At 39.3% G+C, this 144179-nt stretch overlaps 2 protein-coding genes across 7 annotated transcripts in view; both read left to right on the top strand.

Annotated features, from left to right (window-relative positions):
• Window positions 1-48033, top strand: part of CAPRIN2 (caprin family member 2) — a 58561-nt gene extending 10528 nt beyond the window's left edge. For 2 of the 5 annotated variants that reach the window (XM_036253158.1, XM_036253159.1), the window contains exons 4-19: window positions 4999-5085; window positions 10813-11051; window positions 20955-21037; window positions 23391-23558; window positions 24588-24631; window positions 25693-26373; window positions 29193-29315; window positions 30506-30587; window positions 31904-31959; window positions 34074-34178; window positions 35849-35995; window positions 39221-39389; window positions 41347-41526; window positions 42277-42377; window positions 45191-45254; window positions 47113-48033. In XM_036253158.1, the coding sequence (XP_036109051.1) occupies window positions 4999-5085; window positions 10813-11051; window positions 20955-21037; window positions 23391-23558; window positions 24588-24631; window positions 25693-26373; window positions 29193-29315; window positions 30506-30587; window positions 31904-31959; window positions 34074-34178; window positions 35849-35995; window positions 39221-39389; window positions 41347-41526; window positions 42277-42377; window positions 45191-45254; window positions 47113-47681 (2898 nt within the window). In that variant the 3' untranslated portion in view covers window positions 47682-48033. Of the gene's footprint in view, window positions 1-4998; window positions 5086-10812; window positions 11052-20954; window positions 21038-23390; window positions 23559-24587; window positions 24632-25692; window positions 26374-29192; window positions 29316-30505; window positions 30588-31903; window positions 31960-34073; window positions 34179-35848; window positions 35996-39220; window positions 39390-41346; window positions 41527-42276; window positions 42378-45190; window positions 45255-47068 lie in introns of all 5 variants that reach the window. The other 3 variants (XM_036253162.1, XM_036253161.1, XM_036253163.1) reach the window with 3 other exon arrangements.
• A 16979-nt stretch (window positions 48034-65012) lies between these two features.
• Window positions 65013-128077, top strand: IPO8 (importin 8). 2 transcript variants are annotated; one of them, XM_036251803.1, is made up of 25 exons: window positions 65013-65184; window positions 74801-74882; window positions 78110-78266; window positions 78812-78970; window positions 79978-80134; window positions 84047-84136; window positions 85311-85405; window positions 86024-86108; window positions 88783-88917; window positions 90746-90845; window positions 93810-93886; window positions 94338-94454; window positions 94878-94967; window positions 96623-96788; window positions 98156-98316; window positions 99344-99469; window positions 102024-102090; window positions 105356-105481; window positions 106143-106240; window positions 109077-109172; window positions 119427-119647; window positions 121380-121585; window positions 123475-123678; window positions 125107-125223; window positions 126143-128077. In XM_036251803.1, the coding sequence occupies exons 1-25, from the start codon at window positions 65101-65103 to the stop codon at window positions 126238-126240; spliced, it is 3114 nt and encodes a 1037-aa protein (XP_036107696.1). In that variant the 5' UTR covers window positions 65013-65100; the 3' UTR covers window positions 126241-128077. The 2 variants fall into 2 exon arrangements, with proteins under 2 accessions (XP_036107696.1, XP_036107697.1); XM_036251804.1 differs by having other exon boundaries at window positions 65082-65184; window positions 78127-78266.
• Window positions 128078-144179: the final 16102 nt, after the last annotated feature.

Below are 144179 nucleotides of genomic sequence, written 5' to 3'. Positions count from 1 at the left end.
CTCTCTCTCTCTCCCTCTCTCTCTCCCTTTTTCCCTCCCTTCCTCACACTCTGAAAATAAATGGAAAAATATCCCTGGGTGAAGATTTAAAAAAAAAGTCTTAATGATGTTTTCTGGAGTCCTATTTGTAAATTTATATCTATTTTGGTTTTTATCTGGATTGGAAATGGAGGACTGAGATTCAAGTGGGTGCCTGAGCAAAACGGCAAGGGGTACTGGCTGCTTTTGGTTCTACTGAAGTTAAATTTTTTTCTTTTATTGATCTTTAGAGAGAGAGAGAGATAGAAACATCGATGAGAGAGAACATCAATTGACCGTCTCCTGCATGCCCCCCACTGGGGATCGGGCCCACAACCCGGGCATGTGCCCTGACTGGGAATCGAACTGGTGACTGCTTGACGCACGGGTTGACACTCAACCACTGAGCCACACTGGCCGGGTTACACTGACGTTTTTATCATTAAAGAATTAGGATTTGGTGCTCATTCCTTGTTGCTGAACTCTGACCCTACATCCTATTTAATGCAGAATGCTAAGCTCATTAAGTAATATGGACTCTTTTCTCTGCTGTGGTCCCACTGCTCTTGGCCTAGTCAAGGCCAACCACCTGCAGGTTACACAAGCTTCCTAATTAATCTCCTGTCTTGAGAACTTCTTTTCCAGTTCACCAGTCCTACTTCCTCTGGTATTATTTGGTTGAAACAGAAATCTCAGTATGTGATTCTTTTCAAAAGTTTTAAATTCTATTCAGAATCTTTAGTATATTTGAGGCTTTCTAAGATCATGTTCTGAACAGCCTTTTATTCATTCAACAAAAATGTATTAAGTACCTACTCCGGGAGATGCTGCACTTAATGCTGGGGTTATAATACCTAAGGAATACATGTGATCCTGGCCCTCGTGGATATAATGTGATGGCGAAGAGAGGCAGGAAGTAGCCAATGCAGATGTGGTGATAGGTGTTAAGGTGACGCACAGAAGGATAATAGACTGTAACGAGGACTCCAACCTGGTGTGGAGAGTTGAGGACAGCTTCTTTGAAAAAGAAGTGCTTTAGTTAAGACCTAAAACTTGAATAGGACTTGCTTAGTTAAAGTGGGGAAAGAGAAAGAGCAAGAGCAGGCCAGGCAGGTGTTAACCTGTGGAAAGGCCCTGAGAAGGAAAAACATGTTTTCACAAAGAGCCTTTCTGAGAAATGGGAAAGAAGGCCAGTATGGATGGAGTGAAGACCCGGGACGAGGAAGGCCACATTATGCAGACCCTTGTATGCCATTCAAAGACTGCTTTTCCTGCCCGGGCTGGTGTGCCTCAGTTGGTTGAGCATCGTCCCATGTACTGAGAGGTCGCTGGTTTGATCGATGGAACCATGGACGTTTCTCTCTCTCTCTCCCCTCCTCGTCCTTCCTCTCTCTAAAATCAATAAAAACATATTTTAAAAAGTAAAGGCTGCTTTTTCCTAAGAGCATCAGAAATAATATATATATATATATATATATATATATGTTTTAACCAGAGAATAACTACAAATTTGTAGTTAAAAAATCCCTTTTCTGTGAAGAATGTTTTGGAGATGGTAAATTGGATGTTAGGAGACTAGATAGGATCGGCTGTAGTCTAGGTCAGAGATTAGGGAGCTGGTACGTAGGTAGTGGTGGAGGGTTATGAGTCAAGTAGTGGGATCTGAGGAGTAAAATCACATAGCTTGGTAACTGGATGTGTGAGGAGAGCGAAAAGCCAGCGTGGTTTCTGAGTTTCTGGCTTGAACAGTTGGGGAGATGGCAAAACCATTTATTGGGCTTGGAAATACATGGAGAGAAGAAGGTTTTTGAAGGATGGGATACAGAGCTCAATTTTGGACCACTGGTTTTTAACATGCCTGTGAAACATGAAGGGGTGATCTCTAGTAAGTGTTTAGGATAGAGGTTTGGACTATAGATCTTCGATGTTGCTTTGTTATATGATGATTTAAAAAAAAAAAAAAAGGATTCTTGGCCAAAGCCACTGTCTCTGTGGAGTTTGTATGTTCTCTCCAGGTCTGTATGCGTTTTCTCCAACATCAGTTTCCTCCCACATCCCAGAGGTGTGCACAGTAGGTGAATTGGCGAGTGTGCGCTGTCGCAGTCTGAGTGAGGGGTGTGGGTGTGCTCTGTGACAAAAGGCATCCTGCTCCAGGGTGGGTTCCCACCTGGTGCCCTACACTCCCGCCAGGCTCCAGCCACCCGCAACCCTGAGCTGGAATAGGTGTGATGGAAATGCATGCTTTCTTTTTTTGACCTTTCTAAATTGTATTCATATTTATTTCAGTGCTTCATATTAGAAGTGTTTGGGGTCTTTACTTAGAAGTTTGATGTTTTTGTGATCAGAAATATGCCATAGGAACTGAACTCTTGTTCATATCAATTAACCTTTGGTGAACTTGGTTTCATTATACATCATTTCACTTACAGTCACACTTTCCAAGAACCTGTTGATAACGTTGAGGACTTACCATCCTATGGTTATGTTACCTGTGCATTCTTGATTCTGTAGTTGGAAAGCCTCTCTTCCTTTTTATTATGAAATATATGTTCTAAACAAAATGTTGCATATAAATTACAATGCATGATAAAGCAACATGAGAACCTACACTCAGCTCACATAGTACATAACCGACACCATTGAAGTTCCTTCCCAGGACTTTCTCCTGTAACCTGCTCTGAACTGTTTCCCCCTTCTTCCTTTACTTTTATTTCAGTGGCACTTGTGTGTCGCCCTTAAATCTGTGAGAGTTGCTTTTTTTGTACCTTATAATAAATGCTATCATACTATATATTCTGCAGTTTGCCTTTTTCACTCATACTTAGAATTTTTATATTGATGCAGGTAGCTATATATCATTTGCTTTTCTTTACTCAGTTGTCTCTGAGTAGATGGATGTTTGAGTTGCTTGCTATTATGTTTTGGTATTCTACTTTGATCAATCTTAAATGTATTATTGAGGCAGGTACAAAATGTTTTTCAGGGAACATACTTATACTGAACTTCATAAGTAAAAATGACAAACTGTTTTCCAAAATTATTGTACCAATATAGCTGAATACTGTTAGTACATAGGCGTTCTCATTGCTCTATTCTTTGTAAAGGCTTAATATAGAGTTTTTAAAAACAGCTTTATTGAGGTATCATATGCATATCAGAAAATTAATCCACTGTGAGTATAGACTTCAGTAAGTTATAGTAAATTTGTAGAATTACGCAACTATCACAGTCCAGTTTTAGAAAGTTTTATAACCCCTCCAAGTTTCCCTTTGTGCCCTTATTTGCTTTCTGTTTCTATAAATTTTATTTTTTCTGGGTATTTCTTTCACAGCTGGCTTCTTTGGCTTAGCATTATCTTTTTTCAGTTCATCATATTAGAGCATGTATTAGTAATTTCTTTTTATTGCTGACAAGTATTATTCTTTTAAAAAATTGTTTATTTTTCTTTATTGATTTGTAGAGAAAGAGGAAGGGAGAGGGAGAGAGACAGAAACATTGATGAGACAGAACATCGACTGGCCGCCTCCTGCATGCCCCCCACTGGGGATTGGACCCACAACCTGGGCATGTGCCTTGACTGGGAATTGAATCAGTGACCTCTTGGTGCACGGGTCGATGCTCAACCACTGAGCCACACCGGCCGGACTATTTTTCTTTTTTGTTAATATTTATTTGATGATATTGTTTTTTTTGATTTTTAAATAGAGTGGAAAGGGGGGGGCAGGGAAAGAGAGAGAGAAAGAAACATCCATGTGAGAGAGACACATCGCTTGGTTGCCTCCCACATGACCCCGATTGGGGCCAGGGATCGATCCAGCAACCCAGGTAGGTGCCCTTGACCGGGAATAGAATCTGTGACCTTTTGGTCCATGGGCCTGCACTCTAACCACTAAACCAAACCGGCCAGGGCAACAAGTATTTCTTTGTATGGTTATATCACATTTTGTTTACCCATTTACCAATTGCCGGATATTTAGATTGTATTTATTTTTGGGCTAGAAGGAATAATGCTGCTATATAAACTTGCATACCAGTCTTGATGTCATAATGTTTTTATTTATTTATTTTTTGGATAGATATCTGGAAATGGAGTGCTATACTATTTTAATTATAATGTATTTTTATCAAGTCAGTCACATTTCCTACCTTGTTCTGTTTCATATTGGCCCTTTGTTTTTCCATATGGATTTGAATTTAAGTCCCATAAAAAATCTCCTCTAATGATCAACTTTGTTCATCTGTGAAATCTTAAAAAAATTTGTCCCTTTAAATTTACAATATTTCTGTTGCAATCTTATTTAATTTTCTCTGTCATAGGTAATTGTTTACAAGTCTCTTCTAACAGTATACATTTATTGAAGTTGCTTATTAGTCTGTGTGATCCGCATTTTGCTACTTGTGTAATCTGAGTAGTAAATGAATATTGACAGAAATCCCATTGGCTCAGTGCTTTTAAAACCTATAGGTCTTTCTGACCTTAGACTTTATAGATAGGGACTCAGACCTGTTATTATCATTATCATTATCATTATGGCTCAGATTTTTAGTGTAACATTTGAATTTTATTTTATTTTTTATTTTAAAATGTTTTTTTTTCTTTATTAATTTTTAGAGAGAGAGGAAGGTAGAAGGAGAGAGAGAGAGAGAAACATCAATGAGAGAGAACATCAATCGGCCGCCTCCTGCATGCCCCCTACTGGGAATCGGGCCCACAACCTGGGCACGTGCCCTGACCAGGAATTGAACTGGCGACCTCTTGGTGCATGGGTCAACACTGAGCCACACTGGCCAGGCTAACATTTGAATTTTAGAATTTAACTATATAACTTCTAAATACTCTTTCTACTTTTTTGATTATAAGCAGTAAACATTAATTCATAGTGTCTTAAGTCTCCTCTTAATGTTTTTAAGGAAAGCTTCTTTTAACATATTTGTATGTAGAAATTCACAGAGTTGGTGTTTTCTTCTCCTGTTTGGTAGGAAGCAGTAGAGAAATATGAAGAAGTGCTACATAACTTAGAATTTGCCAAGGAGCTTCAGAAAACCTTCTCAGGACTGAGCCAAGATGTGAGTATGTTTTCTTTGCTTTTCCTAAAACCAGTTCAGTCACTGTTCCTGAAGAAAATGTCAGAGTCTAATGATGGTGTTTAGTTACCATCCTTCTAATTCCAGCTGATATTTTATTGTGGATGAGGTGTGAGGATAGCTACTCCAGAACTCGTGTTTTCAGGTTTCCGGAGCCTCAGGAGAATACAAATGACATCTGAGTATGAGACACTGTGAATAAAACATTAGTTATCTAATTAATGTGTATTGTTTCACTGTGGAATTATAGAAATCAATAAGAAGGGAGTAAAAAACTATTTTTACGGATACATTTATTAAAGGTATTTTAGAATATAGGCCTGTAAATTTATATAGTATAGGCTTCTAAGTTTAGCATTAGGAGACATGGGAAGCGTATTAGGAAACATAGACTTGGGATTGGTAGACTCTTGTTGAGTCCATGGCAGTTATTACCAGGAAAACTTATGATTTAGGTTAGAATTAATCTGGTCTCACTTGTTAGGTTCTCTATGTTGGCAATTCAAACTGTTATCTCTGACAAATTGAATCAGTAATTAATGTAAAGTCTTAAGCATTCATTAATGAAGTATTCCTCACTGTTTTACAATCTTGGTTGGAAGGCCCTTTAAAGATTATGTTCTAGCTGTTGAAAAAATTTTGTAAATTCATTTCTTGGTTGGGGAGTATGCCTCATAAGATAGCCTCTTCTACTGTTTGGTTACTTTCTTCTTGTATGGTGAACTGAAATTCTCTTCTCCATTCCTCGCATCAACCACTGGTGTACCTTCCCCTCCAAAAAACCAGAAAAAAAAATCCAAACTCTGGCTGGTTTGGCTTAGCAGTTAGTGCATGGGCCCATGGACCAAAGAGTCACAGGTTCAATTCCAGTCAAGGGCATATACCTTGGTTGTGGGTTCGGTTCCTGGCTCTGGTCCGGGTCGTGTGGGAGGCAACCAATCAATGTGTCTCTCTCACATAGATGTTTCTCTCTCTCTCTCTTCCTCTCCCTCCCTTCCACTCTATCTGAAGCTAAATGGAGAGATATCCTCGGGTGAGGATTTAAAAAAAATAAGCCCAGCCGGTGTGGCTCAGTGCTTGACCATCAACCCATGCACAAAGAGGTCACCAGTTCGATTTCTGGTCAGGGCACATGCCCATATTGTGGGCCCGATCCCCAGTGTGGGGCATGCAGGAGGCAGCCATTCGATATTATCTCTCATTGATGTTTCCATCTCTCCTCCCTTCCTCTCTCTATAAAATCAATAAACAAAAAAAAAGCCAAAATCTTAAAGCATAATTGCTAGGCTAAAGCTGTCTACCATCTTAATCCTGGTATATAGTCCTGAGTTGTTCGCTTCTGGATGTCTGCCTTAATTAACATTTAAAAAAATTTTTTTTTAAATTTATTAATTTGTTTTTGTTGCAGATGTTTCTCATTTTTTCCCCAGTGACACCCTCCTCCCTTCCCCCGTCCCATCCCTAGCTTTGTTGTCTATGTTCATTGGTCATGTGTACATGCATGTAAGTTCTGCGGTTTATCTTTGACCCCCCAAACCTCCCCCTCCTCTGATGCTTGTCAGCCTGTACCCCACCTCCATGTCTCTGGGTTAATTTTGTTCAGCAGTTTGTTTAGTTCATTATATTCCATAAATAAGTGAGATCATGTGATATTTGTCTTTCTCTGCTTGGCTTGTTTCGCTTAGTATAATACTCTCCAGGTGCTTCCCTGCCATCTCACAGGATAAGAGATCTTTCTTTCTTACAGTTGCATAGTACTCCTTTGTGTACATGTACCACAGCTTTTTAATCCACTCATCTACTGATGGACACTTGGGTTGTTTCCAGATCTTAGCTATTGTAAATAGTGCTGCTATGAACATAGGGGTACATATATTCTTTCTGATTGGTGTTTCAGGCTTCTTAGGGTATATTCCTAGAAGTGGGATCACTGGGTCAAATGGAAGTTCAATTTTTAACTTTTTGAGGTAACACCATAGTGTTTTTCACAGTGGGTGCACTAGTCTGCATTCCCATCAGCAGTGTACTAGAGTCCCCTTTTCTCCACACCCTCGCCAACACTTGTTTGCCTTAATTAACTCTTAAAGGTAGTGTGTAAATCTGAAATAGCCTAGTATAGAACAACTACCTTCTGTTTTCTGGATACTTTTGCTAATGTAAGTCTAAGATGATAGTAACTCTTTTTGTCAACCATAGCATAGTTTAACTCATGTTAATTCATGTATCACTTAGTTTTAGTACTTACTGCTAATTCCACAGTTATTAAATAATTATAGTTTATTTTAGATACAATACTTTTAAGTCAATTTTCTTCTTGTATGATTGATTCTCCACTCCTTCCACCCCCAAATATGTTAAATTTATTTAGTTTGGGGCCATTTTACTATTAAAAGTTTATTCATATCGTCCTTCTGTTTGGATGGTCAGAAGTATACTTTTTTTTTTTTTAATTTTTTTTTTCTTTATTGATTTTTTTTTTTTTTGTTCAGGTAGAGTGGGAGGGAGAGAGAGGAACAGAGAGAGAGAGAGAAACATCGATGTGAAAGGGACACATCGAGTGGCTGCCACCCGCACAACCGACCAGGGCTGGGGACAAACTGCAACCGAAGTATGTGCCCTTAGTGGGAACCGAACCCGGGTCTCTCAGGACTGCAGGCCGACGCTCTAACCGCTGAACCAAACCGGCCAGGGCAGAAGTATACTTTTATAATACTTAAAAATTCTTCATTGACACTCTTTACTCAAAGTTACCCTATCAAAGTTTAGTTTTCTATTCAAGTGTTTTAAAAAAAACATATATTAAAAAAAATAAAGATATAAATTTTTTTATAAAAACACTTTCCATGTGCCAGGCACCTACAAAAGTCCACTTGATTTTTACAGCAACCCAGGAAGTAGATATAAGTAGCCCCATTTTTCAGATAAGGAATCTGAGGCTCAGAACAAAAGGAACTTCTTCAAACTCATATGGCCAGTAAGTGGTAGAGTACAGGCAGGGCCCTAATAGTTTTCACTCCTAAAGACTGTTCTTGACTTTATGCCATGGATAATGGTACCTATCTATGTACATGTTTCCCCACTGCTATAGTCTAGAGCAGCGGTTCTCAACCGGTGGGTTGCGACCCCTTTGGGGGTCAAACGACCCTTTCACAGGGGTCACCTAAGACCATCGGAAAACACATATTTCCAATGGTCTTAGGAACCGAGACACTGCTCCTCTATCCGTCTCCAGGCGGGTCCGCCCACATGCAGATACGCCCACATACAACATGAGGAACTGCATTAAAGGGTCGTGGCATTAGGAAGGTTGAGAATCACTGGTCTAGAGGTAGCTTCCAACCCACCACATTATGTTGTTATGTAGGAGATTATTTTTCCTTATTTGTACTAAAGATATACTTTCACTTTAGGTGAGTTGCTAAAGTTCTTTGGAATGTGTCTTAATAAATCAAGACCCTAGAAGTGCTTGTCAGTGCCTTCTAGCCTAGTAATTTTGGGGGCTCTTCTTTTACTAAAGTGTTCCTTTTGTCAAACCTCTTCAATGATAGCCAGTTTTGCAACTTATGTAATATTTTCTTCTTTCCCTTCAAGCTCAAGTTGAAAGCTTTCCTGTTCAGCCCAGCCACATCTCTTTGTCTTTGTGATATGAGCTCTGTTCCTTGGTGGGGATTTATCATTTTTCATCATGGTTCAGAAAATACATTTTATTATTCAAAACTGTTGGTTGATAGCAGTTTATACTTCATATCTTATTTCCAAACCAGTCCTCAGCTGGAAGAAGAGAAGAAAATGTGACCTGACTTCTTAACTTCTGTATAAATAAGGAGAAATAGGCTGTGGTCAGTGATTTTTGAGACATGAACATCTGATTATAATCTAGGAGACATGGTGCTTTCTGTCTTTCTCCTTTTTTAAAAATATGTTTATCAATTTCGGAGAGAGGAAGGGAGAAAGAGAGAGAGAGAGAAACATCCATTGGCTGCTTCCTGCATGCCCTGTACTGGGGATCGTGCCTGAAACCCGGCCATATGTCCTGACTGGGAACCAAACTGGTGACCTCTTGGAGCTTGGGATGATGCTCAATCCACTGAGCCACACCTGATGGGCACAACATGCTTTCTTACTTGATATTTGATTGAGTCAGCAAGTGTATGAAGTCCTGTCATGTGTCAGGCTCTGTGATGGGCACTAGTGATATATTGGTGAACAATAGATATATAGTCCCTGTCATCCTAGAATTGAAGCCCAAGGAGAGGGGAGTGCAGATAAAGAAAAAGATAACCATTTAATGTAATAGAGACTTGGATAGAGGAAGTTCAGGGTGGCATGAACCCATAAGAACACCTAATCCAACCTTGGGAGATGGCAAACGAGAGATCTGAGGTAATCATGTGATACAGTCCTAAAGGTGCTCTGAGCATCCATTGCGGTTCCCTATACCATCATGAGACAGTCCAGTGGACCCCACTGTCTTGGATAGCTAGACTTGCCATCTCTGTACTTCCTCCTCTCAAGCAGAAACTGAGAATCCTATAGTAGTGTTGATTAATCATTGTTGCTGTAAGTCCATATTGAAGTCTTGGAAAAGTTTTTCTGTGCCTGTGCCATCCTGAAAAAAATATCCTTGCCATATAACTCCCAAGCAGCCTGTTCCTACGTTCTCAAAATGTTATCCTCATTCCTTGTCTGTTGTCCCTGATAGTAGCACAAGTCAAATTTATTAATTTGCTTTCATACCCTCTAGAAAGGAATTAATAATGCCATAATGAATCTTTTCCCTGAGTTTACCCCCCTCAATCTGTATTCTGTTAGGATTTATTAACATATACATCTCTTTTGTAGAATTTTAAATACTGATGCTATATCAAAGTAATTTAATCTACCTATACAACAAATCTTTTAAATTTTTTTTTGATCTCTTAATCTTTACACCTTGGAAAATATCCAATATGAAGTAAACATTACAATTAGAAAAACAACTATGGGAAGAACTTTTAGGTTTCTTATTAGAAATACATAGTACTATTTATTGTTTTTTTAAAAATTGGGAAACCACCTCTGGGACCCATGTATTATCTTGGTCTTTAAGGTGTTATAGTTCTGAGCTTTAGAGTAGACACTAATTTTCCATATGTGTTTTGTCAGCTAAATATTGGAAAATACTCCTGGAACATGAGATTTAAAAAAAAAATTCTAAAACAAAATGAAACATTTTCTTAAAAGATTTAGTTTAAATAGACTTGATATTCATAAATATAGAAAAGTACAATCTTTGGATTAATATGGACGTCAGTGGTAGGTACTTTGCTTCTCATCATGGCGATATTAGAGGTACTAGATATAGTCAGGTTATTTGGACTCCCTTGGCTCTGGTTACCTGAGAAAAACCAGTTTACTACTCAGGGACTTCTATAGCTGAAGAAGGAAGCAGGGTTCAATGAATGTATCAGTTTCATAGTCAGTGTTGTATACAAGGGTGAGCAAAAGTAGGTTTATAGTTGTAATACAGATAAATGATACAGTAATTAATAAATAATAATACAAGAATAAACTGTGTTTTGGGTACTCAGAATTGTAAACCTCCTTTTGTCAACCCTGCATATGAGATTTACTCTCTAATCTCAGCTCTTTGGGATTAGACTCTTTTTAGACTACAGTTGCTAATACATGGTGGTGGAGAGTTGTCAACCTTAACATTTGTTTTCACAGCTACTTAAAACTCAGAAGAAGGCTCAGAGAAGGGAGCACATGCTAAAACTTGAGGCCGAGAAGAAAAAACTTTGCACCATCCTTCAAGTTCAGTATGTATTACAGAACTTGGCGCAGCAACATGTACAGAAAGACTTGAAGGAGGGCTTGAATGGTGCAGTGTATTTGCCTTTAAAAGAACTTGACTACCTCATTAAGTTTTCAAAACTGACCTGCCCTGAAAGAAACGAAAGTCTGAGGTAAGCTAATGAAAATGTTTTTCTGAAATAGAACACACACACATTAGTGTAACTTATGTAAATATATACATAGCCCTGGCCAGTTTGGCTCAGCAGTTGAGCATCGGCCTGTGGACCAGAGAGTCCCGGGTTCGGTTCCCAATAGGGGCACATACCACACTAAATAAATAAATAAATAAATAAATATGTACATATTTAATAATTCAGAAAACATGAATTTGATTCAACATGAGAAATGTTGGCCTGCCTAAACTCTGACAGGGTTTATAGACTAGGGGAAAGTGAATTGGAATGACCTTATTAACGTACTTCTTTATTGTAACACTGATTTAAATAACATCTGGGGAGATCCAAAATGGCGGCGGAGTGAACGGAAGCTACACAGACCGTCTCCCAGAACCAAACTGGAATATTACAACTATAACACAGACAAATCAACGGGAAAAAGCAACAGAAAAGCAGCTTGCGAGGACCATATAATCAGGGACACTGACTCGATCCTGGTAGGATTGCGAAGGCTCCAGACGGGGGCTGGGAGCCCACGGTCGGCAGCTCGGCAGTGGCCTTAGCTGGGAGCAGTGCCCTTGGGTTATAGTCCCAAGTGGCTCCACAGCGCAGAGCTGGAACAGAGGCTAAAAAAGCCACAGCCACTCACCTTGGGCTCCGGCAGAGGGAGGCAGACTGGACTGGAACTGTGTGGGGACACTCGGGATTTGGAGGGCACTCAGAGCTTTTGCTGAGTTGCTGCCACGCAGGACGGTGGCCATATTGCTTCTTCCCAGGGCTCTGGGGAGAGGCAGCAGCCCCTCCCTCAGGGATCCAACCCCACCCTGTGGGCCATTGAAATGCTAATTGAGGCTCATTAACAACCAGCATCTGCCCCACCCTCGAGAAATCCCCTTATGCTGAGCACCTGAGGGAGTTTTTCAATCAACTTACAACCCAAAACTCTTCAAGTAACCTTGACTGCTAGCCTCCAGGAAAAAAGTTAGAGGATAACAGTACCTTTCCTGGGCTGGCAACTTTAACCAGGAAAGTAAGACTTGTCAGTGGTGTTTAACGTGGGTCCTCCCTCACTCATCTAAACCTAGGAGAGGGAGCCACAAACAGCAGAACACCAACACTCACGGGGAAAACTTGACAGGCTCCAAAGCCCACTGTGATAGCCAAAATGGTGAAACACAGAAACAAAAGCCAAATGAAAGAACAAGAGGCCTCCACCAAAGATGAGATCAATGTGGAGCAGTTAGGCAAGTTAACAGAGCTAGAATTCAGAGCCATGATCTTGAGGAAGCTCAACTACATGAGTAAGGACATAGAGATACTGAAAATAAACCAATTGGAAATTAAAAACCACCAAGAAGAGACAAAAAATGACATATCAGAAATGAAAAACACATTGGAAGGTCTAAAAAGCAGAGTAGAGGAACTGAGGACCGGATCAGTGAATTAGAAGACAGGGTAGAAAAAATCAACCAATCAGAAAACCAAAAGGAAAAAACGATTAAAAAACAGGAAGACAGCTTAAGAGAACTGTGGGACAACTGGAAATGTAATAATATTCGCATCACAGGAGTCCCCGAAGAAGAAGAAAATGAGCAAGGGTTAGAGAATATATTGAAATAAATAGTGAGAGAAAACTTCCCTAATTTGGTGAAGGAAGAAGGCATTCAAGTTCAAGAAGCACAGAGAGCCCCAAGTAAGAAGAACCCAAACAAGCCCACACCAAGACACATAGTAATTAAAATGCCAAAAATTAAAGACAGAGAGAATCCTAAAAGCAGCAAGAGAGAAGCAACAGGTTACCTACAAAGGAAACCCCATAAGGCTCTCAGCTGACTTCTCACAAGAAACACTATAGGCCAGAAGAGAATGGCATGAAGTAATCAAGGTCATGAAAAGCAAGGATCTGAATCCAAGACTACTCTACCCAGCAAGGCTATCATTTAAAATAGAAGGTCAAATAAACAGCTTCCCAGACAAAAAAAGGCTAAGGGAATATATTAGCACCAAACCAGCACTGCAAGAAATGTTAAAAGGACTACTGTAATTAGTAGAAGAAATAGGAAGAAAAATAGAACCACACTAAACAAAAATGGCAGTAAACAAGTACATATCAATAATCACCTTAAATGTAAATGAACTGAATGCTCCGATAAAAAGACACAGAGTAGCTGATTGGATAAGAAAGCATGACTCATGTATATGTTATTTATAAGAGACCCACCTCACAACAAAAGACTCACATAGGTTGAAAGTGAAGGGATGAAAAAAAATTTTCCAAGTAAATGGAAAGCAAAAAAAAGCTGGTGTAGCAATACTCATATCTGATAAAATAGATTTCAAAATGAACACCATAACTAGAGACAAAGAAGGCCACTCCATAATATTGAAAGGATCTATCCAACAGGAAGATATAACCTTGATAAACATATATGCACCCAATATAGGAACACCAAAATATATTAAAAATCTTCTGGAGGACTTCCAAGGAGAATTTGACAGCCATACAATCATAGCAGGGGACTTCAACACCCCATTGACAGCACTGGATAGATCCTCTAGACAAAAAATTAGCAAGGAAACAGAGACTCTAAATGAAGTACTAGATCAAATGGATTTAATAGATATCTACAGAGAATTACACCCCAAAACTACAGAATTCACATTCTTCTCAAGTGCACATGGGACATTCTCAAAGATAGACCACATGATAGGACACAAACTAAATCTCTACAAGTTCAAGACGATTGAAATCATATCAAGCATCTTCTCAAATCACAATGGCATGAAACTAGAAATCAATTGCAACAACAACATGCAAAGACATTTGAACACATGGAGGCTAAATAGCATGTTATTAAACAATGAATGGGTTACCGAGGAAATCAAGGAAGAAATTAAAAACTCCCTGGAAACCAATGAAAATGAACACACAACAACACAAAATCTATGGGATGCAGCAAAAGCGGTTCTGAGAGGCAAGTTCATAGCACTACAGGCCTACCTCAAGAAACAAAAATTTCTAATTGACTGTCTAACCTCACAAGTTAAAGAATTAGAAAGCAAACAAAAAGAAAACCCCAGAGCAAGTAGAAGGAAGGAAATAGTAAAGATCAGAGCAGAAATAAATGACATAGAGACCAAAAAAACAATTCAAAGGATTGATGAAACAAAGAACTGGTCTTTTGAAAAGATAAACAAGATTGATGGACCCTTAGCTAGACTCACCAAGAAACAGAGAGAACCCAAATACACAAAATCAGAAATGAAAGAGGAAAAGTAACAACTGACACCACAGAAATACAAAAGATCGTTAACAGCTACTATGAACAACTATATGGCAACAAATTCGACAATCTAAGCGAAACAGACAAATTTCTAGAAACACAGTCTCCCAAAACTGGACCAGAAGAGATAGAAAACTTGAACAGACCAATAACAACTAAGGAAATTGAAGAGCTAATCAAGACTCTCCCAGCAAACACAAGCCCAGGCCCAGATGGCTTCACGGGGGAGTTTTACCGAACATTCAAAAATAAACTAACACCCATTCTCCTCAAACTATTTCAAAAAATTCAAGAAGAAGGAAGACTTCCAAACTCGTTTTATGAGACCAGCATAATTCTAATTCCACAACCAGAAAAAGACACTACAAAGAAAGAAAACTACAGACAGGCCAATATCCCTGATGAACATAGACACCAAAATCCTGAACAAAATATGAGCAAATCGGATCCAGCAATACATCAAAAAAATTATTCACTGTGACCAAGTGGGATTCATTCCAGGGATGCAAGGCTGGTACAATATTCGCAAATCAGTAAATGTGATACACCACATAAACAAAATGAAGAATAAAAACCATGTGATCATATCAATAGATGCTGAAAAAGCATTTGACAAAATCCAGCATCCATTTCTGATAAAAATGCTCAGCAATGTGGGAATAGAGGATCATATCTCGACATAATAAAGGCCATATATGAAAGACCTACAGCCAACATCATACTCAATGGGCAGAAACTAAAAACATTTCCATTAAGAACAGGAACAAGCCCTGGCCGGTTTGGCTCAGCGGTTAGAGCGTCCGCCTGTGGTCCGGAGAGACCCGGGTTCGGTTCCCGCTAAGGGCATGTACCTTGGTTGCGGTTTGTCCCTGGCCCTGGTTGGTCGTGCGGGTGGCAGCCACTCAATGTGTCCCTTTCACATCGATGTTTCCCTCTCTCTCTCTTCCTCTCTCTCCCTCCCACTCTGTGCAAAAAATGGAAAAGTGTCCTCGAATGAGGATAAAAAAAAAAAAAAAAGAACAGGAACAAGACAGGGATGTCCACTTTCGCCACTCTTATTTAACATAGTACTGGAAGTCTTAGCCACAGCAATCAGACATGAGGAAAAAATAAAAGGGATCCAAATTGGAAAGGAGGAAGTGAAACTGTCATTATTTGCAGATGACATAATATTATACATAGAAAACCCTAACGACTCCATCAAAAATCTACTAGACTTAATAAATGAATTTGGCAAAGTAGCAGGATACAAAATTAATGTCAAGGAATCGATGGCATTCTTTTTTTTTTTTTCATTTTTTGTTCAAGTAGAGTGGGAGGGAGAGAGAGGAAGAGACAGAGAGAGAAACATCGAGGTGAAAGGGACACATTGAGTGGTTGCCACCCACATGACCCAACCAGGGCCAGTGACAAACTGCATCCAAGGTACATGCCCTTAGCAGGAACCCAACCCGGGTCTTTCCAGACCGCAGGCCGATGCTCTAACCGCTGAGCTAAACTGGCCAGGGCTCGATGGCATTCTTATACACCAATGATGAACTCACAGAAAGAGAAACTGAAAAAAAACCAAAAACAATCCCATTTACCATCGTGGCAAAAAAATTAAGATGCCTAGAAATAAACTTAACCAAAGAAGTAAAGGACCTATTTGCAGAAAACTAGAGGTCATTGAAAAAAGAAATAGAGGAAGATATAAAAAAGTGGAAGCACATACCTTGTTCATGGATTGGAAGAATTAACATCATTAAAATGTCCATACTACCCAAAGCCATCTATAGATTCAGTGCAATCCCCATCAAAATACCAATGACATATTTCACAGAACTAGAACAAATACTTAAAAGTTCATATGGAACCAAAAAAGTCCCCGAATAGCCACAGCAATTTTGTAAAAGAAGGACAAAGTAGTGGTATCACAATACCAGATATCAGGTTATACTACAATGTGACTGTAATCAAAACAGCCTGGTACTGGCACAAGAACAGGTATATAGACCAGTGAAACAGAACAGAGAACCCAGAAATGGACCCAAGGCAATATGCTCAATTAATATTTGACTAAGGTGGCAAGAGCATACAGTGGAGTAAAGACAGCCTCTTTAATAAATGGTGTTGGGAAAATTGGACAGCTACCTGCAAAAAAATGAAATTAGACCGTCAACTTACACCATACACAAAAATAAACTCAAAATGGATAAAAGACTTAAATGTGACCCGTGAATCCATAAAAATTCTAGAAGAAAATGTAGGCAACCAAATTTCAGACATCATACGTAGCAGAATTTTCACTGATACATCACCTAAGGCAACAGAAACAAAGGAAAAAATGAACACATGGGACTACATCAAACTAAAAAGCTTCTGCACTGGAAAAGAAACAATCATTAAAATGGAAAGGCAACCCACTGTATGGGAGAACATCATTGCCAATGATATATCAGATAAGGGGTTAATTTTCAATATATATAGAGTGCTCATACAACTCAACAAAAGGAAGACAAAGAACCCAATTAAAAAATGGCCAGAGGAGCTGAATAGACAGCTCTCCAAACAGGACATACAAATGGCCAAGAGACATATGAAGAAATGCTCAACATCACTAATCATCAGAGAGATGCAAATTAAAACAACAATGAGGTATTACCTCACACCTGTCAGAATGGCTGCCATCAACAAATCATCAAACTAGTGTTGGCGAGGGTGTGGACAAAAGGGGACTCTAGTACACTGCTGGTGGGAATGCAGACTGGTGCAGCCACTATGGAAAACATTATGGTGTTACCTCAAAAAATTCAAAATTTAATTGCCATTTGACCCAGTGATCCTGCTTCTAGGAATATAACCTAAGAAGCCTGAAACACCAATCAGGAAGAATATATGTACCCCCATGTTCATAGCAGCACTATTTACAATGGCTAAGATCTGGAAACAGCCCAAGTGTCTATCAGTAGACGAATGGATAAAAAAGCAGTTGTACATATACACAATGGAGTACTATGCAGCTGTAAGAAAGAAAGATCTCTTACCCTTTGAGACGACATGGAGGAACCTGGAAAGTATTATCCTAAGTGAAACAAGCCCAGCAGAGAAAGACAAATACCACATGATCTCACTTATATACGGAATATAATGAACATAACAGTCTGAGGAATATGGTAGACCCAGAAACATGGAAGTAGGGCACAGACTGACATCCCTCAGAAGAGAGGGTGGGGGGTTAGGAAGAGATAAACCACAGAACTTATATGCATGTATGCATAACCAATGGACATGGACAACAAAGCCGGGGATGGGGTAGTGGGGGAGGGAAGAGATAAACCACAGAACTTACATGCATGTATGCATAATCAATGGACATGGACAACAAAGCCGGGGGCGGGGCGGAGGGGGGATGGGGAGGAGGGTGTCAATGGGGTAAAAAAGGAGAAACATCTGTAACAAAAATAAATAAATAAATAAATTAATTAAAAAAAAATTAACCTTTGCCCTGGCCGGTTTGGCTCAGCGGTTAGAGCATCCGCCTGCGGTCCTGAGAGACCCGGGTTTGGTTCCCGCTAAGGGCATGTACCTCGGTTGCAGTTTGTCCCCGGCCCTGGTCGGTTGTGCGGGTGGCAGCCACTCGATGTGTCCCTTTCGCATCGATGTTTCTCTCTCTCTCTCTCTGTTCCTCTCTCTCCCTCCCACTCTACCTGAACAAAAAATGGAAAAATGTCCTCCGGTGAGGATAAAAAAAAACAAACAAACAAAAAAAAAATTAACCTTTAAAAATCAAAAAATTTAAATGTGTCCTATATTCTTGCTACTTGGAGTCGGCATTTGGCTTCATTTTGCCATTAACACTTTTAAATTCTAATTATCAACAAAGTACTTTAATATATTTGTACAGAAAGACTGAGTGAATGCTAGGTAGGAAGGTAATACATGCTTCTCAGCAATGCACACAGGCAGACCCTGTTTGGTCACACAACTAGCAAAGTCTGTTCTGTCAGTACTTTTCTATGAGTGCTTTAAAAATAAAACTGACATAATGAATAGGTGATAGGAATAAATACAACATCAATTATAACATTATATACACACTTTAAAAACCCACAGTCTTGCCAGGCCAGTGTGGCTCAGTGGATTGAGCATTGTCCCATGAACTGAGAGGTCCCGCTTCAATTCCCAGTTAGGGCACATGCCCAGGTTTGGGGCTCAATCCCCAGTAGGGGGCGTGCAGGAGGCAGCCAATCGATGTCTATCATCGATGTTTCTATCTCTCTCGCTCCCTTCCTCTCTGTCTAAAAATCAATAAAAGCATTAAAAAAACCCCAAAAAACCAGTCTTCTTTTATAAACTTGACTGCTAATTGACTTAACATATAAATTTGCATAAGAATGATTTCATAATCATAGGATTATATTTATGAAAAATTTGGAACACTTAGAACAAAGGTAGAACAGCAGTCAACATTTATGTGACTTTCTTCTTCAAGTGAATATTTTTAGAGCTAATGATTGTGTTGCTTTCAGAGTAATGTGCTTTCTCTTTTGGTTGTGTGTGTGTTACAAATGGCAGTAAAACTTTAATTTCAAAACTTAAATAGAATTTCAGTTGCCCAATTTTATTATCGCACATTTTATTATTCCAGATAACCAGATTTTTATCCTCGGAAGTCCCAATATTAAACATCAGTGCACTTTAAGAGAAGACAGAAGAAAATGTGAAATAATGTTATAATTTTACTTTGCAATAATATATGTGACCAGATATGCAGTAATAAAAATTAGAAATAAATTTGATCTTTGAAACGTGAAATAAAAAAATAAATAAATAAATAATATCTGATCATCAAGTTTTAACCTTATGCAAGTATTAACCATAATATTAATTATGTATGTTCTTAAAATTTATTTTGGTAATTATCTCATGCTGTTGGTATTACCTGAGAGTCTTAGCCTTTTTATTGCTGTACTTTAAGTGGAGGTAAATAAAATTTAATTTGGTAAATTTAATTTATCATTAAAATTTTAAAGTGAGCCTGGCCAGTGTGGCCCAGTGGATTGAGTGTCATCCCATGAACCGAGAGGTCCCGGTTTGATTCCTGGTCAGGGCACATGCCCAGGTTGCAGGCTTGATCCCCAGGAGGGGGCGTGCAGGAGGCAGCCGATCTATGATTTTCTTGCACAAATTTCTATCTCCTTCTCCCTTTCTCTCTCTAAAAACTAAAAAATAATCAGTAAAAACATATTTAAAAAAACATATTTAAAGTGAGAATTATTTGGTATTCTTGTGCTATGAATAAATACTGAGAAACAAACCTGATAATTTAAAATACAAAACCTAGCAAATTGAGGCTACTCAACCCTCTCTCCCCCCACTGTTATCCATTTTCTATTCATTTTTTAAAAAATTATTATTATTTTTTTATCCTCACCTGAGGACATTTTTTTTTTTTTTTTATCCTCACCCGAGGATATTTTTCCATTTTTTGTACAGATAGAGTGGGAGGGAGAGAGAGGAAGGGAGAGAGAGACAGAAACATTGACGTGAAAGAGACACATCAAGTGGCTGCCACCCGCACGACCAACCAGGGCCGGGGACAAACTGCATCTGAGGTATGTGCCCTTAGCGGGAACCGAACCCGGGTCTCTCCGGACCGCAGGCCGACGCTCTAACCGCTGAGCCAAACTGGCCAGGGCCCGAGGACATTTTTTGATATTTTGTTCAGATAGAGTGGGAGGGAGAGAGAAAAAGAGAGAGAAACATCGATGTGAAAGGGACACATCGAGTGGTCGCCACCCACACGACCCAACCAGGGCCGGGGACAAACTGCAACCGAGGCACGTGCCCTTAGCGGGAACCGAACCCGGGTCTCTCCAGACCGCAGGCCAACGCTCTAACCGCTGAGCCAAACCGGCCAGGGCCATTTTCTATTCTTGCTTTGGTGGACTAAATTAGCTAATGAACAGCTCTCTATGCTTTTGCTTTGTTAGATATAGGTTATTTCAATGTTGTGTCTGTTAGCTATGCGAAAGCAGAGTTAGATTTCAACTGTTACTAGAAATCAGCCTTGCATCAGGAAGAAACCTAATAAAACTCTTAATTACCTATAGACAGCCACATATATATGTTTTTATTCCCATTCTGATAGTCTATTCCATCATCATTACCTATTTGGTGTCTTCTCCTACTTCACTTTGTTGGATTCAGGAATTGTAGCTTACTTTAATATGTGAAATGTAAGTGAACATAATTTGAAAAATAAGCTGTTCTCTTTAAAGTTAAATGAAACTGTTAATATTTTCATTCCACAGTTCTTTCATTTAGGACATAGGCTTGATAATGAGTGCTATGAGTGACATTGGTTTATTTCTTAATAGCTGTATTTGGTAAAAATCTTTATTTTGGTTGTTTTGAGGAAAAATGCTTACAGTTGAAATTCATAAATGGTCAGTTAGTCATCTTATATAAAGTTTCAATTTTCTATTTTCAAAGCATGTAAATACAAAATTCACATAGAATGTCTTGACTGTTTATGGGTTAATTGTGTAAATTGTACTGCTTCACAATATATTGATATGTATAAATGTATATAAAGTCACTGTGTTCTGCTGCTGTTTTTCCTTATCAGTGTTGAAGACCAGATGGAGCAGTCATCCTTGTACTTTTGGGACCTTTTGGAAGGTAGTGAGAAAGCAGTGGTTGGAACAACATGTGAGTTTTCTCTGCTGGATTTATGCAGTGAATACTAAACTGTATGTCCAGAAGTTTAGAATGGTATTGAGGGCAGAAACTGTCATTCCATCGGAACTGAACATGTTTGATCTCTTTGTTTAATTCTGTTAAAAGCAGCCATTGTATTACTGTACTCATTAAAACAGAAGCTAGGGAGAGTTTTGAAGTGGAAAGTAACTATGATTTGGGAGCAAGAGCTAAGTTTTAGTACTAACACTAGCTTGACCATTTGGGGGTTCAATTCTCTGTTATGCATAGTTGTACTTGTTCTATTTAAGAATCTTAAAACCACACATTGTTAATATCGGCTTATCTACCAGATCTGCCTAAGAAAATACCAATGGTTTGGCTACATAGTCTATTGAAGCATTGTTGTCTATTGATCTGGAAATGAGCTGAAGAGAAAGAGTTCCTTTGGCTTCCTAAATAGATTTTGGCTCAATGCCCAAGTACAAATGGTCAGACATGAAGTACATAGTTTTGTATACTAGCTCAGGATAATGAAAACTCATTCGAAGCTAGTAGACATTTTGCTAATAGTGACTGCTTCCTTTTTAAAAGTCCTCTAAGTATGTATAGCTCTCTTAACATTTTTAAGTCCTTTCAAGTTTCAACCACAGACATTTATTTCTTGGTTAGAATGCAAAACGATACAAATACTTTGGAAAGTAGTTTGACAAATGAAAACAAATTTTTTTCTTGATTGATTTTTTTTTTTTTTTAGAGAGGAAGGGAGAGGGAGAAGATAGAAACATCAATGAGAGAAAACATCAATTGGTCAAGTTTGGCAGATTTTTAATAAAATTAAGTGTATACATATTTATATAACCAAGCAGTAATATTTCTAGTACCCAAGAGAACTAAAAACATATGTTTGTATCAGTATTTGTACATGAATGTTCATACCAGCTTTATTAATAATAGCTCTAAACTGAACACACCCAGATGTACATCAATTGATAACTGATAAACAAAATGTGATATATCTGTACAGTAAAATCTAGTCAGCAATAAAAAAAGGAATGAAGTATTTGTACATGCAGTAACATGAGTGAATCTCAAAATAATGATGCTGAGTGAAAGAAGCCAGACAAAAAATGAGTACATATTGTATGATTCTATTTATATGAAATTCTAGAAAAACATAACTAGAATGATAGCAGGTCTGTGGTTGCCAGGGAGTTTGGGGAGGAGATTGATTACAGAAGGGACATGAAGGAACTTTTTGAAATGATGAAAATATTCTGTATCATTGTTCTGGTGGAAGTAACATGATTATACATTACACTTAAAATGGGTGAATTTTGGCCTTGGCTGGTTTGGCTCAGCAGTTAGAGCATCGGCCCACGGACCAAAGAGTCGATGGTTTCCGGTTGGGGCATGTACCTCGGTTTTGGTTTGTCCCCAGCCCTGATCGGGTCGTGCGGGAGGCAACCAGTCGATGTTTCATGCGTTCTCTCTCCCTCTCCTGTCTGCCCCACTCTATCTGAAGATAAATGGAAAAATATCCTCAGGTGAGGATTAAAAAAAAAGGGTGAATTTTGTTGTTTGTAAATTATATCTCATTGTTGATTTTCATTTAAAAAAAGACAAAAATCTATGTGATAGTACTCCTATGAAAGGAATAATAGACCCAAATCAAGTATGGGAACTCTGCTTAGTTTGGGACTTACATTTTTAGTGGCTATTAAAAATGAAATAGACTTTAGACCTATTTATGGTGCAGTGACTTTAACATGATTTTAAGATTTTTCTTGATCATCAAAGGGTAATGTACTAGGAGTGACATAAAGCGTAACTCAAGAGTTAAGTCTTAATCATGGAGTTTTGTAGTTTAAAAATCCTTTAGAGATTGTCCAAGATAGGGTTTTCTAACGGTTGTGTTTGAGGAGCGTTTACTTCTCTGAAGCCTTAATTGTAAAAGTTAGAGTAATTGCTAGTTATGATGTCTTGGGAGCAGATGGGAGAAATGACTTTTCCTTGAGCTCGGGGAATAATGAATGTTTTTGTAACATATTTGAATCTTTGATAAGGATCTCTGATTTTTAGTCCTTTTTCAAGTAGTGGAAATGGAGACCCAGATAAACTTAAGTGATTCTGATCTTTAAAATTTATATTAGTTCAGCCTAACCTTAAGATGGACTACATATTTACTTTTCATGATACTGACCAGTTATTTGAATCCCCTCTAATGCAGAATGTTATTTTTTTTTAAAAAGAATGTTATAATGATACTATCATTAGGATAAAATTATATTATGATTTCTATTCCAAATAATTTTCCATGACCTTTTTGGTTATATGTTAACTGAGTCTTATCACTCTTTCTTAGTCAAACATATGAAAGATCTACTGTCTAAATTGCTGAACTCAGGCTATTTTGAAAGTATCCCAGTTCCAAGAAATGCTCAGGAAAAAGAAGTATCACTGGAGGAAGAAATGCTAGTAAAATCAGAGAAGAAAAGACAGTCATTAAAGACTGAACCTGTCAAAGACTCAGGTTTGTTATGCTCTCTGAAATTCTTGATAGTGGTTGCATTTTTAACACAGAAAGTGAGTCAAATTGTGAAATAATTGCCTTATTTTAATTTGTTAGTGTCTACATGCAGGGAAATCTTTACTTACTGTTGAATAAGCTTTGGTTTACAGAACATCTCTAGGCTTTTTATTACCATGATTTACCTTCTGTGAAGTGTGGTCCTTAGTAGAAACATACACGTTGTTACAAGAGAGGACAGTACATTGTTAAAATGAGACACTTAGGGAGTTTGAATCTCTTTGTTAAACTATTAGTAGAATAATTTGATTCGAAATTGTTTAAAATATAACTTACAGTAGAATCCAGTAGTGTAGTAGAACAAGACTGTAAATAACCTAAGGTTAACATATTGATTCAGGAAAAAATTGCCAAAATAAATATAATGTTTCTAGTAAAGAAAATATACTCTACAAAATTCCACTTTTCTTGGGGAAGAAATACTTTGAGTAAATGGCACTTTTTGCTTTTGTTTGTTGAAGCTGGACTTATTTAAGAAACATCACTTCTAAGGAGATGGTCCAAGCAGGGTTCTGGAAGCCCTTCCTCTTAGTCCTTAATGTTAAATCCAGTGCTCCATTATCTTCATTGCCCTGCCCTCCTCCCAGCCTAACCTGGCTTGGAAGAGGCCTTTCAGGGCTATATTTCAAGCTGAGATGACTAATTTTACCCTATGGGACTGGAACTGTAATTCCAACTTCAAAGAATCTGTGTTTGTGGGTAAGAGGAGGTAATCTTATTTTCGATCAGAAATCACTTTTTAACTGTAACTTGGCTTTAGAAAAGGATCTCACATGAGGAGAGCTGTTGGCTTTTGACCAAAAGCAATAGTGAGAATACACCTGCTAGGAATATACAGTACTTAATTTTACTATCCTTTTCCTATAATTCCTCTGAAATATGTTGCTAGAACGAATTCGTTGTAATCAGTCTGAAAAGTTACAGTCTACCTAGGATTTATTCAGTGTGTTTTTTTTTTTTTTATTGTCCCAGAATCTCGTACAGAATTTACCCAGCTTGAGATACACCCACAAGAGGTAAGGTACTGAAAGGTAATTTGCTGATTTTGGTTTTCGAGCTTTTGAGTTGTGTTGTGATTTGGAGTTTATGCCCTAGAGCTGGACTGCTTGAGCTTAGATCCTGGCTCTGCAGTTTACTAGCTTAGTTACTTTGGGAAAGATATTTGTGTCTGTTTTCCTCATGCACAAGGTGGGGGTAATAGTAACACCTGCCTCATGTGGTTATCGTGAGGATTAAAGGAGTCAGTTTAACTTCTGTCTCTTATAAGTCGAAGTGTGAAGTGGCGAGGGACGACTGTATAAATAAAGAATCCCACTTCGCAGAAATTCATTTATTGCGGTGGAGTCTGGGACTGATTAACGGCGATAAATGAGGGCCGACTGTACTTTTGGCCTGGCACACAATAACTGCTTGTGTTAGCTGCTCTTATTGTTGTTTTGGCCCTTGTGTTAGAATTAAAAAATAGGTAGAATTTTGCTCTCTCCAAAATCTATTCAGATTAGTAACAGAAGAGGGTATTTGTTCTTTCTGAAATGACATTGAAATTCATAGAAGCTGAAAAGAATGGAAGAGCCAAAATCACAGTATTGATTAATATATAATGGGAATAAAGAAAAGTCTGGCAATTCAGGAAACATAAAGTTTAAGGTTAAACAGTGTAACTTTGTGTAGTTGGACTATCCTCTGCCTTATGTATAAGGATGTCAGGTGGGTAGTCAGAAATACAGACTTGGGTACCTCAAAAGTAGCAATCTAACTTGACCCACCTAAGACTGCCGAGAACTGCCCATTGTGGTGCCACATTGACTTGATTCAGGCTCTTTTATTAAGGTTATTCTGACTTTGCCAATCAGCCATAGATTACTACTTTTCAAATATCAAAGTCTGTATTTGTTAATTGAGGGAAAAGGAATGGACAAAAAAGTAGGACAGTCTCTGTAAGGAGAATAAGGACAGATGTTTCCTGTTAGCACAGTGGTTCAGACCAATGGACATAGGAATACTGAGAGGGTTCTCTGTTCCTGGCAAGGTCTTCTATAAATTCTGTGACTCATCACATTTTTTTTCTCTGGTCTAGTTTCTTAATAGACGCTACATAACAGAAGTAGATTATTCAAGCAAACAGAATGAAGAGCCATCTTGGGAAGCAGATTATGCTAGAAAACCAAATCTCCCCAAATATTGGGATCTACTTACTGAACCAGATGGTGAGGAGAAGAAACAGGAATCTTTCAAGTCCTGGGAGTCTTCTCTTAAGCAACATGAGCTGGCAAAGCCTGCAGTTTCCTCAGAACAGAGGAAACAAGAGATTGCAAAGGTCAGGTCCACTCTGCAGGAAGAACCCAAGAAGCAGGATGTCTCCAAAGCCAAGCTAACTCCTGGCCAATGGAAGCAAGAAACTCCTAAATCCAAAGCCAGATACATTCAAGAGGAACGGAAGAAGCAGGAGACATCACAGCCTTGGCCAGCTCAGCTGCAGAAGAAGGAACAGGATCCAAAGGAGCAAACTGCAAAGTCTTGGGCACCTTCTCTGCAGAGTGAACAGCACATCAACAAGCCATGGACTGCTCCTGCGTGTGAAGAACAGGATTCAGGACAGCCAGAGACTCCTAAATCCTGGGAAAACGACGTTGAGAATCAAAAACGTTCTTTAACGCCACAATCACGGGGTTCTCCAAAGTCCTGGGAGGTAGCTGCAGGAAGCCTCATACCAAATGACCAGCTTCTGCCCGGGAAGTTTAATGCAGAACCCAAAGATGTGAGTTGATCTGTATCAGTGTGCTTCTGGCAATGTAGACATAAATAAGAAGTGGTGGTAATGAGAACTTTTTAGTTTTCTTTAAGAAAAAGAAAACAAAAGCCATGTTAAATTAATGTATACAGTATTTCACTTAACTCTTTAATGTGTGATTTATTGTTTTCCCTTGTAAATTGGAAGTAGACCTACTCTGTCTGTTGAACCTAACCTGAGATGAAATTTCCACAATGAGAAAATATTGTTTTAGTGCCAAAAATATAATGATATGATATGACATCAAAGTAGTGGATAGTTGAGACAAGCCCATCAAGTGAACATGTGAGAAATGTCAGTGCGTGTCACAGGGTGGAAGGCTTGTTCTACTGTGTTCCACTTATCTTCTGCCTGGCACACGGGTGACTTTTTTCTGACAGAAGTTAATTTTTCTGTATTCTCTCGCTTCTCTTTCACTCGCTTGTAGTCATTCAGGTTACTTTGTTCTTTGAAGAAGGTTCATGGTTGCAGGTATTCCAGTAGTTTGGGAACAATCTGAATTAGTTTTCCATTTCTGTTTCATAATGATGTTCAGGAGATGGAAACTATAGGCGACGAATAAGTTTTGGAGTGTGAGATTTAGTTCAGGTATAAGGCCTCATTCTGTTAATGATAGCTAGCTTATTTCAGGAAGAAGGCTTATAAAGAATATTCCTTGGATAGAATGCTAGTTAGTGTTACCTTTTTATTAAATTATAATTTACGTACCACTATTTAAGTACTAATTTGGTACCACCCTGTTGGCTAAGAAATGTGAACTTTTTACCCTCCCAATGTTCTTCATCTCTGGTGTTCCATGAGCTTCCGTGACATTTTAGCCAAATGTCTTCTAATAAATCTTTGGTCCTCTAACAGTGTGAAAAGCATTTTGCTTGGGGAAATGAAAGTATTACATTTTATAAATAAATTACATTTTATAAACAAATTACCTTTGTTTTACCTGGGAAGAGAATTGTAGAGTTAGCTTGTCTCCTTTTGCTCTTTCTTCAAGTGCTAATATTAATTTTAGCTTCTTCCTGACCCTGTAGAAGATTGATAGTGTTATTCCATTAACCAGATATCACACACAGTAATTGTAATATGTCAACCATTTGGAGAAAGTTATATTAAAAAACCCAGTTTTATACCTCAATAAAGCTATAAAAAAAAACAAAAAAAACCCAAAAACCCAACTTAAAATTCCAGTGGGTATAGCAATGCTGAGTCTTTACCATAGCAGAATATTGGTACCATGCCATTTGCTGAATAATTTAAAGTCAGAGGTGTTTAGCTGGAAAGGTCAGAACTCATTTAATTTGCGTTTATGGCACAGACAGCATCACATTGAAGCTGCAAGGTCTTTCAGTGGCTGAGAGGACACTTGTGTGTGTAACACAGGATTTGTCTCTGTCTGCTGTGCAGTCTCCGCCATCTAGAACATGAGTAGTGTGGTCAAGGGCAAGATGGGGTTCAAAGACAGAAGACTAGGTACCATGACATTAAGTACTGACACTCATACTTTTCTCCTTAAAGAGCTTTTCATCTATTCTCTTAGGGTCTATGAACTCTTATATTATGTGATACTTGATCAATTTAACCGTGTGACTTCCAAATAAATTAAAAGTTGGAGAAGAGGTGCTGGTAGGGAGAGGCAGGCTGACAGCTGTAAGAAGTAACTACAGACATTGGGTCTGATTCAGGGTGTGCAGCAATCTGAGCAATTGAGCATGAGGGCTGACCACCTTGTAAACACCAGTAACCCCTCAAAGTATACTTACCTTAGATTAAAGTTTAATAGTGTATTTCCTCAATTCTAGGGTATATATGTATGCATTTTTTTTTTTTATCCTCACACAGGACATTTTTTTTTTTGATATTTTGTTCAGATAGAGTAGGAGGGAGAGAGAGAGAGAGAAACATCGACGTGAAAGGAACACATCGAGTGGTCGCCACCCACACAACCCAACCAGGGCTGGGGACAAACCGCAACTGAGGTACATGCCCTTAGCGGGAACTGAACCCAGGTCTCTCTGGACCGCAGGCCGACGCTCTAACCGCTGAGCCAAACCGGCCAGGGCTATATGTATGCATTTTTACATCTTAATCTTTCTGAAATAAGATACATCTTAAAAATGGGATGTATGTTTAATGTGGTAGTAGTAATTTTTTTCGCAGAAAAAAAAATCATTGATGTGTCTTATAGTCAGTGGCATCTTATCCTAGAAGACATTACAGTAACTGATGTCCACATGAAAGAACTTCCTATTAAGGACATACTGTTATTTTTGGATCTTCTCTTAAAAAAGAGAATATTTTAGCCCTGGCCAGTTTGGCTCAGCAGTTCCTTGGTCTGAGGATCGAAGGGTTGGGGGTTCAATTCCCAGTCAAGGACATGTACCTGGGTTGCAGGTTCAATCCGCAGTCTGGTTGGAGTCATGCAGGAGGCAACCAACCGATGTGTCTTTCTCATGCCAATGTTCGCTCTCTCCCTCCTCCCTAGCTCCCTTCCACTCTATCTAAAAATCAATAGGAAAATATCCTCTGGTGAGGATTAACACCTCACCGACAACAAAGGATGTTTTAGAAAGATTTCCATTAAAGTCGTTCTGAAGGGGAAAAAGTGTTTAAAATTTGATGACATTGTTTAGAAAATGCATTTAATTGGAAATTCTTTACCTGAGATAAATCTGATAATTGTGCATTGCTGTGTGTTTTGGTTTCCTTTAGATGCAATGTTAGGTTAAGGTTCCTGAATGAGGTTGTTGATTTTGAATTTGACTCTTCATACATATGGGTTTGTCTCGTAGGTGCCTAAACCTATGCATAAGCCTGTAGGTTCTTCCTCTACACTTCCAAAGGATCCAGTATTGAGGAAAGAAAAACTGCAGGATCTGATGACCCAGATTCAAGGAACCTGTAACTTTATGCAAGTATGAGTCATTATTGAACAAACCTTAAATTATGTTCTTGGGGCCACTTGCTTCTGATCTGAAGCATTATAATGGAGTTAAGAGCATAGATTCTAGTGTTTTGAATGAGTACGAATCCTCACTCTGCCACTTCCTAGCTCTGAGAATTTAGGCAAGTTACTTAACGCTGCCTCAGTTTCTTCTAAAAATAAGGATAATAGTTGTATTCCTGTTTGTTGTAATAAAATGAATTAAACATGTAAAAAGCTTAAAGTGCTCAAATACTATTACTGCTACAGATTATGAGTAGTTTCCAATGAGATTGTAAGAACCTACTCTATGCTTGGTATTCTCATAGGTGCCCTTATGTAGAGAAAATGATAAGACATTCATTGCCTTAAAGGAGCTTATATTGCAATTGTATAAGATTGTGAACTTGTGTTAAGTCAAGAGTTAAATGTTAAATCGTGTCATACAGACTCTTACAGAATTTCAGAATAGTGTGATATTACTGAGGGGTGAAGTAGACAAATAAGATATTCTTGTGTAGCAAAAAGATCTTGAGCTTTGGAATTAGGTCTGTGTTTAAATCCTGCTTCTGCCAGTTAACCAGCTGCAGAATATATTGCAAATTATTTAGCTTCCAACCCTCTACTTATTTGTAAAATGGGGGAATTGCTTATCCCTTCATATTACCTGAAGATAAATAAAAGAACTAAAATGATCACCACAGGTGTGTAGCTTAAGTACTCAAAATGTTGGAAACATTTCTGGGAGAGCCCAGATAGGCAGATGGCAGAAGAGACTATCTTCTCATCATGAAAGTATTTAATAGCAAAAGCTAATTTAGTGATTAAAATAATTAGACCCTCTCATTGTTTGGGTATAATAAGAATGAGGGTTCAGTCTATACTAGGATTAATACCTTTGTTTAAGACCTCAAGTCAGGAGTTTTCTAAGGTAGGCCTTAGAATTACTATTGTAGTTTTGAAACTTGACACAATCTTAAAATTTTGCCAATTACTTTAGTTTTTCATTTTAACTCTTAATTTCTGCTTCTGTAAAGACTTAAGTTATTAAGCTTTTGAAATAGTTATTAGCTAGATTCCTATAGCTAATAAGCTATGGACAGCATCATGAATAATTTAATGATAATAGCTCCTAAATGAATAACCTTTGTTTCTATTCATTATTTAAACACTTGGCTTTAGGAATCTATTCTGGATTTTGACACACCTTCAAGTGCAATTCCATCGTCACAGCCGCCTTCGGCTACTGCAGGCAGCCCAGTAGGTACGTAATCCTTCTGAGGACTTGAAACAAACAGTAGTAGGTCTAGTAATTATTTCTTTTTTTTTTTTTTTTTTTTTTATCCTCACCCGAGGACATTTTTCCATTTTTTGTTCAGGTAGAGTGGGAGGGAGAGAGTGGAACAGAGAGAGAGAGAAACATCGATGTGAAAGGAACACACCGAGTGGCTGCCACCCGCACAACCGACCAGGGCCGGGGACAAACTGCAACCGAAGTACGTGCCCTTAGCGGGAACCGAACCCGGGTCTCTCAGGACCGCAGGCCGACGCTCTAACCGCTGAACCAAACCGACCAGGGCTAGTAATTATTTCTTTTACGAATAATTTTACTCTAGATATCTTAAGGGCTAAACTGTGTCTATGTGTTAATTTATCCCAAGTGTATCCATATGTTATCGGTTATATATGGGTAAATTACTATTATTAGGATAATAGTGTCCTTAACTGACCTGTTTGCATTTTGGAGAAAGTCTCCATATGGGTCAATGGAAATGCACAATAGCTATTTTTGCAGTATTTTATGTCCTTGGAATGAATTCTGACTAGAACTTACTTGACTCCTTTCGACTTTATTCATGTAGTGTTGAGGCTTTTGGATCCTGACTGAGTGAAATCACCTCAGTGATATTTAGTATACTGAGGAAAAAGGAATGATGGAGACTACATTTTAATCTGGTCTGATGCTTCAAACTTGACCCCTTTTGCTCTACACTAGTTTATCTCAGGGGAAGGGTGATGTAATCAAACACATAGTCCAGCTGTAGTAAGATGTATACACCAACTAGATTATACAGCAATTCCTGGGTGAAGTAAGGAATAACTAGAGTAATTAGCAAAATTGATGGACATTAACAAGAAGAAATCAAACTGAAATTATGTAACTGAAAAGTACATTAATATACATGATCAAAGAGTAAAAAAAAACCTCAAGAGACAGATGACCTATCTAAGATTTACTCTGAAACTTGAAACATGTATCAATGAATTGCTATTCATGATAGCTCAGACTTTATCTTCAGATTACTATTACCTGTTATTTTTAAAAGCCATATTTTTGTTCTTTTGGAGGCCTTGATATGCTGCTGCCTTTGTCCTTTGAACCTTAAAATATTATGTATCTCCTGTCAGACTATAGAGCCCTAACTAAAATTCATGAAGGACTTGAGATCTAGTTTTTTCAGCTACTGCTTTTTTTTTTTTTTTTTTTTTTTCTGTAAAGTATAAACTTTAGTTTCCACCCAGTTGATATGCATAAACTCTTCTCCTTCAGTGGTTTACTGTTGATTTTATTTTCTACAGCATCTACAGAACAAAATCTATCCAGTCAAAATGATTTTCTTCAAGAGTCATTACAGGTAACTTCTCCAAATTAACCTTTCATTTGGTCTTCTTTGTTGTTCAGGGAAGAAACTCTTGCTTTGGCAAGAATGATCGGACTTAGTGATTCTAATACACATGTCTTGTTTTTTTTTTTTAGATTAAGTACAACCAGTCCTCAAAAGATTTCCTAATGACCATGAGGGAAAACATTGATAATAATAGAGAAAGCTAGGTGACTTAGTAAGGAAAGTGCAGACCTGTAGAATTCAGAGGTACCTTGTCTGGAAATCATACTTTGCTACTGAGCTACTTAAGCAACTTAATGTATCAGCATAGTAAAGGGTCTAAAGAAAGAAACTAATTTTTTTTCAACTCATGGTTAGCTAGTCCCCCTCCCCACCCCACCCCCACACAATAGTTAACCTTCTGAAGAACTGTTTTTCACAGAACACACTTAGGGATATAAAGGGACCAGATCATTGAGGCCTGTAAATGCTACATTGAATTTCCATCAATGGTAAGTTCAAGGTTCACTAGTTTTCTGGTCGTTATCTCTTTAAAAATTTTCTCTGGATCCCACTGAAAGCCTTATTGGCAATTTTCTTAACAGTAGCTGCTTTGATAGAAGGTTAACTATTTTGACTAGGTGGGTTAGTAGTTGTTGTTTTCCCTTCCAAACACTTCTGAGGAAACAGCATTGTTTACAGTGATTTATACTTAGTTGGTAAGGTATGGCTCAATTTTCAAAATGTGTTTGTTGAGCACCGTCTCTCACCTCAGTCACTGCTATAACTAAAGAGCTCCATTTCATCTGTTCTAGCTATTAAGATTCTACATGAGGCTTTCAATGAACAATATTTTGGTCAGATCTAAATTGTACCTATATATTTAGTTATATAAAATGTTATAAAGGATATGAAACATTTTTTTTCATGCCTTTTTTAAACTTGGCTCTCAACTCTCTCCCAAGAAGTATATCATGATGACCCCTTCTAGAAGGTCACTGAAACATAACTGGTTTGATATTGGTTACCATTAATTAGTTTCCAGTTCACCCATCTTATTGATTGGGCTTCTGAGAACCACATCAGAGCGTTTAGGTAAAAGGAGTGGATTCACTGACACTTGAGACCTTGTGATTGCTAGATTTTTATGGCTCTCTCTCCATTATATCTAATGCCTGTTGTACCATAGAATTCCTAGCCACTCTTAGTTTTTTATTGGTTACAGTTGTCACAGCCTTAGTTCCTACTCTTTTTCCCAGTTTTTTTTTTTTTTTTTTAATCCTTACCCAAGGATATTTTTCCATTTATTTATTTATTTATTTATTTTTTATTTAGAGAGAGTGGGAGAGAGGGATGAGAGAGGGAGAAACATTGATGTGAGAGAGAGACATCAACTGGTTGCCTCCTGCATAACCCTGACCAGGGTCCAGGATCAAACCTGCAACCCAGATACGTGCCCTTAACCAGAATCAAACCTGCGACCCCTTGGTCTCAGAGCCTATGCTCAACCACTGAGCCAAACCAGCCAGGCCTTTCCCAGTTTTTATTTTATAAATATTATTAGCTTTAATTTTTTTTGTTAGAATTTTGATGCCATCGTGATTTAGATAGAGCTTATCCTTTCTATTTATATTTCTGCCTACCCCTTTAAGACTCTGAGAGCACTCAGTAAAAGCATGGCTACTATGACACCTGCTGAGAGTGTTAAATGTGCCCGTGCTTATTCTCCAGTGAACTGCTATTGAGTGCCAGATTGAAAATCTAGCCCCAGGTTCCCAGGGCCAAGAATCTTAACAAGTGAAGGTGGGATTAGATGTGTCGCTTTGGTGACCAGGCCTGGGAAGACAGTGTAGCTGACTGCTTGAGTTTGAATCTCAGCTCTGCCACTTAATTGAGTGTGATCTTGGGTAAATTACTTCACCTTTCTTTGCCTTTCCCTGATTGTCAATAAAATGGGGATAGTAGTGCCTACCTCACAGGCTTACGGTAGGATGAAAGGTGTTAGTATGTGTCAAGTCTTTAGCATAGTGTTCAGCACTACTGGGTGCTCAATAAGAGTAATATATTAGGAAGTCCATGGCCCAAGAAATACAAAGTGAACGAAATATGTCTTTTATAATGTTTTATTATCCTCCTGTATCCAGGCTGCTTCATCTCCAGTTACTTGTAGCTCAAATGCTTGCTTGGTTACTACTGATCAGACTTCTTCAGGATCTGAAACAGAGTTTATGACCTCAGAGACTCCTGAGGTAATAAGAGACCAATTGTCTTGATTTCTTTTCTGTCTTAAAGAATAGCAGAACCAGCTTATTTTATGAGTTACAGGCATGATCAGTTGAACGATTTAACATTTATACTGTACTAATATATTGCTTTCTGTAGATATTGTGGTCCTGGAACTTATATAGGTAACTTTATTGTGACTTTGCTATAAAGTAGACTTAATAGAATATTGCTTTATCAGATACAATAAATGTATCCAAATTGCTAATGTCAAAAAAGATGAAAAGTTCTAGGTGGGATTAGGTCAGGTTTCTTACTATATTTATATTGAAGAAATCCTTAGAAGAAAAATATTTTTATTCATATAACTGTGAAGACTCAACTTTATAGTGTTACTGTGAGCACTTACTTAATTGGAATGATATATATTCTCTTTCTGGCTATTTTTGTCAAAAGCATTTTACAGTATTATACACGATTGGCGAAAGTAGGTTTACAGTTCATTTGGAAAATACTACGATGATGAATACATAATAGTACAAGAATAAACTCTGCCCTGTCCAGTTTGGCTCAGCAGTTAAAGCGTTGGCCCACAGACCAGAGAGTCCCGGGTTCAGTTCCCGCTAAGGGCACGTACCTCGGTTGCAGTTTGTCCCTGGCCCTGGTTGGGATTGTGTGGGTGGCAACCACTCCATGTCTCACATAGATGTTTCTGTCTCTCTCTTCCACCCTCTCTCCCTCCTGCTCTATCTGAAGATAAATGCAAAAATGTCCTTGGGTGAGGATTAAAAAAAAAAAAGAATAAACTCTGTGTTTTGCATACTCACAACTATAAACCTACTTTTCCCCAACACTGTATTTGTGCTTTCAATTTTAAAGTAATAGTTTTTGCTGATAAGTTTGAGCAAATCCTTGAGGTAGTACAGCAAGATAGGATGATTTTTTATTTTTTTTATTTTTTTATTAATATAGCAACTCTTAGGTTTCATTGGGATTTTGTTGGTTACCAAGTTTACAAGAATATGTATTCCTTATAGAATATAAGAAATTATAGATACACGCTAGTTTTTGTGATGCTGACTCGGTCTAAATGGAAATTACTTGGTTCCTCATTTTAAGAAGAGGAAATATTTGTTACCAAGTGGGTCACAGCTGTCTGCTTCATAATCTGAATGGGATTGAATTATGGTATCTTTTTAGGCCTTTGGATTTATAATCTGTTAAATCAAGTATTTGCTTATTCCCTTAGATAAGGATTATTTAAATTAGATCAAGCTCTGTTCTGTTTCTTAGAAATCCACTAATAGGATTTCAAAATAGGAGGAGTATTAATGACTAAGGAACTAACCCAATTTTTCTAAAGCCTAATTCTACTGTATGAATTTGGAATAATATTAGAGTCTTAGCCTAAAGAAAAATACCATTTCAGCTTTGAAAAGAACTGGATACTCCTCAGCAGTTCAGCCCCTCATCTGTTAGACTGATAATTAGGGAGACTCTTTCACTCAGTCAGCAAGCTGTGTGAGGCGCATCAGCAGATGCAATTTGAAATTGTAAGCAGAATATGTTCTTTTGCATTCCTGTGTCCAGTTGTCATCTGTAGAACTTGCTGACTTATGCTAGTCTGGCCTTTAGTGTATGTTAACTGCTTGTTATATGGTAGGTTATTGGCTGATGCTGCATTTCTGCTCCCCAGGCAGCAGTTCCCCCAAGCAAGCAACCATCTGCACTGGCTTCTCCAAACCCTCCCATGTCAAAGGGCCCTGAACAGGGCTTCCAGTCACCTCCAGCAAGTAGTAGTTCAGTAACTATTAGCACAACGCCCTTTCAAGCCATGCAGACGGTGAGTATGAAGCGTATATGATGATCGCAGTTCATTATTCCTGTTAAAAAGCCATTGTTTCTCTTATACCTGTTATTCGGTACTGTGTGAATACATTTGCCATTTTTCTTACCCTTATTTGAGCTGGTAGAATTTTACATTTGTGCCATAGAAATGTTGTTTGTGGTGGAAGAGTAAAGCCTCAAGAATTTTGAATGGGGGTTTATCAGAGCAGTTCCCCCTGTGTGAAAATCAGTAGCAGGCAAAGCTGAGGACCTCTATTAAACAAATGAACTGTGTGGGTGAGAAACATAATTTTGTAAGAACATCTTAATAATACTAACCATTTCTAATATCACACTAGTGATGTTCTATAGCATCCATAACTAGACATAGAGGACACACACCTGGGTGTTCTGTCATTGTTGAAACTTCTCATTTGACTTCATCTCAGGCAGGTTTTTAGAGAATTGTTCAAATTTGTGTGGTATTTTGTATTTATTTATTTATTATTATTATTTTTTTAATCCTCACCCGAGGATATTTTTCCATTTTTTGTACAGATAGAGTGGGAGGGAGAAAGAGGAAGGGAGAGAGAGAGAGAAACATCGATGTGAAGGGACACATTGAGTGGCTGCCACCCGCACGACCAACCAGGGCCGGGGACAAACTGCAACCGAAGTATGTGCCCTTAGCGGGAACCGAACCCGGGTCTCTCCGGTCCGCAGGCCGACGCTCTAACCGCTGAGCCAAACTGGCCAGGGCTGTGTGGTATTTTGAATGACATAAATTACAAATTGTAGTTTAAAATTTTTTATGGTAATATTACAACTAGGTTTGTATGTTTGTTCTGTGAACACAGAATAATATAAAACAGTGTTAGAAAAAAAACCCAAAAGTCTTAGCCAATGAATATCTTTCCTGATGGTGCTTAGTTTTTCACTCCAGGTACTTTTTTTGCTGTTGTTAGTCATCAGCTGAGGATATTTTTCCACTGATTTTTAGATAGAATGGATGAGAGGGAGGGAGGGAGAGAGAGAGAGAGAGAAACATCAATGTGAGAGGGACTTCAATTGGTTGCCTCCCCAGGGGTCAAACTTGAAACCCAGGTACACCCCTTAACCCTGAAGTGAACCTGAGACCCCACAGTCTGTGGGCCAATGCTCTAACTGCTGAGCCAAACCAGCCAGGGCCCACTCCAGGTACTTTTAAGCAACGGTGGTGGCGTGGGGCCAGTGGAGTGGCAATGGAAAGCAGGCACAATGCAGGGAGATAGGCTGGTGAATTCAGACACCTGAATTCACTAATCTTATCTCTTCCTGTTTGGCCACTTAGAACAGCTTAGTTTCTTTGCTTTTTCTCTTTCCCTGTCAGTCCATCTTGCACAGAATTGCCACATTGGTTTTACTAACTTTTTCCTGTTTCTAAATAAAAGCAAACAGTGGCCCATTACAGAATGAAATTGAAAGTCCTTTGTCTGACACTCAGTAACTTCTGAAGTCTGGTAAAGCCCATCAGAATTTATATTCTGCGCTTGCCTTATACATTCTTGTCACAATACCTTTTTTTGCTCATGCCAGTCTTTGCCTGTTTGAATTCTACCCAGTACAAAGTGGTGTTCGTTTGTTCATTCGTTCATTCTTCATTCATTCAAAAACCAGAGAGTCATGGAGCCAGACACTGTTCTTAAGTTACTGAGGTTGTAACAATGAAAAAGAGACAGATCTTTGTGCTCAAGAATTTTATGTTTTTTTATGGAGGTGGGGGGCTAGAGAGAGGAGTGTATATATCACAGGTGCTATGTGTTGTGAGAAAAAATGGAACAGGATAAAAAGGCTAGAGAGTCATACAAGTGCTGTTTTATAGATGATGGCCAGAGTCTGGACAGTTCATTGCCTGCAATGATAGAAATACAGTACATTGCAGATTAAAAAAATTCATCTTTAGTTTTTGAAAGAGTACCCATTTCCCCTATATAGCTTTTATTCTCAGTGAGCATTATTATGGTAGCATAGTAGGATGATTAACTTTTGTACTTGAGTTTAAATTCTATGAGAAAGCAAATAGAAGTTTTTGTTTTTGCTGTGTTAAAAATATGCATAACATAAAATTTACTGTTTTAACCATTTTTAAGTATATAATTCACTGTCATTAGGAACATCTACAGTGTTGTATAACCATCACCACTATTTCCAAAATTTTTCATCATCCAAACAGAAACTGTGTACCCATTAAACAGTAACCCCTTATTCCTCCTTCTTCCAAGCCCCTGGTAACCTCTATTCTACTTTCTATCTTTATGAATTTACCTATTCTAGGCACCTCAGATAAGTAGAGTCACAATATTTGTCCTTTTGTATCTGGCTTATCTCACATAGCATAATGTTTTCAAGGTTCATCCATGTTGTAGCATGAATCAGAATTTCATTCTTTTTTTTTGGCTAAATATTCCATTGTATATATATACCACATTTTGTTTATCCATTAATCTGTTGATGGACAACTTGGGTTGTTCCCACCTTTTTGGCTACTATGAACAGTGCTGCTGTGAACATTGATATACAAATATCTATTTGAATCTCTGCTTTCCATTTTTTTGGGTATATGTTTAGAAGTGGAATTGTTGGATCACCTGATAATTCTATGTTTAGCTTTTCTACAGTAGTTGCACCATTTTACATTCCTATCAGCAATACATGAGGATTCCAATTTGACCACAACTTTGTCAACACTTGGATTTTCTGTTTCTTTTTTTGTTATTTGTTTTAATTTTTTTCTTCATTGAGTTTACAGGGAGAGGAAGGGAAAGGGGGAGAGAGAGAGAGAGAAACATGAGAGAGACATCAATTGGCCACCTCCTGCATGCCCCGTACTGGGAATTTGGCACACAACCTGGGCATGTGTCCTGACCAGGAATCAACCAGTGACTTCTTGGTGCATGGGTTGACACTCAACCACTGAGCCACACCGGCTGGGCTGTTGTTTTTTAAAAAATAATAGCCATCCTAATGGGTATGATGAAGTAGTATCTCAGTGTTGTTTTGATTTCTGTTTCCCTAATAACTAATGATGTTGAGCATCTTTTCATGTGCTTAATTGGCCATTTATCTTCTTTGGAGAAATGTTTATTCAAGTCCTTTGCCCATCAAATAGAAGTTTTTGAATGTTGCAGAGTTTTGCTGGATGTCACCCTTAATCATTTTCTATGAAGCTTACACACGGCTCAGCATACCCTTGTCTTTTAAGGTATTTAATGTTAATGCACCTCTGCCTCCACGGAAAGAACAAGAAATAAAAGAATCGCCCTATTCACCTGGCTACAATCAGAGTTTTACTACAGCAAGTACACAAACACCACTCCAGTGCCAACTGCCAGCTATACACATAGAACAAACTGTTCTTTCTCAGGAGACGGGTAAGATCTTTGGGAGTGGTATTTTGAAGACTTAGGTGACAGCTAGTTGAATGGAAAGCAACTCTGTAGTGATGCTCCAGCAGTTCTTTCCTGAGCAATAAGCATTACCTCTTTCTATGTTCAGGTGTGGACACTTTATGCTGTTTCCTCTCTTTAGTGAAGTTCACCATTTTAACTTTTGTAGAGATGGAACTTAGATGATTGATTTGTATGAATATATAGACTCATATTTTTAAACCTGATTGCTTTGATTGCCATAGACAGCCATAGAGGTAGATGGAGCATTGTCCAGCTGCTTGTATGGAGGTTTTGAAACCATTCTGTTAACTCTTTCAGTGCAGAGAGATGGCTATTTGGCCTTTTCTCTTTTCTTTCTTCTTATAATTAAAGCATTGATCAATCTGAAAATGTAATTTAGTATGCTTATTCCACGGTTTGCTTAGAGTTGAGTGTTTTGATCTTCCATGCTATTCTAAATCATGAAAGAATGAGCGACTTTGTAGTTATTTCTTAATTTAAGAAGCACTTGTAGATTTTTAGTGTTGGTATTTCAGACCACTACTGAGTCTTCTAAAACTTAAATCTGAGCAAATGATCGTGTGCTTGGTTAATCACAAGAGGTAGTAAGTGTAAATCCCACAAATGACCTCATTCTGTTCTCACCACCTGTACTATGAAAACCCAGGGCAGGTGAATTACTGAGAAGATATTCTTTTCATATACCTTCTCAATTTCAGTAGTAATGAAAATTCATTTTCTTTTACTCCTTGATCTGAAATATTTAGTCTTTTTCCCTTTAATTGTGGTAAAATATATCTAACATAAAATTGATCATTTTAACCATTTGAAGCACACAGTTCTGTGGCATTAAGTACATTCAGATTGTTGCGTAGCCAGCACCATCCTTCATCTCTAGAACTTTTTTTAATCTTCTCCGACTGAGACTCTGGACTCATTTAACCCTAACTTCCCATTCCCTCTCCCTCCAAACCCTGGCAACCACCCTTCTACTCTGTCTCTGTGAATCTGACTACTTTTTAACTATGGGTGCTTACCTTATGTAAGTGCCATCTCAGTACTTGTCCTTTTGTGATTGGCCTATTTCACTCAGCATAATGTCTTCAGGGTTCTTCCATGTTGTAGCATGTGTCAGAGTTTCCTTCCTTTTTAAGGCTGAATAATGTTCTATTTAAATATACAGGCTGGAGCAAAAGTAGGTTTACAGTTGTGAGTACACGAAACAGTCTATTCTTATATTATTTTCCATACGAGCAACTGTAGGCCTACTTTTGCCCCACCGTGTGTGTGTGTGTGTGTGTGTGTGTGTGTGTGTAGCGAGAGATCTCTGTATATTCATACATATATAGCACCTGTTTAAAAAAAATTTTTTTTTCTTTATTGATTTTAGAGAGAGAGGAAGAGAAAGGTAGAGAGAGATAGAAACATCGATGAGAGAGAGAACATCGATTGGCTGCCTCCTGCATGTCCCCCATCGGGGATCGGGCCCACAACCTGGGCATGTGCCCTGATTGGGAATTGAACCGGCGACCTCTTTTTTTTTTAATCCTCATCCGAGGACATTTTTTCACTTTTTGTTCAGATAGAGTGGGAGGGAGAGAGATGAAGAGAGAGAGAGAAACATCGACGTGAAAGGGACACATCGACTGGCTGCCACTCACACGACCCCAACCAGGGCCGGGGACAAACTGCAACTGAGGTACGTGCCCTTAGCGGGAACCGAACCCAGGTGTCTGGTCCGTGGGCTGATGCTCTAACTGCTGAGCCAAACTGGCCAGGGCAAAGGGAGAAAATCCTGTTAAAGGTTTTGATATATAGTGACTTTTTTTTTTTTTCCCCTTCTTTTTCTTTCTCGATATATAGTGACTTTTAAGTGTAAAGAATATTGAATCTTTATTACAGTTTAACTCTCGGACTTTAAAACTGTTTCTCTAAGCAGCAAGTTATCCTGATGGAACTATTCACATAAGCAATGGCAGCCTTGCCCTTTACCCAGCACAGACGGGTGTGTTCCCCAGACCCTCTCAAGCATCTGTCAGCAGCCGGGGGTCTGTTAGAGGATGTGCTCGTGGCGGGAGATTACTCACCAATACGTATCGGTCCTCTGGTGGTTATAGAGGTATGCTCTGAATAAAATTGAATTATGCCGAATTATTTTGTCTAGATACTAACTTGACTCAAACTGTTTTTACTTTACCTGTTTCTTTTTGTAGTTGTCATTTATAATGTAAAGAAGTCCTTATTTCTGCAAAATACAGTATTTCTAATATCCCTGTTCTCTATAACAGAGGACTTTTTTTGGTATGAAAAGCAGATTTATCCTGTTATTTACTTAAGTGAAAGGTTGAGCATCTTTTTTTTTTTTCCAGGAATGAATTTTGGTTTTCATATTTGAATCATTTTTTCCTTTTGTTAATTGACTTGATTGTTTGAAATGTATCATAATTAGACAATGCCCATTTTCTAGTTGCCTGTCAGAGCATGCCACAGATACAAACATAAACTTTGAGACAATAACAATGGTATCCTCTTTAATTTTAAATGTGGTTCCAAGTATTTCAGTCATGGCTTGGTGTTAGCAACGTACTCTACACAGAAGCCTTAGCTACCTACTTACCCTACCACCATTCCCAACCTCACCTGCGTTCCAGCAGCAGTCAGTTGCTAGAGTTGGCTTATTTGAAGTTAGCAATGTTTTATAAATGTGTGTCTTATTGTGGAAGCAATATTAATTGAGTTTGCTTAAATAAGGCATACATCTAATGTTGACATTAGGATCAATATTATTTTTAGAATGATATACGATTAGACTATTTAAAAGTTTAGTATGATTTTGCTCATAATTTAATGCAAGTTGTTTATTTATTAGGTTTTGATACTTATAGAGGACCTCCTTCAGTTTCCAATGGAAATTATAGCCAGCCACAGTTCCAAGCTAGAGAGTATCCTGGAACACCTTATTCCCAAAGGGTAAGAATAGTCATTACTGTTGAATAGTAGTACAGTTGTTGATGTTAAGCTGGTGATGATACTGTAGTGCAGTCACAATTTGTTTTGTGTAAGGAACTCTTAGTTTTTACTTGTAAGTACTGTGAAGAGTTGAGTTGGAAGCTTTTCTAATAACCCATGGAGGATAAATGACAACTTAGAAGGTCTTAAGGACTGTATTAATCATGTTTGTATGAACTCATTTATTTTTTCACCCTATAAGAGAAATGGGGGCTTAGAAACAAGTTAAATAACTTGTCTAAGGTTACTCAGCAAGCAAAAGTAGAACTAAGATTAAAATGCAAGTTCTTTAACTCCAGAGCCCATGATTTTAACTTTATTATATTGCCTTAAATTGAATTTCTCTTGATATCAAGTATAACCAAGTCCTTTTTTTTTAAATAAGTTTAATTTTTTTGTTCATTTTGATTTGAATAGTTCAGCAGATTTGCTTTGCTACAAATGGGGGGGGGGGTGTTAGACTTGAACAAACCTTGAGAACTCCCTGTCATTGGACATATGTGAGTATATATACTACATCAACATTTTAAGTTTTGAAGTTTTATAAGCCTTTAAGTATGGTATCACACTGAGTTCTGTTGGAAATGTATAAAATACCTGCCCTTAAAGAGCCTACAGTTATGTGAGGAAGGAGGGATGTCTGTACAAAGGCAGCATTGAAAAGGTGAAGAACGCACCTTGGAGAACATACCAAGTCACCTAATGAGGTGAGACTGACCCCTGATTTCACCACTTTTCTTGTTGTGTGACCGTGGGCATGTTACTTAAGCTTTCTGAGCTCTAGCTCCTCATTCATTACATGAAAACTCATCTGTTTCAATTGCTCATCCTACTCTGAAGTGTTTTGAGGATTACTATAGGAGATACTCTGAAGATTAAATGAACTAATACATATGTTTATTACCACAATGCTGGGTGTGTATGAAGCATGCATATATTAGCTGTTATTACGTGATCCTCAGGTACTGTGTGTGAAAGGAGTGTGTTGGTTAATGTAGATTTCAGTAACAGATCTATCTGTTCTTCTTTTTTTTTTTTTAAATCCTCACTCAAGGATATTTTTTCATATATCTTCAGATAGAGTGGAGGGAGGGAGGGGGAAAGAAAGGTGGGGGAAGGGGGAGAAAAAGAGAGAGAGAGACATTGATGTGAGAGAGAAACATCGATTGGTTGCCAAGTCTTGCGTGACCCTGACCAGGGCTGGGGATTGAACCACAACCGAGGTATGTGCCCTTAGTTGGAATCGAACCCATGACTCTTTGGTCTGTGGGCCGACGCTCCAACCACTGAGCTAAACCAGCCAGGGTGTATATTTTCTTTTTTATTAAACCTTATCTGAATATTTGCTTATTGATTTTAGAAATAGGGGAAGTGGAGGGTGGGGGGAGAGAAACATCAATATGAGAAAGAACATTGATTCATTGCCTTATCAAACACGCAACCCAGGCATATGCCCTGACTGGGAATTGAACCTGCCACCTTTCAGTGTATGGATGACGCTCCAACCAACTGAGACACACTGGCCAGGGAGGGACCTATCAGTTCTTATCAACAATATTGTAATATTTTTGTGTACTGTTTTAAATTTCTTTCTGAGGAAACGTAGTGGTTGCTATTGGAAAGAGGACTAAGAGTCTGGGTAGGAGGTTTAATTATTATTTTCATTATATACCTTCGTGTATTGTTTAAATTTTCTATTACATGTATTAATCTATACTACTAAGTATTCTTTTCATGGGTTGAACGGAGGAGGGCTTTTACCACACCCAGGAGGCAGTCTGAAATGCTGCCTCTTGAACATTTTTTCTTCAAGATAATAGATTACATTTCCTTGGACTAATACATTTATACAATGTAATTCTTATCAGTTCCTCTGTTAAGACAAAACAAAGCCCCAATATACTTTGTAATTGTCTTTATAATTTGGTTTATAAATAGGGCAAGATTGAAATAGTCTGTGTTCTTGCTTTATTATCTCCTTTTATATTGAGATGAGGGACAGAGGACCATGTCATATTTTTATATTTCTCCCATTATCTAGTACTGTATCTTTTAAAAAAATAAATATTTTTCTGTATTGATTTTAGAGAGAGAGGAAGGGAGAGTAGGGAGGAGAGAGAGAGAGAGAGAGAGAGAGAGAGAGAGAGAGAGAGAGAGACACATTGATGAAAGAGATCATCCATCGTTTGCCTCCTGTATGCCCCACACTGGGGATCAGCCCACAACCTGGGCATGTGACCTGACTGGGAATCGAACCAGCAACCTCTTGGTGTGTGGGTCAGTGCTCAACCACTGAGCCACATCAGCTAGGCTGTATCTTTTAGTGTTCTCTAGATGCTTTAGTTTTTGCATGTATTAACCTACCTAGGCCCTGGCCAGATAGTTCAGTTGGTTAGAGCATCGTGCCAATATATCAAGGTTGCGGGTTTGATTCCCAGTAAGGGCACAAACAAGAAGCAACCAATGAATGCATAAACAAGTGGAACAACAAATCAGTGTTTCTCTCTCCTTTCCTCTCTCTCGCAAATCAATTAAAAAAATTAACTTATCTAATTGGTCTGGTTTATTAACAGATGAAGCAAATATTGCTACTGTTGCCCTTGTTATTTGTTTTTCTTGGTGTTTGGAAACATCTGAGCCTCTTGGGTTGTTGGAGAAGGCCAGATAAAGGGCTAAGAGGACTTGCATCTTACAGAATTACCAGCGAATAATCCTGGGTAATATTATTGTCTTACATTTTTGGTACCAAGGAAAATATTATGTGTTCTTTTTAGGATAACTTCCAGCAGTGTTACAAGCGAGGAGGGACATCTGGTGGTCCTCGGGCAAATTCAAGAGGTAAGGATAATCGAGTAGTTTATCCAAAACTGCCTTACCCTCTGTCAAGTTCTCTTCAAATACACTGTTTTCAGCATTTTTTTTATTGAGGTTTTTTGTTTAAGTTGTAGTACTAAAGACCCGAGGGAGTTATTAGACTACTTAGAAAAGCTATGGGAATCAGTTTTCAGGTTAATTGAAAGTGTGTGTGTGTGTGTGTGTGTGTGAGAGAGAGAGAGAGAGAGAGAGAGAGAGAGAGAGAAAGAGAGAGATTCAATTTTCTTGACACCAGAGCATAATTTAACCTTCGATATACAGGGTGGGGCAAAAGTAGGTTTACAATTGTGAGTATGCAAAACAGAATTTATTCTTGTGTTATTTTCTGTACAAACAACTGTAAACTTACTTTTGCCCCACCCTATATATTCACAATGCTGACTTAAAATTGTTTCATGGGACGTTTCAGGATGATGGTTTTGTAATAATGGGCACTTGCAAATACTCTAGTATTGTTACATTGATAGATAGGAATAAGCAACAGTTAAGATATATAATTAAAACTTGAAACAAAAGCAGGAAACTTGTAATACTTTTTAAAATGTGAAGGTACTGCCCTGGCCGGTTTTGCTCAGCAGTTAGAGCGTAGGCCTGCGGTCCAGAGAGACGGGTTCAGTTCCCACTAAGGGCATGTGCCTCGGTTGTAGTTTGACCTCAGTTGCAGTTTGTTCCTGGCCCTGGTTGGGTTGTGATGGTGGCAGCCACTCGATGTGTACCTTTCACGTCGATGTTTCTCTCTCTCTTCTTCCCACTCTATCTGAACAAAAAATGAAAAAATGTCCTTTGGTGAGGATAAATAAATAAATAAAATATGAAGGTACTATTTAAAGATTCAGTGTAACAGAGAAAATCAAGAATTACTGAAGAGTTGCTAACTTTGTCACAGGAAAAGAGTCTTTTTTTTCCTTTCTTTTTAAGAAAGTAGGCAGTATTTGCGTTGCCCTACATGTAAGCAGTGTTTTTGTACAGCACTTAAAACATTTCACGATATGACATTAACTTGGAAATGAAGAACATGCGTTCATCATGGGCTTAGTACCATACTAGTATATCCTTAAAAAGCTAGTAGTTCTAAAAGTTGGTTATTTTACATAATCTCAATTTTGTTGAGTTTTTCTACATCAGAAACTTTGAGTAGGTTTATCACTAAGGAATTAAAAATGGTGAGAATTGCCCTGGCCGGTTTGGCTCAGCGGTTAGAGCGTCGGCCTGCGGTCCTGAGAGACCCGGGTTCGGTTCCCGCTAAGGGCATGTACCTCGGTTGCAGTTTGTCCCCGGCCCTGGTCGGTCGTGTGGGTGGCAGCCACTCGATGTGTCCCTTCACATCGATGTTTCTCTCTCTCTCTCTCTTCCTCTCTCTCTCCCTCCCACTCTACCTGAACAAAAAGTGAAAAAAAAAAAAAAAAATAAAAAAAAATGTCCTCGGGTGAGGATAAAAAAAAAAAAAAAAAAAAAATGGTGAGAATTATGAAAGAAAGACAAAGAAGTAAAAAGAATGTTTAAACCTGGGTTTTAGACTTTGCTAACCTTAACTAGTGGTAAGTTATCCAACATTTTGGGGGCCTTATTTTTTTAATCTTAAAAAAATAAATGAGGCTACTAGACAAGATCACTCAGGTCTCTTCTGGCTTTTAAAGAGTGTTATAAAACCTATTCCCAGGAAAATCTTGAAAAGCATTCTATAGTTATACTTTATTGCTTTTGTTTTGGAATTTACTATAAAATGTATCTTTATCTGTGTTTCAGTAGCCGACTAATGTTAAATATTGTGTTCAAAGCTAACTGCTTCATTATGAGAAACTCACTGTTGCTAATAAAACAGCAGGGTGGAGTGATTCTTCTCAGGTGAGCAGCCCAGAAAGAGACAACGAAACCTTCAACAGTGGTGACTCTGGACAAGGAGACTCCCGTAGCATGACCCCTGTGGATGTGCCCGTGACAAATCCAGCAGCCACCATACTGCCAGTACATGTGTACCCCCTGCCTCAGCAGATGCGAGTTGCCTTTTCAGCAGCCAGAACCTCTAATCTCGCCCCCGGGACTTTAGACCAACCTATTGTGTTTGATCTTCTTCTGAACAACTTGGGAGAAACGTTTGATCTTCAACTTGGTAGATTTAATTGTCCAGTGAATGGCACATACGTTTTCATTTTTCACATGCTAAAGCTGGCGGTGAATGTGCCACTGTACGTCAACCTCATGAAGAATGAAGAGGTTTTGGTATCTGCCTATGCCAATGACGGTGCTCCAGACCACGAAACTGCTAGCAATCACGCAGTTCTTCAACTCTTTCAGGGAGACCAGATATGGTTACGTTTGCACAGGGGAGCCATTTATGGAAGTAGTTGGAAATATTCTACATTTTCAGGCTACCTTCTTTATCAAGATTGAAAGTCAAAGCATAACTGACAGCAAAAGGATGGTGTTGTAATTAGTGGAATTAAAGGAAAAGTAGTCCTTGACCTTGCAACTAATTGGTTTAGGGAAGTGTTTTCATTTCTAGAGGAAGGAGGAGGTCCTTATTTTTGTTTCCCTCCCCAAGGTCAACAATTTCAAGCTGAATGACAATTAGCACTAATCTGGCACTTTATAAATTGTGATGTAGCCTTGCTAGTGAAGCTGTGAATGTATATTGTTTGCACTTAATCCTTAACGTATTAACGTTCAGCTTACTAAACTGACTGCCTCGAGTTCAGGCAGGCTATAATGCCTTGTTGTGCCTCAATAAAAAAGTTACATGCACCCTCAGTGTTCTTATTTGATTAAACATTTAGTTGAGAGGTAAAATATTTAATTTTTAGTATTCATCACTGATAACTCTTGAATAAGGATATTTATGGGTTCATACTATTATGTGAAAATAAGCCTTTTATATATAGCAGTTCTTTTAGAGTACTTTTCTCTGATGCTATACATGTCACTCATCAAAAGATTTTATCTGTTTTTCATTGACCAAATCACATATTTCCTTGAAGCTGTCTTACAGTAGGACATGTGCTCTCCTTTGAGTACCTAATACATGTATAATAATATAAGATATAACAGGAGATACACAGATAATACTACTGGTCAGCCATCAGTAAAGCTTATGCTTTCTAGTGGATTCTCAATTTGAGTAGAAAATGTGTGTAGTCATCAAAAAGCATAGGTCTGCAGTCTCTCTCCTTTCTTTCTCTCAAATACCATTTCCCCAAATGTACAATGGGAATGATAATGGATCAACCTCAGGGCAGTTGTGAAGTTCAACTAAGAATATATCCAAAGACTTAACACCATGCCTGGCACATAAGGGTTTAATAAATGTTCGGTGCTGTTATTTTTTTTCCTCATTCTGAAAACTTGAATGTTCTCTCTGTGTGTATACTGCCTTGTGCAGTATAGTGGGCACTGCCAGAATTTTGTACCCATTCTAGGTGTATGTTCTCACACTTCACAATTTAAGCTTCCTTGTTTCTCATTAATAGGAACTTAATGAATATGTTATTTCTCAATTACTTTAAAGAACAGTTTTTTTTTTTGTTTGTTTTGTTTTGTTTTCAAAGTAAGCATTTTGATTGCAATAATCTGGACTACACTGAGGGTTGGAGAAGTCCATTCTTACTGTGCAGCCAAGGCAAGTCACTTGCTGAGACGGCAAGTTCTTGTTTTGATCCTCTCCTTGCTTTGAGGTTAAGTAATATCAGGAAGATGGTATAAGAGCATTATATTATAGTTAATATTTTTGAGTTGGGAGTAGGTTCAGCAATTAAACCCTGAAGACACATTAACCTTTCCATGGCGTTGCATGTTAGGCTAGTGTTCTCAAGACAGAGGATGTAATCTGATTCACTATTTAACAGAACTTTTTTTTTTTTTTTTTTAAAGGTAAGATTTTTATTTATTTATATATTTTTTCAAATCTTTATTGTTGGATGTAAAATGTATTACAGATGTTCCTCATTTTCCCCCCATTGACCCCCTCCTCCCCACTCCCGCCCCTCTCCCACCTTTTCCCACACTATTGTCTGTGTCCATTGGTTATGCATATAAGTTCTTTGGTTTATTTCTTCCCAACCCCCAACCCCTTTCCCTTTGAGGTTTGTCAGTCTAGCAATGAATTTGTACTTCTTAATCCCTTCACCTTTTTCACCCATTCCCCCAACCCCTCTCCCAACTGGCAACCAACAAAATGTTCTCTGTATCTATGAGAATGTTTCTGTTCTACCTGTTCATTTTGTAGATTCCATTGTTGATAGATCTGTATTCATTGCCATTTTGTTTGTTCATACATTTTATCTTTTTCTTCAAAAAGACCCTTCATCATTTCATATAATAACAGTTTGGTAGTGATGAACTCCTTTAACTTTTTCTTGTCTGGGAAAGTTTTTATATGTCCATCGATTCTAAATGACAGCTTTGCAGGATAGAGTAATTTTGGTTGTAGGTTCTTGCTTTTCATCACTCTGAATATTATCTTGTCACTCCCTTCTGGCCTGCAAAGTTTCTTTTGAGAAACTAGCTGAGAGTCTTATGGGAACTCCCTTGTAGGTAACTAGCTGCCTTTCTCTTGCTGCTTTTAAGATTCTCTCTTTGTCTTGAACCTTTTGCATTTTGATGATGATGTGTCTTGGTGTGGGCCTCTTGGGGTTCATCTTGTTTGGGACTCTGTGTGCTTCCTGGACTTGTATGTCTGTTTCCTTCACCAAGTTAGGAAAGTTTTCTGCCATTATTGTTTCAAACAGGTTTTCGATTTCTTGTTCTCCCTCTTCTCCTTCTGGCACCCCCAAGATGCGAATGTTGGCATGCTTGAAGTTGTCCCAGAGGCTCCTTACACTATCCTCATTTTTCTGGATTCTTTTTTCTTTTTGCTGTTCTGATTGGGCATTTTTTGCTTCCTTATATTCCAAATTGATGGTTTGCTCCTTGGATTTACGTACTCTATTATTGAAGCTGTGTAAATTATTCTTAATTTCAGTTAATACCTCCTTCAATTCTAACTGTGTATCCATGATTTCTAACTGGTCCTTTTTTATGCTCTTGAGGCCCCCCCCAAGTTCACTGAGGTTCTCACTAAGTTCATTGAGCATCCTTATAAGCAGTATTTTGAACTCAGTATCTGTTAGATTGCTGATCTCCATTTCGCTTAGTTTTTTTATTGGGGTTTTGTTCTGTTCTTTCATCTGGGACCTGTTTCTTTGTCTCCTCATTTTGGCTGCCTCCCTGTGTTTGTTTCAGTGTATTAACACGAGGTATGGGGCTCGCTGAGACCAGATGCTGCTCGTTAGAAAGAATTTAGGAAAAACCTGAAGCAGGATCCAAGACATGCCAATCCTATGGTTAAGCAAGTGGCAACAGCTTGGGTGGGCTTGAAAGTTGGGTGGGGTGGGGCGGGGCCTCAGGGAGTCAGCAGGGCGGGGCTACCAGTGTGAGCCAGGTTGGTGGAGTCCCAGATATGGTGGCTGTCTGCGGCCCCCGGGAAGGGCTCACCAAAGGAACAAAGGCCTCTTACAGCACGTTTGTCCCCGAGAAAGCCCCCTCTCCAGCCCTCGCTCCAGTGCCAAACAGCTCAGTTTCTCCCTGTGTGTCTCTGGTGCCCCTTGAGCTGCCTCCCCTCTAAGCTTAGAGGGAGAGAGTCCGATAAGTCTGTGCGCGGGCCCTTTAGGGAGCTGTCTGGGGCTCCAGTTGCTTCAGCTTCCCTGAGCCTCAGTTTCCGCTGGTTTTTCCAGCCAGAAGTGATGGGGATTCTCTTCCTGGCACTGGAACCCTGAGCAGGGCACCTGGTGTGGGACAGGGACCCCTCAGTCCTCAGGAAGGACCTTCCCAGCCGCGGGAGCCTCCTGATTTTTATCCGCCACACGTGGGTTTGGGACCAGCCTGTCGCGCCGCCGCCCCTCCTACCAGTCTGGATGTGGCTGCTGCTTTAATTCCGTAGTTGTAGGACTTCCATTCAGCTTGATTTCAGGTGGTTTTGAATGATGGTTGTTCTGTAGTTAGTTGTAACTTTGATGTGGTTGTGGGAGGATGCGATACCGCGTTTACCTCCCCGCCATCTTGACTGGAAGTCCTAACAGAACTTTTCAATTCATGATTGGTAGGTACTATGTGGGCTAGGGATATCAATATTTCAGTTAAATAAACCACTTCATGGCTTTTATATCCAGAACACAAACTAAGTTTACAGAAAAATAGAAATATAATCAAATGATTGAGGGGAAAACTTGATGTTTAAAAACTGTTATTGATCAAGTTCAGTGATGCCTTTCAGACATTTTTGTCAATTCTGTTTTGTGCTACTTTAGGGTCTTTAGCTTAGCCTTTTCTCTTGCACACATCAGTGTTTATTTACAATTGTGACTGCCTATATATTTTTTTAATGTAAGTGTCACAACCAAGAGATTCATTAACTAGGGTACCCCCTCATAATAATAGTCCTTTTAGGAGACTTTTTTTTTTTTAAATTTTTTTTTTTTTATTCTCACCAGAGGAGAGTTTTTTCCATTTTTAGTTCAGATAGAGTGGGAGGGGGAGAGAGAGAGAAACATCGATGCAAAAGGGATACATCGAGTGGTTGCCGCCTGCACGACCCAACCAGGCCCGGGGACAAACTGCAACGTACGTGCTCTTAGTGGGAACCGAACCCGGGTCTCTCTGGACTTCAGGCCAACACTCTAACTGCTGAGCCAAACTGGCCAGGGCAAGGAGGCTATTTTAAATGAAATACTGTTTCATGTAAAGCAGTGAGCTGGAAATTAGGCTTATGAGAATGAAGGACAAGGTCTTTGATTCTGAAGCAATACAGTAACTTTTTTGAAGACACAGTTCCTCTGGAAATCTTTAAAAAAAAAAAATTCAGATATCTTTTACAGAAAGATGCACACATGCACAGCTTTTAAATACATTTACAAGCAATGGAGTGAGGATCCGTAGATCTATGTAGTCCATTTATGGACCTTGTGTAAAGAACTTAGATTTTAATGGGAAGATCTTGTAGATATGACTGAGTGGAGTGGCATTCCATGTAATTACTATGTAGTCCTTGAGTCTGTAGATACTTGGTTGTCTTCCTGGAGATGGAGATGTGAAGGTAAAGTAAGTTTTTCTACTTATAAATTCTCCCTTGAGGTTTTTTTCTTTCACTTTAAATTTTTTAGTCTTTTGTTAAATGAATTATCTTCTAAGAGTTGTGAGCTGCTGACTCTCATGTTCTTTAAAATGATTTAGTGCATTGTTGAGGTATTTAAAGCAGGAAATGTGTCTTGAGAGGTTTGCTCACTTGCTTCTTGTACCAATTATGTGTCAACCAGCCCATTTTTTAACTTTTTCAACTCCGTAATAGCTATATTTTTACAGTGCTTTGGTATCACACATTTTTTTAAAATACTTTAATCCCTTAGCTTTAATGACCAATGTTCTGTTGTGATTCTTGTGATAACTAGGATGATATTTTACATATTTTATCAGGTGAAATAATTGTTGGCATATAGACACTAAGGTTTTTCCATATGAATTCCACTCTGTGTCTTTGCCCAACACTTTATTTTAATGGAGAAAATTTAGATTTTTCTTTCTAGGTCCTCTACTTGCTAATCTGTCTCAAGGTATTCTTCATTACCACCTTAATGATTAGGCCAATAGCTTTATTCTTACTTTTCAGCTTTTGGGCAAGTGTTGACAACTGGTAAGTATAGCTCCCTGGCTACCAGTACAAGATGTGGAATGCCAGGTTATAAAATATTGTTATCCATTATCAATACTAAGAGGCCCAAGGCTCACTAATTCTGTTTCTCAAGCAGTATTCCGTTATTCATTTTATTTCAAGGGCTGCATCCCTTGAAATAAATTAAATGATGAATTTAGTCTTTCCAATATATGGGTTATCTGATTTGTATCTGGCTCTGAGGCTACAAAGATGAATGACATGCAGATATTCAGGCACATCAAGTATCAGATATATCAATTTTACCTGCTGAGAGGTAATCTATTCTTGGGTTATTTCTATCACCCCTGTTTTTTCTGTTCTATATCTGGATTTACTCTTCAGAAGCTAGACTTCTTGGACCAGTTCATTACTTTTCTCATCTTTTCTCTTGTCTCTAAATTTCACTTTTCTGGGAGATTTCCTGGATTTTATCTTCTTCTTACCTTCTTACAGAGTTTTAAGTTTCTGCTATGTTTAAAATTTAAAAGCACACTTCTGTTATCTGAATGTTCTTTACATGTATGTATTCTGCTCTTGTTTCATGATTGCATTTTCTTTTTTAAAATTTTTATTGACTCAGAATAGAGGGTGGTGGTGGGAGGGAAGAGATAAACCACAGAACTTATATGCATGTACGCATAACCAATGGACATGGACAACAAAGCCGGGATTGGGGTGGGGGGATGGGGATGAGGGTATCAATGGGGTAAAAAAGGAGAAACATCTGTAACAAAAATAAAATTCAAAAAGAAAAGGAAAAAAATTATTTAAAACAACTTTTTTTTTTTTTGCTTTCAAAAGTACATGATTATATTCAACTTTTGGAAAATAAACTATAAGTAACATAGCAAAATATTGAATGGGTACATCATTACAGAAAAAAATTTTTTTATTGATTTTTAGAGAGCGGAAGAGAGAGAGAGAGAGAGCATTGATGGAGAGAACTTCGATTGGCTGCCTCCTGCATGCCCCCCACTGGGGATCAGGGCCACAATCTGGGCATGTGCTCTAACTGGGAATCGAACCCGTGACCTCTTGGTCCATGGGTCAGTGCTGAACCACTGAACCACACTGTCTGGGCCATGATTGCATTTTCTAAGGCTAAAGCTTTTTTTTTTTTTAAATTTCTTCCCTCTATAGTCTATTTCCTACACGTTTCTTTTTTGTTTTAGTCTCTTATCTGTATTATATTTATTTAGTATCTTGTGATAATTGGTTGACTGTTTATATTTAGGATGGGGCACCAAAAAATGATGGAAAGCCTTGAATGTGGAGATGGGACTTGTTGACTTTCGTGGGGAGAACACCAATGTGGAGGTCTGGAAGAGTTTTCTGAAGTGGGATACAACCCAGAAGCCACAAAGGATGGACACATTTGACTCATGTAATTTATTCCCCTCAAATTTCTGTTTAGGGAAAATAATGTCAAAAGACAAATGATCACCCGCAGTGGGAGGAAATCAATAAGAAAAAGACAGCCTTCAAAAGGGCAGCAGATGTGAAGAGATAGTTCATACGTACAAAAAAAGATCAATATGTATACAGAAGGTTTTAGAGTCAATATTGACAGGCATGTGGGGAAATGGTTGCTCATACTATACATGGGAATAAAGTGGTACATTTTTGGAGCATAAATTAGCAATAACTATCAAGATGAGGTATGTACTTTTTGACCCAGAAATTGTTCTGCTAGGAATTTACAAAGTTTTGGAGTGATGACAAGATACATGCATACAGATATTTTGTATAGCAGTAATTATAATAGTAAACTTGGAGAAACAACCTAGATGCCTGTGAATAGGGAATTGGTTAAGTCACAATGGAAGATACAGAACAGAATGTGCAACATTCATGTAAACATTTCTAAAAGCATGCATATCTGATTACTTGAATAATTTTTTCCTGGTAGTATGTATAAGAAATCTGATAGTGTTGGCCTTAAGGAAAGGGGATTTTAGTAAAAGGGAGGAAGACTTTCATTCTGAATCTTACTGTAGAACTTGAAATGTACATATTACTGTTTTGTTAGAAAACCTTAGGTGAAATGGTAGATCACTGTGGTATTACCCTACTTTGTCTTTCCTTGGATAGAGCGTGAGGATTTGTTTTAATTAAGTCTGAAATAAGACATGGAAGAGTGTTACTATAGAAAGCCTAAATACTGCCTGGCCGGTGTGGCTCAGTGGATTGAGCATTGTCCTATGCACTGAGGTTTCGGTTGGATCCCCAGTAGGAGGCATATGGGGGGCAGCCAATCAGTGTTCTCTCTCACTGTTTCTCTTTCCCTCCCCCTTCCTCTCTATCTAAAATCATCAATACTTAAAAACAAAACAAAAAAATCTAATACTGCCCATCTTTTACTAATATTTGCACTTCATCTCATAACTTAGAGAGTACTCTTATCTATGTTATTGTATTTGATCCTCAACAGCGGCCCTTGTGAGGTACACTGTGTTTTAGGGGATAAGAAAGTGGAGACTCTTGGAAGTGGATTTTCTAAGGCCGCTAGCGGAAGTGCCGGAGACACTGGGCTCTCTCGGGTCACACTCAGCACAGCATCTCTCCGGCACTTCTTCCTCTTCTTCAGTTCACAGGTGCTGGGGCCTTCACCGTATCCCCGCTGCTCCCCGTTTTCCGTGCCCTGCGCAGCCGCGCTGTGGCCCGCCGAACCCTTGGCGAACACGGTGGGCTCCGGGGAGTCTGTCCTAAGTTACGGTTTCTCCTAGATCCCGCGGTTGAGGCAGGATGACTCCTTTTCTAATGTGAAAAGTGGAAAGCCTGAGGAAATGGAGAAACGTTATGGGGGGTGGAGGGGCTGATCTGAAAGTAGATATTTCTTATTTCTAGTTAATGCTGCTATGTTTAGCTTCACTCCCTGTCCACAACAACTACCACGTTAGTGGTCTGGTGAAGGAAGTTTCTGCCTTCTGTTCAGAAACTCCCTAGCCCCCTATTACGTTAGCTTGCATATCACCGATTCCTTTGTTTTTTAAAAAAATTCTTTGTCCTGGTTAGTGTGGCCCAGTTGGAGCATCATCCCATACACTGAAAGGTGGCAGATTCAGTTCCTGGTCAGAGCACATACAGGAGGCAACTGATCAATATTTCTCTCTCACATCGATGTTTCTCTCCCTTCCCCTCTCTCTAAAAAACCAATAAAAATATATCCTCAGATGAAGATTGAAAAAAAATTCCTCTCTAACAGCAGTCTGTCCATTCTTTCAGTAAATTCTACTTGGAGCTTCTGGTTACATGTGGCATCTTAAAGGAGATTACTGTTGACTTTTATTAACAAAGTACTAAAGATCTTACACTTATAAGATGTGCGTATAGCCCTGGCCTGTTTGGCTCAGCAGTTGGAGCATTGGTCCATGGACCAAAGAGTCACAGGTTGATCCTGGTCAAGGGCATGTACCTTGGTTGCGGTTTGGTCCTGGGCCCTGGTCGGGGTCAGGCAGGAGGCAGCCCATCGATGTGTCTGTCTCACATGGGTGTTTCTCATTTGTTCTCTCTCTCCCATTCTATCTGAAGATAAATGGAAAAAAAAAATCTTCGGATGAGGATTAAAAAATATGTATGTGTATACTTTTGCATATATTTTAGGTGCTAAGGTGCAGAGCTCTCTGCCAATATACTATTTTTTAGTATAGGTATTTACTCAAATGTTCCAGTATTCACTTACAGTTTGGTTTAAAGGGCACATTACACTTAAAGGTAGAGATTTTTGTGCATTAGGTTTTTGCGCCTGTTTTCTCTCTTCCACGTGGACTGGATTCAAGCCTACTAACATAGACCGGCAGATGGGGAGGACAGCTGTGACGTTCCATTTAGATGGCTAAGTGTTAACTCAAAAAAGGCCACAGTGGCAGTGCTTAGAGTAAAAAGTTACCTTCTGCAATTTGAGCTGTAATCATGCCAGTTATTCTCACTGTGTGCTATACTTCTAGGGAAATGGCAGCTTTGTGGTGTCACCTAACCTATATACACAGACGACTGTCTTCTAACTCCAGCCCTTGATTCCTTCTTCCCCTGCCATGGCCCCTGCCTTCTCAGCCAGCTCTTCTGTGGATGCCAGATGAAGACTCCCGCTGTCACTGGAAATGCCTAGCTGTGTGACCCATAAGTACTGCTAGTTCACCATGTCCACAGACAAATCATCTTTCCTCCAAAATCTAATAGTCCTTCCATTTTCTCTGGTTAATGACTTCCACAGGCCATCTGAGCTTGAAACTTGAGTATGATTCTTGTCTTCCTTTCATTATTTTGCATATCTAATCAGTCACAAAGTCCTGTGAAATGTCTCACTCTGTCTTATTCCTACTGTGGATATCCTATTTTAGACCCCTTATTTCTCTCACATGCTTTCATTTGGCATCCAACCAGTACTTATTGATTGCTTATTTGCTAGGCATAGTGTGAGACTGTCTCACTGTGTCATGTTCATCAAAGCTGAATAAGGTTTCTCTGTTTTTTAATTTTTTATTCTCGCCTGAGGACATTTTTTTCAATTTTTTGTTCAGATAGAGTGGGAGGGAGAGAGAGGGGAAGAGAGAGAGAGAGAGAGAGAGAGAGAGAGAAAGAGAAAGAAACATTGATGTGAAAGAGACACATCGAGTGGCTGCCACCCGCACAACCCAACCAGGGCCGGGGACAAACTGCAACCGAGGTATGTGCCCTTAGCGGGAACCAAACCTGGGTCTCTGTGGACTGCAGGCCGACGCTCTAACTGCTGAGCCAAACTGGTCAGGGTACTCTCTGTTTTAAATAGAACATAGTGATTGTATTGTACCATGAACAATGTGCTCATCTCATTTAGTCTTCACAACAGCTCTTGGAAGCAGATGAGGAAATAGGCAGAGAGAGGTGAGGCACATGCAAACCATGGTCATACAAGACAATGTAGCTGGCTTGAATTCTGCCTTAAACAAGGGGAGGCTATCAGTAAATACAGACATCCTCTCATATTATGCAAAGAAATAAGAAAAGAGGAGACTCAAATATAAGTTAAACATAAGTTACAGTTCAGGCAAAGCTACTGTAAAACACTTGCAAAGAAACCTGAGAACAGAATCCTAGATGCTTATGTTTTTTTCCCCCCTGTTGTCTTGGATACTGCTAATTTGACAGCATTGTTTTTTAGTAACTTGTCTTCAATGAGTCTAAAGCATATGACGTTTTCATGGGAGCATCAGCTCTCTTTTTAATTATATATTTTGCTAGTAAAATTTTTATTATTATTATTATTTTTTTATCCTCACCCGAGGACATTTTTCCATTTTTTGTACAGATAGAACCGGAGGGAGAGAGAGGAAGAGACAGAGAGAGAGAAACATCGACATGAAGGGACACATCGAGTGGCTGCCACCGCACGACCAACCAGGGCCGGGGACAAACTGCAACCGAAGTACGTGCCCTTAGTGGGAACCGAACCCGGGTCTCTCCGGACCGCAAGCCGATGCTCTAACCGCTGAGCCAAACCAGCCAGGGCGCTAGTAAAATTTTTGAGATAATTGTAGATTTTTAAAAATTTTGTTATTTTTTGGCTTTTATCTTCAGATAGAGCGGGAGCAATGGGGGGAGAGAGAAAGAGAGAGAGAAACATCAATGTGACAGAGACACATCGACTGGTTGCCACCCACACGACCCCATCCAGGGCCGGGAACAAACTGCAACCGAGATACGTGCCCTTAGCGGGGACTGAACCCGGGACTCTCTGGTCTGCAGGCCAATGCTCTAACCGCTGAGCCAAATTGACCAGGGCTAATTGTAGAGTCTTAGATAGTTATAAGAAATAATACAGATGAATCCTGTGTGCCCTTTATTTGATTTGCTTCAATGGTAATATCTTGCAAAACTATAGCACAATATTACATCCAAGATTTTGATACTGATACTTTGAACATATAGAACATTCCCATCACCACAAGGGTCCCTCATGTTGGTCTAGTCACACCCACTTTCCTCTTGTCCCACCTCCACTTGAACCCCTCACAACCACAGATATGTTGTATAATTTAAGAATGTTATATATAAGACGTTATATGAAAGGAACCAGTATGTGACCTTTTGGATTGGCTTTTTTCTCCTAGCATGATTCTCTGAAGATTTATCCATGTGGCTGCATGTCATTCCTTTTAATCGCTCAGTAGTAGTCCACGGTCTAGATGTGCCACATTTGCTTAGTTGCTGTTTTCTAGAGAGGCTGTGCTATTTTACACTCCTACCAAAAATATATGAGTGACCCAGTTTCTCTGCATCCTCACCAGCATTTGGTGGTGTCACTATTTTTTATTTATTTTTATTTTTAATCCTCATCCGAGGGTATTTTTCCATTAATTTTTAGATAGAGTGGGAGGGGAGAGAAAGAGAAACATCACTGTGGGAGACACACAAATTGGTTGTCTCCTGCATGATCCCAACCAGGGCTGGGGATCGAACTGCAACCAAGGCACGTGCCCTTGACTGGAATTGATGAGAGAGAACATTGATTGGCCGCCTCCTGCATGCCTCCCACTGGGGATCGAGCCCACAACCTGGACATGTGCCCTGACCGGGAATCAAACCGATGACCTCCTGGGGTCAACACTCAACCAGTGAGCCACAGTGGCCGGGCAGATTTTTTAAGATGAGACCTGAAAATGTCTCTTGCATTTAGTATCTAAGCCTTACATACTAAAATCAGTGTTGAGTTTTGCTTGGCAATTTCGGTGGGAGAAACGAAGGCAGAAGCCTGGAGAAAGCTGATTAAAGCATAAATAGGAAATATGGAAGTAGAGACATTGAATGAAGACTATTCTTTGGAATGAAAAGTGAAAAAGAGTGGCCCGGCTGGTGGGTCTCAGTGGTTGAGTGTTGACCCATGCACCAAGAGGTCACTGGTTCGATCCCCAATCAGGGCACATGTCCAGGTTGTGGGCCTGATCTTCAGTGGGGGGCATGCAGGAGGCAGCCAATCAGTGTTCTCTCTCATTGATGTTTCTATCAATCTCTCCCTTCCTCTCTCTCTAAAATTAATAAAGGAAAAAAAAAAGTGAAAAAAGAATGAACAATAATTAGAAAGCATTACTGAAAAACACCTTTTTTTTTTTTAAACTGGGAAAATGTTTTTAGATTGAGGTTGAGTCAGTGGAGAAAAAAGTTTTACAAATTGTCAACAATGAACATTTAATACCCCAAATTTAATGAAAAAAAATTGAACAGAGGAGAGATATTTATGGATCAAGGTCCCAGAGGAGATGGGAGAGGATTAGGCTCAGATTAAAGGGAAGGAGATTAATTTGTGTTTGAGTGAGTTGAGCCTGATGGCTTGGCTCCTCTTTGCAGGGCTGTGGAAGGGGTAGTTGTGGAAGGAGTGGAAGACAGTGCTCACCAGAGGCGTGGAATAGGATTTTTGAGCCGGAGAAAACAACACACATCAGTAGTGGTGTCAATTTGAGCAGTGGGTTAAGGGTAGACTTGAAAAAGTGAATTTGGAGTTTAATAGCAAAGAAGGATGTGTAGTCAGGAATGAATAGTCTAAGGAGAACTAAAAAAGTGATTGAGGTGGAAAACAGGTGGTAAATTATTGAGAGAGGGAGAGAGAATAATAATAATAATAATAAGTCCTAACTTTGACAGAGGATATTGGAATTAAGATTTCAGTCTTCCAGTCATGATGGTGGCTTAGGTAAATGTGGTATTGCCTGCTCCCACAGTCACATCAAAATTACAGTTAAACTACAACGCAACCATCATTCAGAAACACCTGAAATCCTACAACTATGAAATTAAAGTCCTACAACTATGAAATTAAAGAAGAAACCACATCGAGACTGGTAGGAGGGGCGGAGGCAGAGAGGCTGGTCCCACACCCACGTGTGGTGGATAAAAATCAGGAGGGAGACCTCGGCTGTGAAGGTCCTCCCTGAGGACTGAGGGGTCCCCGTCCCACACCAGGTGCCCAGCTCAGGTCCCAGTGCCAGGAAGAAAAGTCCCCATCACTTCTGGCTGGAAAACCCAGCGGGAACTGAGACAGAGGGAGGCTGCAGCTACTGGAGCCCCAAACAGGTCCTCTTTAAGGGTCCGCACAAGGACTTACTCTGACTTGCTTCCTCTAAGCTCGGAGGGGAGGCAGCTTGAGGGGTGCCAGAGACATACAGGGAAGAACTGAGCTGTTTGGCCTCGGGATGATGGCTGGAGAGGAGGCTTTTTACTGGACAGACGTGCTGGTGGAGGCTGATGTTCCTTTGGTGAGCCCTTCCCTGGGTGGCAGCAACCTGGCTCAGACTGTTTGCCCCACCCTGGTGATTTCCTGAGGCCCCGCCCCACCCAACTTTCAGGCCCACTCAAGCTATTTCCAATGGATTTACCATAGGATTGGCCTGTTTTGGATCCTGCTTCAGAGTTTCCTAAAATCTTTCAAACAAGCTGCATCTGGTCTCATTGAGCTCCATACTTCTTGTTAAGTGGCCCCCAGCCTTGGTTCACAACCTGGCTTTTCTTGGGCATCTCCGAGCCCAGTACAAGAAGCAGCCATCTACAGATCACTTTGTAGCTAATGCCGGGTGGCCCAGGTAGAACACAGGCAGTGGCTGACCTTGCCCCAGAGCCAGCACACCTAGTGGACAGCTTCAGACCATGTCGAAACACCACCATCCAACCACCTCCACAAGTGACACACTCAATGAGTGGACTCAGTGGGTACCAGAGCCCTGATGAAGTAAGTCTTGCTCTGTGTGGTGGGCCCCTACCCAGCTGATCCTCCAAGGTAGTAAGAGGCCAGTGGTCAGTGGGCACAGCCAGTCCTTGCAGCTGATCAGCTTGAGTAAATCCCTCCTACTGACGTGCCAACAGCAATCAAGACTCAATTACAATAGAAGCATGTATAGTCCACACTAGGGGTGCACCTCGAGGGCCCAGCTGGGGTGATCAGGAAGGCTATGCCATTGGATCCTACAGGAAACCTACAATAAGCTACCCGACGAAACCTAGGAGACATAGCAACTCTACCTAATACATAGAAACAAACACAGGGAAGCAGCCAAAATGAGGAGACAAAGAAACTTGTCCCAAGTGAAAGAAAAGAACAAAACTCCAGGAAAAGAACTAAACAAAATGAAGATAAACAATCAATCAGATGCAAAGTTCAAAACACAGGTTATAATATTGCTCAAGGAACTTGGAGAGACCTTCAAGGAACTTAAGGAGAACTCCAAGGAACTTAGTGAGAACATCAACAACATAAAAAAGGACCAGTCAGAAATGAAGGATTCACTAACTGAAATAAAGAACAATTTACAGGGAATCAATAGTAGAGTAAATGAAGCCAATAAGCAAACCATCGATTTGGAATATAAAGAAGCAAAAAACACCCATTCAGAACAGCAAAAAGAAAAAAGAATCCAAAAAAATGAGGACAGTGTAAGAAGCCTCTGGGACAACTTCAAGCATGCCAACATTCGCATCTTGGGGGTGCCAGAAAGAGGAGAGAGAGAACAAGAAATCGAAAACCTATTTGAAACAATAATGGCAGAAAAATTCCCTAACTTGGTGAAGGAAACAGACATACAAGTCCAGGAAGCACACAGAGTCCCAAACAAGATGAACCCCAAGAGGCCCACACCAAGACACACTTCATCATCAAAATGCAAAAGGTTCAAGACAAAGAAAGAATCTTTTTTTTTTTTTTTTTTAATCCTCACCAGAGGACATTTTTCCATGTTTTGTTCAGATAGAGTGGGAGGGAAAGAGAGGGAGAGAAAGAGAGAGAAACATCGACGTGAAAGGGACACATCAAGTGGCTGCCACCCGCACAACCCAACCAGGGCCGGGGACAAACTGCAACCGAAGTACATGCCCTTAGCGGGAACTGAACCCAGGTCTCTCCGGACCTCAGGCCAATGCTCTAACCGCTGAGCAAAACTGGCCAGGGCCAAAGAGAGAATCTTAAAAGTAGCAAGAGAAAAGCAGTTTGTTACCTACAAAGGAGCTCCCATAAGACTGTCAGCCAATTTCTCAAAAGAAACTTTGCAGGCCAGAAAGGAGTGGCAAGAGATATTCAAGGTGATGAAAAGCAACAACCTACAGTACAACCAAGATTACTGTCTACTGCAAAGCTATCATTTTGAATCGATGGACATATCAAGAGTTTCCCAGACAAGACAAAGCTAAAGGAGTTCATTACTGCTAAATCAGTATTATATGAAATGTTGAAGGGTCTTCTTAAAGGATAAGAAGAACAAAAATATGAACAATAAAATGGCAATTAATACATATCTATCAGCAATTGAACCTACAGACAAAATGAGCAAGCAGAACAGAAACAGACTCACAGATACAGAGAACATTTTGTTGCTTGCCAGATGGGTTGGGGCTGGGAGGATGGGTGAAAAAGACGGAGGAATTAAGAAGTACAAATTGGTTGTTAGACTGATGAACCTCAAAGGGAAGGGGGGAAGGAGGACGGGATGAGATAAACTAAAGAACTTCTATGCATATATGCATAACCAATGGCACTGACAATAGTGTGGGGAAAGCAGGAGGGAGGCGGGATTGGGGAGGAGGGGGTCAGTGGGAAAAAAAAGGGGGAAACATTTGTAATACATTCAACAATAAAGATGAGTAAAAAAAAAAAAAGATTTCAGAGGTCAAGGAGTTTTAGATAAATTATTATGAGGTCCGAGAGAGTAGGTTAATTAAAATAGCATGGAGATGAAAGGCGCTGTGTTTTCTAAGCTCCTGGAGGCTAAGCCCTTTCTATTTTATATCTTGAAATTGATGGGAAATCATCAAGGAGGGGACATGACAGTATTAACCTTTAAGAACAAGATGCTGATGGCAGTGTGGAATAGATTAAAGAGGGGCACAACTGGAAGCAATCAGAGACACACTGCTAGGCACTTTTACCCACCAGAGGGGCCTTGTCCCACTTACAGCCTTAGCAGAGGAGATAGTGTTCAGGCAGGGGAGTGTCTGCCACACATGTTCTACACTCTTGACTGAACCCAGTTACTCGAACCAATCTATTTTTTTTATTTCCTCCTAGAAAGGCCACATCCCTTCAGATGTATTTTGCCTACAATATAGAATCAGAACTCTATTTTCTGGTCAACCTCAGGAAAAACTAGCTACGTAATATTTTTATGCCATTGAAATTGTAAGGCCAGATATGGCCATAGTGGGTGGAAATAGTATAACTCTTCTACGCCTTTCACTACTTTTCTGGGAAGGTCTGGAAAGTTTTCAGAAATAGGCATGTAGTTCGTTTCTCGGATCTGTTTCCAGAGTTGCTATATTTTACCTGTTTACATTTCTCTCTTCTACCAGTAGGTTTCTTCATAGTAACCTGCATCGAATTCATGTAGTTACAAAGTGGTACCTGCATATCTCAAGACCCTAGTTCAAAAATGTGTTGAGCAATCGTTCAGTGAATGAATGAATGAATGAATGAATGAATGAAGGGCGGCTCCCACAGGTCGAGGGGGCCCTGTCCTGTGGGCGGGATGATCTCACAGTCCCAACAAAGTGGGTCCTGGAGCCGACTCAGTGGTGATGCCCGAACAAAAAGTGCCGGTTCAGGTTGTGGACACTCCAAATTCTCCCGACCTCCCTCATGTCCCATCGCACAGTTCTAAAGACAATGTTAAAACGATGTTTGGCTCCTTAGTTTTTCCTCTTCGCGGATGGTTCTTTCTGAGAGGTAAACGCGAGAATTTCCAGGACTGGAAGCAGCTGTAAAGAGCAGCCCACCCAGCCGGCCGCCGGTGGGAGGAGGGCGGTGCTCCGCGCGGGCAGCGCGGCGGCGCTCGCCGGAAGCGGCTGAGGCCACGTTCCGTACAGCAGCATGCCGGCGCCAGTGGGAGCCGCCGGGGCCCCCGGCCCGGGGGAGGGGCCGCCGTAAAGCACGCGCCGCTTCCTCTTCTCCCGCTGGCTGTCGTAAAAGGGTGAATGGAGAGCGAGTTGTGGGGGGTAGAAAGGGAGGACAGGGGGCGCGGAGTCGGAGTGGCGCAGCAAGTGGCTGCAGGTGGCGACGGTGGCGGGGGGTGGGGAGTGAGGTAGTCCAGGGGTCACGGAGGAGGCTGAGGGGTCAAAAGAAAAACTAAAGCTGCAGTCTGGCCTACTGGTCGGGGGGCCGCGGAGCCCCCACCCGGGGAGATGGACCTCAACCGGATCATCCAAGCGCTGAAGGGCACCATCGACCCGAAGCTGCGGATTGCCGCTGAGAATGAGCTCAACCAGGTGAGGCCCGGGCCTGCGGCGCCCCCGGCCGGCGCCCCCTCCCCACCCCCCGCGCCGGGCTCGGGACCCCGCGCCGCTCAGCCCGCGCCGCCCGCGCCCGCCCCGCCCCAGGGTGCGGTGCCGCGCGCTCGCGGGACCTTTCTGAACTGCCCTCGCACCTGTTGGCTATCTTTGCATCTTTTCCTTCCCGGGTGCAGTGTGTGCAGCCCGCCTGGTCCGCAAAAAGAGGCTTTCGCCACCGTTGCTGCTGGCCCCAGGGTGTGATTTAAGTACGCGGACTTGGGGACCCGGGTGGGAAAATGCACTTAAAATTCAAATCTGAGTTCAGTTTTTCTTCAGACCCAGCCCTTTTTAGGTGTTGCTGCGGGAACCCTGCCCATCGCCTGCTTCCGCGGGGTTGGCAGGACTGTTGGACGCTGATTGGCAGAGTGCTGCCGGAGCTGGGAACTGCGGCTGGGGGAGGCAGTGCTGGAGGGCCTGCCGCACAAAAGACACGTGCAAGAGACGTGTTTGAGGGATGTCTTCAAAACGCTGAAATGTGTAGGACTGGGTTCTCCGTCCTCTCTTCTTACTAACTAGTCTTGACCTTGTTCCAGCGTTACCGCCGACGTTTCGAAATTTTAATGATCCCAACCTGTAGCTTATGTTTTTTTTTCTCTTCACCTGTAGGAATGAATCATAGACCTCTCACTAAAATGTGCGAGTTAAGATCTACCCCCAGGAAAGATTGACAGCTGTTTAAGGTTGTGGCAATCCTTAAAATATGAAGGAACAGTCCTAAATTAGTGGTTCTCAAAGTGGTGCGCAGGATGAGCGGGATCAACATCACCCGGGAATTTGTTGGAACTACAAATTAGGGGGTTTCACTCCAGATTTAAAGAATTAGGAACTCGGGTTGGGGCCCAGTTTGGTTTTAACGAGCCAGCTGGGTGATTCTGTGCTTCGGAAAGTGTGAGAACGACTGTCTTAAGTAGGTGTTTTGTAGCTCACTGAGATGTTCCTTGGTTGGGATTGACTTAAAAGTGCAGGTATGGCCCTGGCTGGTTTGGCTCAGTGGTTAGAGCATCGGCCCACGGTCCAGAGAGACCCGGGTTCGGCAACTACCTCGGTTGCAGTTTGTCCTCGGCCCTGGTTGGGGTCCTGTGGGTGGCAACCACTGATGTGTGTCTCTCATGTCGATGTTTCTCTCCCTCTCTCCCGTTCTATCTGAAGATGAATGTAAAAATGCCCTTGGTTGAGGGTAAAAAAAAAAAGTGCAGGTATGCATTGTGAATCTTTGAAATGGATTGCTTTAATGGGAAATGTGGGTGGAGGTTGGAGTACGTGTGAATCCAGAATTCCCAAGAGATAAAAGGAAAAGTGAAAACACTCTGGAGGGAAGGTTGGGTTGAACTGAAGCCCAAAGGGAATGCATTTCTTCTCAAAAAGAAAAGGACTCTCACTCAGAACAGGAGAAAGTTGAAGTCAGTACCTGTCCCAGGGCTTCACAGAGAAGTGCTGTATGTTGATTGGTTAGAAAAATGTAATCCAGGGATTGGTTAGGAAGAACAAAGCAGAGCTGAATTTGCAATCTACTAGACTGGGAAGTTGGCCTGTTTGTGACACCCTTCTCACAGGGAGACCAGATGTTACTTTGAGAGCGTTGATAGGGAGCATGTTTTTGATACCATGATGTATTTCCCTGCTTCTGTTAACATATCCTTGCTTTGTTTCTGATTCATCAGTACATAAGTGCAGTTGACTTTATAGAAGTGGAGAAGGTAGGTGGGAGATCCTGTAGCACTAGAAGTGATACTTAGAATTTAGTTCTATTTCTTTTTTAAAAAATATGTTTTTATTGATGTTTTAGAGAGAGAGGAAGGGAGAGAGAGAGAGAACATCGATGTGAAAGAGAAACATTGATTGGCTGTCTCCTGCATGCCCCCACCTCTGGGGATCGAGCCCAAAACCTGGGCATGTGCCCTGACTGGGAGTTGAACCAGGACCTCTCAGTTCACGGGACGACGCTCCATCCATTGAGCCACACTGGCATGGCTCAGTTCTATTTCTTTTTTCTTTTTCTTTTAATCCTCATCCGAGGACATTTTGGTATTTATCTTTAGATAGATGGGGGAAGAGATAGAAACATCGATGCGAGAGAGACACATCGATTGGTTGCCACCCACACGACCCCAACCAGGGCTGGGGACAAACTGCAACCTAGGTCCGTGCCCTTAGCAGGAACCAAACCTGGGACCCTCTGGTCTGTGGGCTGACGCTCTAACTGCTGAGCCAAACCGGCCAGGGCAGCTCTATTAATGGTAATTCAATCCAAATTTATTCCATCTTTACGCTGCTCTGCTCCATATTACCCAAGTCATCACAGACTGAAATTTCCTCTGTAACTTCTAAAAGTAGCTTATTGTGTCCTGGCCAGTCGACTCAGTTGGTGAACATTGTCTCATGCAAGGATATGATGCCAGTTCAATTCCCTGTCAGGGCACGTGCCAGGGTTGGGGGCTTGATCTCAGATAGGGGGCATGCAAGAGGCAGCTGATTGTTTTTCTTTCTCTCTTTCAAATCAATAAAAATATATTGGAAAAAAAAAGTAGTTTATTGCTAAGTTACTCTTTAGCATTTATATTTTGTATAATGCTTCAGATTGCAATATGCTCATGTATTTTTTTGAATCATCTGTAAGTAGAAGACTAAATTATGTCACATAAACTTCCAGTAAAACATGGCTATAAGTTTGGGTTTTGTATGCTTATCCTTTACCATCCTGCTTTGTTGGATAAACAGGTGGGTAATCTACCATAAGTGATTAGGGTCCAGCTCATTTATTTTAGTCTGGGCCCTCCCTCAGCAAATATGCTCTGCATAGGAAGTGGGGGCAGCTTCTACAAAGTACTGATTGATTTGTCAATTGGCATTTAGAAGAGGAAAGCAGCTTCAAACCGTTTAATAGCCTGTATGCCAAAGGATACATTCTTATTTGGAGCTATATTTTTCTGTGGCCAACATAGTATTTCTGTCACCAGTGATCGGTTCCTTGATTACTATTTGTGATATTGTTTGTATGGGGAAAATGCATTTTCATTTTTTTTTTTTTTTTTTATCCTCACTCGAGGACATTTTTCCATTTTTTGTACAGATAGAGTGGGAGGGAGAGAGAGGAAGGGAGAGAGAGAGAGAAACATCGACGTGAAGGGACACATCGAGTGGCTGCCACCCGCACGACCAACCAGGGCCGGGGACAAACTGCAACCGAGGTACATGCCCTTAGCGGGAACCGAACCCGGGTCTCTCCGGACCGCAGGCGGACGCTCTAACCGCTGAGCCAAACCGGCCAGGGCCATTTTCATTTTTATCTCAGGATATTAGGTGCTTCCTGTACATATTCCTCGCCATCTCTAGACCCAGAAGTCCCTTTAGCAGCAGCATAGAGAAGTAGGAATGGGTAGATAATTTTACTCCAGTAACTCATCTATAAAAGTATCTTCCTTTAATAAATAATTCTCCACATGCCTCAACAAGGAAATAAAGATATGTGCTTTTATTGCCAAGCTTTTATTCTCTGCTTTTCCATGCATCTGTGGTACTGAGACAGGCCAGTAAGTCAGGACAAGTGGAATAGAGAAACTGAGACATAGCTGAACAAACTGACAGAGTAATTTACAGTGGATACAGAAGGTCACATCCCTAGAAATAACATCTAGGCCTCAATTGTATTTCAGCTCCAGACCCAGAAAAGCAGCAAAACCAGGTGGGCCACACCAGGACCAGCTGCAATTACTAGTGATCCCCTTCCCTGACACTGACCAATCAGTGAGGACCACAACCTTGAAGGAGCACACCTAGGAAACTGATGAATAGTCCGTTGAAACCCTTCCCTGAGACCTCCCCTAAGATTCCCACCTGCAAGTGAAATAAAAACCTCAAGACAAAGGACCTAGCATGTGCTCTCCTTCCCAGGAGCATGCCCTCATGACCTCCCCCCCCCCCTTTCCCTCTACAGGCATGCATCTCCTAGACTCCAAGGGACCCCATAAGGCTTGCAACCAGAGCAGCGGTGGGCAGTGGCAGTTCATCCCAGGCAAATCCCCTGAACATGTCCTCAAGGCCCCCTTTTCTCTGACCTCTTCGTGAGCCAAAGCAGACCAGCCTAGGCTCATGTCCCCAGTCCTTTCTTGTTTCACTGTCCCCAGCTTTAATAAATGTCCTCCAAAGTTCAATTGGACTCATGTTGTGAAACTTTTCCCGAATGAAATCAAGAACTCACACACTATCTGATGGCCCTAGGCAGACATGCTCAGGGCTGGGTCCCCTTTCCAGTAACAGTATCGTTTTTATCGCCCCTTAAGGAGTTTACTTATATGAATAACATATTTATTGAGTTACATTGCAAGTACTACTACAAGACTGCTTGCATTCTAGTGGGGGATACAGACAAGTAATATAATTTCAAGTCATAAGTGCTATAGAGAGAAAAGTCCTAGAGTGTGTTGGGATGTATAAATAGGATGGCCATTCTCTGAAGAATGACTTTGAGCAGAGACCTAAATGTTGTTAGGAGTGAACCAGGTGAATTTACAAGGAAACAGAGGGAAGGGCAAGTAGAAGCCCTCAATTTGGCATGTTGGAGGACTAGAAAAGTTAATGTAATAGGGGCAGTGAGGCAGAGAATAGGAAGACATCAGGTCTGCTTTAATTGAGTTCTCATAAAATGCAGAGTTTAAGCAAGTAAACTTTTTATTTTCAGCAAACTTCACAGAAAAAGAAAATATCCTCAATAAATCATTGAGAAATGTCTTTTTTCCCCCTTAGAAATGTGAAGCCCAAGGCGGAAAAAGAAATTGGATAAATATTTGTGAGGAAAGTAGTATGAAAATACATCTGATTTTACCACCAAATATTTTAGCTGGTCAAATTAACATAGATTGAATCACCCCAAAGGAAAAGAACAAAAAATTGCAGAAGTTATTTGAAATGCAAATAGTTGCAAAAAGAAGAGTTCCAAAATGTGTAAAATGGCAACAGTGTTGAAATAAAAAGTAGTCTTCACAGTAACAGTTTTCAAATAAGTAGCATTAATTGAAGTATAAATATTATGTTGTACTTATGTGCAATAAGATTTTTATTTATTTTTTAGCAGGTAGGTTAGTTTTATCCTTTTTTTCATCATTTTAAAAAAATCTTTGTTGAATGTATTACAGATGTTCCTCATTTTTCCCCCATTGACCACCTCCTCCCCACTCCCACCCCCACCCCCTCCCGCCTTTTCCCACACTATTGTCTGTGTCCATTGGTTATGCATATAAGTTCTTTGGTTTATTTCTTCCCACCCCCCAACCCCCTTCCTTTTGAGGTTTGTAAATCTAGCAACCAATCTGTACTTCTTAATCCCTTTACTTTTTTTACCCATTCCCCCAACCCCCCTCCCATCTGGCAACGAACAAAATGTTCTCTGTATCTATAAGAATGTTTCTGTTCTGCCTGTTCATTTTGTTTGTAGATTCAATTGTCGATAGATATGTAGTCATTGCCATTTTGTTCATATTTTTTATCTTTTTCTTCAAAAAGACCCTTCAACATTTCATATAATAACGATTTGGTGTGATGAACTCCTTTAACTTTTTCTTGTCTGGGAAACTCTTTATATGGCCATCAATTCTAAATGACAGCTTTGCAGGATAGAGTAATCTTGGTTGTAGGTTCTTGCTTTTCATCACTCTGAATATTTCTTGTCACTCCCTTCTGGCCTGCAAAGTTTCTTTTGAGAAACTAGCTGAGAGTCTTATGGGAACTCCCTTGTTGGTAACTAACTGCTTTTCTCTTGCTGCTTTTAAGATTCTCTCTTTGTCTTGAACCTTTTGCATTTTGATGATGATGTGTCTTGGTGTGGGCCTCTTGGGGTTCATCTTGTTTGGGATGCTCTGTGCTTCCTGGACTTGTATGTCTGTTTCCTTCACCAAGTTAGGGAAATTTTCTGCCATTATTGTTTCAAATAGGTTTTCGATTTCTTGTTCTCTCTCTTCTCCTTCTGGCACCCCCAAGGTGCGAATGTTGGCACACTTGAAGTTGTCCCAGAGGCTTCTTACACTATCCTCATTTTTTGGATTCTTTTTTCTTTTTGCTGTTTTGAATGGGTGTTTTTTGCTTCCTTAGATTCCAAATCGATGGTTTGCTTTTTGGCTTTACCTACTCTACTATTGAATCTGTGTAAATTATTTTTTATTTCAGTTAGTGTCTCTTTCATTTCTGACTGTGCACCCTTCATTTCTGACTGGTCCTTTTTTATGCTCTTGAGGCCCTCACTAAGTTTGCTGAGATTCTCACTAAGTTCATTGAGCATCCTTATAAATAGTATTTTGAACTCAGCATCTGTCAGGTTGCTTATCTTTATTTCGCTTAATTCTTTTCCTGGGGTTTTGTTCTGCTCTTTCATTTGGGACCTGTTTCTTTGTCTCCTCATTTTGGCTGCCTCCCTGAATTTGTTTCTGTGTATTACTTAACACGAGGTATGGGGCTAGCTGAGACCAGATGCTGATTGTTTGAAAGAATTCAAGAAAACCTGAAGCTGTTTCCAACACAGGCCATTCCTATGGTAAAGCAAGTGGCAATAGCTTGGGTGGGCCTCAGGGAATCACCAGGGTGGGGCTACCAGTGTGAGCCAGGTTGCTGGAGTCCCAGATTTGGCAGCTGTCTGCCGCCCCAGGGAAGGGCTCACAAAAGGAACAAAGGCCTCTGACAGCATGTTTGTCCCGAAGAAAGCCCCCTCTCTAGCCCTCGCTCCAGTGCCAAACAGCTCAGTTCTTCCCTGTAAGTCTCTGGTGCCCCTCGAGCTGCCTCCCCTCTAAGCTTAGAGTAAGTCCGGTGAGTTTGTGCGTGGGCCCTTTAAGGAGTTGCCTGGCGCTCCAGCCGCCTCAGCCTCCTTTAGCCTCAGTTCCTGCTGGTTTTCCAGCCAGAAGTGATGGGGATTCTCTTCCTGGCACTGGAACCCTGAGTGGGGCACCTGGTGTGGGACAGGGACCCCTCAGTCCTCCAGGAGGACCTTCCCAGAGGTGTCCTCCTGATTTTTATTGGCCACATGTGGGTGTGGGACCAGCCCGTCTGCCTCCACCCCTCCTACCAGTCTCGATGCTGCTGCTTTAATTCCGTAGTTGTAGGACTTCCATTCAGCTGGATTTCAGGCAGTTTTGAATGATGATGGTTCTGTAGTTTAGTTGTGACTTTGATGTGGTTGTGGGAGGACGCGATACCGCGTTTACCTACGCAGCCATCTTGACCGGAAGCTTGGTAATAGGATTTTTAAGATAAATACTAAACTACATAGATGAGAACTAAAGTATATAGATATTTGATTCACTATAAGATCTTTCAGTATCTCAAAAGTTATAAACATGAGTTATTTTATAATGTAAATGTAGAAGGTGTAGAAGATTGGGTTAAATCTGTGTTAATTTTGACTCCTGTAAACTGCTCTTAAAATAAATGTTTTCTTTAAAACTACTTTAAAATTCTGCCCGGCCAGTGTAGCTCACTGGTTAAGTGTTGACCCATGTACCAAGAGGTTGCTGGTTCGATTCCCAGTCAGGGCACATGCCCAGGTTGTAGGCCTGATCCCTGGTCGGGGGGCATGCAGGAGGCGGTCAATTGATGTTCTTTCTCATTGATGTTTCTAGCTCGCTCGCTCTCTTCTTTCCTCTCTCTAAAATCAATAAAGAAAAAAATACATATATAAAAAAATAAAACTAAAATTCTGGTGGGCTCAGTTATGGATAAAACAGAATTTACTTCATATAAAACAGATCTAAGATTCTGAGGTTTATACAGAATGAAAGGAAGAACAATTATAAGTTAATTCAACATTTTACTGAAAGAGATAGAAAGATTTGAAAAGCATAATTTTCTTAGATGGGATGGAGCAATATATATATATAATTTTAAAATAATTTTTCTTTATTGCCCTGGCTGGTTTGGCTCAGTGGTTAGAGCGTCGGCCTGCGGTCCTGAGAGACCCGGGTTTGGTTCCCGCTAAGGGCGTGTACCTTGGTTGCAGTTTGTCCCCGGCATGTTGGTCGTGCGGGTGGCAGCCATTCGATGTGTTCCTTTCACATCGATGTTTCTCTCTCTCTCCCTGTTCCTCTCTCTCCCTCCCACTCTACCTGAACAAAAAATGGAAAAATGTCCTCGGGTGAGGATTAAAAAAATAAATAAATAAAAAAAATAATTTTTCTTTATTGATTTTAGAGGGGAAGGGACAGGGGGAGAGACACATCCATGAGAGAGAACCAGGGGGAGAGACACATCCATGAGAGAGAACACTGATTGGCTGCCTCCTGCATGCCCCCCCCCCCCGGGGATTGGGTCCAACCTGAGCATGTGCCCTGACCGGGAATTGAACAGTTGACCTCTTGGAACACGGGTTGATACTCAGCCACTGAGCCGCACCAGCCGGGCAAGGAGCAATATTTTAAAGATGCCAGTTTTCTCCATATTTTTTAGTCAAACATTTATCTTAATAAATGCTATTATAAATAAAGGGATAGGAAAGGTAATAAATAAAAAAATTGAGTGGTATGCCATTGGAGACCCAGGCTCCTGGGAGAAGGTACACTGAACAAACACTCTCTGCATCGTTTATCTGGCTTTAGCCTTACTGAGAATTTATGCGTCTTTCCTGGGATGTCAGCTGAGAAGGCCAAGAATAAGCTCTGGGAATGTGGCAGAGTTGTAATATGGTTAGGTACCAGACGTTTGGTGGGAATAAGGCCAGAAGGAATGGGGTTGCTCTTTATCTTTTATGCTTCTGAAGTCACCTTGGCCAAACTCAGGAGTAAGTCAAGTGCGAACATCTGTGGGATGAAGTGACCCAGGCAGCAGACACTGCATCAGCACAGGCTCACCTGGGCATTGTTATGTTTGAAACTCCCTCCAGCAGCAGGGCAGCTGCTGACAGTTCAGCACTGTGAGCACACTCTTCCCTCTCCAGCGCTCAGGCTCAGCTATTGAATGTTCTCTTCTCCATTTTCCTGTGCTGGATCTTCTGTTTTCTGATTTTGGTTTGTCAAAAATACCAAAAACAATATTGAAGCACAAATAAACTGAGAAGAAACACTTGCACTGTATAGGTCAAATAAGAGTTTGAGATTGTAAATTCATAAATAGCTCTTAGAATTTATTAAGACTAAAACAGATTTTCTATTTACAAAAGGATAAAGGAAATAAGGAATTTGTAGAAAAACAAGTAGCCAATAAACAGGAAAAGCTTCAACATAGAGGAAATGTAATTTAAAATGTGAAGAAGGTTTTAAAGTTTTTATAGTAATGATAATTCCTACATTGGATAGATGGACACACTCATACTACAGTTGGTACTGTAAATGGCTACACCCTTTCTGGAGAGCATTTTGATCATATATTTGAAAGAACAAACAGACAAAAATGTTCATACTTATTTATTCATTAATTCTAAGGTAATTTTGATTTTTGACTTGTAGTATTTTTGTAATATTCATTGGAGAGTTTCTGTCACTTTAAAAGTTTTTATTCACAGTAGTGCATTTAGTGACAGGTACTAATAGTTATTCATTTATATTGCCCTGTTTTATAAAATATTCCTTTGTAATTCCAGTCCTACAAGATTATCAATTTCGCCCCCAGTTTACTTCGGATTATAGTCTCTGACCATGTGGAATTCCCAGTGCGCCAGGCAGGTGAGTTGGTTTTTTTATCCTTTATAAATTTATTTATGGTGAAATTAAAACTAGAGCTTTATTTTAATTCTAAATATTTTTCATTTCTCGAAAAAATAGGAAATGCACAAGAAGTATTTCTAATGGCTTGATAAAATTACTTTCCTTTTCTCTGGAAGCTTGTAGGTAGATACTGAGCTCTTAAATCAACCCTAGCTTGCTTGCTTTCTTCCTCTCCCTCCCACGTACCAATTCCTTGCTTCTGTAACTTTGCCATTTCCCCAAATTTTAATAGCTTCTCCCTAATTTTTTATGATTCCTGGTGGCCCAGCCTTTGGGCCCACAGATTAATACCATGAATTTACGTATGTGGATTTGAGCTCCATCTGTGTGTCAGATCATGGAGATAATTATTGCACAGATGTTCCTAACCATGTGATTGGGGAGCAGGACTTATGTTTTAAACATCTTTAAGTCTATGGGACCTATCGTAGTCCCATGATGTTGTGTATTATTTGTTTATTTGGTTTTTAATAAGCTGGTCATTAGTGCCCAAAAGATAAAAAATGGAAAATGCTTTGGAATATCATGAGTCCTGAAAAGATAGTAACTTCAAGATGGAGGGGGTAAAAAAATAATAGCTAATTAGAAATAAATAGTTAAAAAGCCTTTGTGAAAATTACTTAAGTGACATATACTCATTGTGAATAATTTAGCCAATATAGAAGAGTACCAAGAAGGAAGTAAAAAAAAAGATTACTCACCATTCATCATTCAGAAATGATCATCATTCACATTTGCGTGTGATTGGTTAGAGCAATTGAACAATTTTATAGAATTGGGGTTATACTTTACATGCTGATAAAAGTATTTAATTTTACTTGAAATAATAGAATAAAAAGTAAGGAATCATTAAACTTTGGGAAAATACTTATAACAATATGTATGATTTCCTGAAAGATCCTTTTGTAGTCAAGAAAAATCTACAGAAAAACATTCATATTGGAATGATTTTTTTACTTTAATAAGATTTATAAGACTTCTAGGAAAGTTTTTTGAAATCATTGCTCTCAGTTTTATTTAACTTTGTTATAAAATAGGCTGTTCTGAAACCACATTTTGCTAAATGGAACCTATTTTAATAACCTAAGTATGTATTGTGAAGTTCCTGTGGAAGTAGTATTTTTAAAGATCTTACAGCAATTTGTTAAACTAATATGTCTTTTTTATATGGCATATAAACATTACAAAATCATAGAATTTATATGTTAGATTGCTCTTAATCCCATCCCCAAAGATAACAGCCATCAATTTTGGTTCATGGTTTTCCAAATCTTTTTTTTTTTTTTTTTTTTCCTGTAGATATGCTGGCCTTAAAAAGTAACAAAAATCTGTTTATAATACATATGCTGTTTTATAATTTCCTTATTTTCACTTAATCATTTACCCTTGGGGAATTGTTCCATGTCAGTGCATATGCATATACTTTATTCTTTTTTTGTTTGTTTTGTTTTTTTGATTTGACCGACTCTAATAGAGCAAATGCTATGCTTTGTGAAAAATAAAACAGTATTTTACATCATTTAAATATATTTTCTATACTGAACCCCCTACCTTAATAAAGTACTCCATTTCATTGCAATTTAGAATTATTGAAACGTACCTATCAATTTAGGAGATTAAAGATACAGGTTGTTTTTCATTCCCCCTTAGAGCTGATGCAGAACAATTGCTTTTTCCTAGTGCATTGATCCTTTTACAGGACCGTTTTTCCAGCAGTCTTGCCAGGTTAGCAAGATGAAAAGTTACTGTCAGAACGCTTCCCCACCACAGATACACAATTCCAGGTTGATGTCAGTACTCATTGGTGCCATCCATTTCTACATCACTAGACAGACATAATTGTGAGGAGAGAATCATCTATGTATTCAGGTCTCTTTTTGTTTGCATTATAAACCCCAAGGGGGTAGGCATAGTGCCATTTTGTATTAGCATCTAATATCTGATGTACGAACAAATGCTTGTAAGTACTTAGTTTAATGTTACCGTACTGCTACCGCAGAATTTTTAACTTTTTTAAATGTTGTGCTTTGTTCTCATTTTCTTTTCTTTTTTTCATTTTAAATCTTTTTTTTTATCCTCACCCGAGGATATTTTTCCATTTTTTGTACAGATAGAGTGGAAGGGAGAGAGAGGAAGAGAGAGAGAGAGAGAAACATCGATGTGAAGGGACACATCGAGTGGCTGCCACCCACACGACCAACCAGGGCCGGGGACAAACTGCAACCGAAGTACGTGCCCTTAGTGGGAACCGAACCCAGGTCTCTCCGGACCGCAGGCCGACGCTCTAACCGCTGAGCCAAACCGGCCAGGGCTCATTTTTTAATTTTTCAATTACAGTTGACATACTTGAATGCATTAGTTTCAGGTGTACACCCCAGTGATTAGACATTGCATAACTTATTAAGTAATTTAGTCTAGTGAAGTCTATAAAAGTTTTTGAATTTCTGACCTGTCATTTCAAGGCCATGGACTTGGATTTAGCATGGTCTTTGTAGCTCTCCTGAGGTGTTTTTGTGGGTATGTGGGAGTGTCCAGGATTTAGGCAGATATTTTATTCTTTATAACAGTTATTCAGTGTTTGTTTGTACCGAACTACCATAGTTTACTTAAACACATTGATGATAATAGACATTTCCTTTATTGATCCTTTTTGTTGTTATAGAGGCAATGCCAAAATGCGCATCGTTGGATACGTATCTCTGGATACTCGTGGGAATATTTCCATAGAATAAATGACAAGGAATGAAAATGCTAAGTCGATTGATCTTAAAGATGTTACCATTTAGAGTTTTCAATCTTACCACCAAGTTGCTGTTTTTTTTTTTAATCAACAGTGCATTAGAATGATAGTTTTCCTATATGGTCATACAACCACTATAATCCCTATAGAACTAGTCTTGAAAATAAAAAGTATTCTTCAGACAACAAAGATACACATGGTAAAATCATGGACTTATTTATAATTCAGTCACTAAATGCTGTTAATTTTATAACTAAAAAATATTTTTATTATGGGGCACCATACAAGATTGTCTACAGAAAAGGCACACTGTAAGATTTATAACTATAAGATTTTCCATTTTTGCTGGCTGTCATGTTTAACATTGAAGGGTTTAGCCTTTCATGCTCTAAAGCTGAATTAAAGTCATCTTTTTGGTACTGCTACATTTTTTTCTCTAACTTAGCTGCCATTTACTTGAAGAACATGGTGACACAGTACTGGCCGGACCGAGAACCTCCACCGGGAGAAGCAATATTTCCATTCAATATTCATGAAAATGATCGCCAGCAAATACGTGATAACATTGTGGAAGGAATAATTCGGTCTCCAGATTTAGTGAGGTACATTATACTGTATTTATATGATTAGTGGTAGGAAGCACAAAATATATGGAGAGATTGGATTTAATCATCAGCCTCAAGTTTGGTTTTTTAAAGAGGTAAATTAATGAAGACGGTCACTCAAAGAATATTGTTCTATTTATTTGTCTTTGCGTTTGTAATCCTTTGCAATGTTTTGGGAAAGATTTAGTTGCTTTACATTGCCACAAAGAAGAGTTAAGGCAAAAATCGTACTGAATTAAAGTTGTATAAATCCCCGCTGTGTAAATAACTTATGTTCTTAGTTATGATCTCTTGACTTTTTCCTATCTGCTTTTCTTTTTCCTGACACAGGGAAATTGACTTCTGGGAGTTTTCACCTACCACTTTTCTTAACACTTGACCTATCTTTGTCCTCCCACTCCAGATATATAACTATATAATGTAGGTAAAAAGGAGTTAGAGTGCTTTTATGTAAAATATTAGAGGTCTTTGAAATCTGATATTTATTAACTACTTAAATTTTGAACCCCCCCCAACCTTCCAATCCCCCTTTCCCCTTATAGAGTCCAGTTAACAATGTGTCTCCGTGCCATCATTAAATACGATTTCCCTGGTCACTGGCCAGCAGTAGTCGACAAGATAGACTATTACTTGCAATCACAGAGCAGTGGAAGCTGGCTTGGCAGTTTATTATGTCTGTATCAACTGGTGAAGACATATGAGTAAGTTGATTTCCATTGGCCTGAAAATACCAGTCTTGTGTTACTCAGAAAGAATTAAATTGCATAGAGGGGTCTGCTGTGGGTGTTCTGGGAATCAGATTAATTTGGCGAATGGTGGTTAAGCACAGTGAAACATGTTTATTTACTACAGTTATTTAAAAAAACCTTTAATCTGCAAATGTACATTACTACTCTCTGAGGCAGTGATATGGTATGACAATGCAGTGCTTTTAAACTATTATTTGTTAGTTTCAGAGGACCATTAATAGCTTTCCTTAAAAACTTTGATATAGAGGTATCTTAACACACCATAATTAAGTACACCAAACATTTGACTTTTTGGATGCAAAATAGAAAATATTAGTTTCTTTGCTAGTGACTTTCTTTCCCTAAAAGTTGCCTGGGAGGTGGGAGATGATATCACATTTAATAGCATTGCTTTGTGGTTTCTAAGAGGATTGCTACTTGTGCATGTGAAATCCTTTAGTTCTTTGTTTTACAAATGAGTTAGTTCATACTCTGTAGAATTTTTAGAAGATATTTTAGATATGTAGCAATTGAAATGACCTAAGAACACGTAAGTTTGTCAACTATTTTAACTTCTTAATTTAGGATAGTTTAAGAAGGAATGTATTTCTCCACATTACTTGTTATTTAATAGGAATGTCTATTTAAACAGACATAGCAACTTGTATTTTATAGGAAGAATTGTGGTATGATGAAAATTAATTTAAGTAGTAGAAAAATTTATTTAGGAAAGTCGTAAAAAAGTATTGGATTCTTTTAAACTAGTCTAATTATTTCTAGTAAGATTTTTGGTATTCTGCCTAAAACAAGGATGTGCTCTTTTAAAGTTGATTCTAACAATCCAGACAGAAAATGTCAGTCAGTGGTTGGAATGTTTTTGTTTTGTTAGCTTTATATAGTTTAATATATATACACACTCATTATTTATAGTTCTTTTGCAAGGGGGAAATTATTTTTTCTTTTTGTCTTTGCTCATGTAGATATAAGAAAGCAGAGGAAAGAGAACCTCTTATAGCAGCAATGCAAATATTTCTGCCTCGTATTCAACAACAAATCATGCAGCTCCTTCCTGATTCCTCTCATTATTCTGTTTTACTACAGAAACAGATTCTGAAAATTTTTTATGCACTTGTTCAGGTAAGTTTCTGTTGCAGAAGATGAATATGGGCCTTGCTTTTTTGCCTCTGCCTGACACTTGGAAAGTGCTCAGTGTCAGTTATTGTTAAAAATTATTATATATTCTCATATATATTTCTTAAAAAATAATCCTTCTGAGAAAACAGGCTCACAGAAATTAACTTGATTGTCCAAAGTTATCTGAGTGGCAGAGCTGAGGTTCAGTGTTTGTATGCCCTTTACTCCAGTGTTTGAAGTGCTGGGTGTGGAAGAACCAGAGTGGTTAGCTGCCTGGAACCTGATGACGCGACTGATCCACAGCATTCTGCCTGCAGATTAGTTATGATTATAGGAGAAGAGGAAGGAAAAGAAGACACTCTGTCTTTATTAGGAAATCATACTGATGGTAGTTTGTTTGCATTTGACCTAATCTAGAGCTAACAAGGAAGATTCAATGCCTCATTTTCCTTAATTTAAAATACTTTCATTTTCTCCTATGGAAAACAGTATGGAGTTCCCTCAAAAAATTAAAAATGGAACTGCCATCTGACCCAGTGATCCCACTTCTAGGAATATACCCTAATTAGAATCCTGAAACACCAGTCAGAAAGACTATATGCACCCCTGTGTTTATAGCAGCACTATTTACAATTGCTAAGATCTGGAAACAGCCCAAGTGCCCATTAGTAGATGAGTGGATAAAAAAGCTGTGATGCATTTATATAATGGAATACTATGCAGCTGTAGAAAAGAAGGATCTATTACCCTTTGAGACAGCATGGAGAGACCTGGAGAGTATTATGCTAAGCAAAATAAGCCAGTCAAGGACCTGTATCATATGATCCTACTTATATGTAGAACCTAATGGACAAAATAAACTGACAAACAAAATAGATTCAGAGACATGGAAGCATGGAACAGACTGATGAATCTCAGAGGGAAGTTGGGGTGGGGGTGGGGAATAAGCCAAATAACTTATATGCATTTATGCATAACCATTGGACACAGACAACAGTGTGGTGAAGGCAGGAGGATGGGGTGGGAGTGAGGAAGAGTAATCAATGGGAGAAAAAGGGGACACCTATAATACTTTTTTTTTTTTTTTAATCCTTACTTAAGGACATTCTTTTTGCATTTATCTTTAGATAGAGCGGGAGGGAGAGAGGAAGAGAGAGAGAGAAGCATTGACGTGAAGGAGACACATCGAGTGGTTGCCACCCACATGACCCCAACTGGGGTGGGGACAAACCTCAACTGAGGTACGTGCCCTTAGCAGGAAATGAACCTGGGACTCTCTGGTTCACAGGCCGACACTCTAACTGCTGAGCCAAACCAGCCAGAGCGATATCTGTAATACTTTAAAGATAAAATAGTTTATTTTTCTTATCTGAAAGATAGACAGGTATTAATATGGGAATCTAAAAAGTAATTAGAAGATAAAGACAACAAAGTGTTTTAAATATAAAAAAAGTTAAAATTTAATCCTGAAAGACTTGGTAAATTATTTAGATCTGGGTGGAGGAAGGATAATTATTATGTCTAAACTATTTGATGAATGAATTAAACCTCAACACGCTTGGGAAGCAGGCCAGCGACCTTTTGGTGTATTGGACGATGCTCAGTCAATTGAGCCACACCAGACAGGGCTTCTTTTTCCTTTTTAAAGTAACAGGGAAGGCAGGTTTATGGTGCTTTTGCTTTTTTATTAAAGCACCGTTTACAGATTTTCCTCAGGAGAATCACTTTACTCTGCGGCAAATATTCAGTGAGATGTTTTGCCATTAGATATAGGAACATCCCATTTATTCAGAGGTCAGAGTTTCCTTTCCCATTGGGAGAAGTATAGCCGGGAATCAAGAAGTAAGACAGAGACTGATGAAATAATTACCCCAAAGCCTCTACTTCTACTTGAGCTAAGAGGGCAAAATCTAAAATTTTTTTCCTCAGAATATACAGCTAAAAAAAATGAAAAAAAAAAATTGATAAATCTCAACAATTTAAACCATTTTGGTAATCTTTTATATGCTACTAAAGTAGTATGCTTCCACTGAGTATCCTGGAAGCTAAGATCCAGAAGGCTTTAAGAGGTCTAATTAGTGATAATATAAGTAAATTGGGAAGAGGCAGAAATATTTATGTTTTGAAAAGTATGATGCAATTAAATTGACTTTGTCTAAGTAGCATTTATTAAATCTTGTGTACAGAGAGAGCATTTGGGTATTTTATATGTACTTTACAACTTAGTTTGTCCAAAAGTGAATTCATGCCCTGGCTGGGTGGCTCAGTTGGTAGGATCATTCATTGGTCTGTACACCAAAAAGGTTGCGAGTTAGATCCCTGGTTGGGGTGAGTATAGGAGGCAACCAATCGATGTTTCTCTCTCACATCAATGTTTCTCTCTCGATCTCGCTCTCCCTCTCTCCCTCTCATACTTCCTCTGTCTCTAAAATCATTAAACATAACCTTGGGTGGGGATAAAAAAAGAAAACTCAACTCATTGTCCCTTTCCCACAACCCTCAGCCTGCTCCTCCTCTGTTCGCTCTCTCAAGCCCAGACTCCCCATTGCACTCAGAGTGTGAACAACTTTTTTTTTTTTTTATCCTCACCAGAGGACATTTTTGCATTTATCTTCAGATAGAGTGGGAAGGAGAGAGAGAAGCATCGATGTGAGAGAGACACATTGACTGGTTGCCACCCACACAACCCCAACCGGGGCCAGGGACAAACTGCAACCAAGGTACATGCCCTTAGTGGGAACCAAACCCCAAGACTCTCCGGTTTCTGGACCGATGCTCTAACCGCTGAGCCATACTGGCCAGGGCGAGTGTGAACTTCTTGACATGGCCTATAAACCCCTTCATCTCTCCACCTTATTGACCTTTCTCACCTTTGTGCTTTACACTGTAGCCATACTGAAATTCTTTCAGCTTCATGAATAGGTCATGCACTCTCTCACTTCTGAGCCTTTGCAATACTGTTTCTAGTGGGAGCACTCTGCTTCTCCTTATACCCTGGACAGTTTGTGCTCTTTCTCGGGTCTCAGCTTGCATGTCCTTCCAGAAAGTTGTTCCTGATCTACTAGGCTGGATTAGGTGGTCCTCTTGTGTGCCTTTGTCAATATTGTACTGCTCTCATCTGTACACTGTATACACACTATAATGTAATCCCTTGTTTATATATGCTTTTCCCTAAGCAGAGTGAGGACAGAGACTATGTCTCCTACTTGTCATTATGTCCTTAGCATGTGGCAGGTTTGGGAATGCATGGATTCAGAGATGGTATTGCCTCACCTCCCTTCACTCAGTGCGGCAGGAGGGCCCCACAGTCATACAGTGGCCGCAGTATGATGCCGCGGTGAGGGGGAAGATGGCGGGAACAGTGTTCCTGGGGTGAAGATTTTCATTAGAGGGTCACAATGAGTTCTCACCACAAAATAGGTAATTATGTGAGGTGACAGAGGTGTTAACAAATCTTATTGTGGCAATCATTTCTCAATATATACATGTATCAGGTCATCACATTGTGTACCTTAAATACACACACAATGTTATATGTCAATTATATCAATAAAGTTGGGGAAAAAGTGGTTGAAATGAAAAGTTTGACAAAGAGATAAATGGTAAAAATCACTTATCTGGAATTGAGGCTGAATAACCTCACTGTATTAATGTTTTGTTTTTTTTTTCATTTAAAAGAGTGGCTCAGAGGAAACAATTCATGGCATGTATACATCTAGTTTTTAAAGTTTTAATTTGCATACATACATTTATAGGTCTATTTTAAATTAAATTTTAGGCTGAACTAGATGAAATCACTGTTTTTGTGGTCAGATGTTAGCTGTTTCATGTATTTCAACCTTCCAGTAGAGTGAGTTTGCCGATGTTTCCGGAGGGAGGGGTCACTGCTTGACGGTGATGTCATTTTGTTTGCAGTACGCGTTGCCTCTTCAGCTGGTCAGCCACCAAACCATGACCACGTGGATGGAGATCTTCCGAACTGTGATCGACCGGACAGTTCCTCCTGTAAGAAAGCTTCTGTTCCTAAGAAAAATGGGGAAAATGCGTGTTTGGGATATTTGTGGTAGACTGATTTATGATCTTAGCCTATTTAGGAAAAATTTTATTGTAGGAAAAGTAATAATACATACTCATTTTGGGAATGTTCAGGTAAGCAAAACTAATAAAATAACTATATTTAATCCTACTAAAATGATAAACTTTTAAAAAAATTGGTACTTAGTCCTCTAGTTTTCTGTGTCTATATACAACCATATTTTATTTATAAAAATGGTATATGTAGGTACTGTTTTGAAATTTATTTTTCAGTTAAAAATCTTTTATAAATATCTTTTATGATTATGAATATTTTTATACTCTATTGTTTTTGTTGAATGGTTCATTTGTTGGACGTTTAGGTTGTTTAAGTTTTTTAGTGTTTTAACCATAAAGATGTAGTTAAAATTTTGTACACATACATGATTATTTTCTTTGGATAGACTCTTAGAAGGGTTTAAGGCTTTGCCAGATCTTGCAGAGTACTCTCCAGAAACATTGCCCTGGCTTATACTTTAATAAGCAGTGACAGAATATTTTGCATAAAATTCTAAGTATGCCAGTTTGATAGGTGAAAGGTGGTGTTTCTTTTGTCAATAACTATTTATCAATAACAATGATAAGTAGTTTACTTATCAAATTAAATAACTAATCAGATTAAATTAAAATGTATCAGGTATCTTAAGATTTAAGCTTGTCTTCGAATGAGCAGTAGTTTTTCTCTTATTCGTATCTTAGGGCAAATTTTATTTAAGTTGAATTTATGTACATAAATGCATAGAACTTATTGAGCAGCTCAGTGAATTTTGGCAAACACACTGATGTTGCTCTCATCCAGATCAAGATACAGGGCCTTTCTGTCATCCCAGTTCCCTCAAGTGACATGGTATTTTGTATTTGTTTTCTACTTATTTGGGCCTTTGGAAGATAGGAGGTAAGTGTGAACAGCAGCGTTGGTTAGTTGAAATTTACTTTGCTTATTTAATTTTTACTTAACATTCTATAAGAAGGAATTTGCTTTTGTATGGCAATCTAAATTCATAATTAATATTACTGAATCTATAGCAAGATTTGTTCTGCCTGTATTATTTACATAAACTTTTTGTTATGCAGAAGTTTAATCTGGGTGTTTTTGTCCTCTTAGGAGACTATGCAAATTGATGAGGATGACAGACCAGAACTAGTCTGGTGGAAGTGTAAGAAGTGGGCACTGCATATTGTAGCTCGTCTTTTTGAAAGGTAATTCTGCTTATTAGATTTACCATCTTACGGTCAATGTCTCAGTATTGGATATAATAAGATTGGATAGGTCCCTTGAGGGTCCACAGTATATGGTTACTTGTCTTTATTGCCATAGAGGGCAAACATTCACCCTCTGTTTTAAAGTAGTCTTGATTGTGATCATTGACTTTGAGGTCATATGAGGGGCTCCATCTTTTCTGAATCTTTCTATTTTTCTATAAAAAGAATGGGAAAATTACATTGTTTAGTTTATTGGAAGTATCCAGGAATTGTACAAGAAGGTGTTTCACCATTCAGTTCCATAGGAAAGTTAGTCAAATTTAATTATAGAGGCATTCATTGAAAAAATGTTAGATATATTTTTATTTGTAATATTTACCCTTTAGGAGATCTTTATTAATTAAGTAGCCAGAAGTTTCTGACTGAAATTTTAAGTTTGACTCAGAGTCAAAGTGTAGCTTAAGATTTCGTTTTTGGGGCTTGTGGAAAGAAGGGAAATTGTTAGTTTTCTGCCGCAATAGAATATATCTTTCAACAAGGGGCTATATTTAAACTAGTGAACATGCTTGTTTTTAAAATTCACGGTATTTAAACATTTTCTCTTTGTATTTTAAGATATGGAAGCCCAGGAAATGTCACAAAAGAATACTTTGAATTTTCTGAATTCTTTTTGAAAACCTATGCAGTGGGAATTCAGCAGGTAATAAACATATGCTTTTTAATTAGAAATAGGTAAGTCATTTCTATCTATTTACGAGTAGGTTGCAAACATATTAATACATTACATATTTATAGGGAATGAAATGGCAGCTCTGGGAATTTAATACAGTGCAGTTAGTTTTAGAACCAGTGGCTGAAGGCAGCTACCACAACACGTGCCCTTCTAGACATCTAGATGCTGGACTCAAACCTTTTTTTTTTTATTCTCACCCGAGGACATTTTTCCATTTTTTGTTCAGGTAGAGTGGGAGGGAGAGAGAGGAACAGAGAGAGAGAGAGAAACATTGATGTGAAAGGAACACATCGAGTGGCTGCCACCCACACAACCGACCAGGGCCGGGGACAAACTGCAACTGAGGTACGCGCCCTAAGCGGGAACCGAACCCAGGTCTCTCAGGACCGCAGGCCAAAGCTCTAACCGCTGAGCCAAACCGGCCAGGGCTGGACTCAAACCTTTTAAGTTTGTTGATACTAGTGCAGTCACCAGAATTAGATTGGATTCTTCTATTAACTTGCTGATCTCGCATGAATTCCTTACCCTGTATTTCTTTGAGCCTCACCTCTTTGTTCCAAGCTTTTATATTATAAGCATTAATGGAATACAAATTGATCTATTTTGAGAGGAGTTGAGCTCAGAAGTTCAGAATTTCAGCTGAGAACTTAACATTTTTTATGGAAGTTTGGGAACCATTTCTATGCAGTGAAAATTAGGTGTTCTTGAGAAATAATCTAGGTTGATATTAATATTTAAAAAACTACACGGCAAATGGACATGAAAATTGGTTGATATGTATTACCATTTGAATCATGATATTTTTGTTTGTATTTCAACAAATAAAATTTAATAACTATTGAGGACTGTCTGTTTGTACCATATTGAGGAAGCTAGGATTGATCAGATACAGTAAGAGGCTTTAATGATACAGAGGGTGTTTCTAGATTTTTATAAATTTATGCCTATTAGTCTTTTTTTTTTTTTTAATCTTAGACTGAACTTTAGTCTTTTTTATTGTAAATGATATCAAACCTGTCATCTGAGATGGAATGCTTTCTTTTATAGATTATTTTGTCTAGTATCATTTTATGGATTAACATTTGTTAAGGGTACCTTGCAACAGTTCAGGAAAGCTATGGCTGTAATTTTCTCATAAATTATTTTGTTGGCCCTTGAGAATCTGTAGGGAAAATTAGTGAATAATGAATAAAATGATCTGTTCAAGCTATTCACTATGGATACCAGCATAATTAGGAAGCTGGTCAGCTTTGTCTTCTGCTCTTTCCATTGCAATTAAATTTATTAAACTTCCTAAAGTTGATGCCCTCTTGAGTATGTTCAGTAGAGTTTTTCCAGTGTCACATAGATGTGTGTGTGTATCTGTCTGTATACACATACATTTACTTTTTTTTTTCTTTATTGATTTTAGAGAGAGAGGAAGGGAGAGGGAGAGAGAGAGAGAGAAACGTCAATGAGAGAGAACATCAATTGGCCGCTTCCTTTATGCCCCCCTCTGGGGGTTGGGCCCACAACCTGGGCATGTGCCCTGACTGGGAATTGTACTGGTGACCTCTTGGTGTATGGATCGATGCTCAACCACTGAGCCACACCTGCCAGGCAAAAACTGTTCTCTTTATGTCCCATCTGCCTCCACCTCCACTTGGTATGAGCCACAGCTGTATCAGGAAGAACCTGTTCAACAGCACCCATTGATTGCATTGCTTATAAGCTAAAGACTGCGTGGGTGATGGCAGGACTTCTGACAAGTTTTAGAAACCTGAATTTTACATAACCTGGCCTGAATTTATAAATTCTGTACATGTTTTGAAAGAACCCTTTTTATTCATTCACCAGTTCATTTATAAGCTTGCTATAGTGAAGAGCTCTGGAGACCAGGACTTAGAAGTCTTGGATTTTGTTTTGTCACCTCTGACTGGGGTCCTTGGGACAGTCATGGCTGCTTTGGGCATGGCTGCTTTCTTATAAACAGTTTCTCTCTCTGTCTAATCACTGAAAAATAACTTCTGAGTTTTGTGTTATGTTTATAAGAAATTTCTGTAGGCTGAGATTCTAAAATAAAATTCTTCCATATTTTCTTCTAGGAATTTTATGCTTTCATCTTTTTGTTGTTGAAAAATTTTCCCATCTGGAATTTATTTTGGTATGAGGTTTAGTTAGGGAACCAACTTCTTTTTTTTTCAGAGGGCTACTCAATTGTCCAAATGCTATTTTTTGGATAACTTACCGTTTCCCTTCCTGTTTGAAATGCACCTTTATCAAATTCTAAAATCTGTGGTGTCTCTTGCTGTGTGGTTGTTTTCAGTGTTCATTTAGGCAAGTCTGTTGTTTTTAACAGGAATCTTAATTTACTTAAAGAGCTAGTATGTGGAATAGAATGTAGACTTACTCTGAGTAGTTCCACAGGTTAGAAGTAGGACAAATGCCTGGAAATGACAGTGAGACACCATTCCAATATAACACAGACCTGTCTAATAATTAAAACTGCCCATGAGCTTTCCCACAAAGTATTGACTTTCTTAAACATATATTAGTTTTTATCTTTATGCATTCTGGGTTTTAGGTCATGTCTAAAATGCCCCTCCCTTGATCTTAAAATTGTACATGTTCTCCTATATTTTCTCCTCCTGCTTTTCTATAGGTACTACTAAAAATTTTAGACCAATATAGACAAAAAGAATACATAGCCCCTCGTGTTCTGCAGCAAGCATTCAACTATCTCAACCAAGGGGTGGTTCATTCTGTAACGTGGAAGCAGATGAAGCCGCACATACAGGTCAGTGTCAGAGAGCACTATTCTTGGGTTAAATAAGATTTTCTAGACAAATTAAGTGTTACTCATTTTATATTTTGTATGGAATATAGTTTTTATTCCTTTAATAATTACAAATGGTTGCAGTCTTATATCTGATGTAAAGGGCTTGGAAATTTAAGTATTTCAGAAGAGCAAGAACTTCAAGTTTTATGAGTTGGAATACTTTGATTCATTTGCTTTAGCTTAATTGTTTACTTAAAGATAGAATTCCACGTTGTTATTTAATTAGAGAACAAGTGAGAATGAAAAATTATGGGCCATTAGTAAATTCTTATTTGCATGCAGATAATTTTGGGTAATTCAACAGTGTCATTAACCAATTTTTTTTTTCTTCTTAACACTAAATTCTGCAATCTCTAAGATGGTATCTAAAAAGGAAAATAAATTATTTTTCTTTGCCTTTGGTGTCTAGGATGGAATTTGTTTAGTGTTATTACAGGTCTTAACAAATATAATATGTTTTGCATTGTTTTCTGTGGACATCTTGATAACATTAGCCTAATCTCCTTGATCAAAGAAGGATCATTTCTTTGAATTAATAGATACTGATTTCATTTTATTTACTGCTTTCCTGTAAAGTAAGGGTGAGCTGCACTAGTATTTTTCCTACTTGATGCCTTTGGCCTTAAGTTTACATAGCTATAATGTAGGAATAAGAAACTCTGATCCTTAGGCTGAATTTTTTTCTCTTAGAAATATTTAACTTATTTTAGAGATAGTCCTGTTTTTGTTTTTGTTTTTAATCCTCACCGGAGGAGGAAAGGGGAAAGGGGACAGGGAGAGAGGAGACAGAGAAACATTGATGTGAGAGAGAAACATTGATCAGTTGCCTTCCTGTGCACCCCAGCTGGGGATCGAACCCACAACCTAGATATGTACTCTGCCCGGAAATCAAACCTGTCACCTTTTGGTGTATGAGATGACGCTCCAGCCAATTGAGCCGCACCAGCCAGGGCGAGATGGTTCTGTTTTTACATATGTAAGTGTTAGAGCACAAAAGGGCTTAGTGGAGCGTAGCACAGCGTACATACAGATGTGGTTTTTTCTTTCCCCCATGAAACCTGCAGTTGTAGAGTAGGAAATCAGGTTTTTGAAAATGGAAGAAGAAAAGAAAATTTTAATATTGTTGATACATTGACATTTAGAACCAAAATGGAAATGTAAAAATGTTCACAAAAGAAATATATAGTAAATGTAACCTTTGCTTGATGTTTATTTCTCCTTAAAAAGTCAAGGCATGCTTAGTACTGATTTGTTAGTAAAACCTATTATCCTTGCTGTTGCATCAAAGAATAGCATTTACATTCATCTCTTTCTCTGTATCATTTTTTTTATTTTTATCCTCACCTGAGGACATTTTTCGATATTTTGTTCAGATAGAGTGGGAGAGAGGGAGAGAGAGAGAAACATCGATGTGAAAGGGACACATCGAGTGGTTGCCACCCACACGACCAACCAGGGCCGGGGACAAACTGCAATCGAGGTACGTGCCCTTAGCGGGAACCGAACCCGGGTCTCTCCGGACCGCAGGCCGACGCTCTTTCCGCTGAGCCAAACTGGCCAGGGCTCTTTCTCTGTATCTTTAATCAATTGTTGTTTAAAAACAATCTTATGTTTAACCCCCCCCCCCCTTCTTTCCTGCTTTCACCTTAGCCATTGCAAGCTAAACAGAAAGATTCATAAAACAGTTTGGAACACCAACACCGTAAAGGCAGTCAATACACACATTATGAGTATTGTCCAAATTTGAGTAGCCTATACCCATTTGTTTTGTTTTTTTCCTTCTTAGAATATCTCTGAAGATGTGATTTTCTCTGTAATGTGTTATAAAGATGAAGATGAGGAGCTGTGGCAAGAAGATCCATATGAGTACATAAGGATGAAATTTGGTAATCGAGATGATTTTATTTCTCATTAGTTCCTGAATACTAAAGTAACATGACTAAATGTATTTTTTAAAGAGACTTTATTACTTTGTTAAAGAGGACTTTACATGATAACCTTTGAAACTCATGAGAGTGTGGTGTTCTCTTGAACCAGTGAACTAGAGGCCTTTGGGTGTGGGAGAAGAACAGCTGCTTTATTTATGCATCTTATGGGGCTGAAGCAGTCATGGAGCCGGCTATATATAACCTTTTCTGTTGTGATGCTGATCTGCTGGGACCATCCTTTTCTGAGCCTTTTGGGACACCCATTTGTAAATTGGGTTGTGCTCAGTCTGGGAGAGAGCCTTTGAATTTCTGCGTATTTTAAGAGCACCCAAATTAGTTTGCCTCCTTATCCTAGAGACTAAGTATTCCACAAGGGAACGAGATTATCTATAGCGACCCCACTGTGTGGCCTAGTTCTCTGGGGGTGGGGTGGGGTCCTTTTAGCTTGGATTTTCCTGGAAGCTTTTGTACTGTATAGATTGCATGAGTTCATTTCCTTTTTTCTCCAGTTTGAATTAATTGCTTCATGGAATACTCAGGTACTTCACATAGCAAAATGTTATTTGTGTGCTCCTATTTCTCCCACAGCTTAGAGCTATCTGAAGGCAGGTGCTTTATCTTACTTATTTGCTTTATTTTGCATTTTCCATTCCTTCTACATCTCTACATTCCTCTATTAGTGTTTGGCTCTGGTATGTCTTCAACAAATGTTGAAGTAAATAATTGATAAAACTGTGACAGCGCAGTGCTTTCCCTTGTTGGACCAGTTCTCTCTGGCTACTTGAGATAAACCTGCTGGTACAGATGCTGGCTTGTTTTTACTGTGCTTTGTGTTAGTATTGTTTGAGGCAGTAAGTGAGGAAGTGCCTCTTCTCTTAGAGACAGTATGGGGGTGGGAGGGTGGGGAAAGCAGATGAATGAGAAACGATGTTTACCATCTGCTTTATCCCTCCATTCTACCTTCTCCTTTTAAAATCATTACACATGGGCATGGTTTTTCCTCTTCCTAGTCTGAGTTTTCCTCAGAGCAGAGTGATTAGCCAGTCTTCTGTCTTTTTCAGTACATTCTTTTAATGTTTAGCTTTTCTATAATACCTGTGTTTTTTGTAATGTGCAGAGTATTTGTTCAGCTTTCAGAACGCTACCATTATTTCACTTATTCTTCACATCAAATAAAATAGTATCTCAGTTTTTCTTTTTAAAGTAAATGCAAATACAGAGCAGTTTTTATTATTTATTTATTTATTTAAAAATTCTCACCCAAGGACATTTTTCCATTCTTTTGTTCAGATAGAATAGGAGGGAGAGGAAGAGAAAGAGAGAGAAACATCGACATGAAAGGTACACATCGAGTGGCTGCCACCCGCACAACCCAACCAGGGCCGGGGACAAACTGCAATCGAGGTACACGCCCTTAGCGGGAACTGAACCCAGGTCTCTCTGGACCGCAGGCTGATGCTCCAAGCGCTGAGCCAAACCGGCCAGGGCAATAGTATCTCAGTTTTTAGAAATAAAATAATTAAGAGCTGTAAGTGTTGACAGAATTTACATTTTATTGATTAAAAGAGAATATGGATAATTCAAGACTAGCTGAAGTGCTTTTTCCTTAACCATTTCCTTCTGTGAACCAAAATGCAATGGCTGTCATTTGATACGAATATTTTACTTGGGAATGACTGCAAGGAAGAATAATTATGGAATTGGTTTTCTTTTTATATTTTTGTCACTTGCAATTGTTTATATGAACAAAACATTCCTATTTAAAGGTATTGACTGATATCATTAGTAAATTTGTTAGATTTGGTATAGAATACAAGAGCTCAGGCTTTGATGTGAAGGCAGCTTGGATGTGAATGCTGGCCGGGTCACTTGTGTGACTGTGGGCAAATCACTCAGTGTCTCTGAGATGAGATGTTTTCAGCTGTAGAGTGGGCAATGACAATCGTGCTGGCTAGATTAAGGGGGATAATACACATAACTAATTATTTAACAGCTTAGTATGGCATACTACATACTGTCAAAATCTTAGATAGTGCCTGGCACACAAATGTTAGTTCCTATTATTATGTTGTGTTAATATTTTGAGGCAAAGACTTAGATTTGGTTTTATTTTTATATTAAATATGCATATATCAGATACTTCTCAAATTTTCATATTCTTATATAAAATTGCCTATTCTGAAATTTTCATGTAGTTATGTGATGTGTTTTACATATGTGTATGTATATCCCATGAATACCTGCTGACCTTCCTGTTGACAGAGCCAAGCACCATCCAGCAGTCCTCAAGACTTTTACACTTGCTATTTCCTCTGCTTGGGGAGCTCTATCTTTAGATTTTCATGTAGCATCTCCCTCATTCGTTCAGTGTCTGCTTGTTACCTTAATGGAGAATTACACAGGCTCACCGACACCCTATTTAAACCAGCACTTCATGCGCTCTCTCTCTGTTTCTCTTTACCCTGTTGTACGCTTGTCTCAGCATGACCTATTACATGTATGTGTGTGTATGTGTATGTTTCTTACTATCACCTTGTAAAACTCCATGAACCATTTTTGTTTGATCTTTGTGTCCCCAGAGCCCACAATAGTACCTGGCACATAGTAAGCACTAAATAAATTTTTACTGTTTTTTGATAGAGATACAGTGCTTTTCCTGTCCTCTGTGAAACAGATATGCCTAAAATGTATTGCTTTCTTTTATATGATTGTTTAAAAAGACAACCTGTAGAATTTGGTATATACTTTTTGTGCATGAAAATATTGATGCTATATCCTTATCCTTAGCTTTTTTAATTCTGCAAACCAGTGTCATATGTAGACTGTTTTATTCTTGATTTTGGAATAGGGATTAATCAGGTTTAAAATCTATAGTAAGTAATTGTATTTTTACTAACGTGGTTTAACCTTTTAATATCTTAGATATTTTTGAAGATTATGCTTCTCCTACCACAGCAGCCCAGACTCTCTTATATACTGCTGCAAAGAAAAGAAAAGAGGTACATAGTTATTTTTTCCCCTTAAATATGTTTTTTATTGATTTTGGAGAGAGAGAAACGTTGATTGGCATTCTCCTGCACACCCCTCACTGGGGATTGAGCCTACAACCTGGCCATGTGCCCAGACCAGGGATCGAACCGGCAACCACTCAGTGCATGGGTTGACTCTCAGCTAAGCCACACTAGCTAGTGCCATAGTTGTTCTTTTTAATTGTGTTGATTTGATACTCTAATATAACCCTAGTATTTGAAAAATTGTATTATTAGTCACTTTAAGAATACTTTCCTGTCCTAGTAAGGGTAAAGGGTTATTTTGTTTTCTGAATCATAACTGCTTGATAAAACAGAATAAAATGGCTTTAATTTTTAAAATTTTGCATCTTATATAAATAGAACAATAGTTGTGCAAGGAAAGCTAATGTAGACTAAAATGGGTTTTCTATTTCTTTAGGTGCTGCCCAAAATGATGGCATTCTGTTATCAAATCCTCACAGACCCGAACTTTGACCCTAGAAAGAAAGATGGAGCCCTACATGTCATTGGTTCCCTAGCTGATATTTTATTGAAGGTTAAGTTACTTAAAAAATAAAAGAAATTTAATTTACTTAGAATGAAGCACAGGCAAATGAGAGAAAATGAAAGTTATGGATAATTTAAAAGTGGTGACTGCTTCTGCATAATTGAGTTGACTGTAAATATTTCTGTCACCTGTTGCTTTAGTTAAAAAGAACATTTGACTTTTTTGTTTGTCAGTCTTTCAGTATGAAACTGTATAAAAAAAGAATATGAAATGACTTCGTTTCTACAAAAATCATTCAATATCAAATTATATTTAAGGTACTATTTTTGTCTTGTTTTAAAACATGCAATGTGTAAATCAAGTAGTTTTACAAAATTGTAAATAGAAGTATATTAAGTGTAAGTCATGATGTGATTTTTACATATGAAAAAGACATTGATAAGTTGAAAGTTAATTTTTATTTCCTAACAGAAGAGTTTATTCAAGGACCAAATGGAGTTGTTGCTGCAGAATCATGTATTTCCACTATTATTGTCTAATCTGGGATATCTTCGAGCTAGAGTAAGTTTTCCATATTTCCATTATGTATCTTAAAATCTTCATTTGTAAGATAATTATTGAACTAAATATTTTGGATAAATTGACACATATTGAGCCAAAATGAATAAAGAACAAATTAGTTTTTTAAAATCCAAAATAAAGGGATTTGTGGATTTTAATTCCAGCTGTTTTCATTTTTTACCCCAGTCTTCTTCCTGCATATGCAAAACATACAGTGAGAGGGATAATGTTGCAGCAATGGTACAATGTAAATTCATACACTGGTTGATCTTCAGTGTCCAAAAACAGCATGAAATTCTAGTTTGGCTGAAAACTTGATTATGATTTCCAGTGTATTAGGTGGATATGCCTTAGTAAAGTGGAGAAGATAATAATCTGTATAAATTTGTGTTCTAAGTGTGTATCACTTCTGGAATCAATATATTTTATGGAGAAATAAAAATAGAACTTTAATTCAAGAGCCTAGTATTTATAATCATTTCAACACAAAAAAAATTTCTTGCTAAACACAACATATGTTAATAAATGCCTTATATGTACATTCTAAAATATTTTATAAACAGAAGCTAATCATCCCTGGAGGAATATTTGGGCAAATGTGGATTAGAGATGTCAGGGGCGCACAAGTATTTTTATAGGTAGGCTGCTGTCTTTGAGAGATGTATAAATTATAATTTTATTGATGGAAGTTTTTAGTAGTTAAAATTAAGTACTGTTGATTGTGTTTTATGCACATAGAGAATTGAAAAAAGCAATAAAATGATTCTGTGGTCTAATAGTTTAAAATTTGGTAATCTATGCAAGGTTTAAATACTTTGTACCTTTTTTTTTTTTTTTTTCTTTTATCCTCACCCGAGGACATTTTTCCATTTTTTTTTGGTACAGCTAGAGTGGGAGGGAGAGAGAGGAAGGGAGAGAGAGAGAGAAACATCGACGTGAAGGGACACATCGAGTGGCTGCCACCCGCATGACCAACCAGGGCCGGGGACAAACTGCAACCGAGGTACGTGCCCTTAGCGGGAACCGAACCCGGGTCTCTCAGGACCACAGGCCGACGCTCTAACCGCTGAACCAAACTGGCCAGGGCAAATACTTTGTACCTTTTATGAATGAGAAAAAGTTTGCTATAGTATAAGGGAAAATGTTTCATTTGTTTGCTGTAAAAGCCAGAAAATTAATGTTAAACATTGGTTTGTAGTAGCTTTTATGTATAAATAATAAATTAGTTATGAATCATAATATTTATTACAAGCATAAACAGAACTTTTTTTTTATTAGGCATGTTCTCTGAATTTATTCAGTTTTTCAATACATGGCTGACAAACTTGAAGCCAATTCAAGCACAGGGGCTAAAATCTATATTTGAAATAGGGCGGACTTTTTTCCTCAGAGACACTTAAATTTGGTTGTTTTCTTTTTCCTATGAAAATTCTATTGCATATAGGTGATTTAGAAGTAAACTGCCTTTTTAAAAAAAATAAAATAAAACAAGTGGGAAATCCAGAAGTTAACTAAGGCTTATATGCCACCCTTCAAAAAGCAAATATTACTTGGTAGAATTAATGATATTTTTCTTGGTGAGAAATTATGGGTGACATTATTACAGAATGCCATAATCCTAATAGTTCTCTATTTACTTTCTTCATATACCTTAGTCCTGTTGGGTACTTCATGCATTTAGTTCTTTGAAGTTTCATAATGAGCTCAATCTAAGAAATGCAGTTGAACTAGCGAAGAAGAGCTTGATTGAAGATAAGGAGATGCCCGTGAAAGTTGAAGCTGCACTTGCTCTTCAGTCATTAATTTCTAACCAGACACAAGGTAAAGTCAGCAATACCTCTTAGAAAGTTTGTTTGTTTATTTATTTTTGGATATGGTCTTCTCAAATAGTTTTCTTCATTTCCTTCCCTAATAAGGTTGATTGTGTAAGTCTTAAGATTTTGAGTTTGGATTTCAGAGCCCCACCCCCCTCACCCTGAATTTTGTTTTTTACCTCCCCTTCCCCACCCGAGGCGGAGGCTCCCTCTTCCCCTCCTTCTGCTGCCCCCCCCCACCACTGCCTGTAACTTTTTTTTACCCTTTTTAGGTGTTCCTTTTGACTGGTTTCCAGAAAAATTTTAGATTAGGGAATAAATTGATAATTACTGGGCATATGGTAGACTGAGAATGAAGAGACCTAGTGTCTAGTTTCGATTATGCTACTAATTTGCCATGTAAACCTGGGCAGTGCACATGGTTTGTTAAGTCTTAGATATCCATACATTTAAGTGTAGGGGATTGGATTAGATGTCTTCAAGATTCCTTTCAACTCTAGGATTCTGTGGTTCTACTACTACTGAAAGTAGCAAGTAGTATTTCTAGTGAGTGATAACACAAATATCTCATTTGTTTGTTTAGAAGAATATTTTGTCCAAAGTTCAAATAAATCTTTCAAAGTAAACATTAACGTAGTTTACCTTATTCAACAATATTTTATTTATTTTTATTTTTTTATCCTCACCCGAAGATATTTTTCCATTTTTTGCACAGATAGAGTGGGAGGGAGAGAGAGGAAGGGAGAGAGAGAGAGAAACATCGATGTGAAAGGGACACATCGAGTGGCTGCCACCCGCACGACCAACCAGGGCCGGGGACAAACTGCAACCGAGGTACGTGCCCTTAGCGGGAACCGAACCCGGGTCTCTCCAGACCGCAGGCCGACGCTCCAACCGCTGAGCCAAACCGGCCAGGGCTCAACAATATTTTAAATGGTGGTCGGAATATTGTATAAGGATATGTGGGGAGGAGGGTGAATAGAGATGAGGTGGAGCAGGGAATGGACATCATCAGTATTGGGCCTACTTTCTTGTACATGGATTTTTATACTTGTATCCTGGTATATCCACGCTGTAGAAATCATGCTGATGACAGAGCATATGTGTAATTAAAATTTCTCAGTGAGAGCTGTTGGCATTTTGGGCAGGACGTTTCCTTTCTGTGCAGGACTGATTACTCTCTATATCACTCATGGGAATATTGATATATCGATGAAGATTATTTTGGTACAGCTTTGTAACTTATTCACAACAGAACAAGTGCCTGTCTAGAACCTCTTACCCTGTGTCATTTTACCTCATGAGCAAGTTAATTTTTTTTATCACCTGCAAGTGGCAAATTTTTTAGTGATTTTGTTTGTTTTATTGCATTAGCTAAGGAATATATGAAACCACATGTGAGGCCTATTATGCAGGAGCTGCTGCACATTGTTAGAGAGACAGAAAATGATGATGTAACTAATGTCATCCAGAAGATGATATGTGAGTACAGTCAAGAAGTGGCCTCCATTGCTGTTGACATGACGCAACACTTGGTAAGATTGGGCAGAGTTTTATGTTTGTTTGGTATAAAGCTTTGAATAATGTAAATAAATTAAACTCCAAAATTTGGAGTTCAGTTTTATGTGTAGTTCTAATGTTAATATAAAAATGTTTGCTCTTCTAATTTTGACAATTAATTTCTATAGTTAATTAGATTTAAATATAATAGCATTTAAAATACTCTGTTTTCATCTAGAATATTCTGAGATTTTCTACTTATTTGCCTAAATGTGAGTCTTCTAAATGTTCACTTTTTGGACTTTGAATCTTGAAACTCATTTTCTTCAGTTTTAGGCAATTTCTTGTGTTACTACTTTGATGAAATTTTCCCTGCTATTTTTTTCTGTTCTATCGTTCTGATGTAGAATATTGGGCCAGGACTCAGTTTTTTATTTTCTTACCTTTCTCTCCTATCTTCCATGTTTGTTCTTTTTGTTTCATTTTCTAGTTGATTCCTTGACTTTGTCTTCTAAACCTTCTATCACATTTTTCATTTGAGTATTATTAGATTTCAGTTTTCTTAGATTTTGGATTTCTTTTTTTTATCCTCACCTGAGGACATTTTTGCATTTATCTTCAGATAGAGCAGGAGGGAGGGAGAGGGGGAAGAGAGAGAGAGAGAAATATCGATGTGAGAGAGACACATCAAGTGGTTGCCACCCACACAACCCCAACTGGGCCGGGAACCTTAGCAGGAACCGAACCCGGGACTCTACGATCTGCAGGCTGACGCTCTAACCGCTGTGCCAAACTGTCCAGTGCTGGATTTATTTGTTTAATGAGAACCAGAAGTTAAATAGTAGCTATCTGATTGTAATAGTTAATGTATATTCCACTGTAGTGACTAGGTAAGGAAAAAAAATGCCTATATTTAAAACATAACTTTTCTATCATTGATTCACTCAGCAAAATGCATAGCGTTGCTGACAATGCCGTGTGTGGCACTGTTCTTTTGCTAACTTACAATAGTGAGGGGTGGGTATCACTACTAATTGTTGAATTTATTTGTTATTTTCATAGGCCGAGATATTTGGCAAAGTTCTGCAGAGTGATGAGTATGAGGAAGTTGAAGACAAAACAGTAATGGCTATGGGAATTTTACATACCATTGATACTATCTTGACAGTTGTTGAAGATCATAAAGAGGTGGAATTTCTTTGTGTTGTATTTTGTCATTATAGTAAAATTAACTGAAATTTATGTGATCATTGGGCACAGATTTTAAAGTCTTGACTTTAATTTAAATTGCTATTTAGTTATGTTGCTAGATTTTAAAAATCCTCAAATTTTAAAGACACATTAAAATTATTGAGGGGAAATATTATATGTGGTTATAAAGTGTATACTATATCCCTTTGTTCTGAACTGAACTAAGTTCAGTACATCACATCTGCTATGTGACAGGCTAGGTTTTTAGGGAATACCAAATCGAATAAGACATGAGCTCTGTCTTCCAGAACTCCTAGTCTAGTCTTCTTGGTAGAAAGTGATAGCCATTCACAGTGGCAAATATTAAGTAATGGGACAGAATTCTGAGTAACAGGTATTGTGAGGATGGAAGGGAATAATAGCTTAAAACATCTTTTTTCCTAAACAGTTCCAGAACACCTTATATGTAGAACTTGCATTTTAAATGTGAAGAGGCCTGAGGAATCTCTCATCTAGCTTTCCCAAGTGTGTGTGCGGAGCAGGGGCAGTAATAGAATGAGCAGCAGGATTACTTTGAAAACAAAACAGCATTTTATAGTTTTGTTTTAATTTTTTACTCTTGATATTAAATTTACTTTGAATTTGAAATAAAGGTAAAGGAGCATATGAACTTACTGTGATTATCAAGGGAGGCAAGGGTTAAAACAGAGCACTAAAGCGTATCCAGCTTCTTACAGGTGAAGAACCTTAGACCCTTCAGCTAGGTGGCTCTACCAAGGTCATAGATCAGCGATTTTCAACCCGTTTTATCTCTTGCCTTCCATAAACTAATCACTCAAATTTGGTGGCACACCAAAAAATATATTTTTTGTTGATCTGACAAATAAATAGGTATAACTTTGATTCATTCACACTGGAAGGCTGCTGTCGTGGTGGCTGTTGTCATGTTTTTATTTGACAATCTAAGGGAAAAGAAGTCAGTGCCCCTGACTACATAGTCAGGTATTGCATGTTTTAAAAATTTTTGCAGCACACTGGTTGAAAATCCCTGTCCAAGATAATTAAGGGCAAAGCAAGAACCAGAATCTTGCCTCCTGATTGCCTGCCCTATGATTTTAAATTTTAGAAAAACAAACTTAGAAAAAAATAATTTTCTCAAAAGGGAAAATCACTTGTGTATGAATACACGTACAAATACTTCATGTGTGAAGAGCACAACTGAAAGTCTAAAACATCTTAAGCATATATAGTTTTGCTTAATGGTTTTAAATATATTGACAAATTTTTAAACTGGGAAATTTTGGATTATTTGAACTTTAAGACAGTAGTTTAAGCTGAATATTAAAGAATACTTGCAAAAGTTGAAATAGGATACTTAGATGAAAAATATAACCTATAATGGATTTTATTTTTTATTTTTAATTTTTTTTTTATTCTCACCCCAGGACATCTCTTTTTGATATTTTGTTCAGATAGAGTGGAAGGGAGAGAGAGAGAAACATCAACATGAAAGGGACACATCAAGTAGTTGTTACCCACACGACCCAATTAGGGCTGGGGACAAACTGCAACCAAGGTATGCACCCTTAGTGGGAACCGAACCCAGGTCTCTCCAGACTGCAGGCCAACGCTCTAACCGCTGAGCCAAACTGGCCAGGGCCCTATAATGGATTTTAATTTTTTTCTTTATTATTATTATTATTATTATTTTTTTTTAATCCTCATCCGAGGACATTTTTCCATTTTTTGTACAGACAGAGTAGGAGGGAGAGAGAGGAAGAGAGAGAGAGGGAAACATCGATGTGAAAGGGACACATCAAGTGGCTGCCACCCGCACGACCAACCAGGGCTGGGGACAAACTGCAACCGAGGTACATGCCCTTAGCGGGAACTGAACCCGGGTCTCTCCGGACCGCAGGCGGACGCTCTAACCGCTGAGCCAAACCGGCCAGGGCTTTTTCTTTATTATTATTAAAAAATTTTTTTGTCTTTATTGATTTTAGAGAGAGAGGACGGGAGAGGGAGAGAGAGATAGAAACATGGATGAGTGAGAATATTGATTGGCTGCCCCCTGCATGCCCCCCACTGGGGATCAGGCCCACAATCTGGGCATGTGTCCTGACTGGGAATCGAACTGGTGACCTCTTGGTGCATAGGTCGACGCTCAACCACTGAGCCACACCGGCCGGACTAATTTTTTCTTATTTAAAAAGTATTTAGTATAAACATATGTTGAAAATTCAAAAGGTGTGAAAAGGTATTCAGTGAAATTTCACCTTTTCATTCAGCTCCCTTGACATCTGATTCTCCTGTCAAGGAGGTAGCTAGTTCCTTTGCCACATTTTTTGTATCCTTCCAGTGATTTATCTATTATAATATTCAGGCAAAGAGTGAGTATGTGTATTTTTCTTTAATGAAAATGAAGTTAGAGAATTAATTTGTCAGCTTCTCTCAAAAAAGTCCTATTGGTGTTTTTATTAAGATAATATGAAATTTAAAGATTAGCTTAAGGGTTATGATGAATTTTAAACTGTTTAAAACTTGTCTTTAGGTTACTCAGCAGTTAGAGAATATCTGTCTACGGATCATTGATCTCGTTTTACAGAAACATGTCATTGGTAAGTTTAAAGGTTGAATAAAAATGTAAATTGAGAATTAGAAAAATTTGATGAACTTTCAGTGAGTTGTTAGCCCTTTAAATTCAAGATGATGGGTAATTTTGAGAAAGAGAAGATGGCATTCTCTTCAGTTTTTGGATATACTTTGTAATATCTGTATTTTCATTTAGAGAGAAATTTTAATACATCCAATGAAGAACTTTTGGTCTTAGAATTTTTAAAGCAGAGAATTTTAAGTTTTCGTTTTTAGAAACCAAGAACTGGGAAGAGGTTCAGGTGAGGTTACTTTAATCTGGGATTGAAAAATGTGAAGTGATGGGCATGTCTTATAAGAAGTGTACCAGGCTTTGCTTGTCTTCGGTATCACCTAACATTCTATCAATGGGACAGTTTTATATCCTATAATACAAAGCTTATTAAGTGGCAATTTGGAGTTAGTGATGCATTTAATATGTCTCAAACATTTTGAATTACTTCTAGTCCCATGTTTTTGGTAGAATTGTTTTCTAAAGAAAATCACTCCTTGATTTTCTCCCTGTCAGAATGTTGTACACGCTGTAACACCTTTGGTGTGTTAGTCCAGTTTTCCTAGTAACTTTATTAATGGGCTATGAAAGATTCAACATTTGATTATGTAGTGCTTATATATTAAATTGTAAATTAGTGGGACTTTGATGTAACAGCATATCAACATTTGAAGCTATTGGTACTTGAAACTCTATTAAGGAAAATTAGCCTCCAAATTTTAAGCTGGGAAGTCACTGGAATAACTAGAAAAGAATCACAGCTACGTGACATTTTAGGTTTTTGGTTATGTACATTAGAAATTGTGTGAAAATTGAAATGTTAGTATATTTAGCCACAAAACAACCAATATAATCTCAATTATGAAAGAAAAAATAATATACTTAAAATATATTTACAAAGGAAGGCAGAGAAGTTTTATTATCTTTGACTTGCTTACATCTAGAATGCAAATATTTGCATTTTTTCTAGGTAGCAGCAAGAATTATTTTATGATTACTCACCTATACTTTTCAGGATCTTGAAATATTACTGTCATTGGAGAAGTTGTTAAAATTGTGAAGGTGATAAGCTTAAAAAGAATGTATTCACCTAAGTCATATTTATGGAAGAGATTGTAACAAAAAATTCTCCATTTAAATTTAATCTTGAGGAAGAAAACTGTGAAGTAAGACAAAGGGACTTAGTTTATCCCAACCTTCTGTAATCTATATCAGCTATTTGATTTGAGCAATTACAACATGAGGATGTTAAGAAAATGAAAAGGGCATTTTTCTTGGGTGCAGTGGGCAGAGGAGAAAACCATGGTTCAAATTGCCTTTCCCTTCCTGAGTCCCAAGGTGATAGATGATCTCTCTTATGTTTTCAGCTGTGATGCATTTAATGTTAATGGCCCTTTTTGAACCAATATTTGGTCGTACAGGATCTCAGATAAAAAAATACTCTTCTGGAAGTTGTCATGGGTTGAATCTGTTATTCCAGTACCCCAACCATAGCAGTCTGACCATGTTTATGTCCAGCTCCATTAATACTCTTTCTCTTCCTCCTCTGCCTGTTTTGTTGCTAACTTACACATAAAGTTTTATTTATTAGACTCCATTTAGCCATTACTGCTTATATGCAGGAAGTCCAATTTATTAAAACCGTCCTACCCTAACAGTCTTCTTGACTGAGAATGATTGAAATAACTTCTGGACAATTTAAGCACACATGGAATATAGTGGAAGGATATTTGGTTGCTTACTGAATCAGAAGGCTGGAGTTGGGTGGAGCCAGCCAGGATTCTGCCGTAGAAGTTGTCTACTCACAGGGCCAGTGTGGGCCTTGTCAACACTGGTCCTAGACTGCTGCCCATCGCAGTCTGGACTCCAACACAGCCACACAAAATCATCTGTAACAGCTTTGTGCCTTTTCGTTTCTTCCTCAAGTTTCAGTGTCCTGGTCTTGAGCATCTGAGTAGCCAGGTCATGCACACATGCTGTAGTTTCAAGAGTGTGAAAGGAAATATTGGGCCCCTTTTCTACCTTTGGACTTCATGTTAGGAAGAGGCGTTTGCTCTCTTCATCTTCCAAGGTGGGGTAATGATGAACAGAACTATCAGAAATTTCATATTCGGACAGTTTGTTGTTTTTCAAGTGATTGCCTTACATAAATTATTTTCCAGTATCTGTGATTTCCCTGTTATTTTGCTTTCAGTAAGGCAAATATCTGCATCACTAGTTTTTGAATATGTTGTTTAAATAATGTTACAGAAAAATAACTTTATTCAAGCTTTCAGGGTGAATACCCCCCTTTTTTTTTTATCCTCACCTGAGGACATTTTTGTATTTATCTTCAAATAGAGCAGGAGGGAGAAAGAGAGGAAGAGAGAGAGAGAAACATTGATGTGAGAGAGATACATCAACTGGCTGCCACCCACAACCCCAACCAGGGCTGGGGACAAACTGCAGCCGAGGTACGTGCCCTTAGTGGGAACCAAACCCAGGCCTTTCTGGTCCGTGGGCTGACGCTCTAACTGTTGAGCCACACCAGCCAGAGCTGAATACCCTTTTAACAAGAGGAAAAGAAAAACTTTTCAAGTTAGACTTTTTCACTCAGTGACATAGGAAATACTTGACATTTTTACATTGAAATGTGTGTTTTCTGATTGTGTGCTTAGACATAATTCCCTTTTGACTTACAGTTACAATAAGTATATGTGCAAGTATAAGAATATTCCCTCTGGATTTTTCTACTGAATAGTGGGTATGAATGTCTTGAGATAGATTGAAAAATACTATATACATTTTACAAGTTACATAAATTGACAAAAGACTGTTCAGTAAGTAGTTTGTAAAAATATGTGAGATAGGCAGATATTTTATCCGAGCTTATTAAACTCTCCAAAGAGTATCAATTATTTGTAAATTTAAACTCATGTGCATAGATATATAATACTCTGCTCCTTCTTGTAGCCATTTCTATTATAGTTTTATAAGAATATATATAATTAGAAAATATTTAGTATTATAAGTAAGTTTAGTAAAAAAATGAATCTTTGCCTTGCCTTGTTGAGGAGGGGCAGATCTTGGTAAGGAGTGGAAGGTGGCCGTCAGTGTAGGTGGAGATGTGAATGCCGAGAAAGGGGCACATTACCTGTAAGAGGAGTGTGTGAGTGTACAGCCTAAATCCTCCTGTGTGGTCTTTGTGCTTCATTTTTGCTACTTCCTAGCATTCTAACTGGACATTTTCTTCTTTCTAGAATTCTATGAAGAAATTCTTTCCCTGGCATATAGTTTAACCTGCCACGGTATTTCCTCTCAAATGTGGCAGCTTCTAGGTATATTATATGAGGTTTTCCAGCAGGATTGTTTTGAATACTTCACAGGTAAGGTTTTAATCATGTAACGTTTTTGCATTTCTATGTCTAGATATTATTTCCTTTGACACTTAAAATAAAGATACAGATAATTTCAGTACCAATCAGAAAATAATTGTTTTTATTTTCCTCGAGTAAGGGGTGGGGCTGGTGTAGCAGTGATTTTCCGCCTCAGGAATAGAGGTAGTTGGAGGGAGCCTGTGTTTCCTATTGTGTCTTACATTAGTTTGCGATCAGAGCATACTTTCCACACATTAGTTTAATTAGTATTTTCTAAATACTGATTACATCCCATGCACTGTTCTAAGCTCAGCAATACAGCAGTGAACGAAACAGCCCTTGCTTTTTTGACATTTCATTCTAGTAGGGGGAGAAGGGAAGGTATGGAAATGCACAGACAAGTGAGAAAATATGTAGTATGTCAGATGGTAACGAGGACTATGGAGGAAAAGAAGAATTTTCAGAGCAATCAATACATCAAATGAGAACCTTTCTGATCCACATTTTCCTCATCTGTAAATAGGGCAGATTTATCACTTTTGTTTCTAGTATTTTGTAGTTGCAGGGGAAGATAGTAATGTCTGGGTGCAACAGAGATGTCATTTTAGTGGGAACAGTATTTCTACTCCTGTTACTCAAGTTTCATTGGGATTTTGAATTTTTTTTTCAGACATGATGCCTCTCCTGCATAATTATGTGACAATAGATACAGATACTTTACTATCAAATCCAAAGCATTTAGAAATACTTTTCACAATGTGTAGAAAGGTAAGTGTGTCCTAGTCAGTGGTTGTAATGTTGAGTGTTTGACTTTTTCAATTTGTTTCTTATACATTTAGTTCTTATGTATTGCCTTGATCAACATGTTTTTGTCGTTTTGTTTTTATTAATGGAGTTTGGAATTGCAATGTGAAGATTTCATGTTGTATATTGTGCTTGAGAATGTTTGCCACTTTTCTAGCTGTGTACTTTATAATGTTGAGAGAGGTAAATGATTTTCTTTCTCTTTTTTTTCAAAAATGCAAACTTGCTGCTTGATTAGAGAAAAGTGCTAGGAAAAATAACCACACAGTTTGCCAGTCATTGAGTTTTCTTTTAATTGAATGTAAAAAATCGGAAGTCACTAGATACAGGTAATTTGACCATAAATAATGTAAGAGAAAAGATAGAAATTGTTGGAAAAACAGCTCAGTCCAGGATGATTTGTAAGCTACGTAGTGGTAACTACACAAATATGATTGTCTACTGTGTTATCTTTGACACAGGTTAGATTTAGCCTTCTATTAATTATGTCTTGAAATCATTAATGAGAAGAGGAGGGAGAGAAAGCAACAAGTAGAAACATAACAGTCCTACATGTTCCGTTAGTAACGCAAAGCTGCTTTGTATTATAGCAGATAGAATAAAAGTGACATTCACAATGATGTTCTTACACTTGTCAAGTAGTGAAAGTGTTTCACATTCTTGGTTTTAATAATAACACTTATTGAGCTCTTACTGTATACCAGGTATTTCCTAAGCACTTTATACATATTAACTTATTTAATGTTTACAACATTATGAGGAAGGTATCACTTTTTTGTCAGAGGAGAGTGAACCACAATCTTGCATTGTGCCTGAAGTTTAATTGTCCTAAGTCACTATGTGTTGAAGCCAGATTTGAATCTAGGCAGTCTGGTTCCAGAGCTGGACTTAATTTTTCAGTTACTGAAATATAGTTTGTTTCTTTTCCTTTTGAGGCGGGTGGGCGCAGGAAAACAAAACCAACAAACAAAAAACCCAAGTAAAATGCAATTTTGGGAAAAGGGAGTGATTTTTTTCTCTGTATCATACAACCCCACAAGGTAGATATATTATCATCCTCCTTTTACAGCTGGGAACAGCAAGACAGAGGTTAAGTGAAAGTGTTTCACGTTCTTGGTTTTAATAATAACACTTATTGAGCTCTTACTGTATACCAGGTATTTCCTAAAAACACAGCTACTAAGTGGTAGAGCTGGCATTTGAACCAAGGCATTCTGGGTTCAGAGCCCATTCACATTTAGAATCTAGATCTAGAAACATTGCCCAGGAGCAGTGGTTCTCAACCTTCCCAATGCCGCAGTCCTTTAATACAGTTCCTCATGTTGTGGTGACCCCCAACCATAACATTATTTTTGTTGCTACTTTATAACTGTAATTTTGCTACTGTTATGTCTTAGGTGACCCCTGTGAAAGGGTCGTTCAAAAAAAAAAAAAGGGTCGTTCAACCTCCAAAGGGGTTGCGACCCACAGGTTGAGAACTGCTGCCCTAGAGATAGAATTCTAAATTTATGTAATTAAAATTGATTCTTGGCTTTGGCAGCTACCTGCTTACTATTCAACTTACTGTTCTCTCTGTTTTCTAGCTTCCAAAAATTTATAGCTGTCTCTTTTTTTCTTTTCTCCATCTTTGTGAATGTATGCTTCTAAAATCTCTTTATTTTCATTTTAATGGACTTTTGGGAAGGATAAAATTAAATGGGAATATTTAATCTGTTATCTTCATCTGTAATTTTTTTTAAATCGGTTTTTTTAAATTGTATTTCTCTAGGAAATTGTCTAGTTTATCTAAGTTTACAAATATAGAAGGAATGGAGAATTCCCCATAGTATTCCTTTATTTTTAATCTCTGCTTTATTTGTATTTATATCTTTCATTTCTAGTATTTTATTTTTTCTTTGCTTTTTAAAAATATTTTTTTATAAAAGTTGTCTATTTAATTAAGTCTTTTTTTCAATGAATATGTTTTTGGTTTCTCACTGTTGCCTCTTTGTCTATATGTTTAATTTCTGTCTCACCTTTATTCTTTGGGGTAAGCTCTTTTTATGTTTTGTGTTTGAACTCATTAATTTTTCCATCTAAATTTCTATCATAAGCATGTCTCTGCAGATCTCTCTTCTGGGAACCTTACAAATGTATAATGAATTATGATTATTATGAAAAATGGGTGCATATGCACAAGAATTCAAAAAGATTGGAAAAATACAGGATTTGTTTTATTGTTTAAAAGGAAGTTTTTAAAAAAAATTTATTTTGTTATTTTAGTGCCTTCAAAGAGAGGCTTCCTTTATCCAGATAATTAACTCATATAGCCTACCTTATTAATCCAAAGTTAAGTGAATTTTTACTCCTTATGAGGAATTAGCATAGATAAAGAAGATAGTTGGATTTTTTTTTTTTTTTTTTTTTTTTATCCTCACCCGAGGACATTTTCTCATTTTTTTGTTCAGGTAGAGTGGGAGGGAGAGAGAGGAACAGAGAGAGAGAGAGAGAAACATCGATGTGAAAGGGACACATCGAGTGGCTGCCACCGCACGACTGACCAGGGTTGGGGACAAACTGCAACCAAGGTACGCGCCCTTAGCGGGAACCGAACCCGGGTCTCTCAGGACCGCAGGTCGACGCTCTAACCGCTGAGCCAAACCGGCCAGGGCGATAGTTGGATTTTATTTTGACCTTTCCTCTTTGGGTTGGCAAGGTAAACATAAAAAGCAAGCAAAGCTAAGATTTTCATGGCTGAATTTCTATGGGATATTTGCTTCATGTGGACTCGATGAAGCTGAGCTAATTGTAATTACGGCAGGTACTATGTGGAGATGCAGGAGAAGATGCAGAATGTCATGCAGCAAAACTTCTTGAAGTCATCATTCTTCAGTGCAAAGGAAGGGGAATTGATCAGGTAATATATAGAAAGCCTCTTACTTGATGTCAATCAAGAGTGTAAATTTTAAATGTAACATTTGTTTATATTAGGATGGAAATTTCAAAAGATAGCCTATAATTTCTGCTTGCTGGTGCAAGTCCTATTTAAATGACAAAAAAACAAAAACAAAAAACAAAACACCATGCAATTTGGAAATTGTACCTTGCATTTTTTGTTGTTGTTGACCAATTTGACTTTTTATTGTTGAAAGTATTACAGATGTCCCCCTTTTTTCTGCATTGACCCCCTCCTTCCCACTCCCACCCCTCTCCTGCTTTCCCCAACCTCTCATGTCAGTGTTGACTGGTTGTGCATATATGCATGTAAGTTCTTTGGTTTATCTCTTTCCACCTCTCCCACCCCCATCCCTCTGAGGTTTGTTAGTCTGTTCCCTACTTCCATGACTCTGGATCTCTTTTGGTTGAGAGCTTGTTTATTATGTTCCACAAATAAGTGAGATCATGTGGTACTTGTCTTTTTCTGACTGACGTAATTCTCTTAGCATAATACTTTCTAGGTCCCTCCATGTCATCTCAAAGGGTAAAAGAGTGCTTTTTCTTACAGCTACATAGTACTCCATTGTGTATATGTACCACAGCTTTTTTATCCATTCCTTTACTGATGGACACTTGGGCTGTTTCAAGATCTTAGCTATTGTAGATAGCACTGTGATGAACATAGGGGTGCATATATTCTTTCTGATTGGTGTTTCAGGCTTCTTAGGATATATTCCAAGAAGTGGGATCACTGGGTCATATGGCAATTCCATTTTTAATTTTTTGAGGAAACACCATATTGTTTTCCATAGTGGCTGCACCAGTCTGCATGCCCACCAGCAGTGCGCTAGAGTCCCCTTTTCTCCACATCCTCATCAGCGTTTGTTGTTTGAGGATTTGTTAATGGCCGTCATTCTGACAGGTGTGAGGTGATATCTCATAGTCATTTTAATTTGCATCTCTCTGATGATTAGAGATGTTGAGCATTTTTTCATGTCTCCTGGCCATTTGTATGTCCTGTTTGGAGAAGTGTCTATTCAGGTTCTCTTCCCATCTTTTAATTGGATTGTTTGTCTTCCTTTTGTTGAGTTGTATGAGTACTCCATATATTTTGGATATTAACCCCTCATGCAATGTATCATTGGCAAATATATTCTTCCAGAGAGTGAATTCCATTTTCATTTTGATCCTTGTTTCTTTTGCTGTGCAGAAGCTTTTTAGTTTGGTGTAGTCCCATTTATTAATTTTTTTTTCCTTTGTTTCTCTTGTGCTAGGTAATGTATCAGTGAAAATTCCGCTACATATGATGTCTGAGATTTTTCTGCCTACATTTTCTTCTAGGATATTTATGGTTTCATGGGTTACATTTAAGTCTTTTATTCATTTTGAGTTTATTTTTGTGAATGGTGTAAGTTGGTGGTCTAGTTTCATTTTTTTACATGTAGCTGTACAATTTTTCCAACACCATTTATTGAAGAGACTGTCTTTTCTCCATTATATGCTCTCGCCTCCTTTGTTGAATATTAATTGTGCATACTGTCTTGGATCGATATCTGGGTTCTCTGTTCTGTCCCATTGACTCTATCTATATGCCTGTTTCTTGTGCCAGTAGCAGGCTGTTTTGATTATAATGGCTTTGTAGTATGACTTGATATATGATATTGTGATCCCTCCCACTTTGTTCTTTTGGTATGGCTATTTGGGGGTCTTTTATTGTACCATATAAAATTTTGGAATATTTGTTCTGGATCTGAAATATGCCATTGGTGCTTTAATAAGGATTGCATTGAATCTGTAGATTGCTTTGGGTAGTATGCAGGTTTTAATGATGTTGATTTTTCTAATCCATGAACAAGGTGTGCACTTTCACTTTTTATATTTTCCTCTATTTCTTTGTTCAATGTCCTGTAGTTTTCTGCAAATAGATCCTTTACTTCTTTGGTTAAGTTTATTCCTAGGTATCTTAATTTTTTGCTGCAATGGTAAATGGGATTTTTTTTTTTTTTTTTTTTTTTTTTTTTTTTTTAGTTTCTCTTTCTGTGAGTTTATTATTGGTGTATAAGAATGCCATCAATTTCTTCATGTTAATTTTGTATCCTGTTATCTTGCCAAATTTGTTTTTTAAGTCTAGTAGATTTTTGATGGAGTCTATAAGGTTTTCTATGTATAATATCATGTCATCTGCAAATAATGACAGTTTCATTTCCTCCTTTCCAATTTGGATCCCTTTTATTTTTTCTTCCTGTCTGATTGCTGTGGCTAAGACTTCCAGTACCATGTTAAATAAGAGTGGTGAAAGTGGGCATTCCTGTCTTTTTGCTGTTCTTAAGAGAAATGCTTATAGTTTTTGCCCATTGAGTATGATGTTGGCTGTAGGTTTTTCATATATGGTCTTTATTATATTGAGATATGATTCCTCTATTCTCATGTTGCTGAGCATTTTTATCAGAAGTGGGTACTTGATTTTGCCAAATGCTTTTTCAACATCTATTGATATGATCATATGTTGTTTATCTTTCATTTTGTTTATGTGGTGTATCACATTTATTGACTGTTGTACTAGCGAATATTGTACTAGCCTTGCATCCCTGGGATGAATCCCATTTGGTCATGGTGAATAATATATATGTATATTTTTTATTAATTAATTTTTGTTACAGATGTTTCTCCTTTTCCCCCCACTGATTCCCCCCTCCCCCTCCCTCCCTGCCCTGTCCCCAGCTTTGTTGTCCATGTCCATTGTTCATGCATACATGCATATAAGTTCTGTGGTTTATCTCTCCCCCACTACCCCCACTTATAAGGATTGTCAGTCTGTACCCCACTTCCACATCTCTGGGACTACCCCATTCCTCAGACTGCTATGTTCATTATATTCCACAAATAAGTGAGATCATATGATACTTGTCTTTCTCTGTTTGGCTTGTTTCACTTAGGATGATACTTTCCAGGTCCCTCCATGTAGTCTCAAAGGATAAGAGATCTTTCTTACAGCTGCACAGTGCTCCATTGTGTATATGTACCACAACTTTTTATCCATTCGTCTACTGATGGACACTTGGGCTGTTTCCAGATCTTAGCTATTGTAAATAGTGCTGCTACAAACGTGGGGGTACATATATTTTCCTGATTGGTGTTTCAGGCTTCTTAGGGTATATTCCTAGAAGTGGGATCACTGGGCCAAATGGAAGTTCAATTTTTAATTTTTTGAGGTAACACCATATTGTTTTCCATAGTGGCTGCACCAGTCTGCATTCCCACCAGCAGTGTACCAGAGTCCCCTTTTCTCCACACCCTCGCCAACACTTGTTGTTTGATGATTTGTTGATGGCGGCCATTCTGACAGGTGTGAGGTGATACCTCATTGTTATAATTTGCATCTCTCTGATGATTAGTGATGTTGAGCATTTCTTCATCTGTCTCTGAGCCATTTGTATGTCCTGTTTGGAGAGGTGTCTATTTAGTTCCTCTGCCCGTTTTTTAATTGGGTTCTTTGTCTTCCTTTTGTGGAGTTGTATGAGCACTCTATATATATTGGAAATTAACCCCTTATCTGATATATCATTGGCAATGATGCTCTCCTGTACAGTGGGTAGCCTTTCCGTTTTGATGATTGTATCTTTTGCTGTGCAGAAGCTTTTGAGTTTGATGTAGTCCCATGTGTTCATTTTCTCCTTTGTTTCTATTGCCTTAGGTGATGTATCAGTGAAAATTCTGCGTATGATGTCTGAAATTTTGTTGCCCACATTTTCTTCTAGGACTTTTATGGATTCATGAGTCACATTTAAGTCTTTTATCCATTTTGAGTTTATTCTTGTGTAGGGTATAAGTTGATGGTCTAGTTTTATTTTTCTGCATGTAGCTGTCCAATTTTCCCAACACCATTTATTAAAGAGGCTGTCCTTACTCCACTGTATGCTCTTGCCACCTTTGTCAAATATTAATTGAGCATATTGCCTTGGGTCTATTTCTGGGTTCTCTGTTCTGTTCCACTGGTCTATGTGCCTGATCTTGTGCCAGTACCAGGCTGTTTTGATTATAGTGGCTTTGTAGTATAACCTGAAATCTGGTAATGGGATCCCTCCAACTTTGTTCTTCTTTTTCAAGATTGCTGTGGCTATTCGAGGTCTTTTTTGGTTCCATATGAACTTTTGAAGTACTTGTTCTAATTCTGTGAAGTATGCCGTTGGTATTTTGATGGGGATTGCATTGAATCTATAGATTGATTTGGGTAATATGGACATTTTATTTATTTATTTATTTTTATCCTCACCTGAGGACACTTTCCGATATTTTGTTCAGATAGAGGGAGAGGGAGAGAGAGAGAGAGAAACATCGACATGAAAGCGACACATCGAGTGGCTGCCACCCACACGACCCAACCAGGGCCGGGAACAAACTGCAACCAAGGTACGTGCCCTTAGCGGGAACCGAACCCGGGTCTCTCCGGACCGCAGGCCGACGCTCTAACCGCTGAGCCAAACCGGCCAGGGCTGGACATTTTAATGATGATAATTCTTCCAATCCATGAACAAGTATGTGCTTCCACTTTTTTATATCTTCCTTTTTTTCTTTTTTCAATGACCTGTAGTTTTCTGCGAATAGGTCCTTTATTTCTTTGGTTAAGTTTATTTCTAGGTATCTTAATTTTTTTGCCACAATAGTAAATGGGATTTTTTTTAGTTTCTCTTTCTGTGAGTTCATCATTGGTGTATAAGAATGCCATCGAGCCCTGGCCGGTTTGGCTCAGCGGTTAGAGCGTCGGCCTGCGGTCCGTAAAGACCCAGGTTCGGTTCCCACTAAGGGCACGTACCTCGGTTGCAGTTTGTCCCCAGCCCTGGTTGGTCGTGCGGGTGGCAGCCACTCGATGTGTCCCTTTCACATCGATGTTTCCCTCTCTCTCTCTTCCTCTCTCTCCCTCCTACTCTGTCTGTACAAAAAATGGAAAAATGTCCTCGGATGAGGATTAAAAAAAAAAAAAAAAAAAAAAAAGAATGCCATCGATTTCTTGATGTTAATTTTATATCCTGCTACTTTGCCAAATTCATTTATTAATTCTAGTAAATTTTTGATGTAGTCTTTGGGGTTTTCTACATATAGTATCATGTCATCTGCAAATAATGACAGTTTCACTTGCTCCTTTCCAATTTGCATCCCTTTTATTTTTTCTTCCTGTCTGATTGCTGTGGCTAAGACTTCCAGTACTATGTTAACTAAGAGTGGCGAAAGTGGGCATCCTTGCTTTATTCCTGATCTTAAGGAAAATGCTTTTAGTTTTTGCCCATTGAGTATGATGTTGGCTGTAGGTCTTTCATATATGGCCTTTATTATTTCTAGATATGATCCCTCTATTCCCACATTGCTGAGCGTTTTATCAGAAATGGATGCTGGATTTTGTCGAAGGTCTTTTGGCATCTATTGATATGATCATGTGGTTTTTATTCTTCATTTTATTTATGTGTTGTATCACGTTTATTGATTTGCGAATATTGTACCAGCCTTGCATCTCTGGGATGAATCCAACTTGGTCATTGTGGCTAATTTTTTTGGTGTATTGCTGGATCCGATTTGCTAGTATTTTGTTCAGGATTTTGGCGTCTATGTTCATCAGGGATATTGGCCTGTAGTTTTCTATCATTGTAGTGTATTTTTCTGGTTTTTGAATTAGAATTATGCTGGCTTCATAAAATGTGTTTGGAAGTCTTCCTTCTTGAATTTTTTGAAATAGTTTGAGGAGAATGGATGTTGGTTCTTTTTTGAATGTTCGGTAAAACTCCCCCGTAAAGCCATCTGGGCCTGGGCTTTTGTTTGCTGGGAGAGTCTTGATTACCTCTTCAATTTCTTCTGTTGTTATTGGTCAGTTCAAGTTTTCTATTTCTTCCTGGTCCAGTTTTGGGAGACTATGTGTTTCTAGAAATTTGTCCATTTTGCTTAGATTGTCAAATTTGTTGCCATATAATTGTTCATAGTAGTTGTTAATGGTGAATAATTTTTTTAATGTATTGCTGGGTCTGATTTGCTAATATTTTGTTCAGGATTTTGACATCTATGTTCAACAGGGATATTGGCCTGTCGTTTTTTTTCTTTGTAGTGTATTTGGTTTTGGAATTAGGATTATGCTGGCCTCATGAAAAGAGTTTGGAAGTCTTCCTTCTTCTTGAATTTTTTGGAGTAGTTTGAGGAGAATGGGTGTTAATTCTTCTTTGAAGGTTTGGTAAAATTCCCTCATGAAGCCGTCTGGGCCTGGGCTTTTGTTTGCTGGGAGTTTATTGATTACATTTTCAATTTCCTTGGTTGTTATTGATCTGTTCAAGTTTTCTGTCTCCTCTTGGTTCAGTTTTGGGAGACTATGTGTTTCTAGAAATTTGTCCATTTTGCTTAGATTGTCCAATTTGTTGCCGTATAATTGTTCATAGTATTTGTTAACAATCCTTTGTATTTCTGTGGTGTCAGTTGTTACTTCTCCTCTTTTGTTTTTGATTTTGTTTATTTGGGTTCTCTCTCTGTTTCTTTGTGAGTCTGACTAAAGATTCTTCAATCTTGTTTATCTTTTCAAAGAATCAGCTCTTTGTTTCATTGATCTTTTGATTTTTTTTTTTTTTTTAATCTCTATGTCATCTATTTCTGCTCTAACCTTTACTATTTCTTTTCTTCTGTTTGCCCTGGGTTTTTCTTTTTGTATACTTTCTAGTTCTTTAAGTTGTAGAGTTAGTCAATTAGAAATTTTTCTTGTTTCTTGAGGTAGGCCTGTAGTGCTATGAACTTTCCTCTCAGGACTGCTTTTGCTGCATTTCATAGATTTTGTGTTGTGTGTTCATTTTCATTGATTCCAGGAAGTTTTTAATTTCTTCCTTGATCTTTATGGTAACCCATTCATTGTTTAATAACATGCTATTTAGCCTCAATGTGTTTGAATGTTTTTGAGTGTTTTTGTTGTAATTAATTTCTAGTTTCATGCCATTGTGATCTGAGAAGATGCTTGATATGATTTTAGTCTCTTGAACTTGTAGAGACTAGTTTGTGTCCTAACATGTGGTCTGCCTTTGAGAATGTCCCATGTGCACTTGAGAAGACTGTGTATTCTATAGTTTTGGGTGTAATTCTCTGTAGATATCTATTAAATCCATTTGATCTAGTGCATCATTTAGAGTCTCTGTTTTCTTGTTAACTTTTTGTCTAGAGTTTCTACCCAATGATGTCAGAGGGGTGTTGAAGTCCATTGCTTTGATTGTATTGCAGTTGATTTCTCCTTTGAAGTCCTCCAGAAGTTTAAAAATATATTTTGGTGCTCCTGTATTGGGTGCACATAGTTTACCAAGGTTATATATTCTCCTCTTGGGTAGATCCTTTCATATAATGTAATGGCCTTCTTTGTCTCTAGTTATGGCCTTCATTTTGAAGTGTATTTTATCAGATATGCATATTGCGACCCGCTTTTTTTTTTTCCATTTCTATTTGCTGGGAAGATTATTTTTCCATCCTTGCATTTTCATCCTGTGTGAGTCTTTTGTTGAGAGGTGGGTCTCTTGTAAACAACATATATATGAATCTTACTTTCTTTATCCATTCAGCTACTCCTGTCTTTTCATTGAGGCATTTAATCCTTTTATATTTAAGGTTATTATTGATATTTACTTAATGCCATTTTAATTTTTTATGGCTATGTTCCTCTATTCTGCTTATTACAGTAGTCCTTTAACATTTCTTGCAGTGCTGGTTTGGTGCTAATATATTCCCCTAGTCTTTTTTTTTTTTTTTTTCGTCTGGGAAGCTCTTTATTTCACCTCCTATTTTGAATGATTGTCTTGCTGGATGGAGTAATCTTGGATTCAGATCCTTGTTTTTCATTACCTTGAATACTTCATGCCATTCTTTTCTCACCTGTAGTGTTTCTGTTGAGAAGTGAGCTTATAGCCTTATGGGGGCTCCTTTGTAGGTAACCTGTTGTTTTTCTCTCGCTGCCTTTTAGATTCTCTTTGTCTTTAATTTTTGGCATTTGAATTATGATGGGTCTTGGTGTGGGCCTGTTTGGGTTCTTCTTATTTGGGGCTCTTTGTGCTTCTTGAACTGTATGCCTTTTTCTTTCACTAAGGTATGGAAGTTTTCTGTCACTGTTTCTTCAAATATATTCTCTAACCCTTGCTTATTTTCTTCTTCTTATGGAACTCCTATGATGTGAATGTTGGTCCTTTCTCAGTTGTCCCACAGTTCTCTTAAGCTGTCGTTCTGTTTTTTAATTGTTTTTTCTTTTTGGTTTTCTGATTGGTTGATTTTTTTTTCTACCCTGTCTTCTAATTCACTGATCCGGTCCTCAGCTTCCTCTACTCTGCTGGTTATTTCTTCCAGTATGTTCTTTATTTCTGCTATGTCATTCTTTATTTCCACTTGGTTGGTTTTCAGTGTTTTTATATCTTTACTCATGGTGTTAAGCTCCTTACTCATGCTGTTGAGCTTCCTTAAGATCATGGCTCTGAATTCTACTTCTGATAACTTGCTTAACTGCATTTCACTGATCTCATCTTTAGTAGAGTTCTCTTGTTTTTTCATTTGGGATTTGTTTCTTTGTTTCACCATTTTGGCTATCCCAGTGGGTTTTGGAGCCTGCCAAATTTTCCCTGTGGGTGTTGGTGTTCTGCTGTTTGTGGCTCCCTCCACTGGGTTTGGATAAGTATGGGAGGACCCATGTTAAACACCACTATCGTGTCTTATTTTCCCGGGTAGATTTGCAAGTCCAGGAAAGGTTCAGTTATCCTCTAGCTTTTTGCCTGGAGGCTATTAGTCTCAGTTACTTGATGAGTCTTGGGTTTTAGCCCTCAACTGAATGAAAAACTCCCTCAGGTGTTCAAGGTAAGAGGATTTCCAGAAGATGGGGCAGATACTGGTTGTTAATGAGCCTCAATTTGCATTTCTCTGGCCCAGCCGGGTGGGGTTAAATCTCCGAGGGAGGAGCTGCCGCTTCTTCCCAGGGCTCTGGGAAGAGGCTCCTGGAGAAAGATGGACACTGCCCTGTGAGGGCATGACTCAGCAAAAACTCAGAGTGCCCTCCAAAAATTCTGAGTCTCCCCACATAGTTCCAGTTCAGTCTACCTTCCCTCTCTGCCAGAGCTAAAGGTGAGTGGCTGTAGCTAGTTTAGTGCTCTGTCCCAGCTCTCTGTGCTGTGGAGCCAGTTTTGGATTTTAACCCTGAGGGAGCTGCTCACAGCTAAAACAGCTGCTGTCCATGAGCTCCCAGCTTGCCCTCTCGTGCCTCTGCAGATCTACCAGGCTCAATTTAGTGTCCTTTTTTCCTGTCCCTGGTTATATGAGTCCTCTCCAGCTGCTTTTCTGTTGCTTTTCCCTGACCATTGTCTTTATTTTAGTTGTAATTCCAGTTTGGTCCTGGGGGATGGTCTGTGTAGCTTCCGTTCACTCTGCTGCCATTTTGGAATCCTCCAATATTGCATTTTTTAAAAAAATTCCTCACCTGAGGATATTTTTCTATTTATCTCCAGACAGAGTGGGAGTGAGGGAGAGAGAGAGAGGGACATTGATGTGAGAGAGAGACATTGATGTGAGAGAGACACATCTGTCGGTTGCCTTCTGTATGACCCTGATTAGTGCTGGAGACCAAACCACAAGCAAAGTACGTGCCCTTGACTGGAATCAGACCCGGGACTCTTTGGTCTATGGGCTGATGCTCTATTACTGAGCAAAACCGGCCAGGGCAATATTGCATTTTTTAATTGGGGTGAGGTGATTTTGTTTTGTTCTGTCAAGTCTACCATTTTTTTTTTTCTTTTACTTATACCAAAAGGGATTTTCTTTTGCAAGAGAAATTCTGATCACGTCATGCTTATTCTCAAACCTGTTCATTTATGTCCCTAATTTGATTAATCACTGTAGTCATTTTACCTTAGATGTGGGAAGGCTGAGTCTATATTTGGATTACTGCCCTTTGGGTGTGGAGTCTGTAGGACAACCTCCAACTAACTATACTCTGCCCTGAAAAGGGAAGGAGATTCCTGGCACTGCTCTGGGACCTCTCTTTGGCCCTTTTGTCTCTCTGGGTATTTTTGGGAATATAAATTTAATAACTCTAAAAGTGATTTAAATAAACAGAAGTGTTTTTTTTTTTTTGCCATTAAGAGTATCTTTATTGATTATACTTTTTTTTTTTAAATCAACCTTCAGCTTTCTATAATAGTAATTTAGTTTCTTCGTGTATGTTGATTCTCTTTTTGTGTTTCTCCTCTAGTGCATTCCACTCTTTGTTCAACTTGTTTTGGAGAGATTAACCCGAGGGGTCAAAACTAGCGAACTCCGGACTATGTGTCTGCAGGTTGCGATTGCTGCCTTGTACTACAACCCTGATTTGCTGCTACACACCTTAGAAAGAATTCAGTTGCCTCATAACCCTGGACCTATAACTGTACAGTTTATAAATCAGTGGATGAATGATACAGATTGTTTTCTTGGGTAAATTTTAAAAATTTTACACTGCATTTCTGTTTCTGGAAAGTTGAATTTTTAATATAACACAGATAATAGCATATAGAAACCCAATTTTCAGATCTTAAGAATTATTTTTAGTGTATTGTTAACATATTTAATTTTTTAGAGAATTAAGAGTGTGTTTCAGCAATATAATCTAGTGGGAAGAATGCCAGCCTTGAAAATTAGGTATAGCACTTGTTTTTGACTTGGGTGTTTTGTTACATCTCTACATAACAAAAATTAAGTGTCCACCTAGGTTCCATGACTATTAAAGTGTCTATGGGTAAAAATATTCTAAATGGAGGCAAGTTTCTAAGGAAGTTACCCATCTGGTAAAGATATAACATACTGTCCCAGGATATGGAACACCTTGAAGATCTCAAGGGAGCCTGTTCTGTAGTGTGAGGTCAGCAGTGTTAGTTGTAGCCCAGGTGCTACCCTGGTAGGAGAGTTTGTACGAATAAGAGGCACTCACCTAGTTTTCTAACTTAGGAAAAGTGAGATTCCAAAGCAGTTATATGCCCCCCTCAAGAGACCTAACACATAGTAATAACTGTTATGCTAGAATTTGAATTAAATTGCTGACTAACTTGTTTAAAGCATTAGAAATAGCAAATGTTCTTTTTACGCTTTATAAGATATCATTTAGAAAAATTTGCTTCAAGTCACCTCTGACAGAGATTTAGGGCATAGAGATTTGGTCATTCGCAGTTATGCAGTTGGTACACTTATCTCTTTATTAGCATCTACAAGCGGTTTTCCAAAGGCTATCTCAGCTATTGCATAGACTGGGTGTGTTTGGATTGTGCTTCCTTGGACTCTTTAGAGCCCCACTTGATAGTCATCTTTCCTGCTGTGATCCCCTTGACACCTGGTGTGCACTACTAGTTAGGGGCTACCTGGATGAGAAAGCCCTCAGGACAAGTATGGCTCCTGTTATAGCCTACTATTTGGGCAGCAGAAACTTGAATGAATCAAGCAGTGCAAATAATGAAGAGTAACAGAAGCTTGTAATATATTCATCGTTGGGTTTGTTGTATATTACTCTTATTTTAAACAAATTGAATCACTGCAAATGAATTTTTTTGTTCATGCTGCAGTTTTAAGTGTTATACCATATAGTAGTCTATTTATTCTTAATATTTTAGTTTTAAACAACTTAGTAGAAAAAAATATATATAATGTGTATTGGCCAGACTTCTTTCTTTCATAATTAAAATTTCCTTATCTTGTGTTATAGTAGAAGACATTTAATAGATTTACTTATAGACATTAAGTTCAGCTTATTAGATGCTGAGTTTTTGAAATAGGTTTTGGCATCAGGGGTTAGTGTAGAATATATCTGCCAAAAAACCTTGTAGACCAATATAATAAAGACAGAATCTAAGGAACCCTTCCCTTTTTCCATTGGATAGTAGGTATTCCTACTTTAATAAAACTTGTTATACCAAAACCCTGATATAGCATTTATATTAATCATAAATTGATAATACAATATAGTAAGATTTATTATAACTGATTGCAGACTCCCATAGGTCTTTGATGATGGTAATTGGTTTATAAAACTTCATTTACATAGGATTTCATATAGTTCAAAATAAGGGATATGTCTGTATATTCCAGACAATACATCTTGGAACATTCCTTTTTCTATTTCTTCATAATTTGTCCTCATTTCTCACATGCACATTTATTTTTCCTTCATAATTTGTAGGCATCATGACCGGAAGATGTGTATAATAGGACTGAGTATCCTCTTGGAATTGCAAAATCGACCTCCTGCAGTGGACGCTGTGGTGGGACAGATCGTTCCCTCAATTCTTTTCCTTTTCCTTGGCCTAAAGCAGGTCTGTGCTACTAGACAACTGGGAAACCGGGAAGATCGCTCAAAAGCAGAGAAAACTGATATGGAAGAAAATGGTAAAGTCTTCCAATTGTAGTGAATGCTAGAATTTAATTTTATTTGAGCATGCATTTTCTTTGAATAGTAGTCAATTTAAGTCATTAAACAGATTTACATTCTGTGGCCTGTTGCACATTTAACAGATATTTTGGGTTTGGTTGACTTATGTCATGCGATATAAATTTATATTTGTTAATTTTTGACACTTAAATGATTTATTATTGAGCCTCGTGAATGTTATTACACCCCGGGAAATACATTTATAACAAGATTAAATGATTCTGACAATAAGTTAACAACCCAGTATTTCGTGTGTGTGCGTGTGTGCGCGTGTGCATGTGTGTGCCAACAGTCTCAGTGAAGATTGCAGTTATGAGTTAAATGAAACATTAGAGTTAGCAGTGTCAGTACAGCAGGTACGTACAGAGTGCCTGGTTTTTTAAAAATGATTCTTAGGTGACTCATCGTCAAAAATTATAATTGGGAGATATTTGTAGTTTACATATTATATTTTTAGAATAAAGTACATAAACGAAGGTGTTTTACTTAATTGAGTCAGAATAAGATTGTTAGAGTAAAGAGTATTAGATCTTCATTTTATTTAATGATATTGCAAAACTGCTTGCTATGGCCCAGGAAGTAGTTATCCAACTCTAAATGCAGTTTTTCCTCTTCTGGTTAAAAACAGAAATTTTTCTGGAAAACATACAATTCTATTTTTGATGCTAAATCCTATGGAATTCTGTGTAGGTCTTTTGCAGTAATGTTCCTTTACTAGGAGTTTTATGTTTTTGCTAAGTATATGCCAACAATTATATAATTTTTTTAGTATGTTATGATGTTCTCTTTCTAATTCCTTATATTGTACACTTTTTATTGGCTTATAATTAATATGACTTGAGGGGAAATTTTCTACAATATTGTAGACTTGTTGACTTTCTTACTGAAGTATAGAATGATTAACTAGCAAAGGTATTTCTTGCTATTTTTGTAATTATACGTTTGCCATATATATATATATATATGAATATACATACATATATTCAAAACTATGGTTTCTTACCTCATTTCTAAAATTTACCTTGCCGCTTAATCCAGATATTTACTGTCTACTGGTTATTTACAATACTGGTCTGACTGCTTGGAACAGACGAGCACTGAAAATAAAAATAGAGTCCGTGGTGATAAACAGTTAATCTTTTAACTCTTCAACCCACATGTAGCTCACCACCAGTTTTATTTTTCCTTTACATTTCTACATTTTTCTGTTTCTATTAGCAGAAATGACCTCTTCACTCAAACATTTCTGAGTAGCTCATAACCAACTGAAGTTAATTGTTAAGACCTGAATTTTCACTGGGAGCTAATTGTTACTTAAAACATGTTGTATACTTTAGTCGGGTAATTGCACCTATATGTAGGTTCATTAGCAGTGTGAAATCTGAATTCTTACTGATATAGGTGTTAATTTGTTATGTTCAGAGACCATCAGCAACATTGCCGTTGGTGACATAATAAAAGTTAAAGTTTAAAAGCAAACAGACAAAAAACACATGCACTGACTGCGCAATTGTTTTACATCTTTTTTGACAAAAAAGTTGATGTGGGTATCTGTAGTTAAGTGGTATTTTATATTAACAAGCATGAGGCAGTCATAGCCAAACAATAGTAATGCTCAGCTGGATCATAGATTAGGCTTAGTTGGAAGTTGTTCTTAGTGAGGGGGATAAAGTCATTTTCAGTTTAGCAAACCACAATAAAGATAAGGTTTATTTTTATAATTTTATATCAGATTATGTGGTAGTTTTTTCATTTCCAGAATGTCACTATATGATTTTTGTTTTATAGAATTTTATATTTTGTTCTTAAATGTTTTGATTCCTTTTCAATAATTAATGGTTCACAGAGGAGATTTCAAGTGATGAAGAGGAGGTGAATGTAACTGCCCAGGCGGTGCAGGCCAACCACGGCCGCGGTGACGGCGAGGAGGAGGACGATGACGACTGGGATGAAGAAGTCTTGGAGGAGACGGCCCTGGAGGGCTTCAGCACGCCACTCGACCTTGACAGTAGTGTGGATGAATATCAGTTTTTTACCCAAGCTCTGCTGGGTATGTCTTTATTCCCTAAATCTTCAGTTATTTTTTCTAAATTTCCCTTGTTAGAAGTTGTGGGATCTTTTTACTATGTAGGTAATTTATCACTTTTGTATAGCAAAGGACTCTATAAATACAGTTAAGGACTTATAAAAGATTGGGAGAAAATATTTACCACATACATATTATAGGCTTAAGATCCACAATTAACAAAAACCTCTACAAATAAATAAGACCAATAACCCAGTATAAAAATGGGAGATGGAAATGGAAAATTTATAGTACTAAAATAATAAACCAATGAAAATTTAGAAAATTATAATGAAAAATTTTATTGATACAGATATTTTTGTTTTATAGTTACATAGTATTCCTATGGTGGTATCATAATCTATTTCCACTGATGGACATATAAATATTTCAAGGTTTTTTGCTATTATAAGCAGTATTAGTGAACATCCTTGTATATAAAATATTGTTACTAATAGAATGCTAGTATAATATTTTGGGTTTTATTTAGTATTGCTACAAATACTGTTAATAAAGGTAAACCACCCCTATGTTTTGTTGAAATTTAGCAGGACTTAGAGGTAGAGTGTACAGGGAAGGACCTTCCAAAGCACGGGGAGGAGAGCGTGCATGTGGAGATGGTGTAGGGAGGGTGCTCTAAGGCAGTGGCTTCCACACATGAGTGTGCATCACAGCAGCAGAAGCTTTTAGGCTTTGGGTGGGATCTTGGGATATGTATTTTAAAATGCTCCTCAAGTGATAGGCAGTCGCATTGATGGAAAGCACACAGGTGAATGACTTTGAGAAAGCAGCAGAGGATTGGATGTGGAGAGGACGTGGTTAAAGATGGTAGGGATTTGTAGTGGTTGACTAGGAGAATGATGGAACTATGATGGATATAGGGAGCTGAAGAGGGTCTTGGAGGTAAAATGTTAAATTTGGTGTTAGTTGTGCTGAATTGAGGCAAGCTATCCAAATGGAAAACCCAGGACGCTTAGGGAATGACTTTGCCTAAAGGTACAAATTTGAGTTCTTAGAGTAGGCACAATGCTGAAGCTGTAGGTAGTATGAGAATTTTGGAGAAAAGTGGTAATTAGTGGGTACAGGTGTTTCCCAAGATCTGGGTTTTAGGGAGCATTCATAGTAAAACCCAAGGAAGAAGAGGAGATGGTGAAGGACGCAGAGAACTAGGTGAAGCAGGCGTTTTTGATGTCCAGCTGTCCTTCGATAGCCCCACATAGCTCGCTATTGAATGGATCATCAGAAATGAGCCATTGTTGGAGTACATCACCATGTATTTGTATTTTCTGTCTCTTCCTGTCTGTGATCATTCCATTTTAATTTGATCATGCCATTATTATTCTCTGAAGTAATTGTCACTGGGATCCCTTATCTCTTCCTCCTCCCCCTACCCCCTTCCCCCAAATGCAATAGCTGTGCAGACCCGCGACGCTGCCTGGTACCAGCTGCTGATGGCCCCACTCAGTGAGGACCAGAGGAGGACGCTGCAGGAGGTGTGCACACTGGCTGAGCACCGGAGGGCCGTGGCAGGTCAGCCAGTGTGATTCTCAGATTCGAGTGCACGTGTCAGAGTGTCAACGTCAACCTTATTTAATAAACCTGGTGGCACCTGCATACTGCTTTCTAAATTGCTAGAGACCAGCCTTCAAGATAATAAGGAATTATTATTGTGTGATCTTTTTAATCACTCATGATATCTTAGCTTTACAAAACACTGTGCATTAATGTGTCTTTTAGTGGTAGTGTCGTTCATGTTTTTAATCCTGCTTTAAAGCCAAAGGTGAGCCACAGGGGTTAGGATGCGTCTTGGCTGAAGGAGAGGGAACCAGCTGGATCACCCTCTCAAACATCTGAGCATAGAGGACCAAAGGCACTTTATGAGATCTTGCAAGGAGCTGGTATTTTTGGAACAGAAAGACTCTCCATTTCTATTTGTTGGGCTTTATCTGTAGGTGATTCTTGTTGATTTTTGGTTTTTGAGCTGGAGACATTATTTTATGAAGACTGTTGTGGTCACTCCTAGGAAATAAGTGGAAAAGATTTTCTAATTACAAAAACATTTTCGTGGGACACATAATGGAATAGGCATCTAGAGTTTAGAACCCAGGCTTTCTTCATTGACTTCGATTTTCAGTCCAGCACAGGTTCTCTCCCTGCGAGGCGAGTCAGGGCATCCGTTCAGCAGCAGAGACTATGGAGCTGGTGGGACTCAACCCTGAGACTTGTTTTCATTTTGCTCATTGTTACCAAACAGTTTTTCCATGATGGTAAACAAAATTACTCACTGACCTGAGTCTGTCGAAGGCCAATGCCCAGTAGGGCAGGATAATTAATACCACGAGTGACATTCCTTCAGTGCTAAGTATAAAGAATCTGGCTCCTTTGAGGTTAATTCCAGCTTTGCACCTTAAATGCTCTTTTTCCCCCCCTTTCTCTTGGCAAATGCTAGAGGCCAAGAAGAAGATTGAACAACAGGGAGGCTTCACCTTTGAAAATAAAGGAGTCCTCTCTGCGTTTAACTTTGGGACTATGCCCAGCAACAACTGAAAGATGGAACATCAACCAACCAAGGCCAAGTGTCATCGGGATATTTCGCTTCACCAGGAGCCTGGGGGTCAAGAGGAGGAAAGGTTGGGTGGCGCCCTCCTGCTGTGCCAGTTACTGCCTGGCACAGGGCAGTACTTTTATCTACTCTCTCCTTTGACCTTTCTCATCCCGAAATATGTATTTTAAGCAGCTACTGTAATGTATGACATTAAAGGAAAGCAAAATCATTGGACTGAAAAGGACAGATCATATGCTCCAAAGGATGAACGACCAAGGTGGTTTTAGAGGACGGAGCGACTGCGCGTCTCAGGTGTTCGCTGTGCAGAATCAGCGGACTTATGCGGATAACAGTGCCTTCTGTTGTACATGGATTATCTGAAAACAATTTTTTTGGAGTGCATTGCGATTTTTTTAAAATCATAAAACATATTTCTAGATATAATGTAAATCTTGGTGATATGTTGACTTATTCTGCATTTTACTATGTGAATTTACTGTTCGGCAGTTTGCTACAAGTCACTCTGGTTTCAAAAGCATCACGCTCCCGTGCTCACCCGGCTGCTGGGCTTTCTTCAGGGGCTGTGACACACGCACTGGCTCTGGGTTTTCATAAGGTGTTCTGTGGCTTTTCTAAGTAGTGTCTCATTTCCTCTTCCATCTTGTTTTCCAGCCCCAAAAGGGAGGTATTTCTTTTGGAGGCAGCAAATATGAGTATCAGTTTCATTTGTAACCTGAAAAGTTCAGGACGCAAACATTTCTTGGCAGGAAGTGGCAGGGACTCTTTGGTCACTGGAATTAGTAAGTCCAAGTATATTCTGAATCATGTACTTAATTATGCAGTGAATTGGTAATTGTACTAAAGCACATTGAACTTCTAGGAGAAAGGCGCTGCATGGGCACACCGTCTTTCTGGACGGGGGCTTGCATTTTTAATAACTTATCATTCCTGCTGTGTTGGACCCGGGTCCAAAGCATTTTGTAACAAGGGTTTTTTTTGTCTTAGGAAAAAGACCCAAATCTAAACTTCTTGTTTTCTCATACATCTGAATTTTCTCCTGCCTAGTTCATTCTATTCTGTATCATAACTCAGTTTGGCTTCTTACGTTTTTCATGGATGGAGGCTATTGGTCTGCTGCACTCTTAGATGGAGATGATGTAAGCAGGTGTAAGTGACAGCTGTTTTTCAGAGCTGATCCAAGACCAGAACACGGATCACAGCGCTTCCATTCAGTAAAGTGAAAGTGTTTTGAGAACGTAATGTATTACTCCGTGATACAGTTTTCCATATCTGTGAGAAGTCTGCAGCTCATATTTCCCTTCAGTGACGAGGAATGTTCTCCAGGTGCTTCCTGTCGTACCATCTCTTAGGGACTCTTTTTAGAATTTCAGGTGACTTGAGTAGTTTTTATAGAAGTAGCCTAAGAAGCCATGAGTTTCAGAGTTAAATGATCCCCTGCTTTCTTTCCTCTGTCCCTCTTTTCCCAAGGCATTGACGTTGGATGTGCCAACTGGTGGCTAGAAAGAGGGCATTGGGGGAATGGTAAGCTATCTTAAGCTTTGAAACTTCTTATTCTTCCCATGTCCCAAATGTTAATTTTAACGTAAATAAGATGCCTTCACACTGGATTGTAAAAGGCATGTGAGTTCATTTTTGTGATGTATTGTCTTCTGCAGTATTAAGGGAAATAATTGTTAATGTGTATCATCCTATCTTGTTTTTGAAGCCAGGGTAGTTGTATAATTTTGTTACCAGCAGTGCTAACCTGAATGTGATCTGGTTATCGTGGAAATGCAGGACTTATATGAATGTACTGTAAAGTAAAATGCGGACTGATTCCCAGGATCCTGGACTTTTCTGTGTGTAATGTTTTCTCAAATGTGGAGTTTTGTTGAAATGTGGCAGGTGATTAAAAAGCCATTAGTGTTTTCCTGACTTCAGGGGACCTGGAGCAAGGTGGCTTTCAGTCTGGGAGGGTAGCCAAGACCCGTCAGGAGCAGCTAAAGGGCGGGGGCGTGGGGGGAGGGAGAGTCCACTGAAAAGCCAGGGCATCTGCACGAGTGCAGCAAGGGCTCCAGGAAAGCAACGGTCCCTTCCCGGGGACCTGGAGGGGAGGACAAGGTGCTCCAACTGGAGCCGTTTCCCCACGGGCTGCCATCAGGAGCCATCAGAACTGGCCATTTGATTCCAAAATACTTACCTAGCATGGCAGTAAGCTGCTTCTCCCCACTTGTAATTCTGTTAAGACCACACGGAACCAGTACACCATTAATCAGGGAAGATTCCTAAGATAGAAAACAGTTATCTTAAATTATGTCATTAAAGTAATATAGTGAGTTACAGTCCAGTTTTTCATTCAGCAGTTGAGACTGAAAACGAATAAGTTCATGGTGGCGATCTAGGGAAACTTCACTGTATGATCAGAGACCACGGATGTGTGTGTGTGTGTGTGTGTGTGCGTGTGTGTGCGCATGCGTACCTTACATGGTAATCCTTCCTGTCCCTGTTATATACTCTCCATTGAGGTCAGTGTGCAGGTGCTGGCTCGGGTGGGTTGGAAACTGGGCAGCCCACTAGTGAGTGAGGCCACAGAATCCACGAACAAAGGGTTGGACTATGGAAGAAGCACCAACGTGAGGCAACTGGGGTCGATCTGTAGCCAGGAGGGACCAATGCAGCAGAAAGTGGGTGAGCCCGGGCAGCAGGAGAGTGGGCTGTGGGAAAACGGGGAGGTGAGTGAACACGCACACTCTCTGCTCCCCGTCCACCGAGAGGACGTCCACCTTGGACACCTCATCCAGCTTGGAAATTACACCAGGAGCTGGGTGCCTTTCAAGACCTAGAAACGGGGGGCTTCCCAAAGCGTTTGGAATTTGCATGGGGCTAAGAGCAACTCGGGCAGGAGTGACCTTGTGGAGACTTTTTCCTGAAGGACCTCCTTGGGCTTGAAGGGAAAAGCCAAGGAGGGTGAGAACTGTACATCACAGCCTCAGGGGCAGCCTTCAGCTGTGGCCCAGTGTCCCTCCCCGAGCTCTTGTTTGTCTAGAGGGACCCGCCATTCCCACTACCCAGTGAGTGAGGATAGACCTCATTTCCTTGGCAGCCCTTCTCCCTGGGGAGCTTGTGCAGCTTGACCTTCGCCCTGCAGATTTCCAGACAGTCCGAATCCACTGGCCTCTCCTTGTGCATGCCAATGGATTAGAATTCCTTCAGAGTGGCTAATCTCTGACCTTGGAAGTAGCTCCACCTTTTCTTCTCAATGGAGTGGGAGGGAGAGTGGAGGGAGAGAGAGAGAGAAACATTGATGTGAGTGAGACACTGATAGGTTGCCTCCTGCATAACCCTGACCAGGGCCAGGGGTCGAACCCGCAACCGAGGTACGTGCCCTTGACTGGGAATTAAATGGGAGACTTTTTGGTCCGTGGGTCGGTGCTCTAACCACTGAGAAAACTGACCGGGGCTTTTCTTTCTTGCTTTTTTCCTTCTCTTCTTTTTAAAATTGATTTTAGAGAGGGAGGAAGAGGGGAGAGAGAGAGGGAAAGAAAAACAGGGATGGGAGAGAGAGACATTGATTGGTTGTCTCCTGTATGCACCCGACACAACCTGGATGAGGGCCCTGACCAGGAATTGAACCTGCGACTTTGGTGCACAGGACAATGCTCCAACCAACTGAGCCACACCAGCCAGGGCTTCTCCTTTTTCATGGCATTTGTTTTTGTTATTTCACCTTAAGTTGTTCATGCCATTGATTATAAGCTTGAGGGCAGAGACTATGCTTTACATAGTATTTTGTACAAGTTTTGTCTTTATATACCCTGTGCCTGGTGGCCAAGCATAATTCATATGAACAAATGAATATATATTTGAGGTTCTGCCAATGAACTTGGAATTTAGAGGCATCTCAGAGGCCACAAATAGATCTCAGAGTCAGGTAGGTTCCCGTGGAGGCACCTGGTTTTTAGGAGAAACCACGTTTGCAGCAGCAGCAGCCGCAGCCACATGGTGAAGTAGATACACGTCACTGAAGGCATGATGTCGTCTGGGTCACTGTGGTCCCTGGTCTCCCCGTTCCTAAGTCCAGTGCACAGGTTATGTGCACATTCCAGGCAGCTGAGCCCTCTTTTTTCCAGACCCCTCTTTATTGCCCATGACAAAGAACCCCTTTCTCCTAACTCCAGCTGTTTCTTTCCTTTCCCCTATGGGTTCAGTATCCTCTACTTAATTTTTAAGAGCCTATTTATGTATTAATGAGGTATTTATTTTGTAGAACATTCTTCTGCCTTGGCTTTAGTTAGCCCTCCTGACCTCTCCTCTGGCATTCAGACTTCTAGAACCAAGTGCCTCCTTTGGTGGGTCAGACGTATCCCAAATTCCACGTGTGGAACTAGAAATCATATTTTTTACCCTGTGTCTCTAGCCCGGCCCTCCCACATTGTTTTTTGATTGGTGGTACCAGTCTCCCAGTTCTCGTTAGACAGTAGGTCCCACTTCACTCCTCATACTGAAGATCTCTTCAAAAAATACTCTGAGTGTGTGTTTCTGTATCATCTTACTGTGGGCCGCCACCCTTCCCTGCTAGAATATTCTAGCGTCCTCCAATCTGAGCTCTTACATCTCGTGCCCCACCTCACTGCCCTCGCCTATTCAAATTGTCAAAATGCAAATTTTGATTGTGTCACTAACCCGAGAGATTAAGATCTCTTCTTGGCTTTTAGGATACAGATACAATCACTAACCTGGCTGAGAGACCCTGAGTGATTGGCCCTATTTCAACTCTCCATCCTGTGCTGCTTCCTGAGCTCTTCCCAGCTGCCTTTCTCCACTGCCTCCCATTCACTGGTCTCTTCTCCTTCCTGGAGGTTCACTGATGCAATTTTCCTTTCTTTCTGCTCTTCACCTGATACATTCTTCCTCACCCTCACTTTGAAGCATAAATATTTCCTTAGAGAAGGCTTCCTGCCCTTAGGACCTCTATGCCAACTTGGAATCCTGTATCCCACTTATAATCAAATAATTGTGTAATATGAACGTCTTGAGAGTCAAATCAATGTCCTACTTACTGCTGAAACCCAGCAGCTGGCATAGTGCTTTGCTTAGGGTGGTTTTATCATTGGTACCTGCATGATCCAAACTCTGTCAAAGGAAGACTCGCTGGTAATAGTTAAATTGGAAGAGTCAGTGGGACCGAAAATACCCCCCTTGAAATGGAATTACTTGCCCAGTTTTAGTCAAATATGTAAAGAATGTCAATACTTGGGTCTCCCCTTTCATTTAGTGGTATTTAAACATTTGCTCAACATACATTTGGTAGAGTTAAGGAGAAATTGATTTATTATTCATAAAATGTGTATACTTCTATTTCAAAATAAGAAATTTATTGTATGCATTTATCACACACAGTTTTCCAAACCAGATAACCCAGTTTTGGTCAAAAACTACAAAGTCAATGTCACGCTTACTTAGCTCCCTGTAGCTGCTGCTGTCGGACAGCTCTGCTGGGTGGTGTCGGGTCGACAGCAATGTCACAGAAAACGTCCAGCGTGGGCAGATACCAGCAAGAAGTGTTGATCTTTCATGAAAGGTACTGTCTAATGTGGTGGGAACGAGCAGTTTTCACCTCACCAGTTAAATGAGGAGTTGTGTTTGGAAACCTTTCTTAGCTGGGGCCTTTCGTGAGCTCCAGTGTGGTCTGAGCACTCCTTACAGTTGGTATCCAGCCACTCCCTGCTGACCAGCCCTCAGTGGGGCTGTGGTTGGGCCCTGGAGCCAGCGGTTCTCCGAAGGCAGAAACAAGCAAGCAGGTTCTCAATGTGCTTGCCGCTGACAGGCTATCAGCCTGGTCTTTCAACCAGGCTTAAAGAGTAGGGTATGACCTCAACCTGTTGCAACTGCCAGGTGTTGCTCTTTCCCTTCCTGCTCTTTCACCAGCCGATCACCTTATATGGATCCGCCCCAGTGACTGCCCTTGGCTGGGCAGCTGAATTACAGGCTGTGGTAAACAGGACAATAGCACCCCGCTCCCACCCCCAGATGTCAAAATCCCAATCCCCAGGATTTGTGGCTGTGTAACCTTCCGTGGCAAAGGGGAATGAGGTTGCAGATAGACTTCAGTTTGAGCATCACCTGCCCTTAGAATAGGGCATGTAGTCTGGGTTACCAGGTGTGCCCGATGAAATCCAAGGTCTTCTAAAAGTGGAAGAGGGAGGCAGAAGAGAAGGCCCGAGTGATGAGGTGTAGGAAGGGGTGATGCCGCCATTCTAGCACTGAAGGCGAGGGGATGGGGCCACGAGCCAACAGAGCCGCTGCAAGCTGGAAAATGCTAGGAAATGATTCTTTCCGGGAGCTTCCAGAAGGGAATGCAGCCCTGCGACACCTTGATTTTAGCCTAAATGGGACCCATCTGGGACTTCTGACCGCCAGAACGGTAAGGTAACAAATCTGTTTCGGGCCTTGCTGTGAGTGGTCATGTTACAGCAGCAATAGAACACTACTGCACGGGCTCTGGTGCGGGGCAGGTGCGGAGTCTCAGCTTTGAAGACCGAAATATTGATTCCTATTCGGGCTGGATATTTTAATTTCTAAATCAAAATTGTGTTTGGCAGCCTAAAGTGGTTATGGGGCCTAGTTCTACCTGAGTGTGCTCAGAAAATGTCTGGGCCTGCTGGGCGTTTTCATCTAAAAACGGGAAAACTTTCTGCAAGGAATAGAATTTAAAAGAGCAAATGGAAGGTAAAAATAAATGTGCATTTTGATTGTATCCCATAGGCTGTGGTTGTTTAATGTCCCTCTTATATCGGTGCAGTATTTAAACTGGTGTAAAATATTATATTTTGTATTTAATATACTCATTCATTCAGCAAATACGTCTTGGTTCCTGACATTTGTGAGTTTTCCTTCCAGTGCTGTGAGAAACTACGATTTTCCCATTACATTCCCTTCCTACTTACGTTAGCTAGGCTGTTTGCCGTTGCTTGCAACTAATTGCAACTAAGAAGGCTACAGGATGCCGGAAATACAGTAGCACTTCATCTGCAGTTCTGTGACCCCACATGGCCTGGGCTTTACTTGCAGCAGCCAGCCAGCCTCCAGGGTGGCCCCCGTGGTCCTTGCTAGTCCTTGGGTTGTTCCCGCTCACATTGCTCTGAGGTTGGACTGTGCGATCAATAGCATATAGAAGTTATCACGTCATTGCCAAGATTCGGTTATAAAAAACTGAGCTAGGTCTTGGCTCTCCCGCACTGTTGCTCGCCCTCTCCATGTGTTTACTCTGGTGGAAGCCGTGCTGCGAGCAGCCCTGTGGAGAGAACCACCTGATGAGGAACTGACACCGCCTGCCAGCAGGCCCCTGAGGGAATTAGAAGTAGATGCTTCAACCCTTGTCAGGTCTTCAGAGACCACAGGCCTGGCTGACAGCTTGGTGAAAACCTCACCCACCCAACCACTCCTGGACTTCTGACTCTCGGGTACTGCGCGAGAAAATAAATGATTACTGTTTTTGGCTGCTAAGTTTGGGGGCAATTTGCTACTATAGATGGCTAATGCATCGTTCCTTCAAACTCTCCTATGCTTTGCAATAGGAGTGAAGGTGATACACCCTGAACTGCTGGGAATACAGTCAGTTATTTCTCGTACGGGGACACTGGAGAGGGAATGATGGCCTCTGCTAGGAGGCAGAACTAGGTACTCACTAAGATTCCTCCCCCACCCAAGATGCCACAACAGGCTGAAACTGAAAACTGAATACTGGAACTGAATTTACCTAAATTAGTCTTATTGCCTACTTTCAAACTGAGATTTATCTAACAACAGATAAGACAAAATCTGCAGTTTAGGTTCAGTTTACATCTATTTTCAAATGTTATGCATTGGTTCTCAGGGACAATCATTTATTTTTATTTATTCTAAGTCGGTTTTATTTTTAATAAGCAAAACGTTTTACAAATGGAAAGGCATGATCTGATTTATAGGCTATATTTATATGGTCATAAATCCTCAATCACAACCATGGCTGAATTAGTCCTTCACATATTCAGACATTATGTCTGGTTACACTCACGCCGTGGGTCAGTGCTTCTCACTCATGCAATTGAGATGGTTCTTCAGCAGATCAGTTTGACGTGCGTGAACTTGTGTTGCTGTAAAGCTCTTTCTGTCTCTTTCAAAAGCATTCACAAGTCTGGACACGCCTCTCTGCCCTCGGGCTGCATTTTTACCATCTCATGTTTATATTCAACTTGGAAATCTGATTTTCTGAGATGTCTGGGTTTAGAATCGACTGTGGGGTTTGGACAGGATTGCTCGTGTAATTTAATGACATAGGCATTTGCCTGCCTAGGTCTTTTGTTGAGCTGTCACTTGGCAATGGGAACCACTACAGTAGAGTCATGGATCATGCTGTCAATCAGGTTTGACAGAACTCTATAGACTTTGTGATGGAATGAAATCAGTGCGGCCCCGTGGGACTATGATAAGCAGTATACCTTAATAATGAAAGGGCTGAAATGTTAAAATACTATAAAGTGCATTTCTTTATGGTGGATCTGTTTTCTCACTGCGTGCTTTTATGAGAGTGTCAATGTGGTCCTCAGGGTAAATTTTAACTTGTGACACTTTCAAAGCAAAGTTTAAGTGTGAAGTTTAAAGGCATTTGATGATATATACGTATATATGTGTGTATATGTTTATATATGTGAGTGTGTATACATATGTGTGTGTGTATATATATATATACATAATTCAATAACCGAGTGCTTGAGAAACTAACAAAAGACAATGAACTGGAGAAAAGAGACATAATTTTAATTAGTATTCATGTGCATGGGGGCTCACAGAAAAGAAGTGAACATTCAAAGAAGGGGTTAGATTTAGGGGCTTATATACCATTTTAACAAAGGAAAGCAGGTTTTGGCTTCAAGCGATGATAAAGTAGTGGGAGGGTGACTAGGAAATATATGCGGAAAACTAATGGACGATGCAGGTATTTTAGTAAAGTCTGTTTGTACAGACTGTTGTAGGTGTTGATCTTCATCTCTGGTGATGAACTCTGGCTCTGCCCTCCTGGGGGTGGTGGGCACATCCTCACAGACGGATATGTGTGCCTGGTTTTCAGGTGGATTGCCTTCTCTGCAGAATAATTCCTATGGCCAAGTGGCATATTCTGGAGTAACGTATCCTGCTCCCCTTCAAGTAAGTGCACTTTCCTGTAGCTCTGCTATTTTGAAAGCTGTGGAAATGTTCAGAAGTCACAAGAAATAGAAAAAGAAACATCATCTCAAGGAAAAATGTCTAAAAGTTAAAAAAAAAAAAAAAAAGATATGGGAGTGAGCAGGACTTCAGTCAGCTTCTGCCTTTACTGGTGCTCACTGGACAATCGAGGGAGGAGCTGGCTGGCTGTTCACCTTCACCCTGAGGCTGCCTGCATGCTGTGTCACCAAAACCAGGCAGAGGAAGAGCGACTTTTCTCAGAATTTAAAAAACTAATTTGCCCACACTAGTTTCTTAATGGTCTATAAAACACTCTAAAATTCTTAATTCTTGGTATGTTCTCTCCTCCTCTGATAAAGAACATTTATGGGCCAATGTGACTTTTAAAGGTAATTGAGCCCAGTTGGTGTGTCTCAGTGGTTGAGCGTGGACCCATGCACCAAGAGGTCGCCGGTTCGATTCCTGGTCAGGGCACATGCCCGGGTTGTGGGCCCAATCCCCAGTGGGGGGCATGCAGGAGGCAGCCAATCCATGTTCTCTCTCCTCAATGTTTCTATCTCTCCCTCCTTCCTTCCTGTCTTTAAAAATCAATAAAGAAAAAAAAAGGTAATTGACACCAGTTTTCACAAGCTTTTATCTTCATTATCCTCATTTACTTTCTCCTTCAGTTTCTAATTTTTCTTTAGATTTCTCCTTATCTCATTCTGTTCTTATCTGAAAATTTAGTTTTTGATAGAAATATGTCAAGCTCATTAAATACCTGCTAGAATTTTAGAGATGGAATGATTACCAGTTTGGTTCACTCTGAATATTTTGACCAGTTAGTAAAAAGGAAGGAAAAGATGAAGGGAGAAGAGTAGATGTGGAAACAAAGTGGATAGTTGTATGAATCATGTTGCTCTCATTGGGAGAACTAGGAACAAAGTCAATTCCTTCCAGTGAAAAGTTCTCCTGACCTACACAGTCCCGAAGGCTCTAACATGAGCGCAGACCACATGCTGTGTGTGTCTATGGGTTATTGGCGGTGGAGGGATGATGGAGTTGAGGCTGGAAATGCCACGGTGAGCACAATGGGGCTCTGTCCATCTCTCGGCCCCACCCCTGCCTCAGTGGCCTGCTTTGTGCTGGGTGCACTGTATGTGTGATTATTATTGTCAGCACTTAGAGTAAGTACTTATTATTTTCTTTTTTTTATCCTCACCCAAGGATATTTTCCACTGATTTTTTTTTTTTTTTTTTTAATAGAGTGGGAGTGAGGGAGGAAGGGAAAGAAAGAAACATTGATGTGTTGTGAAAGAGACTCATCGATTGGTTGCCTCCTGCATGACTCCAACTAGGGCTGGGGATTGAACCCACAACTGAAGTACAATGGATGGGCCCTAGACCAGGAATTGAACCCGAGACTCTGGTCTTTGGGCCTACACTCTAACTGCTGAGCCAAACCGGCCATGGCAGTACTTACTATTATTTTTTTTTTTCTTTATTGATTTTTAGAGACAGAGGGGAATGGAGAGGGAGAGAGAGATAGACACATTGATGAGAGAGAGCATCGATTGGTCACCTCCAGCATGACCCCTGACTGGGGATTTGACCCACAACCTGGGCATATGCCCTGACCAGGAATCAAACTGGCAACCGCTTGGTGCATGGGTCAGTGCTCAACCACTGAGCCACACCAGCCGGGCAGTACTTATTATTATTATTATTATTATTTTTTTTTAATCCTCATCCGAGGACATTTTTCCATTTTTTGTACAGACAGAGTGGGAGGGAGAGAGAGGAAGAGAGAGAGAGAGAAACATCGATGTGAAAGGGACACATCGAGTGGCTGCCACCGCACGACCAACCAGGGCCGGGGACAAACTGCAACCGAGGTACATGCCCTTAGCGGGAACCGAACCCGGGTCTCTCCGGACCGCAGGCGGACGCTCTAACCGCTGAGCCAAACCGGCCAGGGCAGTACTTATTATTTTCTTGCTTGATGCACTCTGCCACTTTTTCTCAGTAACTATAAAACAGAGCCAATAAGATCATTTCTATAGCACTAAAGGCAGAAAATGAAGTGACTTTATCATCTTGTATTAGGGTTCTCCATAGAAAAGGACAGGGATATCTCTGTCATCTCTATCTCAGTCTCTCCTCTCTATCTCTATCATCTCTCTATTTCTATCTCTCTCTATATATAGAGAGAAGGGGGGAGGAGTTGTAATATAAGAAACTGACTCAGGATTATGGAGGTTGGGAAGTCCCATGATATGCAATCTGAAAGCTGGAGACTCAGGAGCCAGTGGTGCAAGTTTCAGTCCGAGAAGGAAAAGACCAATGTCCCAGCTCAAACATGGGCAAGGAGAACAACTCCTTCCTCCACTATTTTGTTCTAGTCTGGCTCTCAGTGGATTGGATGATGCCCACCCACCTATAGGAGGGCAATCTGCTTTACTCTGTCTACAGATTCAAATACTAATCTCATCTAGAAAAATCCTCACAGACAAACCCAGAAATATTATTTAACTAGATATCCGGGCACCTCATGGCCTTGTCAAGTTCACACATGAAATTGACAATCTCACTGTTACGAACTTAGAATGAAGTGTAGAGAAAAAGTGTGAAAGAAGTGTGTCCATGGTGAGCATGCTAGATGAACCTGCGCAGGGTGACTTGAATGTAAACATCTTAATATTTTCGACATAAAAATATTAGAAGGTTTTCTTTGGAAGCCTTTAGCTTGACAGCAGTTCAAGAAACAACTTGAATATACCAATCATTTGGTTGTCTTTATTTTTGTTTCCAAAATTACAGGTGAGCTTTGTGGCTTGAGACTCTTAAAAAATTGCCAATTTCTGTTTTTATTCTTTGAAAATCAAAATCAGCCCTGGCCGGTTTGGCTCAGTGGTTGGAGTGTTGGCCTGTGGACCAGAGAGTCCTGGGTTCAGTTCCTGCTAGGAGCACATACCAAAAAAAAAAAAAACCACCAAAAAAACAAAATCAAAGGATGAAAGGTAAATGACCATATTTTTGTTCTTAGAAATTAAGCCAAAGTGTCATAGTAATATCTTATCTTATGAAGGGATAGTTTCACACTCCCCATTTAGGACATTAACCAATAACTAAATGATTCTCTGTTGTATAGAATTTTATTATTTTAAATATTATTATATATTACTAGTTAATTACTAGCCACAGTTGTTCAGGCAGGAGAAGGGCAATTTTTCACCAATAGTTTAGGAAAGTTATGTTGTTCTATATTTTTAAAAATGCTCTATTTTTTAAATGGAAATATGATTTTTAAAAAATAGTGCAGCTGTGCCTCAGATCATGCTATAAAAATCTCAGAAAACTACGCTTATAAAGGAGATGAAAATAAGATACTTAGGGCATTTACAGAAGAAAAAGCAAGTTGAAAACTTGAAACTAGTTGCTTGGGAAACTGCTGACTGAGTCTAGGGGAGGTGGCCATTTCTGGGTTTTCTGATGAGTTATTATGCTCCCAAACATCTATTACCTCCTATTGTGAATATATATATTTTTCCCTTCTGCTAGGCTATGAGGAGGGAGGGATTTTGAAGGGCGAAGTAGGGCTTGTCCTTAAAAGGTGGGAAGCTAAACATTGCCATCACTCTGGGTAATTCAGAGGGGTGCTGGGGCGGGGGGTAGCTGGCCGGTTGGGGTAGGGGAGCTAGGCTGCTACCTCTGTCCCGTCATCTAATATGTATTTAGGGAAAACTGCATAGATCACCTTCTTAATAAGCTCCTCTACATTTTTGTTTGTTTCTTTTGATTATTGGTCATATGGTTCTTATCTTTGCAGGCTTGGTACTTTTTAATTTAATGCTGGAAATGGTGTAAAAAAAATAAAAAAATAGAGGTTCCAGATGATGATGCCTTTCAATGAAGAAAGTTCAAACTTTTTCTCTGCTGAGAAAAAGAGTGTGATTGGGGAAAACTCATTTTAATACAATCAGGGACTGTGCTGAGCTGAAGCTACATTGCAGTTTTAGGAAGAGTCAGTCGCCTGTTTGCCCCATCCCCAGGGCGTGGCCCTCCGCAGTCTCAGTTGGGTGCCGGGTAGGTCTTCGTTTCCTTAGCACCAGCCTTGCTTTTCTGCCCTGCTTTTCAGAGGTTTTCAGTCTAGCTCTTTCATCTCCCACCATGCACATCTTTGGAATCAGTTGAATGCCTTGAAGGGAGAGACTAGCTCTCAGGTTGCCAATTTTGTTATTTGAGTCCTGAACGCCCATAAAAATCTCTAGGAGTTTTTCTGTCTCCCCAGCAGAGACACGCTGTCTGGACCAAGTGCAGATCCTAAGCCTCTAGCTTACGGATCCACAGTATGTCTTTTCAATAGATAGACTAATAGCTTACATTTCAGGAATATTTTCAAATAGGTGTCCTATTCTACTGTTTTGACTTTCTTCTGTGCATATGTAGGATGGCCTTTGCCTGTCTTCTATATCTATAGTTTTGTTTCCAATCCCTTCCATCTCTTTCTCTATTTTGGTTTCATTTTGCTTGCTTTCCCCACTTTTTTCTCTATCGCTTACTTTGCTTTCTGTAATATCTATTTTCCCCAGTGTTTTTAAATAATTGTGTTTGTTTGCTCTGCTTCCTCTCCGGAGCCCTGCCAGTCCCTCTTCTTGCTGTTCTCTCTCGTCACCCACCTCTGTTGCCTCTTCCCTTTTTGACTCTAGTTCTTCTAGTTCTGCTTTGCTGTCTTTCTTCATTCTTGTGATTTTTGTTTGAGTACAATTCTTAATCTGCTCTGTGACACTCTTTCTGGTGGATTTTCTTTTTCACAGGACACATTTGCTGTGCTTTCCCACGTTTTTCTTATTGTATGGAACGTAAAAACTTGATACAGTATCATTTTTTTATTATCATATTTTTTACTTTATCTTAATGTTAAAAGTATTACAGATGTCCTTCTTTTTCTGTCCCCATTGACTCCCTCCTCCCCACTTCCTTTTTTTTTTTTTTTTTTGGTACGTGCCCCTAGCAGGAACCGAACCCGGGACTCTCTGGTCCGCAGGCCAAGGCTCCAACCGCTGAGCCAAACTGACCAGGGCCTCCACCCCACTTCTACCCCACCCCACCCCTCACTGACCCTCCACCTGTTGTCTGTGTCCATGGGTTATGCCTATACACATATAAATTCTTTGCTTACTCTCTTCCCAACCCACCCCGTTCGCTCTGAGATTTGTCATTTGGTTCTATGCTTCCATGCCTCTGGATATATTCAAGTCAGGAGTGAAAGTGATGATACTGTCTTGTCATCAGAGTAATTATTACAGGAAATCATCGCAGTGCCTGGCGGGTAGTGAAGTACACACAGAACATCTGGCTGGATGTCTGGGTCAGCTGGGGAGACTGCAGTTTTCCACGCTCCTTAAGCTATAGCTGCAATCATTGATATGAGGACTCAGTCAGGAAGACTTGTGAAGACCTACTTGCCATATGCCAACTTTTCCTATAATTAGGAAATGAAGGAGTTTTCCCTCCTTGTGGCATTTGATACAGTATCACTTATTTTATAACTTATATTTGAATGCACTGTACTCTCCTGACCCAGGTCCTGGCAGGACTTAAGGGAGGTGTGCACGAGGAGGGAAGGGCCGCCGCCTCAGCGGGGGTGGTGACAGACTGGTCTTTGCGTACCTCTTGTCTCTGTATTTCTCCTTTATCACCTTCTTTTGTGTTAAGTAGATGTATTCTGACATACCACTTTAATTCCTTTGTTGATTCTTTCTAATATAGATATGTATCTATATATCTCTCTCTATATATCTATATATAAATTTTTTTTATCCTCACCCAAGGACATTATCTGCATTTATCTTCAGATAGAGCGGGAGGGAGAGAGGGAGGAAGGGAGAGAGAGAAACATTGATGTGAGAGAGACACATCAACTGGTTGCCACCCACACGACCCCAACTTGAGCCAGGGACAAACTGCAACTAAGGTAGGCGCCCCTATCAAGAACCGAACCCGGGACTCTGGTCCGCAGGCCGACACTCTGACCGCTGAGCCAAACAGGCCAGGGCTACTATATACATTTTTAAATTAATTTTTTAGTGGCTGCTCCTGGGATTGAAATATGCATTGTAACATTAAACAATCTGGTTCAGAAATAACACTAACTTCATTCCAATAGTATATCTACATGTTGCTTCAATATAGCTCCCTTTTTTCCCCCTCCTTGGTGTGAATTGTTTTTCTCTTGCTGTGTTAAAACATCTCTTTCTTCTTTTGGTGGTTTGAACAGGGCGTGTCTAGACTTGGGTCTGTTTGCATTTATCCTGCTTAGACTCTGTGGAGCTTCTTGTCTGTGTGGGTTAATGTTTTTCATCAAAAGTGGGAAGTTTTCAGCCATTACTCCTTCGAATCTTTTTTCTGCCCCGTTTTCTTTTGTTCTTTAAATACGGCGCCTCTGGGGATTCTGGTCCGAACTTCGTGCGCTCACAATGAATGAATCCCCAGCCTGTCTCACCCGGCTGCTGCTTGGCCCCCTGCACCTGTCCGGGAAGGTGCGCCTGCTGCTTGGCCCCCTGCACCTGTCCGGGAAGGTGCGCCTGCTGCTTGGCCCCCTGCACCTGTCCGGGAAGGTGCGCCTGCTGCTTGGCCCCCTGCACCTGTCCGGGAAGGTGCGCCTGCTGCTTGGCCCCCTGCACCTGTCCGGGAAGGTGCGCCTTCTGTTTGCGGTGCTGTTGTAGCTGCTGCTTTTGATACTGATGATTCTGGATACCCCTGGGGACCTTTCGCCTTTCTCTCTCCTCCCAGCCCGGGAAACACATCCAACCACGGTCCTGTCCACAGCAGGTCTCGCTCGGGGGGGGGGGGGGGGGGGGGTCCACCCCTTCTGGGAGAACACTTGGGCTGCAGATTTCTGGGGCCTGTTCCTGACAACCCCTCTGTGCGCTCCTGCTGTTCTCATTCCTGCCTTCTGCGCCTCCTGAAGAGTTCTCCTGAACTCAGCTGCTTTAAAACGCTTCCATTCAGTTTAGACTTAGAGGGTTTCTAGGTTTCCTGGTTTCATGAAAATTGAGTTTGAGGCTTTAAAAAACTCTCTGTTTTTCCCTGTGGGTTTTAAGAGACGTCATGGGAAGATTCATAATTAAACCACCACCATATTTATACCAAATGTCCCAAGGTAGGTTAAAAAATGTCTAGTATTCAGTATTCAGAAGAAGGCAAGATAGAAACGAAGTTGGCCCAGAGTTTTTGTCAGTGTTGGGACTGTCATTTACCTCAGTCACAAGTTTCATGGGGTTACGGGTCAGAGTGGTGTCACAGGAGGTTGGACTCACATCTGAGTTGCATTTTGAGCAGGATTGGGGAAAACCCTTTAACAGGGCCAACATCAAATATGAGAGTATCATAATTTCTCAGTGATTTTCTTACATTTATCTTGGAGAAAGAAGTCAGAGGCAGAGAGAAGGAATGGAATTTTGCAAAGGGAATAGAACATGCAAATGGAGGAGATGCTTTGGGCTAATGAGTAGGATCAGGGGGGAAAAAAAGATTTCTTTGTCTGATTAGACAAGCACATAAAAATGGATAGATGGGTTTTCGATATAAAACGTAGTGTCAGCACTGGCCAGTTTGGCTCAGCGGTTAGAGCTTCGGCCTGTGAACCAATGAGTTGCAGGTTCAATTCTGGTCAAGGGCAAGTACCTGGCTTGCAGTTTGTCCCTGGCCCTGGCCCAGGTCGTGTGGGAGGTACCCACTTGATGTGTCCCTTTCATGTTGATTTCTCTCTCTCTCTCTCCCTTCTCTTCTTCTCTCTCCTTCCCCCACTCTATCTGAACAGAAAATGGAAAAATGTCCTCGGGTGAGGATTAAAAAAATAAATAAATAAAATAAAATGTAGTGTCAGAGCCTTGTGATAGATTCAGAATATTTTCATTTTAAGTTTATAAGCCAAGTTTCAATTGATAAATTCCAAGTTTAAGAGGTATCATTCAGTTCTTTTAAATCTTGCTACGTGTTATACTGTGTTTAGCTAGTGTTCATTTTAACAAAAAGAGGGCATCAATGGCTGGATTGTGAACCCCATTATGTATCGGTTAGCCATCCCAAACCCATTGCATTACCGGTACTGCACACATCACCATCCACCAGCGACAGGGGCAGCTCTGCAGGTCTTGTGTGTTGCAGAAAGAACCAACCAGTGTCTTTAGCAACAAAAATGTCAGGAAGTCTGAAGTGCCTTCAAGAACTGGATTTCGGATTGGGGGGAGGAGGGGAGTGGGTGGAGGTGGAAGAGGACATAGAGGGGATAAATGGTGATGGAAAAAATAAATTAATTAAAGAAAAATGAGATATTTGTCAAAGGTGGATCATTTCTATAATTCTCTAAACCACCGTGTAGACAGCTGTCTAGTAGTTCTTGGCCTCTGAGTCTAATCCTAACAAACCCTGAGAAAGTCACCCAGGCGAGATGGGAAGGCCTACCACAGAATGCTGAATGCGACATGAGAGCGACAGCAAGGCCTGCTGCTGAAATGGGATCTCTCCAGAGGGGTTCTCTCATCTCGGGTGAAAAGGTCAGTCCTATGATCACCCTCTTCTTTTGCAAACCTTACAATGCTTCACTTCATTATAGGGATTAAGATCTACGATTTAAGTGATGTAATGTCAGCAATCCTTTTGCAATCCTATGTTGATGCAACAACTGCTCTGTATATGCTTTGATTTGGTTTCAACAGGATGGAGTAGTTTGCAGGTCCTTGAATTCCAACGA

Source organism: Molossus molossus, unplaced genomic scaffold, assembly GCF_014108415.1.
Source record: "Molossus molossus isolate mMolMol1 unplaced genomic scaffold, mMolMol1.p scaffold_m16_p_10, whole genome shotgun sequence".
Lineage (NCBI taxonomy): Eukaryota > Metazoa > Chordata > Mammalia > Chiroptera > Molossidae > Molossus > Molossus molossus.
Note: the sequence above shows the minus strand (reverse complement) of the source record. Positions and strands in the feature narration are given on the sequence as shown.

Bases quoted from the DNA above. Each gene is read 5' to 3' on its own strand.
- IPO8 (XM_036251803.1), top strand. From the start codon at position 65,101: ATGGACCTCAACCGGATCATCCAAGCGCTGAAGGGCACCATCGACCCG. The intron at 119,648-121,379 runs GTAAATTTTAAA...CATAATTTGTAG, and splicing joins GATACAGATTGTTTTCTTGG to GCATCATGACCGGAAGATGT. The intron at 125,224-126,142 runs GTCAGCCAGTGT...GGCAAATGCTAG, and splicing joins GCACCGGAGGGCCGTGGCAG to AGGCCAAGAAGAAGATTGAA.